This window comes from Pseudophryne corroboree, chromosome 8, assembly GCF_028390025.1.
Source record: "Pseudophryne corroboree isolate aPseCor3 chromosome 8, aPseCor3.hap2, whole genome shotgun sequence".
In the NCBI taxonomy this organism is placed as follows: domain Eukaryota; kingdom Metazoa; phylum Chordata; class Amphibia; order Anura; family Myobatrachidae; genus Pseudophryne; species Pseudophryne corroboree.
The window spans coordinates 167,476,593-167,619,194 of NC_086451.1; the positions used below are offsets into that span (position 1 = coordinate 167,476,593).

The 142,602-nt window shown below is 45.8% G+C and overlaps 31 non-coding genes and 5 pseudogenes across 31 annotated transcripts; 33 read left to right on the forward strand and 3 right to left on the reverse strand.

Annotated features, from left to right (window-relative positions):
* The first annotated feature begins 22,565 nt into the window (after positions 1 to 22,565).
* Positions 22,566 to 22,729, forward strand: LOC134950879 (U1 spliceosomal RNA). The gene has a single exon (XR_010183720.1). It is a non-coding gene; the product is annotated as a U1 spliceosomal RNA (small nuclear RNA).
* Positions 22,730 to 22,881: 152 nt separating this feature from the next.
* Positions 22,882 to 23,044, forward strand: LOC134952278 (U1 spliceosomal RNA). Its single transcript, XR_010184838.1, has one exon. It is a non-coding gene; the product is annotated as a U1 spliceosomal RNA (small nuclear RNA).
* A 670-nt stretch (positions 23,045 to 23,714) lies between these two features.
* Positions 23,715 to 23,878, forward strand: LOC134952156 (U1 spliceosomal RNA). Its single transcript, XR_010184740.1, has one exon. It is a non-coding gene; the product is annotated as a U1 spliceosomal RNA (small nuclear RNA).
* Positions 23,879 to 24,030: 152 nt separating this feature from the next.
* Positions 24,031 to 24,193, forward strand: LOC134952355 (U1 spliceosomal RNA). The gene has a single exon (XR_010184899.1). It is a non-coding gene; the product is annotated as a U1 spliceosomal RNA (small nuclear RNA).
* Positions 24,194 to 24,866: 673 nt separating this feature from the next.
* Positions 24,867 to 25,030, forward strand: LOC134951876 (U1 spliceosomal RNA). The gene has a single exon (XR_010184534.1). It is a non-coding gene; the product is annotated as a U1 spliceosomal RNA (small nuclear RNA).
* A 152-nt stretch (positions 25,031 to 25,182) lies between these two features.
* LOC134952279 (U1 spliceosomal RNA) lies at positions 25,183 to 25,345 on the forward strand. Its single transcript, XR_010184839.1, has one exon. It is a non-coding gene; the product is annotated as a U1 spliceosomal RNA (small nuclear RNA).
* A 670-nt stretch (positions 25,346 to 26,015) lies between these two features.
* On the forward strand, positions 26,016 to 26,179 carry LOC134951428 (U1 spliceosomal RNA). Its single transcript, XR_010184171.1, has one exon. It is a non-coding gene; the product is annotated as a U1 spliceosomal RNA (small nuclear RNA).
* Positions 26,180 to 26,331: 152 nt separating this feature from the next.
* On the forward strand, positions 26,332 to 26,473 carry LOC134952711 (U1 spliceosomal RNA; annotated as a pseudogene).
* A 691-nt stretch (positions 26,474 to 27,164) lies between these two features.
* Positions 27,165 to 27,328, forward strand: LOC134951016 (U1 spliceosomal RNA). Its single transcript, XR_010183832.1, has one exon. It is a non-coding gene; the product is annotated as a U1 spliceosomal RNA (small nuclear RNA).
* Positions 27,329 to 27,480: 152 nt separating this feature from the next.
* On the forward strand, positions 27,481 to 27,643 carry LOC134952529 (U1 spliceosomal RNA). The gene has a single exon (XR_010185033.1). It is a non-coding gene; the product is annotated as a U1 spliceosomal RNA (small nuclear RNA).
* A 671-nt stretch (positions 27,644 to 28,314) lies between these two features.
* LOC134951429 (U1 spliceosomal RNA) lies at positions 28,315 to 28,478 on the forward strand. Its single transcript, XR_010184172.1, has one exon. It is a non-coding gene; the product is annotated as a U1 spliceosomal RNA (small nuclear RNA).
* Positions 28,479 to 28,630: 152 nt separating this feature from the next.
* Positions 28,631 to 28,793, forward strand: LOC134952531 (U1 spliceosomal RNA). The gene has a single exon (XR_010185034.1). It is a non-coding gene; the product is annotated as a U1 spliceosomal RNA (small nuclear RNA).
* A 670-nt stretch (positions 28,794 to 29,463) lies between these two features.
* Positions 29,464 to 29,627, forward strand: LOC134951017 (U1 spliceosomal RNA). Its single transcript, XR_010183833.1, has one exon. It is a non-coding gene; the product is annotated as a U1 spliceosomal RNA (small nuclear RNA).
* A 152-nt stretch (positions 29,628 to 29,779) lies between these two features.
* On the forward strand, positions 29,780 to 29,942 carry LOC134952834 (U1 spliceosomal RNA). The gene has a single exon (XR_010185226.1). It is a non-coding gene; the product is annotated as a U1 spliceosomal RNA (small nuclear RNA).
* Positions 29,943 to 37,348: 7,406 nt separating this feature from the next.
* On the forward strand, positions 37,349 to 37,512 carry LOC134951786 (U1 spliceosomal RNA). Its single transcript, XR_010184461.1, has one exon. It is a non-coding gene; the product is annotated as a U1 spliceosomal RNA (small nuclear RNA).
* Positions 37,513 to 37,653: 141 nt separating this feature from the next.
* Positions 37,654 to 37,816, forward strand: LOC134953358 (U1 spliceosomal RNA). The gene has a single exon (XR_010185535.1). It is a non-coding gene; the product is annotated as a U1 spliceosomal RNA (small nuclear RNA).
* Positions 37,817 to 38,487: 671 nt separating this feature from the next.
* Positions 38,488 to 38,651, forward strand: LOC134951714 (U1 spliceosomal RNA). The gene has a single exon (XR_010184403.1). It is a non-coding gene; the product is annotated as a U1 spliceosomal RNA (small nuclear RNA).
* Positions 38,652 to 38,803: 152 nt separating this feature from the next.
* On the forward strand, positions 38,804 to 38,966 carry LOC134953552 (U1 spliceosomal RNA). Its single transcript, XR_010185631.1, has one exon. It is a non-coding gene; the product is annotated as a U1 spliceosomal RNA (small nuclear RNA).
* A 2,610-nt stretch (positions 38,967 to 41,576) lies between these two features.
* LOC134950329 (U1 spliceosomal RNA) lies at positions 41,577 to 41,740 on the forward strand. The gene has a single exon (XR_010183267.1). It is a non-coding gene; the product is annotated as a U1 spliceosomal RNA (small nuclear RNA).
* A 152-nt stretch (positions 41,741 to 41,892) lies between these two features.
* LOC134952882 (U1 spliceosomal RNA) lies at positions 41,893 to 42,055 on the forward strand. Its single transcript, XR_010185263.1, has one exon. It is a non-coding gene; the product is annotated as a U1 spliceosomal RNA (small nuclear RNA).
* A 29,117-nt stretch (positions 42,056 to 71,172) lies between these two features.
* LOC134950515 (U1 spliceosomal RNA) lies at positions 71,173 to 71,336 on the forward strand. The gene has a single exon (XR_010183420.1). It is a non-coding gene; the product is annotated as a U1 spliceosomal RNA (small nuclear RNA).
* Positions 71,337 to 71,488: 152 nt separating this feature from the next.
* LOC134952214 (U1 spliceosomal RNA) lies at positions 71,489 to 71,651 on the forward strand. Its single transcript, XR_010184786.1, has one exon. It is a non-coding gene; the product is annotated as a U1 spliceosomal RNA (small nuclear RNA).
* Positions 71,652 to 72,324: 673 nt separating this feature from the next.
* Positions 72,325 to 72,489, forward strand: LOC134952097 (U1 spliceosomal RNA). Its single transcript, XR_010184707.1, has one exon. It is a non-coding gene; the product is annotated as a U1 spliceosomal RNA (small nuclear RNA).
* Positions 72,490 to 72,641: 152 nt separating this feature from the next.
* Positions 72,642 to 72,804, forward strand: LOC134952280 (U1 spliceosomal RNA). Its single transcript, XR_010184840.1, has one exon. It is a non-coding gene; the product is annotated as a U1 spliceosomal RNA (small nuclear RNA).
* Positions 72,805 to 73,475: 671 nt separating this feature from the next.
* On the forward strand, positions 73,476 to 73,639 carry LOC134951526 (U1 spliceosomal RNA). Its single transcript, XR_010184250.1, has one exon. It is a non-coding gene; the product is annotated as a U1 spliceosomal RNA (small nuclear RNA).
* A 152-nt stretch (positions 73,640 to 73,791) lies between these two features.
* Positions 73,792 to 73,933, forward strand: LOC134952712 (U1 spliceosomal RNA; annotated as a pseudogene).
* A 692-nt stretch (positions 73,934 to 74,625) lies between these two features.
* On the forward strand, positions 74,626 to 74,789 carry LOC134951610 (U1 spliceosomal RNA). The gene has a single exon (XR_010184317.1). It is a non-coding gene; the product is annotated as a U1 spliceosomal RNA (small nuclear RNA).
* Positions 74,790 to 74,941: 152 nt separating this feature from the next.
* Positions 74,942 to 75,104, forward strand: LOC134952941 (U1 spliceosomal RNA). Its single transcript, XR_010185308.1, has one exon. It is a non-coding gene; the product is annotated as a U1 spliceosomal RNA (small nuclear RNA).
* Positions 75,105 to 75,775: 671 nt separating this feature from the next.
* On the forward strand, positions 75,776 to 75,930 carry LOC134953164 (U1 spliceosomal RNA; annotated as a pseudogene).
* Positions 75,931 to 76,075: 145 nt separating this feature from the next.
* On the forward strand, positions 76,076 to 76,217 carry LOC134953490 (U1 spliceosomal RNA; annotated as a pseudogene).
* Positions 76,218 to 76,912: 695 nt separating this feature from the next.
* LOC134951373 (U1 spliceosomal RNA) lies at positions 76,913 to 77,076 on the forward strand. Its single transcript, XR_010184126.1, has one exon. It is a non-coding gene; the product is annotated as a U1 spliceosomal RNA (small nuclear RNA).
* A 152-nt stretch (positions 77,077 to 77,228) lies between these two features.
* Positions 77,229 to 77,373, forward strand: LOC134952135 (U1 spliceosomal RNA; annotated as a pseudogene).
* A 688-nt stretch (positions 77,374 to 78,061) lies between these two features.
* On the forward strand, positions 78,062 to 78,225 carry LOC134950902 (U1 spliceosomal RNA). Its single transcript, XR_010183738.1, has one exon. It is a non-coding gene; the product is annotated as a U1 spliceosomal RNA (small nuclear RNA).
* Positions 78,226 to 80,257: 2,032 nt separating this feature from the next.
* Positions 80,258 to 80,420, reverse strand: LOC134952020 (U1 spliceosomal RNA). The gene has a single exon (XR_010184644.1). It is a non-coding gene; the product is annotated as a U1 spliceosomal RNA (small nuclear RNA).
* Positions 80,421 to 80,572: 152 nt separating this feature from the next.
* On the reverse strand, positions 80,573 to 80,736 carry LOC134950954 (U1 spliceosomal RNA). The gene has a single exon (XR_010183783.1). It is a non-coding gene; the product is annotated as a U1 spliceosomal RNA (small nuclear RNA).
* Positions 80,737 to 137,006: 56,270 nt separating this feature from the next.
* On the reverse strand, positions 137,007 to 137,173 carry LOC134951172 (U1 spliceosomal RNA). Its single transcript, XR_010183962.1, has one exon. It is a non-coding gene; the product is annotated as a U1 spliceosomal RNA (small nuclear RNA).
* Between the last annotated feature and the right edge of the window lie 5,429 nt (positions 137,174 to 142,602).

A 142,602-nucleotide genomic window follows, 5' to 3' on the forward strand; every position in this document is an offset into this window, starting at 1 on the left:
TCAGAGAAAGCACATGAGATATGAAGATATATCTAGTATACTTGACACTCAATGGTTTGTGGTATTGCCGGGGGGCCCTCCTTAAATGCATATACAGTCACACATGGCTTGCTTGTGCAAATGGCATATCAGCAGTCAGCACTAACTGGTGACATGCCATTTGTACAAGTAAGCCATGTGTGACTAATATATAAACACACTTTATTAAATAACACCTCAAACTACCATACCCAGGATTCAAACCTATAACCTGTTGAATTCTAATCAAACACCCTACCCATTGAGCTACTTGATCCTGCATAAAAATTGTGAACATTATATGAAGCTATTGGTACTTTGCAAAAAAAATATTATTAGCATTGCAACTCAGCAGATCAATGCAGTGTGCAGCCACACACTCCATATATCTGCTCAGCCACAATGCTGATTATTTCTTCACAAAGTACAAGGTGAGCTCCAAATAGAATTCTCTAGCTTAGATTATACCTTTCTATGCAAGGGTAAATAGCTCAATTGTTTGACTGCAATGCCACAGGAAATGGTTTGGATCCAAGACAGTGTGACTGAATAATAAAGAAACCTTAAGATGAGTTCATGAATGTTGTAAAAGTATTAGTGAGAGAAGGGGTCAGGAGCATGCTAGGCTGCAAAAAATAAGGTAGGCTGCAAGTGAAAGTAATGATCTCCTATATATTTTCCCAGATCTGTCACTCTGTGTGGCTAACTCTGGGGGAAGTCACATCAATGGGCGGAGACGGCATCTGCAGGACGATACACCAGTGCCAGCAGCAGACCGTAACAAAGTGACAGATTAGGGAGAATATATAGGAGGTAGGGAGGTGGCCATGGTACATGGCTGACCAAGGGACACTAGCTTATGTACCCCTTTACCACTGAGGCTAGCCACCAAGGATGGACCTGTCACCAGTGCACATGCAATAACCTCTTCTGCTGCCCTCTTTGCAACTCAGATTGCCCAGTGCTCCCCTTCGCTAACAGTCCACAAAGTTTCCCCATCTCACGATCTGCCTCCTCACCGCCACTTTCATCTCTACAGCACACGCGCATATCATACAAGATCCCATCATGCGTACGTAGGTCTGAAATGCCAGAGGGAGGTTGGGGGGAGATTGGCATGCGCCAGCAACACCACACAGCTCACTGTGACCACAGTGGAGAGGCGCTGCAACAGGACAATACACCAACCTCGGAGCAAGGAACTGCGTCGGTCAGGAGGAGAACTATTTCAATAGCATAAAAAGGTTAGTGCGTCCCACCCTATGGACACCAGACTCATCAAGTCACTGTTGCCAGAGTCTCATACAATGACTCTGAACCTCTAAGCACACTATTTGACTGTCCACACCCTGCTGTGCCTATTACCCATCTCCTCCACCACCCTCAACACTGACCCACACATCATTCACCCACAAAGATACAATAAAGGTAGTTTGGATAAATTAGCTAAATGAAATGGATTTAACCAATTTATCTAAATGACCATTTTTGGATGTTTTCCAGTGTTTGTGAGCAAATGGTCAATTGTCATTTGCTGCCACATATTAGCATAATTTTGTTTCAACTAGAAAAAAAAAAATTGGACAGATAATCTAAGTATGGATCCAGTTTAAAGGTCCGTATTCACGGCCCGATTTTGGGGAGATGTGTGCTGAGCGAACTGCTCAGCACACATCTCTCCCCCCGCTCAGCACAGCGTGATGTGTGCTGAGCGTACGGGGGGTGGGGGGGCGCTCATTTCACCCCCTGTGTAGGGCATTCTGTGTGTATCCAGCTTAACAGGTGTGAGCATCATACAACTACTGACTTGCGAGTAACTATACAGCAGCTCCATACCTTGTGACTTGAAGAAACACCAGTTAACCCCGGGAATGCTGCAGTCAAAGCAACAATTCCTCTTCTTACATTCCGCTGCACTTATTGTGGGGTAGCCGCAATCCCTTCTGCTGTACGGTTCCACATTACATTGTTTCTTGTCACTTCCTGTTGATGCAGTAAGGAAACATCCAGGAATTACAGCAGCTTAGTTTTTTTTTTTTTTTTTTAACTGGTGCAATTTAGCTAAAACAGCTAACAGGAAATTTCCACTTAAATGGTATTTTCTAATCTTATCTGACCATGACTAAGAATAAAGGATACACAAGATAAACTCTTATAGCTATGGACCTTATCCATGTTTAAGCTCCATCAAATCTGTAATCAATAGCACTACATGCTCCCACTCTACCACTGTACTGTATACTCTACCTGTGTTTTTAAGGTAAAAACACCATTTAACCCCAGTGACACTTGAATTAAAGCAGCAGCCTCTATAATAGCATTCTTTAGCATTAATCCCAGGAAATCTGCAATCTTCACGCTCTTTGATAGCCACGCTACATTGCTGTTTACTTGGATGGAGCAGAGAGCACAACATCAGGACATAGGAAATATTACAATGCATGATAAGAAAGGTGTGAGCTCTACAGCAAGGCCTCTAACCCTTTGCCAGTGCCAAATACATAGGGCTTAACTCAGATCTGATCACAGCAGCAAATTTATTAGCTAAAACCATGTACACTGCAGGGGGGGGGGTGTATAATATGTGCAGAGAGAGTTAGATTTTGGTGCGGTGTGTTCAAACTGAAATCTAAATTGCAGTGTAAAAACAAAACAGCCAGTATTTACCCTGCACACAAACAATATAACCCACCTAAATCTCTCTGCAAATGTTATATCTGCCCCCCCCCCATCCCTGCAGTGCACATGGTTTTGCCCACTAGCTAACAAATTTGCTGCATCTGGGAATTACAGCATCTTAATATTTCTTTTTACAGAAGGTTCAGCAAATTAAATTATTTAGTGAAATACTGTAATCATAACAGTTACAGGGATATTGTAGGTAGATTTATTGTCAGTGGATAAATGTAAAAATTAAACCCTTAGGCATAGTTCCCAAATGCTGTCATTGCAATCCAGATTTTAAGGATATCATGCTTGAGCACAGGTGACTTAATTAGAACTTCGGTCAATGTGAATTAACCATTGGACTCAACCATGGTTATCCTTAAAACCCAGGGGTCTATTTAAGATCGATCTTAATTGATGTTGGGCTTCCAGGTTGGAAAAAAAACACACATTTACTAACATTTTAAAATTTATATAAAAAATCATCTGTTCGTAAATGCAGTGCACATGGTTTTGCCCAACTGCTAACAAAAATCCTGCTGCGATCAACTCAGAATTACCCCCCATGGCCCTCATTCCGAGTTGTTCGCTCGCAAGCTGCTTTTAGCAGCATTGCACACGCTAAGCCGCCGCCTACTGGGAGTGAATCTTAGCATCTTAAAATTGCGAACGAAAGATTTGCAATATTGCGATAAGACATCTCTGTGCAGTTTCTGAGTAGCTCGAGACTTACTCTGCCAGTGCGATCAGTTCAGTGCTTGTCGTTCCTGGTTTGACGTCACAAACACACCCAGCGTTCGCCCAGACACTCCTCCGTTTCTCCAGCCATTACCGCGTTTTTCCCAGAAACGGTAGCATTTTTTCCCACACGCCCCTAAAACGGTCTGTTTCCGCCCAGAAACACCCACTTCCTGTCAATCACATTACGTTTACCAGAACGATGAAAAAACCGTGAGTAATATTCCTAACTGCATAGCAAATTTACTTGGCGCAGTCGCAGTGCGAACATTGCACATGCGCATTAAGCGGAAAATCGCTGCGATGCGAAGAAAATTACCGAGCGAACAACTCGGAATGACCACCTATGTGCACTGCAGGGAAGGCAGATTTAACATGTGCAGAGAGAGTTAGATTTGGGTGTGGTGTGTTCAATCTGCAATCTAATTTGCAGTGTAAAAATAAAGCAGTCAGTATTTACCCTGCACAGAAACAAAATAACTCACCCAAATCTAACTCTTTCTGCACATGTTATATCTGCCTCCCCTGCAGTACACATGGTTTTGCCCAACTGCAAACAAAATTCCTGCTGTGATCAACTTGGAATTACCCCCATCGAATTACCCCCATTTTCATACTGCTCGTGTATATAAGACATAGTTTGGATCGTAATACGCGTTACAACCGCAAAAACTATGAAGAGGATGGGGGCATATACGCAGGGTCCATCCTGTGCGTGTGCCTACATTTTCTCCGGGTGCCCCGGAGAAAATGCGAATGCCTCTGCCTCTCAATCAGTAGAGGGCGTACCTTCGCAGGTATATCGCGATCATGAGCCATGTCTCCCATTTTTGTCATTATAGGTGCTCTGTGAGCTGCTGGCCATGCCCCAGCCCCTCTGTCTCCCGTGAATAGACATTGAGGCTTATTCAGACCAGATCACTTCAATTTATTTTCACCCAGCGGGCAATCAGGTCTGCACTGCACATGCGTATGCGCCACAATGCGTAAGTGCGACGGTCCGGAGATCACAAGAAGATTGACAAGAAGAGGGTGTTTGTGTGGGTGGCAACTGAATGTTTCTAGGGAGTGTCCGGAAAAACACTGGAGGGACCCGGCGTTTTGTGGGAGGATTTGTGACGTCACCTCAATGGCTGAGTAAGTGCTGAGCTGTGCAGCTCTTGTGCACATGTGATCACACACCTGCACAGCAAATTTTCCCTTCCGCTGTAGGCGGCAACTACCTGATTACAGGGATGCAAAAAACACACCCTAGCGATCAGGTCTGAATTACCCACAATGTGCATATTTGCAGAGCAACAAGCTACAGGCAGCCTTCCACCCCCCCCCCCTTCCCCATGACTATGGGACACTGCGGCCCCCACAGGGGGGGGGGGGGGGGGGTGTTTGGGTTAGCTGGACATTCCCAAAAAAAGTGACTGTCCTGCAAAAATTGGTATAGTTGGGAGGTATGTTCAAATACATTTATTGTTTTGCATGCAGGGTAAATACTGGCTTCTTTGACATTTAGCCACAAATGCTGCACAGCTGAATTACAGTATTACACTGCAATTAACAGTTATGCTAGGACATTCCCCCTCCCAAATCTACCTCTCTCTGCATGTTACATCTGTCCCACAGTGGCGTGCGGTGAGGTCAGTGGCTAGTGAGGCACTACAGCCATAATTTCCGCCGAATCCTGCCGATGACCCTTAGCCAATGCCCGCTACTGCCTCTGAGCCGATACCCGCTGCCACCGCCAATGGCTTACAAACTCTCCCACAATCAACTGACCCAGCCCTCCACCACTAATTTCTATCTCAGTCCGATGCCGCCAATGCCCGCTGCCTGCCTGCTCATTGTTCTTGTTATATATTATACATTTTTAAAGAAAAAAAAATGAGTGTTTGGGACTGGGAAGGGTGAGGGAGGAGGACATGAATGCAATTTTGTTGTCCAGGGCTTCCATTAACTTAAAGGAGAAGGGTCTGAATGGGTTACAAAAAAATGTGTGAGGTCCCCCCTCCTTAGTATAACCAGCCTCGGGCTCTTTGAGCCGGTCCTGGTTATTTAAATACTGGGGGAAAAATTGGACAGGGGTTCCCCGTATTTAGACAACCAGCACCGGGCTCTTAGAACGGTCCAGGTTCCAAAAATACGTGGGACAAAAGATGTAGGGGTCCCCCATATTTTTAAAACCAGCACCGGGCTCCACTAGCCAGAGAGATAATGCCACAGCCGGGGGACACTTTTATGTAGGTCCCTGCGGCCCTGGCATTACCCCTCCAACTAGTCACCCCTGGCCGGGGTTCCCTGGAGGAGTGGGGACCCCTTAAATCAAGAGGTTCCTCCCCTCGAGGCACCCAAGGGCCAGAGGTGAAGCCCGAGGCTGTCCCCAGCACCCCTGGGTGGTGGGTGCCGGGCTGATAGCCATGTGTGTAAAAAAAGAATATTTTTTTTGTTGTTGTGGAACTACAAGGCCCAGCAAGCCTCCCCCGCTTGCTGGTACTTGGAGAACCTCAAGTACCAGCAGGCGGGGAAATAACGGGCTTGCTGGTACCTGTAGTTCTACAACAACAAAAAATACCCAAATAAAAACACAAACACACACAGCGTGACAGTAAAATTATTGAGACAGGCTGTAGCATGTGGGTGCATGTAACCCTATAAAAGTGATGGATTGGGTGACTATTACAATACCCACTGTTGCTGTCTGAAAAATTATGGATTTATAGATTGCTCTGCCGAGACATGTTTTTTTCTAAAATGCACCACAGGTATGGATGGATAATATACTTGACGACACAGAGGTAGGTAGAGCAGTGGCCTACTGTACCGTACTGCTATATATTATATTATTTATTATTATTATTATCCTTTATTTATATGGCGCCACAAGGGTTCCGCAGTGCCCAATTACAGAGTACATAAACAAATAATCAAACAGGAAAACAGCAACTTACAGTTGACGACAATATAGGACAAGTACAGGGTAAATAAACATAGCTACATCAGCAGATGACACTGGAATAAGTATCAGGTGGCAGAAGACTGCTGGATTTGGTGCAGCTGAAGATTATTAAAGTAAGAAAAGAGTAAGCACATGAGGGAAGAGGGCCCTGCTCGTGAGAGCTTACATTCTAAAAGGGAGGGGTAGACAGACAGGGGTGAGACAGATGGGGTACATAGAGAGCGTGGAACAGAGGTTTAGGATGAGATTTGGCTGGGTTTGGTGAAGAAGTGGGTCTTGAGAGCCCGTTTGAAGTTTTGTAGAGAGGTGGAGAGTCTGAGGGGGAGAGGTAGGGAATTCCAGAGAAGTGGTGCAGCACGTGAAAAATCTTGGAGGTAGTAGTGGGAGGAAGTAATCCGTAGGCAGGAGTCGGTGTGCATTAGCAGAGCGAAGAGGACGGGTGGGAGTGTAAAGCGAGATAAGATCAGAGATGTAGATGGGAGAGGAGTGGGTGAGGGCTTTGTAAGCAAGTGTGAGAAGCTTGAAATGGATTCTGAAAGGGAAGGGGAGCCAGTGAAGGACTAGTAAGAGAGGAGAGGTGGACGTAGTGCGTTTGGTGAGGAAAATGAGTCGGGAAGCAGCATTGAGGATAGATTGGAGTGGAGAGAGGTATTTGTCAGGAATGCCAGTCAGGAAGAGATTACAGCAGTCCAGTCTGGAGATGACCAGTGAGTGGATAAGAGTCTTAGTAGCATCCTGGGTCAGAAAGGGTCTGATCCTGGAAATATTTTTTAGATGAAAACGGCAGGTTTGTGAGAGGTGCTGAATGTGTGGTTTGAAGGAGAGGGAGGAGTCAAGGATTACTCCAAGACAGCGCACTTGGGGGGTAGAGGAGATAGTAGTGCCATCAATAGATAATGAGATTGTAGGAGGTGAGGTTATGCGGGAGGGAGGGAAGATGATCAGCTCGGTCTTAGACATGTTAAGTTTAAGAAAGAGCTGGGACATCCAGGAAGAGATAGCAGAGAGACAGTTGGAGATACGAGTGAGGAGAGTAGGGGAGAGGTCTGGAGAGGAAAGATAGATTTGAGTGTCATCAGCATAGAGATGATATTGGAAACCAAAAGAACTAATGAGCTTACTTAGTGAGGACGTATAGAGAGAGAAGAGAAGAGGACCAAGGACAGAACCTTGGGGTACCCCTACAGTTAGTGGAAGTGAGGGGGAGGTGGAGTCATGAGAGGAGACAGAGAATGAACGGTCAGAAAGGTAGGACGACAACCAAGAGAGGGCTGTGTTACGCAGACCAATGGAGTGAAGGATTTGCAGTAGGAGAGGATGGTCCACAGTGTCAAAAGCAGCAGAGAGATCAAGTAAAATAAGTAGAGAGTAGTGTCCCTTAGATTTAGCATCATGGAGGTCATTGCATACTTTTGTAAGGGCAGTTTCAGTGGAGTGGAGAGGACGGAAGCCAGACTGGAATGGGTCAAGCAGTGAGTGTGAGGAAAGAAAGGAAGTAAGGCGGTTGTAGACAATACGCTCAAGGAGTTTGGAGGCAAAAGGGAGGAGAGAGATGGGTCGGTAGTTGGAGAGAGTGTTTGGATCAAGGGTAGGTTTTTTAAGAATAGGAGAGATGAGAGCGTGCTTGAAGGCAGAGGGGACAGTGCCTGATGAGAGGGAGAGATTGAGAAGGTGGGAAAGATGGGAAAAAGCAGAAGAAGAGAGGTGGCAAAGGAGGCGGGAGGGGATTGGGTCAAGTGGGGAGGTGGTGAGGGGACAGGAACGAATGAGGGCCATGACTTCCTCTCCAGATGCATGAGAGAAAGATGACAGAGTTGGTGCGAGGGATGGGGAGGGTTGGTAAGGGTTGGGAGAAGGCTGGTTACTGATAGTCTGGTGTGATGTGATGTCCTGACGTATGGAGTCAATTTTGGATGTGAAGTAAGTGGCAAAGTCAAGAGCAGAGAGTGAGGAAGTGAGACGAGGTGGAGGTGGGCAGAGGAGTGAGTTGAGAGTGGCAAAGAGGCGCCGGGGGTTGGAAGACTGGGAGGAGATGAGGTTCTTGAAGTATGACTGTTTAGCAAGAGAAAGGGCAGCACTGAAGGATGAGAGCATAAGTTTGAAATGGAGGAAGTCTGCCTTAGAGCGTGATTTCCTCCAGTGTCGCTCAGCCGTACGTGAGCATTTTTGCAGATATCTGGTGCATTTGGTGTGCCAGGGTTGAGGTGTTAATTTGTGAGGGTGAATAGTGGTTGGTGGAGCAACAGAGTCAAGAGCAGAAGTAAGGGAAGCATTGTATGTGGAAGTGGCTTGTTCAGGGCATGAGAGAGAGAGAATAGGAGAGAGAAGTGAGTCAAACAGGGAGGAAAGGAATGTGGTGTCAATAGCTTCAATGTTACGCTTAGTGATGGTAGCCTTAGGAGGTAGAGATGGGGAAGTCGAGAGAGATAGGTTGAAGGAGAGCAGGTGGTGGTCAGAGAGGGGAAATGGGGAGTTGGAAAAATCAGAAATATCACAGCGGTGAGTGAAGACCAGATCCAGTGAGCTCCCATTCACATGGGAGGGTGAGGAGGTCCACTGGGAGAGACCAAGTGAAGAGGTGAGGTTAAGGAGTTTAGAGGCAGGGGATTGTGTGGGGATGTCAATAGGGATGTTGAAATCGCCTAGGATAATGGTGGGAATGTCAAAAGAGAGGAAGTGAGGAAGCCAGGAAGCAAAGTTGTCGATTAATTTGGAAGCAGTGCCAGGGGGGCGGTAAATGACAGCTACTCTAAGATGGACTGGTTGGAAGAGGCATATGGCGTGGACCTCAAATGTAGAGAATATAAGGGATGGTTCTGGTGGTATGAGTTGGTAGGAGTAACTAGAAGGTAAAAGGACCCCAACACCACCCCCATGGCGACCAACAGGTCGGGGTGTGTGTGTGAATGTAAGGCCCCCAGCAGAGAGAGCAGCAGCAGAAGTAGTGTCAGAGGGCGTAATCCAAGTTTCAGTAATGGCTAGTAGGTGTAGGGAGTTGGAAATGAAAAGGTCATGAGTGGGGACCAGTTTGTTATAAACAGATCTGGCATTCCAGAGAGCACAGGATAGGGGGTATGAGTTTGTGGGAGAGATGTGAATTAGATTTTCAGGGTTGCTGTAGCGATGAGGTGGGATTAAGTTTGAGGGCAGGGATGATGAGAGAGTAGTGATGGTACGGGTGCCTGAGCTAGGAGGGGAAACTGCAGGAGGTGGGCAGGGAGGGAGGTCAGTGTGATGTGGATGGGGGTGTGGGGAGGTGACAGGGAAGGGAGAGAGGGAGCAGGGCTGAGTTGTGGGGTAGCAGGACCATGGGGCAGAGGTGAATGAAAGTGGGGTAACAGGAAAGGTGGGGGAAGGAAACAGAGGGATGGAGGGGAGACAGAGGAGGGGAGAGAGGAGGAGGTGGAAGAGACTAGGGGGGAAGGCTAAAGATACATTATTAGGTAGACACTGAGTGATGTGGGGAGTATAAGAAAACATTGACATAGTGTTAAGTAGGTAAATAGGTTGAGGGAAAGTGGAAGTAGGAGAGGAGACTGTAAGGCAATCCGAGCAGAAGAATTGCAGAAATGCAGGTGAGAAAAGCAGTGTAGGCTCAAGGGGTGTAGATTTAGTATGAAATGAGTCAAAAGCGTAGATAAAGTGGGTGCAGAAAAGTATTTGGAGTGTAAGAAATGAAAGGATTGTGAGAGGTTTAAGAAGCAATGGTAATTATGTTAGATGTTTTAAGTGTTTGCAGGTAAAATTGCATTGGTGCAGCTGTGCTTAAAAAACAAAATTACAATAATACAGATACAGGCATATGTAGGTGAAATGGATGGTTTATGAAATGTCCAAGTAAGGTAGTTCTGTGCTATGTAATCAGATGCAACAATCAGGAGGTGAGTGATCTGAGGAGTAAGTGACTCACATTTGTTATTAGTTCTTCAGTTTTCTTTGTTTTGTTAGATTGGTGTGCTTCTGTTTTCCTTCTTTTTCACTTCGATTGAACGCTGATTGAACACTGCTGTTATGTGTCAATTTTATCACGCTTTGATAAAAATGCACGCTTAGATCAATAAATGCACAGCCAAATGGCTTTGCACAGCCTACACCATTGGACTTAAGTAGAAGACTATTACAAGTGAAACCAATAATTGAAATCTGTAACCACACCCCACCCCCTCAAATGCCAGGCAATAAATTACCTTAAAAACAACAACCAGGCATTCCACAAAGATTAAACTGGGTCTATATCATTCAAAACTTTAAAAAAGTACTTCAAAATCACATACTATGCAATAATGTTTCAATTTGCATTACCCAGCAGAATTAGCTTTGCATATATAGATATAGTGCAGCAGAATATATTGGTGGTTGTAGTCAATTGTAATTACCTGTAGGTGACAAGAAGAGAAGAAACGTCAATTCACAATCGATATCAGCTGAAGATAAATTAATGCTGATTGAACACTGCTGTTATGTGTCAATTTTATCACGCTTTGATAAAAATGCACGCTTAGATCAATAAATGCACAGCCAAACGGCTTTGCACAGCCTACACCATTGGACTTAAGTAGAAGACTATTACAAGTGAAACCAATAATTGAAATCTGTAACCACACCCCACCCCCTCAAATGCCAGGCAATAAATTACCGTAAAAACAACAACCAGGCATTCCACAAAGATTAAACTGGGTCTATATCATTCAAAACTTTAAAAAAGTACTTCAAAATCACATACTATGCAATAATGTTTAAATTTGCATAACCCAGCAGAATTAGCTTTGCATATATAGATATAGTGCAGCAGAATATATTGGTGGTTGTAGTCAATTGTAATTACCTGTAGGTGACAAGAAGAGAAGAAACGTCAATTCACAATCAATATCAGCTGAAGATAAATTAACGCTGATTGAACGCTGCTGTTATGTGTCAATTTTATCACGCTTTGATAAAAATGCACGCTTAGATCAATAAATGCACAGCCAAACGGCTTTGCACAGCCTACACCATTGGACTTAAGTAGAAGACTATTACAAGTGAAACCAATAATTGAAATCTGTAACCACACCCCACCCCCTCAAATGCCAGGCAATAAATTACCTTAAAAACAACAACCAGGCATTCCACAAAGATTAAACTGGGTCTATATCATTCAAAACTTTAAAAAAGTACTTCAAAATCACATACTATGCAATAATGTTTCAATTTGCATTACCCAGCAGAATTAGCTTTGCATATATAGATATAGTGCAGCAGAATATATTGGTGGTTGTAGTCAATTGTAATTACCTGTAGGTGACAAGAAGAGAAGAAACGTCAATTCACAATCGATATCAGCTGAAGATAAATTAATGCTGATTGAACACTGCTGTTATGTGTCAATTTTATCACGCTTTGATAAAAATGCACGCTTAGATCAATAAATGCACAGCCAAACGGCTTTGCACAGCCTACACCATTGGACTTAAGTAGAAGACTATTACAAGTGAAACCAATAATTGAAATCTGTAACCACACCCCACCCCCTCAAATGCCAGGCAATAAATTACCGTAAAAACAACAACCAGGCATTCCACAAAGATTAAACTGGGTCTATATCATTCAAAACTTTAAAAAAGTACTTCAAAATCACATACTATGCAATAATGTTTAAATTTGCATAACCCAGCAGAATTAGCTTTGCATATATAGATATAGTGCAGCAGAATATATTGGTGGTTGTAGTCAATTGTAATTACCTGTAGGTGACAAGAAGAGAAGAAACGTCAATTCACAATCAATATCAGCTGAAGATAAATTAACGCTGATTGAACGCTGCTGTTATGTGTCAATTTTATCACGCTTTGATAAAAATGCACGCTTAGATCAATAAATGCACAGCCAAACGGCTTTGCACAGCCTACACCATTGGACTTAAGTAGAAGACTATTACAAGTGAAACCAATAATTGAAATCTGTAACCACACCCCACCCCCTCAAATGCCAGGCAATAAATTACCTTAAAAACAACAACCAGGCATTCCACAAAGATTAAACTGGGTCTATATCATTCAAAACTTTAAAAAAGTACTTCAAAATCACATACTATGCAATAATGTTTCAATTTGCATTACCCAGCAGAATTAGCTTTGCATATATAGATATAGTGCAGCAGAATATATTGGTGGTTGTAGTCAATTGTAATTACTCAGCAGAATTAGCTTTGCATATATAGATATAGTGCAGCAGAATATATTGGTGGTTGTAGTCAATTGTAATTACCCAGCAGAATTAGCTTTGCAAATATAGATATAGTGCAGCAGAATATATTGGTGGTTGTAGTCAGTTGTAATTACCCAGCAGAATTAGCTTTGCATATATATAGTGCAGCAGAATATATTGGTGGTTGTAGTCAATTGTAATTACCCAGCAGCAGCTCTACTGCACTCAACATCACCAGTGCTCACAATATATATAATGCTATATACTATGCCATAGTGGTGCTTACTATATAACACCTCCTACTGCGTTCCCCCTGGCAATGAGCATGACACCCAGAGAGTGAAACCCCTGGCAATGAGCATGACACCCAGCACGTGAAACTCTTGGCATTGAGCAGTTTTTGTAAAAGTAATTAGAAGCTTTACTGTAGGGCATAGTGTATCACAGATATTGTGGTGAGTGACATAATATGTTCCAAAGGGCATTAATGTGTGGGGCTTAACATGGTGGAAATTACTGTACTTTTTTCCCTGTGGTGGCCGAGGTCTGTTGGTGCAGGGTCAAGAACTGGGGTGTAAGGTAGTCTTTGCCTGCAAGGCTACGCCCATTTTATGGAGACCATACCCATTTTTGCGAGGTCACGCCCCCCATCCCGTCCGGAGCGCTCACGCAAATATAGTTTTTTTTATATATATATATATATGGGGGAGGGGCACAATTTTTAATGCCAATGGTGGCGGGGGGCACGCATTTGAAGCCAAATTGTTTAGAAACACCCCTGCAAGAAAATATCTGCAAATCCAATGTTACCATAAGTGTGGCATATACCTGCGCTTGCTCGCGGGGTGAGAACATCTCCCTAATTGAATTCAGCGATATGAATAGAGGTTGTGCAGCAGCCACAGAAAGGGTTAAACTCTGCAACTTGTCACTAAATTACATTGTTGCAATTTTAGCTGGGAGCTGCAATAATTACTCTAATATATAACACAGCCAACACTTCTATATTCACACAATATACTGCATGGTGAATATAGAAGTGGTGCTTACTAAACAGCACCTCCTACTGCATTCCACATCACCGCTGGTCACACTCATATCAGGCCCATTATGCTGTATCCTCTCTTCTGACATTCCCACCATTATCCTAGGCGATTTCAACATCCCTATTGACATCCCCACACAATCCCCTGCCTCTAAACTCCTTAACCTCACCTCTTCACTTGGTCTCTCCCAGTGGACCTCCTCACCCTCCCATGTGAATGGGAGCTCACTGGATCTGGTCTTCACTCACCGCTGTGATATTTCTGATTTTTCCAACTCCCCATTTCCCCTCTCTGATCACCACCTGCTCTCCTTCAACCTATCTCTCTCGACTTCCCCATCTCTACCTCCTAAGGCTACCATCACTAAGCGTAACATTGAAGCTATTGACACCACATTCCTTTCCTCCCTGTTTGACTCACTTCTCTCTCCTATTCTCTCTCTCTCATGCCCTGAACAAGCCACTTCCACATACAATGCTTCCCTTACTTCTGCTCTTGACTCTGTTGCTCCACCAACCACTATTCACCCTCACAAATTAACACCTCAACCCTGGCACACCAAATGCACCAGATATCTGCAAAAATGCTCACGTACGGCTGAGCGACACTGGAGGAAATCACGCTCTAAGGCAGACTTCCTCCATTTCAAACTTATGCTCTCATCCTTCAGTGCTGCCCTTTCTCTTGCTAAACAGTCATACTTCAAGAACCTCATCTCCTCCCAGTCTTCCAACCCCCGGCGCCTCTTTGCCACTCTCAACTCACTCCTCTGCCCACCTCCACCTCGTCTCCCTTCCTCACTCTCTGCTCTTGACTTTGCCACTTACTTCACATCCAAAATTGACTCCATACGTCAGGACATCACATCACACCAGACTATCAGTAACCAGCCTTCTCCCAACCCTTACGAACCCTCCCCATCCCTCGCACCAACTCTGTCATCTTTCTCCCATGCATCTGGAGAGGAAGTCATGGCCCTCATTCGTTCCTGTCCCCTCACCACCTCCCCACTTGACCCAATCCCCTCCCGCCTCCTTTGCCACCTCTCTTCTTCTGCTTTTTCCCATCTTTCCCACCTTCTCAATCTCTCCCTCTCATCAGGCACTGTCCCCTCTGCCTTCAAGCACGCTCTCATCTCTCCTATTCTTAAAAAACCTACCCTTGATCCAAACACTCTCTCCAACTACCGACCCATCTCTCTCCTCCCTTTTGCCTCCAAACTCCTTGAGCGTATTGTCTACAACCGCCTTACTTCCTTTCTTTCCTCACACTCACTGCTTGACCCATTCCAGTCTGGCTTCCGTCCTCTCCACTCCACTGAAACTGCCCTTACAAAAGTATGCAATGACCTCCATGCTGCTAAATCTAAGGGACACTACTCTCTACTTATTCTACTTGATCTCTCTGCTGCTTTTGACACTGTGGACCATCCTCTCCTACTGCAAATCCTTCACTCCATTGGTCTGCGTAACACAGCCCTCTCTTGGTTGTCGTCCTACCTTTCTGACCGTTCATTCTCTGTCTCCTCTCATGACTCCACCTCCCCCTCACTTCCACTAACTGTAGGGGTACCCCAAGGTTCTGTCCTTGGTCCTCTTCTCTTCTCTCTCTATACGTCCTCACTAAGTAAGCTCATTAGTTCTTTTGGTTTCCAATATCATCTCTATGCTGATGACACTCAAATCTATCTTTCCTCTCCAGACCTCTCCCCTACTCTCCTCACTCGTATCTCCAACTGTCTCTCTGCTATCTCTTCCTGGATGTCCCAGCTCTTTCTTAAACTTAACATGTCTAAGACCGAGCTGATCATCTTCCCTCCCTCCCGCATAACCTCACCTCTTACAATCTCATTATCTATTGATGGCACTAATATCTCCTCTACCCCCCAAGTGCGCTGTCTTGGAGTAATCCTTGACTCCTCCCTCTCCTTCAAACCACACATTCAGCACCTCTCACAAACCTGCCGTTTGCATCTAAAAAATATTTCCAGGATCAGACCCTTTCTGACCCAGGATGCTACTAAGACTCTTATCTACTCACTGGTCATCTCCAGACTGGACTGCTGTAATCTCTTCCTGACTGGCATTCCTGACAAATACCTCTCTCCACTCCAATCTATCTTCAATGCTGCTTCCCGGCTCATTTTCCTCACCAAACGCACTACGTCCACCTCTCCTCTCTTACTAGTCCTTCACTGGCTCCCCTTCCCTTTCAGAATCCATTTCAAGCTTCTCACACTTGCTTACAAAGCCCTCACCCACTCCTCTCCCATCTACATCTCTGATCTTATCTCGCTTTACACTCCCACCCGTCCTCTTCGCTCTGCTAATGCACACCGACTCCTGCCTACGGATTACTTCCTCCCACTCCTACCTCCAAGATTTTCCACGTGCTGCACCACTTCTCTGGAATTCCCTACCTCTCCCCCGCAGACTCTCCACCTCTCTACAAAACTTCAAACGGGCTCTCAAGACCCAATTCTTCACCAAACCCAGCCAAATCTCATCCTAAACCTCTGTTCCACGCTCTCTATGTACCCCATCTGTCTCACCCCTGTCTGTCTACCCCTCCCTTTTAGAATGTAAGCTCTCACGAGCAGGGCCCTCTTCCCTCATGTGCTTACTCTTTTCTTACTTTAATAATCTTCAGCTGCACCAAATCCAGCAGTCTTCTGCCACCTTATACTTATTCCAGTGTCATCTGCTGATGTAGCTATGTTTATTTACCCTGTACTTGTCCTATATTGTCGTCAACTGTAAGTTGCTGTTTTCCTGTTTGATTATTTGTTTATGTACTCTGTAATTGGGCACTGCGGAACCCTTGTGGCGCCATATAAATAAAGGATAATAATAATAATAAATAATATAATATATAGCAGTACGGTACAGTAGGCCACTGCTCTACCTACCTCTGTGTCGTCAAGTATACTATCCATCCATACCTGTGGTGCATTTTAGAAAAAAACATGTCTCGGCAGAGCAATCTATAAATCCATAATTTTTCAGACAGCAACAGTGGGTATTGTAATAGTCACCCAATCCATCACTTTTATAGGGTTACATGCACCCACATGCTACAGCCTGTCTCAATAATTTTACTGTCACGCTGTGTGTGTTTGTGTTTTTATTTGGATTAAAAGACTGCTTTTTCAATCCAATATCTGAAAACAATCAATGTTTATCTTTGATGGCAATAGAAGTGGTATGATATTTGCTGCTTTTGAAAGGCAATATCTGATATGTCCCCTATCTGGGAACCATATATTAAATGGCTTTTCAGAAAAGGAAGATGTTAGAAGAGCTTTCAGTACTTGTTGGACCGATGCACATTTCCTATTCTAGCCTCCAAAAACAGATTCAGTTGCATTTTCCAGTGTGTTTTAAATGCGCCTTTGCAAATGTCTTACATCGACAAACTTATTTAGTACTTTTTTGCAAATAGGGTTACATTGTTGCAACATTGTGTTCCCTAATTGCTTGATTTTTTAAATGCAACAATTGATAAAGACACCTGATAACTGCTCTGTGGAGTCTTATTTTGCGTCTACTTCTTATCTACATTTAATTCCCTACCTCTAATCAAGGCATTTTTAAATGCTGGGGGCTGCCAGGACGTGAGGCCTACCTAGACTTTAGATCTGAATTTGAATGTACTTGTGAACTAACTTAATTTCCTACTTCTAAATTCATTCCTAAATTCACTACTTACATGAATCCTGTAGTTGGGCATTTTGGGACTTCGATTGTGGGCATTGTTTTGTGTCCAGACCAGCAGCAGGTGGTGTGCATTTGCTGGAAAGGCATCGAAGACCTCCGATATGCTGCATCTCCTGATGTGTGTCTACCTCAAGTGTCTGTCAGCAAATGCCTGCTAGACACCCCATTCCAAGCTGATTGTGACATCACGGTACATGCATCATAGAACAGGCATGCTAGAACATGGGTCTTCAACCTGCGACCCTCCAGCTGCTGTGGAACTACACATCCCAGCATGCCCTGCCTCAGTTTTAGCATACCTTAATAGCAAAACTGTGGCAGGGCATGCTGGGATGTGTAGTTTCACAGCAGCTGGAGGGCTACAGGATGAAGACCCATGTGCTAGAGCCAAGCCGCAGGTACATTGAATGCTAGCAAGCTGAATGTTTAAATCCTTTTTGTTCCGCAGCATTCCAATGCGGAAGATTCCATGGAACCAGAGATCCTTCCATTGAGAAGGACATGCTGCCTGGATGACTACACTGTGCAAATTAAATCACGGAGCCAGTTGGTTTGTGGGTGGCTCTGGTGACTGGGTGGTTGGGTGGGTGGTGTGTCGGAGGTGGAGCACATGCAAATGATTGTGTATCATCCAGCTAGTGAGAGAGAAAACTCATGCAGGAGTGTGCCTGCCTGTCAGTGGGTTATGCACCTTGCCAGACGTCAAATCTACATAGAGCAGCTGGAGGGGACAAGAGCAGGTTTGCAAAATATAGATAGAAGAGCATATATGCTGGCACATTCTCCATGATTGTGTCAGCTTATGTTTTGGTGCACTGCACTTTCCTCCAATAAGTTTTAGCCATTTTTTTTAAGCTCAAGTGTAGTTGCTTCTCGGCCTTTTGGCTGTGATCTTGTATCGTGGTTGAAGGGTCTGCTGGAGGGAGGGATTGTTTTCTTCATTGGCGAAAGACCAAAGATATTCCAGGATGGAAGGCTTGGGAACACTATCCGTTTTTCAGTTGTGGAAGAGCACAGAGGTCGGATTGGACTACATTCTATAGTAAAGGATACCTTTCTATTTATTGCCCCTCCCCTTATATGTGTCTGTGTTAAAATAAAGCTTCGGTCTTGTGATTCCCTCACCCTCTTACACTCCACACACATAGCCTTATTAACTGTTGTATTATTGTATAGTTTAAATGTATAGTGCAGTTCATGATTTATAGTGTAGGCTGGCCTGTGCTGTAGTTCTTGAACTGTACTATACCGACAGCATTTGTATTGTGTTTTGGCTGTGCTGCAACACAGTACTTATGTGTGTAATGTTTATGTATGTTTTTTTGCTTCTTTATGTCAATAAAGACTGCTTTTTCAATCCAATATCTGAAAACAATCAATGTTTATCTTTGATGGCAATAGAAGTGGTATGATATTTGCTGCTTTTGAAAGGCAATATCTGATATGTCCCCTATCTGGGAACCATATATTAAATGGCTTTTCAGAAAAGGATGATGGTAGAAGAGCTTTCAGTACTTGTTGGACCGATGCACATTTCCTATTCTAGCCTCCAAAAACAGATTCAGTTGCATTTTCCAGTGTGTTTTAAATGCGCCTTTGCAAATGTCTTACATCGACAAACTTATTTAGTACTATTTTGCAAATAGGGTTACATTGTTGCAACATTGTGTTCCCTAATTGCTTGATTTTTTAAATGCAACAATTGATAAAGACACCTGATAACTGCTCTGTGGAGTCTTATTTTGCGTCTACTTCTTATCTACATTTAATTCCCTACCTCTAATCAAGGCATTTTTAAATGCTGGGGGCTGCCAGGACGTGAGGCCTACCTAGACTTTAGATCTGAATTTGAATGTACTTGTGAACTAACTTAATTTCCTACTTCTAAATTCATTCCTAAATTCACTACTTACATGAATCCTGTAGTTGGGCATTTTGGGACTTGGATTGTGGGCATTGTTTTGTGTCCAGACCAGCAGCAGGTGGTGTGCATTTGCTGGAAAGGCATCGAAGACCTCCGATATGCTGCATCTCCTGATGTGTGTCTACCTCAAGTGGCTGTCAGCAAATGCCTGCTAGATACCCCATTCCAAGCTGATTGTGACATCACGGAACATGCATCATAGAACAGGCATGCTAGAACATGGGTCTTCAACCTGCGACCCTCCAGCTGCTGTGGAACTACACATCCCAGCATGCCCTGCCTCAGTTTTAGCATACCTTAATAGCAAAACTGTAGCAGGGCATGCTGGGATGTGTAGTTTCACAGCAGCTGGAGGGCCACAGGATGAAGACCCATGTGCTAGAGCCAAGCCGCAGGTACATTGAATGCTAGCAAGATGAATGTTTAAATCCTTTTTGTTCCACAGCATTCCAATGCGGAAGATTCCATGGAACCAGAGATCCTTCCATTGAGAAGGACATGCTGCCTGGATGACTGCACTGTGCAAATTAAATCACGGAGCCAGTTGGCTTGTGGGTGGCTCTGGTGACTGGGTGGTTGGGTGGGCGGTGTGTCGGAGGTGGAGCACATGCAAATGAATGTGTATCATCCAGCTAGTGAGAGTGAAAACTCATGCAGGAGTGTGCCTGCTTGTCAGTGGGTTATGCACCTTGCCAGACGTCAAATCTACATGGAGCAGCTGGAGGGGACAAGAGCAGGTTTGCAAAATATAGATAGAAGAGCATATATGCTGGCGCATTCTCCATGATTGTGTCAGCTTATGTTTTGGTGCACTGCACTTTCCTCCACTAAGTTTTAGCTATTTTGGTTAAACGCAAGTGTAGTTGCTTCTCGCCCTTTTGGCTGTGATCTTGTATCGTGGTTGAAGAGTCTGCTGGAGGGATTGTTTTCTTCATTGGCGAGAGACTGAAGATATTCCAGGATGGAAGGCTTGGAAACACTATCCGTTTTTAAGTTGTGGAAGAGTTGAAAGACCGGATTGAATTACATTCTATAGTAAAGGATATCTTTGTATTTATTAATCCTCCCTTTATATGTGTCTGTCTTTCAATAAAGCTTCGGGCTTGTGATTCCCTCACCCTCTTACACTCCACACCCATAGCCTTATTAACTGTTGTATTATTGTATTGTTTAAATGTATAGTGCAGTTCATGATTTATAGTGTAGGCTGGCCTGTGCTGTAGTTCTTGAACTGTACTATACCGACAGCATTTGTATTGTGTTTTATCTGTGCTGCAACACAGTACTTATGTGTGTAATGTTTATGTATGTTTTTTTGCTTCTTTATGTCAATAAAGACTGCTTTTTCAATCCAATATCTGAAAACAATCAATGTTTATCTTTGATGGCAATAGAAGTGGTATGATATTTGCTGCTTTTGAAAGGCAATATCTAATATGTCCCCTATCTGGAAACCATATATTAAATGGCTTTTCAGAAAAGGGAGATGGTAGAAGAGCTTTCAGTACTTGTAGGACCGATGCACATTTCCTATTCTAGCCTCCAAAAACAGATTCAGTTGCATTTTCCAGCGTGTTTTGGATGCGCCTTTGCAAATGTCTTACATCGACAAACTTATTTAGTACTATTTTGCAAATAGGGTTACATTGTTGCAACATTGTGTTCCCTAATTGCTTGATTTTTTAAATGCAACAATTGATAAAGACACCTGATAACTGCTCTGTGGAGTCTTATTTTGTGTCTACTTTTTATCTACATTTAATTCTCTACCTCTAATCAAGGCATTTTTAAGTGCTGGGGGCTGCCAGGACGTGAGGCCTACCTAGACTTTAGATCTGAATTTGAATGTACACTTGTGAACTAACTTAATTTCCTACTTCTAAATTCATTCCTAAATTCACTACTTACATGAATCCTGTAGTTGGGCATTTTGGGACTTCGATTGTGGGCATTGTTTTGTGTCCAGACCAGCAGCAGGTGGTGTGCATTTGCTGGAAAGGCATCGAAGACCTCCGATATGCTGCATCTCCCTCAAGTGGCTGTCGGCAAATGCCTGCTAGACACCCCATTTCAAGCTGATTGTGACATCACGGTACATGCATCATAGAACAGGCATGCTAGAACATGGGTCTTCAACCTGCGACCCTCCAGCTGCTGTGGAACTACACATCCCAGCATGCCCTGCCTCAGTTTTAACATACCTTAATAGCAAAACTGTGGCAGGGCATGCTGGGATGTGTAGTTTCACAGCAGCTGGAGGGCCACAGGATGAAGACCCATGTGCTAAAGCCAAGCCGCAGGTACATTGAATGCTAGCAAGCTGAATATTTAAATCCTTTTTATTCCGCAGCATTCCAATGTGGAAGATTCCATGGAACCAGAGATCCTTCCATTGAGAAGGACATGCTGCCTGGATGACTACACTGTGCAAATTAAATCACGGAGCCAGTTGGCTTGTGGGTGGCTCTGGTCACTGGGTGGTTGGGTGGGTGGTGTGTCGGAGGTGGAGCACATGCAAATGATTGTGTATCATCCAGCTAGTGAGAGAGAAAACTCATGCAGGAGTGTGCCTGCTTGTCAGTGGGTTATGCACCTTGCCAGACGTCAAATCTACATGGAGCAGCTGGAGAGGACAAGAGCAGGTTTGCAAAATATAGACAGAAGAGCTCTCCAGCCTAGTTTGCTGTCTGTTTCCACTTCTCTTTTCTTGAGCCGCTCCCTTCTATGCCCTAGCGCACTATCCTGACTTCTCCCATCTGCTTACTTTGTGCCTTCCAACGCACAATGCGAACTACAGGTAGTGCTGCAGGGCCCACACCCTTTTACTTGCCATACAGAGCAGCTCTGGAGCTGTTACAGTGCCCAGCTTCTGCAAGAAATCAGCTTGAATGCTTCAGGGGCTGGGGCATAGCCAACATGAGCCCCACACCGAAGGAGGGTGGAGGTGTTTAATGCGAACTAGGGGTCATCCAAGCACCGCAAAAGGCCGCCATGCCCTGCACGCCCCTTTTCTCTTTTCATATGCAGACGAGGGTTGAAGCCAACTTTGACCCACTGCTTGGATGACATCACCATATGCAAATCCATCTGCTGCAGGCCTTCCCCCAGGAATGCTTGCACTAGTTGTTGCATTTGGTTTGTTGTTTGGGGGTGCTTCAGTATTAGGCAGCCTTCTGCCCTCCCATGTTCATCTGAAAATATGTGTTCTCCCTGCAGTTGTTGTCCCCAGATGAGAGTTCCCTTGTGCTGCCTCAGTTGAATCTTCTTTACTTGACAGAGATGTGCCTGAGCAGCGGCCCTCCCCAGCCCTATCCTAAATCATACTTATTTTGCATAGGAGATACCATGGTCATGAAGATTGTTCTCCCAGGGTGAGGTTCATTCATTGCATTCTGGGTATGCTGACCCCTGTGATTTCCCCAAATGTGGGAAACTTGACTGCATTATTTGTGGTAGTGGGGGACTGTGTCTGTGCTTTCCTCTGGTCAGCTCTGGTAAAAGTCAGATTTCTTTGTCTCAGATCTTCCTCTAGCCTTGTTCTTCTTTCGAGAGTTCCCTTGTGCTGACTCAGTTGGATCTCCTTCACTTGACAGAGAAGTGCCCGAGCAGCGACCCTACCCAGCTCTAGCCCAACTCCTACTTACCTGCCAGGTGAGATACTATGATCATGAAGGTGCTTCTCCCAGGGCAAGGCTCACCCATTGCACTCTGGGTGTGCTGCTCTTGCGATTTCCCCAAATGTGGGAAACTTGACTGCATAATTTGTGTTTCCCCTGGTCGGCTCTCGTATAATTCAGATCTCTTTGTCTCAGGTCTCTCTCCAGCCTAGTTTGCTGTCTGTTTCCACTTCTCTTTTCTTGAGCCGCTCCCTTCTATGCCCTTGCGCACTATTATGACCTCTCCTGTCTGCTTACTTTGTGCCTTCCAACGTCAATGCAAACTACAGGTAGTGCTGCAGGGCCCACACCCTTTTACATGCTTTACAGAGCAGCTCTGGAGCTGTTACAGTGCCCAGCTGCTGCAAGAAATCAGCTTGAATGCTTCAGGGGCTGGGGCATAGCCAACATGAGCCCCACACCGAAGGAGGGTGGAGGTGTTTAATGTGAATTAGGGGTCATCCAAGCGCCGCAAAAGGCCGCCATGCCCTGCACATCCCTTTTTTCTTTTCATATGCAGACGAGGGTTGAAGCCAACTTTGACCCACTGCTTGGATGACATCACCATATGCAAATCCATCTGCTGCAGGCCTTCCCCCAGGAATGCTTGCACTAGTTGTTGCATTTGGTTTGTTGTTTGGGGGTGCTTCAGTATTAGGCAGCCTTCTGCCCTCCCATGTTCATCTGAAAATATGTGTTCTCCCTGCAGTTGTTGTCCCCAGATGAGAGTTCCCTTGTGCTGCCTCAGTTGAATCTCCTTTACTTGACAGAGATGTGCCTGAGCAGCGGCCCTCCCCAGCCCTATCCCAAATCATACTTATTTTCCATAGGAGATATCATGGTAATGAAGACTGTTATCCCAGGGTGAGGTTCATTCATTGCATTCTGGGTATGCTGACCCCTGTGATTTCCCCAAATGTGGGAAACTCGACTTCATTATTTGTGGTAGTGGGGGACTGTGTTTGTGCTTTCCTCTGGTCAGCTCTGGTAAAAGTCAGATTTATTTGTCTGAGATCTTCCTCTAGCCTTGTTCTTCTTTCGAGAGTTCCCTTGTGCTGACTCAGTTGGATCTCCTTCACTTGACAGAGAAGTGCCCGAGCAGCGACCCTACCCAGCTCTAGCCCAACTCCTACTTACCTGCCAGGTGAGATACTATGATCATGAAGGTGCTTCTCCCAGGGCAAGGCTCACCCATTGCACTCTGGGTGTGCTGCTCTTGCGATTTCCCCAAATGTGGGAAACTTGACTGCATAATTTGTGTTTCCACTGGTCGGCTTTCATATAATTCAGATCTCTTTGTCTCAGGTCTTTCTCCAGCCTAGTTTGCAGTCTGTTTCCACTTCTTTTTTTTAAGCCCCTCCCTTCTATACCCTTGTGCACTATCCTGACTTCTCCTCCTGTCTGCTTACTTTGTGCCTTCCAATGCACAATGCAAACTACAGGTAGTGCTGCAGGGCCCACAAACTTTTACTTGCATTACAGAGCAGCTCTGGAGCTGTTACAGTGCCAAGTTGCTGCAAGAAATCAGCTTGAATGCTTCAGGGGCTGGGGCATTGCCAACATGAGCCCCACACCGAAGGAGGGTGGGGGTGTTTAATGCGAACTAAGGGTCATCCAAGCGCCGCAAAAGGCCGCCATTCCCTGCATACCCCTTTTCTCTTTTCATATGCAGATGAGGGTTCCAGCCAACTTTGGCCCACTGCTTGGATGACATCACTGTATGCAAATCCGTCTTCTGCAGACCTTCCCCCAGGAATGCTTGTACTAGTTGTTGCATTTGGTTTGTTGTTTGGGGGTGCTTCAGTATTAGGCAGCCTTCTGCCCTCCCATGTTCATCTGAAAATATGTGTTCTCCCTGCAGTTGTTGTCCCCAGATGAGAGTTCCCTTGTGCTGCCTCAGTTGAATCTCCTTTACTTGACAGAGATGTGCCTGAGCAGCGGCCCTCCCCAGCCCTATCCCAAATCATACTTATTTTGCATAGGAGATATCATGGTAATGAAGACTGTTATCCCAGGGTGAGGTTCATTCATTGCATTCTGGGTATGCTGACCCCTGTGATTTCCCCAAATGTGGGAAACTCGACTTCATTATTTGTGGTAGTGGGGGACTGTGTTTGTGCTTTCCTCTGGTCAGCTCTGGTAAAAGTCAGATTTATTTGTCTCAGATCTTCCTCTAGCCTTGTTCTTCTTTCGAGAGTTCCCTTGTGCTGACTCAGTTGGATCTCCTTCACTTGACAGAGAAGTGCCCGAGCAGCGACCCTACCCAGCTCTAGCCCAACTCCTACTTACCTGCCAGGTGAGATACTATGATCATGAAGGTGCTTCTCCCAGGGCAAGGCTCACCCATTGCACTCTGGGTGTGCTGCTCTTGCGATTTCCCCAAATGTGGGAAACTTGACTGCATAATTTGTGTTTCCCCTGGTCGGCTCTCGTATAATTCAGATCTCTTTGTCTCAGGTCTCTCTCCAGCCTAGTTTGCTGTCTGTTTCCACTTCTCTTTTCTTGAGCCGCTCCCTTCTATGCCCTTGCGCACTATTATGACCTCTCCTGTCTGCTTACTTTGTGCCTTCCAACGTCAATGCAAACTACAGGTAGTGCTGCAGGGCCCACACCCTTTTACATGCTTTACAGAGCAGCTCTGGAGCTGTTACAGTGCCCAGCTGCTGCAAGAAATCAGCTTGAATGCTTCAGGGGCTGGGGCATAGCCAACATGAGCCCCACACCGAAGGAGGGTGGAGGTGTTTAATGTGAATTAGGGGTCATCCAAGCGCCGCAAAAGGCCGCCATGCCCTGCACATCCCTTTTTTCTTTTCATATGCAGACGAGGGTTGAAGCCAACTTTGACCCACTGCTTGGATGACATCACCATATGCAAATCCATCTGCTGCAGGCCTTCCCCCAGGAATGCTTGCACTAGTTGTTGCATTTGGTTTGTTGTTTGGGGGTGCTTCAGTATTAGGCAGCCTTCTGCCCTCCCATGTTCATCTGAAAATATGTGTTCTCCCTGCAGTTGTTGTCCCCAGATGAGAGTTCCCTTGTGCTGCCTCAGTTGAATCTCCTTTACTTGACAGAGATGTGCCTGAGCAGCGGCCCTCCCCAGCTCTATCCCAAATCATACTTATTTTGCATAGGAGATACCATGGTCATGAAGATTGTTCTCCCAGGTTGAGGTTCATTCATTGCATTCTGGGTATGCTGACCCCTGTGATTTCCCCAAATGTGGGAAACTTGGCTGCATTATTTGTGGTAGTGGGGGACTGTGTTTGTGCTTTCCTCTGGTCAGCTCTGGTAAAAGTCAGATTTCTTTGTCTCAGATCTTCCTCTAGCCTTGTTCTTCTTTCGAGAGTTCCCTTGTGCTGCCTCAGTTGGATCTCCTTCACTTGACAGGGGGGTGCCCGAGCTGCGACCCTCCCCAGCTCTAGCCCAACTCCTACTTACCTGCCAGGTGAGATACTATGATCATGTAGGTGCTTCTCCCAGGGCAAGGCTCACCCATTGCACTCTGGGTGTGCTGCCCCTGTGATTTCCCCAAATGTGGGAAACTTGACTGCATAATTTGTGTTTCCCCTGGTCGGCTCTCATATAATTCAGATCTCTTTGTCTCAGGTCTCTCTCCAGCCTAGTTTGCTGTCTGTTTCCACTTCTCTTTTCTTGAGCCGCTCCCTTCTATGCCCTTGCGCACTATTCTGACCTCTCCTGTCTGCTTACTTTGTGCCTTCCAACGCACAATGCAAACTACAGGTAGTGCTGCAGGGCCCACACCCTTTTACATGCTTTACAGAGCAGCTCTGGAGCTGTTACAGTGCCCAGCTGCTGCAAGAAATCAGCTTGAATGCTTCAGGGGCTGGGGCATAGCCAACATGAGCCCCACACCGAAGGAGGGTGGAGATGTTTAATGCGAATTAGGGGTCATCCAAGCGCCGCAAAAGGCCGCCATTCCCTGCACATCCCTTTTTTCTTTTCATATGCAGACGAGGGTTGAAGCCAACTTTGACCCACTGCTTGGATGACATCACCATATGCAAATCCATCTGCTGCAGGCCTTCCCCAGGAATGCTTGCACTAGTTGTTGCATTTGGTTTGTTGTTTGGGGGTGCTTCAGTATTAGGCAGCCTTCTGCCCTCCCATGTTCATCTGAAAATATGTGTTCTCCCTGCAGTTGTTGTCCCAAGATGAGAGTTCCCTTGTGCTGCCTCAGTTGAATCGCCTTTACTTGACAGAGATGTGCCTGAGCAGCGGCCCTCCCCAGCCCTATCCCAAATCATACTTATTTTGCATAGGAGATACCATGGTCATGAAGATTGTTCTCCCAGGGTGAGGTTCATTCATTGCATTCTGGGTATGCTGACCCCTGTGATTTCCCCAACTGTTGGAAACTCGACTGCATTATTTGTGGTAGTGGGGGACTGTGTTTGTGCTTTCCTCTGGTCAGCTCTGGTAAAAGTCAGATTTCTTTGTCTCAGATCTTCCTCTAGCCTTGTTCTTCTTTCGAGAGTTCCCTTGTGCTGCCTCAGTTGGATCTCCTTCACTTGACAGGGGGGTGCCCGAGCTGCGACCCTCCCCAGCTCTAGCCCAACTCCTACTTACCTGCCAGGTGAGATACTATGATCATGTAGGTGCTTCTCCCAGGGCAAGGCTCACCCATTGCACTCTGGGTGTGCTGCCCCTGTGATTTCCCCAAATGTGGGAAACTTGACTGCATAATTTGTGTTTCCCCTGGTCGGCTCTCGTATAATTCAGATCTCTTTGTCTCAGGTCTCTCTCCAGCCTAGTTTGCTGTCTGTTTCCACTTCTCTTTTCTTGAGCCGCTCCCTTCTATGCCCTTGCGCACTATTCTGACCTCTCCTGTCTGCTTACTTTGTGCCTTCCAACGCACAATGCAAACTACAGGTAGTGCTGCAGGGCCCACACCCTTTTACATGCTTTACAGAGCAGCTCTGGAGCTGTTACAGTGCCCAGCTGCTGCAAGAAATCAGCTTGAATGCTTCAGGGGCTGGGGCATAGCCAACATGAGCCCCACACCGAAGGAGGGTGGAGATGTTTAATGCGAATTAGGGGTCATCCAAGCGCCGCAAAAGGCCGCCATTCCCTGCACATCCCTTTTTTCTTTTCATATGCAGACGAGGGTTGAAGCCAACTTTGACCCACTGCTTGGATGACATCACCATATGCAAATCCATCTGCTGCAGGCCTTCCCCCAGGAATGCTTGCACTAGTTGTTGCATTTGGTTTGTTGTTTGGGGGTGCTTCAGTATTAGGCAGCCTTCTGCCCTCCCATGTTCATCTGAAAATATGTGTTCTCCCTGCAGTTGTTGTCCCCAGATGAGAGTTCCCTTGTGCTGCCTCAGTTGAATCTCCTTTACTTGACAGAGATGTGCCTGAGCAGCGGCCCTCCCCAGCTCTATCCCAAATCATACTTATTTTGCATAGGAGATACCATGGTCATGAAGATTGTTCTCCCAGGTTGAGGTTCATTCATTGCATTCTGGGTATGCTGACCCCTGTGATTTCCCCAAATGTGGGAAACTTGGCTGCATTATTTGTGGTAGTGGGGGACTGTGTTTGTGCTTTCCTCTGGTCAGCTCTGGTAAAAGTCAGATTTCTTTGTCTCAGATCTTCCTCTAGCCTTGTTCTTCTTTCGAGAGTTCCCTTGTGCTGCCTCAGTTGGATCTCCTTCACTTGACAGGGGGGTGCCCGAGCTGCGACCCTCCCCAGCTCTAGCCCAACTCCTACTTACCTGCCAGGTGAGATACTATGATCATGTAGGTGCTTCTCCCAGGGCAAGGCTCACCCATTGCACTCTGGGTGTGCTGCCCCTGTGATTTCCCCAAATGTGGGAAACTTGACTGCATAATTTGTGTTTCCCCTGGTCGGCTCTCGTATAATTCAGATCTCTTTGTCTCAGGTCTCTCTCCAGCCTAGTTTGCTGTCTGTTTCCACTTCTCTTTTCTTGAGCCGCTCCCTTCTATGCCCTTGCGCACTATTCTGACCTCTCCTGTCTGCTTACTTTGTGCCTTCCAACGCACAATGCAAACTACAGGTAGTGCTGCAGGGCCCACACCCTTTTACATGCTTTACAGAGCAGCTCTGGAGCTGTTACAGTGCCCAGCTGCTGCAAGAAATCAGCTTGAATGCTTCAGGGGCTGGGGCATAGCCAACATGAGCCCCACACCGAAGGAGGGTGGAGATGTTTAATGCGAATTAGGGGTCATCCAAGCGCCGCAAAAGGCCGCCATTCCCTGCACATCCCTTTTTTCTTTTCATATGCAGACGAGGGTTGAAGCCAACTTTGACCCACTGCTTGGATGACATCACCATATGCAAATCCATCTGCTGCAGGCCTTCCCCAGGAATGCTTGCACTAGTTGTTGCATTTGGTTTGTTGTTTGGGGGTGCTTCAGTATTAGGCAGCCTTCTGCCCTCCCATGTTCATCTGAAAATATGTGTTCTCCCTGCAGTTGTTGTCCCAAGATGAGAGTTCCCTTGTGCTGCCTCAGTTGAATCGCCTTTACTTGACAGAGATGTGCCTGAGCAGCGGCCCTCCCCAGCCCTATCCCAAATCATACTTATTTTGCATAGGAGATACCATGGTCATGAAGATTGTTCTCCCAGGGTGAGGTTCATTCATTGCATTCTGGGTATGCTGACCCCTGTGATTTCCCCAACTGTTGGAAACTCGACTGCATTATTTGTGGTAGTGGGGGACTGTGTTTGTGCTTTCCTCTGGTCAGCTCTGGTAAAAGTCAGATTTCTTTGTCTCAGATCTTCCTCTAGCCTTGTTCTTCTTTCGAGAGTTCCCTTGTGCTGCCTCAGTTGGATCTCCTTCACTTGACAGGGGGGTGCCCGAGCAGCGACCCTCCCCAGCTCTAGCCCAACTCCTACTTACCTGCCAGGTGAGATACTATGATCATGTAGGTGCTTCTCCCAGGGCAAGGCTCACCCATCGCACTCTGGGTGTGCTGCCCCTGTGATTTCCCCAAATGTGGGAAACTTGACTGCATAATTTGTGTTTCCCCTGGTCGGCTCTCGTATAATTCAGATGTCTTTGTCTCAGGTCTCTCTCCAGCCTAGTTTGCTGTCTGTTTCCACTTTTCTTTTCTTGAGCCGCTCCCTTCTATGCCCTTGCGCACTATCCTGACTTCTCCCGTCTGCTTACTTTGTGCCTTCCAACGCTAGAGATGAGCGCCGGAAATTTTTCGGGTTTTGTGTTTTGGGTTCGGTTCCGCGGCCGTGTTTTGGGTTCGACCGCGTTTTGGCAAAACCTCACCGAATTTTTTTTGTCGGATTCGGGTGTGTTTTGGATTCGGGTGTTTTTTTCAAAAAACCCTAAAAAACAGCTTAAATCATAGAATGTGGGGGTCATTTTGATCCCAAAGTATTATTAACCTCAAAAACCATAATTTACACTCATTTTCAGTCTATTCTGAATACCTCACACCTCACAATATTATTTTTAGTCCTAAAATTTGCACCGAGGTCGCTGTGTGAGTAAGATAAGCGACCCTAGTGGCCGACACAAACACCGGGCCCATCTAGGAGTGGCACTGCAGTGTCACGCAGGATGTCCCTTCCAAAAAACCCTCCCCAAACAGCACATGACGCAAAGAAAAAAAGAGGCGCAATGAGGTAGCTGACTGTGTGAGTAAGATAAGCGACCCTAGTGGCCGACACAAACACCGGGCCCATCTAGGAGTGGCACTGCAGTGTCACGCAGGATGGCCCTTCCAAAAAACCCTCCCCAAACAGCACATGACGCAAAGAAAAAAAGAGGCGCAATGAGGTAGCTGACTGTGTGAGTAAGATAAGCGACCCTAGTGGCCGACACAAACACCGGGCCCATCTAGGAGTGGCACTGCAGTGTCACGCAGGATGGCCCTTCCAAAAAACCCTCCCCAAACAGCACATGACGCAAAGAAAAAAAGAGGCGCAATGAGGTAGCTGACTGTGTGAGTAAGATAAGCGACCCTAGTGGCCGACACAAACACCGGGCCCATCTAGGAGTGGCACTGCAGTGTCACGCAGGATGGCCCTTCCAAAAAACCCTCCCCAAACAGCACATGACGCAAAGAAAAATAAAAGAAAAAAGAGGTGCAAGATGGAATTGTCCTTGGGCCCTCCCACCCACCCACCCTTATGTTGTATAAACAGGACATGCACACTTTAACCAACCCATCATTTCAGTGACAGGGTCTGCCACACGACTGTGACTGATATGACGGGTTGGTTTGGACCCCCCCCAAAAAAGAAGCAATTAATCTCTCCTTGCACAAACTGGCTCTACAGAGGCAAGATGTCCACCTCATCATCATCCTCCGATATATCACCGTGTACATCCCCCTCCTCACAGATTATCAATTCGTCCCCACTGGAATCCACCATCTCAGCTCCCTGTGTACTTTGTGGAGGCAATTGCTGCTGGTCAGTGTCTCCACGGAGGAATTGATTATAATTCATTTTAATGAACATCATCTTCTCCACATTTTCTGGATGTAACCTCGTACGCCGATTGCTGACAAGGTGAGCGGCGGCACTAAACACTCTTTCGGAGTACACACTTGTGGGAGGGCAACTTAGGTAGAATAAAGCCAGTTTGTGCAAGGGCCTCCAAATTGCCTCTTTTTCCTGCCAGTATAAGTACGGACTGTGTGACGTGCCTACTTGGATGCGGTCACTCATATAATCCTCCACCATTCTTTCAATGTTGAGAGAATCATATGCAGTGACAGTAGACGACATGTCCGTAATCATTGTCAGGTCCTTCAGTCCGGACCAGATGTCAGCATCAGCAGTCGCTCCAGACTGCCCTGCATCACCGCCAGCGGGTGGGCTCGGAATTCTGAGCCTTTTCCTCGCACCCCCAGTTGCGGGAGAATGTGAAGGAGGAGATGTTGACAGGTCGCGTTCCGCTTGACTTGACAATTTTCTCACCAGCAGGTCTTTCAACCCCAGCAGACTTGTGTCTGCCGGAAAGAGAGATCCAAGGTAGGCTTTAAATCTAGGATCGAGCACGGTGGCCAAAATATAGTGCTCTGATTTCAACAGATTGACCACCCGTGAATCCTTGTTAAGCGAATTAAGGGCTCCATCCACAAGTCCCACATGCCTAGCGGAATCGCTCCGTGTTAGCTCCTCCTTCAATGTCTCCAGATTCTTCTGCAAAAGCCTGATGAGGGGAATGACCTGACTCAGGCTGGGAGTGTCTGAACTGACTTCACGTGTGGCAAGTTCAAAGGGCATCAGAACCTTGCACAACGTTGAAATCATTCTCCACTGCACTTGAGACAGGTGCATTCCACCTCCTATATCGTGCTCAATTGTATAGGCTTGAATGGCCTTTTGCTGCTCCTCCAACCTCTGAAGCATATAGAGGGTTGAATTCCACCTCGTTACCACTTCTTGCTTCAGATGATGGCAGGGCAGGTTCAGTAGTTTTTGGTGGTGCTCCAGTCTTCTGTACGTGGTGCCTGTACGCCGAAAGTGTCCCGCAATTCTTCTGGCCACCGACAGCATCTCTTGCACGCCCCTGTCGTTTTTTAAAAAATTCTGCACCACCAAATTCAAGGTATGTGCAAAACATGGGACGTGCTGGAATTTGCCCATATTTAATGCACACACAATATTGCTGGCGTTGTCGGATGCCACAAATCCACAGGAGAGTCCAATTGGGGTAAGCCATTCCGCGATGATCTTCCTCAGTTGCCGTAAGAGGTTTTCAGCTGTGTGCGTATTCTGGAAAGCGGTGATACAAAGCGTAGCCTGCCTAGGAAAGAGTTGGCGTTTGCGAGATGCTGCTACTGGTGCCGCCGCTGCTGTTCTTGCGGCGGGAGTCCATACATCTACCCAGTGGGCTGTCACAGTCATATAGTCCTGACCCTGCCCTGCTCCACTTGTCCACATGTCCGTGGTTAAGTGGACATTGGGTACAACTGCATTTTTTAGGACACTGGTGAGTCTTTTTCTGACGTCCGTGTACATTCTCGGTATCGCCTGCCTAGAGAAGTGGAACCTAGATGGTATTTGGTAACGGGGGCACACTGCCTCAATAAATTGTCTAGTTCCCTGTGAACTAACGGCGGATACCGGATGCACGTCTAACACCAACATAGTTGTCAAGGCCTCAGTTATCCGCTTTGCAGCAGGATGACTGCTGTGATATTTCATCTTCCTCGCAAAGGACTGTTGAACAGTCAATTGCTTACTGGAAGTAGTACAAGTGGGCTTACGACTTCCCCTCTGGGATGACCATCGACTCCCAGCAGCAACAACAGCAGCGCCAGCAGCAGTAGGCGTTACATGCAAGGATGCATCGGAGGAATCCCAGGCAGGAGAGGACTCGTCAGAATTGCCAGTGACATGGCCTGCAGGACTATTGGCATTCCTGGGGAAGGAGGAAATTGACACTGAGGGAGTTGGTGGGGTGGTTTGCGTGAGCTTGGTTACAAGAGGAAGGGATTTACTGGTCAGTGGACTGCTTCCGCTGTCGCCCCAAAGTTTTTGAACTTGTCACTGACTTATTATGAATGCGCTGCAGGTGACGTATAAGGGAGGATGTTCCGAGGTGGTTAACGTCCTTACCCCTACTTATTACAGCTTGACAAAGGCAACACACGGCTTGACACCTGTTGTCCGCATTTCTGTTGAAATACTTCCACACCGAAGAGCTGATTTTTTTGGTATTTTCACCAGGCATGTCAGTGGCCATATTCCTCCCACGGACAACAGGTGTCTCCCCTGGTGCCTGACTTAAACAAACCACCTCACCATCAGAATCCTCCTGGTCAATTTCCTCCCCAGCGCCAGCAACACCCATATCCTCCTCATCCTGGTGTACTTCAACACTGACATCTTCAATCTGACTATCAGGAACTGGACTGCGGGTGCTCCTTCCAGCACTTGCAGGGGGCGTGCAAATGGTGGAAGGCGCATGCTCTTCACGTCCAGTGTTGGGAAGGTCAGGCATCGCAACCGACACAATTGGACTCTCCTTGTGGATTTGGGATTTCGAAGAACGCACAGTTCTTTGCGGTGCTTTTGCCAGCTTGAGTCTTTTCAGTTTTCTAGCGAGAGGCTGAGTGCTTCCATCCTCATGTGAAGCTGAACCACTAGCCATGAACATAGGCCAGGGCCTCAGCCGTTCCTTGCCACTCCGTGTGGTAAATGGCATATTGGCAAGTTTACGCTTCTCCTCCGACAATTTTATTTTAGGTTTTGGAGTCCTTTTTTTACTGATATTTGGTGTTTTGGATTTGACATGCTCTGTACTATGACATTGGGCATCGGCCTTGGCAGACGACGTTGCTGGCATTTCATCGTCTCGGCCATGACTAGTGGCAGCAGCTTCAGCACGAGGTGGAAGTGGATCTTGATCTTTCCCTAATTTTGGAACCTCAACATTTTTGTTCTCCATATTTTAATAGGCACAACTAAAAGGCACCTCAGGTAAACAATGGAGATGGATGGATACTAGTATACAATTATGGATGGACTGCCGAGTGCCGACACAGAGGTAGCTACAGCCGTGGACTACCGTACTGTGTCTGCTGCTAATATAGACTGGTTGATAATGAGATGTAGTATGTATAAAGAAGAAAGAAAAAAAAAACCACGGGTAGGTGGTATACAATTATGGACGGACTGCCGAGTGCCGACACAGAGGTAGCTACAGCCGTGGACTACCGTACTGTACTGTGTCTGCTGCTAATATAGACTGGATGATAATGAGATGTAGTATGTATAAAGAAGAAAGAAAAAAAAACCACGGGTAGGTGGTATACAATTATGGACGGACTGCCGAGTGCCGACACAGAGGTAGCTACAGCCGTGGACTACCGTACTGTACTGTGTCTGCTGCTAATATAGACTGGATGATAATGAGATGTAGTATGTATAAAGAAGAAAGAAAAAAAAAACCACGGGTAGGTGGTATACAATTATGGACGGACTGCCGAGTGCCGACACAGAGGTAGCTACAGCCGTGGACTACCGTACTGTACTGTGTCTGCTGCTAATATAGACTGGATGATAATGAGATGTAGTATGTATAAAGAAGAAAGAAAAAAAAAACACGGGTAGGTGGTATACAATTATGGACGGACTGCCGAGTGCCGACACAGAGGTAGCTACAGCCGTGGACTACCGTACTGTACTGTGTCTGCTGCTAATATAGACTGGATGATAATGAGATGTAGTATGTATAAAGAAGAAAGAAAAAAAAACCACGGGTAGGTGGTATACAATTATGGATGGACTGCCGAGTGCCGACACAGAGGTAGCTACAGCCGTGGACTACCGTACTGTGTCTGCTGCTAATATAGACTGGTTGATAATGAGATGTAGTATGTATAAAGAAGAAAGAAAAAAAAAACCACGGGTAGGTGGTATACAATTATGGACGGACTGCCGAGTGCCGACACAGAGGTAGCTACAGCCGTGGACTACCGTACTGTACTGTGTCTGCTGCTAATATAGACTGGATGATAATGAGATGTAGTATGTATAAAGAAGAAAGAAAAAAAAACCACGGGTAGGTGGTATACAATTATGGATGGACTGCCGAGTGCCGACACAGAGGTAGCTACAGCCGTGGAATACCGTACTGTGTCTGCTGCTAATATAGACTGGTTGATAATGAGATGTAGTATGTATAAAGAAGAAAGAAAAAAAAAACCACGGGTAGGTGGTATACAATTATGGACGGACTGCCGAGTGCCGACACAGAGGTAGCTACAGCCGTGGACTACCGTACTGTACTGTGTCTGCTGCTAATATAGACTGGATGATAATGAGATGTAGTATGTATAAAGAAGAAAGAAAAAAAAAACCACGGGTAGGTGGTATACAATTATGGATGGACTGCCGAGTGCCGACACAGAGGTAGCTACAGCCGTGAACTACCGTACTGTGTCTGCTGCGACTGGATGATAAATAATGATATAAAAAATATATATATATCACTACTGCAGCCGGACAGGTATATATTATATAATGACGGACCTGCTGGACACTGTCTGTCAGCAGAATGAGTTTTTTATTTTATAGAATAAAAAAACACCACACAAGTCACACGACGTGTGTTTAACTTTTACAGGCAGACATTCACAATACAATATAGTATACTATATACTGGTGGTCAGGTCACTGGTCAGTCACACTGGCAGTGGCACTCCTGCAGAAAAAAAGTGTGCACTGTTTAATTTTAATATGTACTCCTGGCTCCTGCTATAACCTAACTGCTCCCCAGTCTCCCCCACAATTAAGCTGTGTGAGCACAGTCAGATATTATACATAGATGATGCAGCAGCACACTGGGCTGAGCACAGATATGGTATGTGACTGAGTCACTGTGTATCGTTTTTTCAGGCAGAGAACGGATTATATTAAATAATATAAAACTGCACTGGTGGTCACTGGTCAGTCACTAGTATAACTAACTAATACTATCAGCAAAATTCTGCACTCTCTGTCTGAGTACTCCTCCTAAGCTCCAGTAAATGAAGTGTCACTGTCTCACTCTGTCACTAGTATAACTAACTAATACTATCAGCAAAATTCTGCACTCTCTGTCTGAGTACTCCTCCTAAGCTCCAGTAAATGAAGTGTCACTGTCTCACTCTCACTCTCCTATCTATTTCTTCTCTAAACGGAGAGGACGCCAGCCACGTCCTCTCACTATCAATCTCAATGCACGTGTAAAATGGCGGCGACGCGCGGCTCCTTATATAGAATCCGAGTCTCGCGATAGAATCCGAGCCTCGCGAGAATCCGACAGCGTCATGATGACGTTCGGGCGCGCTCGGGTTAACCGAGCAAGGCGGGAAGATCCGAGTCGCTCGGATCCGTGTAAAAAAAGCTGAAGTTAGGGCGGGTTCGGATTCCGAGGAACCGAACCCGCTCATCTCTATCCAACGCACAATGCGAACTACAGGTAGTGCTGCAGGGCCCACACCCTTTTACTTGCCTTACAGAGCAGCTCTGGAGCTGTTACAGTGCCCAGCTGCTGCAAGAAATCAGCTTGAATGCTTCAGGGGCTGGGGCATAGCAAACATGAGCCCCACACCGAAGGAGGGTGGAGGTGTTTAATGCGAACTAGGGGTCATCCAAGCGCCGCAAAAGGCCGCCATGCCCTGCACGCCCCTCTTCTCTATTCATATGCAGATGAGTGTTGAAGCCAACTTTGACCCACTGCTTGGATGACATCACCATATGCAAATCCATCTGCTGCAGGCCTTCCCCCAGGAATGCTTGCACTAGTTGTTGCATTTGGTTTGTTGTTTGGGGGTGCTTCAGTATTAGGCAGCCTTCTGCCCTCCCATGTTCATCTGAAAATATGTGTTCTCCCTGCAGTTGTTGTCCCCAGATGAGAGTTCCCTTGTGCTGCCTCAGTTGAATCTCCTTTACTTGACAGAGATGTGCCTGAGCAGCGGCCCTCCCCAGCTCTATCCCAAATCATACTTATTTTGCATAGGAGATACCATGGTCATGAAGATTGTTTTCCCAGGGTGAGGTTCATTCATTGCATTCTGGGTATGCTGACCCCTGTGATTTCCCCAAATGTGGGAAACTGGACTGCATTATTTGTGGTAGTGAGAGACTGTGTTTGTGCTTTCCTCTGGTCAGCTCTGGTAAAAGTCAGATTTCTTTGTCTCAGATCTTCCTCTAGCCTTGTTCTTCTTTCGAGAGTTCCCTTGTGCTGCCTCAGTTGGATCTCCTTCACTTAACAGGGGGGTGCCCGAGCAGCGACCCTCCCCAGCTCCTACTTACCTGCCAGGTGAGATACTATGATCATGAAGGTGCTTCTCCCAGGGCAAGGCTCACCCATTGCACTCTGGGTGTGCTACTCCTGCGGTTTCCCCAAATGTTGGACACTTGACTGCATTATTTGTGTTTCACCTGGTCGGCTCTCGTATAATTCAGATCTCTTTGTCTCAGGTCTCTCTCCAGCCTAATTTGCAGTCTGTTTCCACTTCTCTGTTCTTGAGTTGCTCCCTTCTATGCCCTTGCGCACTATCCTGACTTCTCCCGTCTGCTTACTTTGTGCCTTCCAACGCACAATGCAAACTACAGGTAGTGCTGCAGGGCCCACACCCTTTTACTTGCCTTACAGAGCAGCTCTGGAGCTGTTACAGTGCCCAGCTGCTGCAAGAAATCAGCTTGAATGCTTCAGGGGCTGGGGCATAGCCATCATGAGCCCCACACCGAAGTAGGGTGGAGGTGTTTAATGCGAACTAGGGGTCATCCAAGCACCGCAAAAGGCCGCCATGCCCTGCATGCCAATTTTATCTTTTCATATGCAGACGAGGGTTGAAGCCAACTTTGACCCACTGCTTGGATGACATCACCATATGCAAATCCATCTGCTGCAGGCCTTCCCCCAGGAATGCTTGCACTAGTTGTTGCATTTGGTTTGTTGTTTGGGGGTGCTTCAGTATTAGGCAGCCTTCTGCCCTCCCATGTTCATCTGAAAATATGTGTACCTCCTGCAGTTGTTGTCCCCAGATGAGAGTTCCCTTGTGCTGCCTCAGTTGAATCTCCTTTACTTGACAGAGATGTGCCTGAGCAGCGGCCCTCTCCAGCCCTATCCCAAATCATACTTATTTTGTATAGGAGATACCATGGTCATGAAGATTGTTCTCCCAGGGTGAGGTTCATTCATTGCATTCTGGGTATGCTGACCCCTGTTATTTCCCCAAATGTGGTAAACTTGACAGCATTATTTGTGGTAGTGGGGGACTGTGTTTGTGCTTTCCTCTGGTCAGCTCTGGTAAAAGTCAGATTTCTTTGTCTCAGATCTTCCTCTAGCCTTGTTCTTCTTTCGAGAGTTCCCTTGTGCTGCCTCAGTTGGATCTCCTTCACTTGACAGGGGGGTGCCCGAGCAGCGACCCTCCCCAGCTCTAGCCCAACTCCTACTTACCTGCCATTTGAGATACTATGATCATGAAGGTGCTTCTCCCAGGGCAAGGCTCACCAATTGCACTCTGGGTGTGCTGCTCCTGCGATATCCCCAAATGTGGGAAACTTGACTGCATAATTTGTGTTTCCCCTGGTCGGCTCTCGTATAATTCAGATCTCTTTGTCTCATGTCTCTCTCCAGCCTAGTTTGCTGTCTGTTTACACTTCTCTTTTCTTGAGCCACTACCTTCTATGCCCTTGCGCACTATCTTGACTTCTCCCGTCTGCTTACTTTGTGCCTTCCAACGCACAATGCGAACTACAGGTAGTGCTGCAGGGCCCACACCCTTTTAGTTGCCTTACAGAGCAGCTCTGGAGCTATTACAGTGCCCAGCTGCTGCAAGTAATCAGCTTGAATGCTTCAGGGGCTGGGGCATAGCCAACATGAGCCCCACACCGAAGTAGGGTGGAGGTGTTTAATGCGAACTAGGGGTCATCCAAGCGCCGCAAAAGGCCGCCATGCCCTGCACGCCCCTTTTCTCTCTTCATATGCAGACGAGGGTTGAAGCCAACTTTGACCCACTGCTTGGATGACATCACCATATGCAAATCCATCTGCTGCAGGCCTTCCCCCAGGAATGCTTGTACTAGTTGTTGCATTTGGTTTGTTGTTTGGGGGTGCTTCAGTATTAGGCAGCCTTCTGCCCTCCCATGTTCATCTGAAAATATGTGTTCTCCCTGCAGTTGTTGTCCCCAGATGAGAGTTCCCTTGTGCTGCCTCAGTTGAATCTCCTTTACTTGACAAGGGAGGCATTTTGGATTTTTTCTTTGGGTACCCTTACACCTGATGGTCTGAATGAGAGCATCGAACTGAACAACATTGGCAGTCTCTGAAGATTTTATCTATTGATTTACCTAATATATTATTTATTGAATATCCATTTATTGTATGTTTAATAAATAAACAAAATTATTAGAAGTAGCTATTTTGGAAACAGCTTTCCTCTTAGGATGAAACTGTATAATCCTGTTGTGTGTGTTCCTTTAAAGTTCTTTAGTAAAATCCACTAGTAATGATGAACATCAGATTTCTTCCTCCATCCTCTTTTTACACTTTCTCTTGGTTCTATATATATATATATTTTTTCTATTTTTTTTCCCTCCTTCTCCCAAAAGGCCCCCCTCCCCCCCCCCCCCTCCCTGTTTTAAATTTTAAAATCTTTAAATATTTAAATCTTCGAATCCTTAAATTGTCTGTTTAATATTTATTTTTTCTTCATTTCTTTTTGTTGTTTAAACAGCAATGTAATTATTCCAGGGGTTAAAATAATGAAATATAGAAATAATATTAACAAAAATTAAAGGTAAAAATGAATTGATAGAATGATCCCATTAAAAGTAAATAAATAATATGGATGTTAAGCTGAGCGGGTTGGATTCGAACATGGGACTAGCTGCATAGAGTGCATTTGATGTTTCCCCTGCGCCATAAGAACTGCTTTAGTAGTGGCATGGATTTATGTTACCCTAAAAGGTTTTATATAAGTAAATGGGGATCCTTAGTGCTGAGTCTCTGAATTATGTATATGTGATTATAGATATGAGGTATTGATTGAAAGATTACAGGTTAATCTGTATATAGATTATATATTTTCTGTTATTTTTTAAACCACCTTGTTGCTTATTTTATTATTATTTTTAATCACCATGTTGCTTATTTTTATATTATGAAATGCCTTTATATGTGCAATTGCAATTAGAAAGTTGTTCCATATGTGGGTCATTACATGTATGCATCCAATTAGTACATGTATGTATCCAATCAACTAATTAGTAATGCTATTGGTCCGGTGTATTTTAAAAAGAGCCTGCTAGGCTGCTGATGTATCCTCTGACGAAACCGCTCTTGGATAACAGCGGAGAAAGTGATTACCGGACACTCTGATTGCTGAGATATAAGCCCGTTCATGAACGAGCTACATCACGGCGGACGTCTGATGTAAAGACAGCGGTGAAGGGGAAAAAGCAATTTGAGACCGAGCAAAAGGAGGTCTCTACCCCACGGCAGGGAGAAATATCCCGACCGCGAGTGCCAATAAGATCCAGCCACGGTTAACGGGGGTCGTAGCATACCGCTGTGTTTCACCAACCATCACAGCGCTCTCCCCCTGTTTTCTTTCATTACTCACGTGAGTTACATATGAACTTTAACTGCAGTAAATAAGAGGCGTTGGTTACAACTGTTGCTGTTCATCCACAAGAAGGAATTTAATGTATCAATTACAATTGGAAAGTAACGATTAAATTACAACAGCTGTATCCAGGAGGATTTTTTGGACACTTTAATAAACATTCCGTTGTCATCAAGGGCAATATGAAATAGATCCTGATTACATTTAGATATGGATAGTGGTGCCTATATATGTTGACTCCATTGTATTTTATTGAATGTGGGTTTCTTCTGTCTATATATATTTTTTTTTTAAAAAGAGCTTGTATATTTTATTTTTTGCGCTCCCTTGATAACAAGTGTGATTATCTTTAAAATTTGGTTTATTATTGGTAGAACAGTACTACCTATGGGAGCAGCATTTTATAATATATGGTGAAAATTAATAGATGTATAAAGATTAAATAAGCAACAAATTGGTGAAATAGATACGTTTTGATAGGAGCGCTGGGTTCTATATATATATATTGACATTTGGTTATATATATGTATAGACTTTATAAATTCTTGACAGAGATGTGCCTGAGCAGCGGCCCTCCCCAGCCCTATCCCAAATCATACTTATTTTGCATAGGAGATACCATGGTCATGAAGATTGTTCTCCCAGGGTGAGGTTCATTCATTGCATTCTGGGTATGCTGACCCCTGTGATTTCCCCAAATGTGGGAAACTCGACTGCATTATTTGTGGTAGTGGGGGACTGTGTTTGTGCTTTCCTCTGGTCAGCTCTGGTAAAAGTCAGATTTATTTGTCTCAGATCTTCCTCTAGCCTTGTTCTTCTTTCGAGAGTTTCCATGTGCTGCCTCAGTTGGATCTCCTTCACTTGACAGGGGGGTGCCCGAGCAGCGACCCTCCCCAGCTCTAGCCCAACTCCTACTTACCTGCCAGGTGAGATACTATGATCATGAAGGTGCTTCTCCCAGGGCAAGGCTCACCCATTGCACTCTGGGTGTGCTGCTCCTGCGGTTTCCCCAAATGTTGGACACTTGACTGCATAATTTGTGTTTCCCCTGGTCGGCTCTCGTATAATTCAGATCTCTTTGTCTCAGGTCTCTCTCCAGCCTAGTTTGCTGTCTGTTTCCACTTCTCTTTTCTTGAGTTGCTCCCTTCTATGCCCTTGCGCACTATCCTGACTTCTCCCGTCTGCTTACTTTGTGCCTTCCAACGCACAATGCAAACTACAGGTAGTGCTGCAGGGCCCACACCCTTTTACTTGCCTTACAAAGCAGCTCTGGAGCTGTTACAGTGCCCAGCTGCTGCAAGAAATCAGCTTGAATGCTTCAGGGGCTGGGGCATAGCCCCACACCGAAGGAGGGTGGAGGTGTTTAATGCGAACTAGGGGTCATCCAAGCGCCGCAAAAGGCCGCCATGCCCTGCACGCCCCTTTTCTCTTTTCATATGCAGACGAGGGTTGAAGCCAACTTTGACCCACTGCTTGGATGACATCACCATATGCAAATCCATCTGCTGCAGGCCTTCCCCCAGGAATGCTTGCACTAGTTGTTGCATTTGGTTTGTTGTTTGGGGGTGCTTCAGTATTAGGCAGCCTTCTGCCCTCCCATGTTCATCTGAAAATATGTGTTCTCCCTGCAGTTGTTGTCCCCAGATGAGAGTTCCCTTGTGCTGCCTCAGTTGAATCTCCTTTACTTGACAGAGATGTGCCTGAGCAGCGGCCCTCCCCAGCTCTATCCCAAGTCATACTTATTTTGCATAGGAGATACCATGCATCTATACATACATGCGCTAACACTTGGGCATACACTGATGTACCCACACCTAATATCCATACATACACGCCCTGACACCTGGACATACACCAACATTCCCACACCTGCATCTATACATACACATGCTGACACCTGGACATACACCAACATACAAGCACCTGCATCTATATATACACGCGCTGACAAATGGACATACACCGACGTACCCACACTTGCATCTATACATACATGCACTGACATCTGGACATACAAGCACCTGCATCTATATATACACGCGCTGACACCTGAACCTACACTGACGTTCCCACACCTGCATCTATACATACACATTCTGACACCTGGACATACACAGACGTACCCACACCTGCATCTATACATACACGCGTTGACACCTGGACGTACACTGACGTACACACACCTACATCTATATATGCATGGATGCAAATGTGGGTACGTCTGTATACGTCCAGTTGTTAGCATGTGTATGTATAGATGTTAGGTGTGGGTACATCAGTGTATGTCCAGGTGTCAGCACATGTATGTATAGATTCACATGTGGGTACGTTGGTGTACGTTTAGGGGTCAGCGTGTTTATGTATAGATGTTGGTGTGTGTATGTCAGTGTACGTACAGATATAGGTGTGTGTATGTATGTATGTATGTATATGTATAGAGGAAGGTGTGATACATACATATAACACATACATGATAGATACATACATATATCACACACACGATAGATAGATAGATAGAACACATACATACAAGATAGATACATACATACATACATACATGATAGATACATATATACACACACATACGATAGATAGATATATATATATATATATATATATATCTATCTATCACAAACATATATGATTCATACATATATCACACACACATACATGATACATACATGAGAAAGACCTGGGATGGTGATGAGGCCCGGGCCCCCTGCTGATGTTGCGTTGAGGAAGGCAGTGTTCCAGGGCGGATGCCAGTCGGGGAGAGCGCCGCGCAGCCCGGGAAAAATACTGCTGAGGAGCTACATCTGGAAGAGCCCCAGGGAGGGAGAGTGTCACATGCCCCATCCTGCACGGCACACTCTGCAGGCCTGCACATGGGAAGGGAGGTCTCTGGCCACACATACTCACCCTGCTGCTGAAGCCCCGCTGCTGTCCCCATCAGCGCTCTCCAGCGGGGAGCGGGGCCAGGATGAACCTCAACCTGTGAGAACTATCTTCATGATCAAGAGATCTCATATGCAAGATAAGTATGTGTTGGGAAAGGGCTGGGGAGGGCGGCTGCTCGGGCACACCCTCGTCAAGTTAAGGAGATTTAACTGAGGAAGCACAAGGGAACTCTCGTCTGGGGACAACAACTGCAGGGAGACCACATCTTTTCAGATGAACATGGGAGGGCGGAAGGCTGCCTAATACTGAAGCACCCTCAGACATTAAACCATATGCAACAACTATTGCAAGCATTCCTGGGGGAAGGTCTGCAGCAGACGGATTTGCATTCGGTGATGTCATCCAAGCAGTGGGCCAAAGTTGGCTGGAACCCTCATCTGTATATGAAAAGAGAAAAGGGGCATGCGGGGCATGGCGGTCTTTTGCGGCGCTTGGATAACCCCAAGTTTGCATTAAACACCCCCACCCTCCTTCGGTGTGGGGCTCATGTTGGCCATGCCCAAGCCCCTGAAGCATTCAAGCTGATTTCTTGCAGCAGCTGGGCTCTACAAGACAAGTAAAAGGGTGTGGGCCCTGCAGCACCACCGGTAGTTTGCATACACACATATATAGGACAGCATCTCTTATATGCCCCAGGGTCAATAAAATAGTATCCTTGTCTAGGCTATCCATCCCCTCAGATAAGGCATTTGTCCATGCCGCTACAGCACTACACACCCAGGTCGACGCAATTGCCGGTCTGAGTAAGGTACCTGAATGTGTATAAATGGACTTCAGGGTAATCTCCTGTTTGCGGTCAGCACACTCTTTGAGGGTAGCCGTATCCTGGGACGGGAGGGCTACCTTCTTGGATAAGCGTGTTAATGCTTTGTCCACCCTAGGGGAGGATTCCCATCGTAACCTATCCGTTGATGGGAAAGGATACGCCATAAGAATCCTTTTGGAAATCTGCAGTCTTTTATCTGGAGATTTCCAAGCTTTTTCACATAACTCGTTCAGCTCGTGTGAGGGGGGAAAGGTTACCTCAGGCTTCTTTCCCTTGTACATATGTACCCTCTTGTCAGCGACAGGGGGTTACTCTGTGATGTGCAAAACATTTTTTATTACCATAATCATAAATCGAATGGATTTTGCCAATTTTGGCTGTAACTTTGCATCATCGTAATCGACACTGGAGTCAGAATCCGTGTCGGTATCTGTGTCAACAAACTGGGATAGTGGGCGCTTATGAGACTCTGACAGTCCCTGCAACATAGGATCAGGCATGGGTTGAGACCCTGACTGTCCCAAAGCTTCTGCCTTGTCTAATCTTTTGTGCAATGAGTTTACACTAGCATTTAAAACATTCCACATATCCATCCAATCAGCTGTCGGCGGAGACACCATATTCATTTGCTCCCGCTCCTCTCTAATATAGCCTTCTTCCTCAGACATGTCGACACACGTGTACCGACACACCACACACACAGGGAATGCTTTTTCTGAAGACAGTTTCCCCACAAGGCCCTTTGGAGAGACAGAGAGGGAGTATGCCAGCACACACCCCAGCGCTATATAACCCAGGAATAAAACAGTAACTTAATGTTTGCCCAGTAGTGCTGCTGTATGTAATTTGCGAATTATGTGCCCCCCCCCCTCTTTTCAACCCTCTTGTCTAACGTGGTATAAGCAGGGTAGAGTCCGGGGAGCTTCCTCTCAGCGGTGCTGTGGAGAAAAAATGGCGCTGGTGAGTGCTGAGGGAGAAGCCCCGCCCCCTCGGAGGCGGGCTTCTGTCCCGCTTAAACTGTAAAATTGGTGGGGGCTCATACATATATACAGTGCCCAGCTGTATATATGTTATATTTTTGCGAAAGAGGTTTATATTGCTGCCCAGGGCGCCCCCCCTGCGCCCTGCACCCTTACAGTGACCGGAGTATGTGAGGTGTATGGGAGCAAAGGCACACAGCTGCAGTGCTGTGCGTTACCTCAGTGAAGATCATGAAGTCTTCTGCCGCCTCTGAAGTCTTCTTTTCTTCTCATACTCACCCGGCTTCTATCTTCCGGCTCTGCGAGGGGGACGGAGGCGCGGCTCTGGGACGGACGGCGAGGGTGAGATCCTGCGTACCAATCCCTCTGGAGCTAATGGTGTCCAGTAGCCTAAGAAGCAGGACCTTGCAACTCAGAGAGTAGGGCTGCTTCTCTCCCCTCAGTCCCTCGATGAGGGAGTCTGTTGCCAGCAGTGCTCCCTGAAAATTAAAAACCTAACAAAATACTTTCTGTCAGAAAGCTCAGGAGAGCTCCTGAAAAGCACCCAGTCTCCACTGGGCACAGTATCAAACTGAGGTCTGGAGGAGGGGCATAGAGGGAGGAGCCAGTGCACACCCAGAACTAAAGTCTTTCTTAAAGTGCCCATGTCTACTGTGGAGCCAGTCTATCCCCATGGTCCTTACGGAGTCCCCAGCATCCTCTAGGACTTTAGAGAAAATATGATTTTAATACCTACAGGTAAATCCTTTTCTCTTATTCCGTAGAGGATGCTGGGCACCCGTCCCAGTGCGTACTGTGTCTGCAGTTATTAAATGGCCCTTAACTCCAGAACATTTATGTGGAGACAACTTTCCTGACTTGACCATCTTCCTTGGATGTTTTCCCCCTGTGTGACTGCTCCCCAGCCTCGGAGGGTTGCATCCGTGGTCCCTAGGATCCCGTCCTGGATCCCAAACCATCGCCCCTCTAGGTGGTGAGAACTGTGCAGCCACCAATGGAGTGAGATTCTGGTCTTGGAAGACAGGATTATCCTCCGGTGCATGTGTAGGTGGGATCCGGACCACTTGTCCAACAGGTCCCACTGGAACACTCTGGCATGGAGCCTGCCAAACTGAATGGCCTCGTAGGCCGCAACCATCTTCCCCAGCAACCGAATGCATTGATGGATTAACACTCTTGCTGGTTTCAGAATTTGTTTGACCAGACTCTGGATCTCCAGAGCCATTCCACTAGAAGAAAACCTCTTCTGTGTCCAGTATCACTCCCAAAAACAACAACCGCGTCATTAGGACCAACTGCGATTTTGGCAAGTTTAGGAGCCAACCATGTTGTTAAAGAACTGTCAGGGAGAGTAGATGTTTTGCACCAACTGGTACCTGGATCTCGCCTTTATCAGGAGATCATCCAAGTACGGGATAATTGTGACTCCTTGCTTGCGAAGGAGAACCATCATTTCCGCCATCACCCTGGTGAAAATCCTCGGAGCCGTGGACAGACCAAACGGCAACGTCTGAAATTGGTAATGACAATCCTGAATTGCAAACCTCAGGTAGCTTGATGCAGTGGCTAAATGGGAACATGTAAGTAGGCATCCTTTATGTCTACCAAAACCAGGAAATCTCCTTTATCCCCCGGACTGCAGATCACTACCCTGAGAGATTCCATCTTGAAATTGAATTTCTTTAGGTAGAAATTAAGGGATTTCAGATTTAAGATTGGTCTGACTGAGCCGTCCGGCTTCGGGACCACTAAGAGGCTTGAATAAAAACCTTCTCCCTGCTGACTAAGGCTGATTTGAACAATCAGTGAGGGGGAACTTCTTGAAACCCCAGTTTGTACCCTTGGGACACTATTTGTAAAACCCACGAGTCCAGGTCCGAATGAATCCAGAACTGACTGAAGAGTTTTAGACGTGCCCCCCAGTGGCAGAACTAGCGAGCAGTGGGCCCATGTGCGACAAAATGGCTTGGGCCCCCCCCCCATCCCTTCCCATCCAAGTCCACCCCCTCACCCCTGGAGAGGATCTGGTGAGGGGGGCCTGCTCAGGGAAGTGGATACCTAGCAACAGTGCCGTAACTAGACATTTTAGCAGTGTGTGCAAGAAACGGCATTGGAGCCCCACCCCTGCATGCAAAAATGGTACCAGAAGAGTCCTTTGTAAATTCCATGGACCGCTAGAGGATTTTAAAAGATGTAAATGTCCCAAAGTTTGTGGGTACCTCATGCAATGCGGTGTTTGGATGGTGCCTCTCTGGAGTTCCTCTGGGTAGCTGGAAATTGTTGTGGGCTGGTTCAGATCCGGTTGAAGATAGTCGTGCTCAAAGCATGCAGTATCCAGATAACCTGACGCGTTTCGCTGCATATGCCTTGCAGATTTTTCAAAGGAATTTACAAAGGACTCTTCTGGTACCATTTGAATGGGACTTATATAGTGGCAAATTACTGGTTATAAACCGTCTTTGGGCAATATTTGGAACAGATCCTCCAGAGTCTTATGATACATGTCCGGAATAACACCTGGGTAAAATTTACAACTCCATAGCATGCATATGGTATAATGTAATTGCACATAATATCACAGTTTTTTAAGTAAATATATGTTTTTAATAAATTGTTATTAATTGAGTACATTTAGTGGATATTGCTCATTTCCTCTCAAGCGCAGCCTTCCTTTCTAGAGACCCTTTTACACCTTACGGCGGACAGATTCCTCTTTTTACACATTACAGCAGACAGCGTCCTCTTTTTACACATTACAGCAGACAGCGTCCCCTTTTTACACATTACGGCAGACAGCATCCCCCTTTTTTACACAACGGCAGACAGCGTGCCCTTGTTACACATAGCGGCAGACAGCGTACATTTTTTTCACATAACGGCAGACAGCCTGCCCTTGTTAAACATAGCGGCAGACAGCGTACACTTTTTACACATAACGGCAGACAGCCTGCCCTTGTTAAACATAGCGGCAGACAGCGTACACTTTTTTCACATAACAGCAGTCAGCCTGCCCTTGTTACACATAATGGCAGACATCGTACACTTTTTACACATTACAGCAGACAGCTTGCCCTTGTTACACATTACAGCAGACAGCTTGCCCTTGTTACACATTATGGCAGACAGCGTGCCCTTGTTACACATTACGGCAGACAGCATCCCCCTTGTTACACATTACGGCAGGCAGATTCCCCCTTGTTACACATTGCGGCAAGCAGATTCCCCCTTTTTACACATTGCGGCAAGCAGCTTCCCCCTTTTTACACATTGCGGCAGGCAGATTCCCCCTTTTTACACATTGCGGCAGGCAGTCCCCCTTTTTACACATAGCTGCAGGCAGATTCCCCCTTTTTACACATAGCGGCAGGCAGATTCCCCCTTTTTACACATTGCGGCAGGCAGTCCCCCTTTTTACACATAGCTGCAGGCAGATTCCCCCTTTTAACACATAGCTGCAGGCAGATTCCCCCCTTTTACACATAGCTGCAGGCAGATTCCCCCTTTTTACACATAGCGGCAGGCAGATTCCCCCTTTATACACATAGCGGCAGGCAGATTCCCCCTTTTTACACATAGCGGCCGGCAGATTCCCCCTTTTTACACATAGCGGCAGGCAGTCCCAACAAAGAAAGAAAGAGACGAAAGAAAGAAAGAAAGAAAGAAAGAAAGAAAGAAAGAAAGAAAGAAAGAAAGAAAGAAAGAAAGAAGAATTATACTTACCCTCTCCGCTGGCTCAGGCTCCTCGTGCAGCTTGACGATTCCCGGGCAGTAGAGAAGGAGGAGGAGGGAGGTGGAGGAGGGAGCCGCAGCAGCGCTGTGTTATTGGTGGAGGCGCTGCTGCTGCTGCCCCTCTGCTTCACTATAGGCTGTTCTCGGAAGACAGCCTATAGTGAAGCAGAGGGGCAGCAGCAGCAGCGCCTCCACCAGTAACAAAGCGCTGCTGCGGCTCCTTCCTTCACCTCCCTCCTCCTCCTCCTCCCCCCCGTGCCGCTGCTCCTCTCATCTCCAAGCGACCCTCCTCCCTCTTCGTGTGTTACAGAGGCGGCAGCCTGTCTGGTGCTGCGGCTGCTGACCGTAGTGCCCTGGCCTGATCTGTTCGTTACGACGGGCGGCGGGAGTCTCAGGACGCAGACCCGACGGGAGCGCTGGTGTGCGGCTGCGGCATGATACAATGAGTCATTGTGACTCATTGTAATGCCGGCGGCTGTGGGCCCTTGAGTGCGGCGGGGCCCCAGTGCAATGCACTGCCTGCCCTGCCAGTAGTTCCACCCCTGGTGCCCCCCACTGGTGTGGGCTCCTGCAAGAGAGCCCCAGCGTCATGCAGTGGATTTGGCAGAAGCAGAGGACTCTGCTCCTGCGATCTTGAAGAGGCTTCTTGGAGTCAGCATTAGCATTCCCTTGATGAATCCACAATGCCCTCCTATCCGAGACTGCCATGAAATTGGCCCGTGAGCACTTGTGCCCGGTGTAGGATTTTTAAATATGTGTAGTTTACTGTATGCAAGGGTTTAAAACCTTTTAGGAACTGAGATCTAAGGTGTATTACATGTAGTTTAAAAAAAACAAAAAAGGTTTATTTTATGGCAGTAGTTTCCAAACTGGGGTTCTTGCACTGGTAGCAAAGTTTGGTGGTCCAGGACCAATTAAAATTATTTATACTTTATTAAATTGGCAAAACCATTCCCTCACAACATAACTGAACCTGAGGATGACATGCTATAAACACAATTTACTTAATTTTATATTTTTTTCTGAATTTCTCAATAAAAAAAACTTTGGCCTAGGGGTGCCGTGAAACAAATTTTGATACTATTTATTTATATAGTGCTCTTTCTCCAACAGGACTCAAGGCGCTTGAGATATGGCTTCTGGAACTGAACACAGGATTCTAAATGTGGCTGTACCAAGGACCTATACAGTGGCATTACAGGTTGAGTATCCCTTATCCAAAATGCTTGGGACCAGAGGAATTTTGGATATCGGATTTTTCTGTATTTTGGAATAATTGCATACCATAACGAGATATTATGGTGATGGGACCTAAATCTAAGCACAGAATGCATTTATGTTTCATATATACCATATACACACAGCCTGAAGGTCATTTTTGCCAATATTTTTTATATCTTTGTGCATTAAACAAAGTGTGTGTACATTCACAGAATTCATTTATGTGTCATATACACCTTATACACACAGTCTGAAGTTCATTTAATACAATATTTTTAATAACTTTGAGTATTAAACAAAGTTTGTGTACACTGAGCCATCAAAAAACAAAGGTTTCACTATCTCAGTCTCACTCAAAAAAGTCCGTATTTCGGAATATTCCGTATTTCGGAATATTTGGATATGGGATACTCAACCTGTATTACTTTTTTCTGCTACTGGTTCTTTACCTATGCAAACAAGCATCTGACTTGCCTTTCCTATTGCTTTGTTACATTGCTCACCTGAAATAGTAATACTTAGATAGCTTTCCTCTTGCCATTATAATGCCCTTAATATTATAGTTAGCCTTTGTATTTTTGAGACGTGTATGATTTTGCATTTTTTGGCATTAAATGTTGCCATGTTCTTGACCATTCCTCTAGTCCAGGGGCGGAACTGCCAGAGACAACGGAGTCAGTTGCCGCCGGGCTCCAGCCCTAAAGGGGCTTCCTCCATTGCCCTCCGGCTGTTACGTGCCCTTCCTACTAAATAGACAAAGGCGCTACCAGCAGGGTCTCGCAGTTTGTACATTCCATGCCGTAACACCCTTCTTTCCACCTTTTTCAAGACCCAGCCCAGCAGCCTCGCCGCTGCCACCACCGCTAGCTGCAGCACTGCAAGCGGTGGGGTGCCCCTGCTTCTTCTCACACCACAGATAGCTGGGCAGCACTGCAACTGCCTGCCTGATTGCTCCGCCCCCTTCTGGCTCCCAAGCACCTCTGCTGCCCAGTGATCCAGGAGCCTGCTGCTAGGAAGAAGTGGCCGAGCTTCAGCAAGCGAGTCTGGACACTGGCGGAGGAAGCCATGATAACCAGATAATGGGGAGTGGAGAGCCAGTTCCAAGGTAATACTTTATACAGCTGGTTGAGATCCTGGTCGGTGGATATGGATTCCAAGAAAACCCTGGAGGTGCTTCCTTTCAAGGGAGACACTCTCTTTGGAGAAGACCTCAATAAGATTGTAGCTGATCTGTCTACTGCTAAAACAGCTTGCCTACCTAGTATGACTCCTACCACGCAGAAGGCTAAAAGTACTTTCCCTTGGCCCTTTCATCCTCAAGGTAAAGCGTACCCAAGGTCAGGAGTAGTATAGTGAACCACTTTCCGTCAAACTCATTTTTGACAGGTGGGAACGCCTCTAATTATGCAAACCACACCCAGATCCTCCCCTAACCCCGCCCAGATACACCCTTAACCACGCCCCTAACCACGCCTCCTGATACGCCCACTTTTCATTCCCTTCTGCTGGTATTTTATATGAAATAAGCCTACAAAATCAGTTATAAGCGCTTTTTATACATTGTGTATTATCACTGATGATGCAACGATGTATATTATTTCAAAATGATTTATAAAATAAGTATTAACTCTTAATATTAATAATATTATATGAAGAAATCATTGTGTGTTTAAAGTATTTTTTTCTTCATACATTCACTGTGGTTCTGGGATCCTCTTACACGCTGAAAGTCCGGAGGGGGGATGATGAGTGGCCTGTTGTTTAAGATAAATGCTAATAATGAGGGCTACCAGCACCCAACATGACTTGTGTAATTAGATAAGAAATTGCTAACTTTAAAAAAAAAAAAATTGCATATTACAAATACTCAGCAAAACACAGTACACATTTTTTTTTTGATCAGAGTGCTGATGCTAATAATAAAAATACAATGTTTTACATGTCTATTTATAATATGCTGGTGCTTCATCTTTTTGACTTCGCCCTTGATATTTTAGGAACAATAGTATATATTGTATATGAATCAATGTTTTGGCTCATAGGACCGTTATCATGAGGTATACTGCAAATATGGCTTGTTTATAATCATTCTGATGTATAAGTGTATACTATTCCCAATTGATTTATCACTGATGATGGAGCGTTGTATATTATTACCAATTGATTTATAAAATAAACGTGCTGATTCGATCATGATATAATTTTGCATTTTAAAATGATTTTTAAAATGAGTCATTGCTGGAGGACGTATTTTTTTTTCTTCATACAGTCACTGATCTAAATATCTCACAGAAAATGGGGTGTATGATCTAACCATCATTTCAAAAATATATATACTTTATTCATGCTGGACATGCTCAGACATGTATATACATGTATTATTTTAAAAAAATATTTGCGTTATTTTTGCAAACATATGTAGAAACAGCATATTTGTGCTTAAGTCGTAGAATTTTTTTTTAAATATGTGCATTTTTGTTACATCAATAAGGTAAGTTTATTAAATGTTAATTATATATTAAAGAAGCCTTGTTATCCATCACAAGAAGCAAATCAAAAGAAAATTCACTGATTCCGTAATTTTAACCAATTTAAATAAAGGTTGTATTTTATTTTAACTCAGTGTTTAAAATACCTTTTTTTCCCACCAAGTAATTGCTGGTGGGTTGCTCTAATGAAAGACCCTTACAAGACATGTACTGTGCCAGATAAGACTTTACTTACAATTCTGTTACAGGACATCTCTATTCTACAAAGTGATAACAACTGTTTAATATCACATTCATATCTTTCCTTGAAATGTAAGTGTACATTGTACTTATTGTATCCTCTTTTCATTTTCTGAACATGCTCTGCAAAATGATCTTTCACAGATTGCTGCAAGTACTGTTCACTAATTGTATACTGCAACTCTAGTAGTAGTATGACATCTTGTTCACTGGTGGTTAATACAGTATGTGCATTTTCGTAATAAAAAAAGTATATTTGCATTTTTGTTACATCAACAATACAAGTTTATTAAAGGTTTATGATATATTAAAGAAGCCTCCTTGTTATTCATCACAAGAAGCAAATCAAATAAATTATTTACACATATATTATATTACATTTTTCTTATGCCAGCACTGCTATTATATATTTGGTGCCACAGTAACTAAACAGGAAGGGAGAACAGTGTTATTGTGAGGCTGGACATGACAGGACAGGAAGCAGGCAGTGGTGATACAGTATGAAGTAGAGATGGTTCAATCTGCTGAAAAGCTCTTTGAGGTATGAATTTCAGAAGGCTGTGTATTTGGAATGGATGCATGTTTTTATGTAAAATGTGTGGTGTTATTGAGTGTAGATTGTGTTAGAAAGTGTTCAGTGAATGTACATGAACATTAATGTATCCACAGCAAGAAATCCACAGTTTCTAACATGTTGCTGCTTTGATGTAGCATATGGATAATCATTGATATATTTTTGTTACAGTACATATGATATAAAAAAATACTAAAAAAAATTCTAAAGTAAAAAATTAGGCTCCATTCAGAAATAGTAAAATGTAAAAATAAACAGTATGTAGGTTTGGTGCTTCCATTTTTGTAGATGTTGAATTGCCAGAAATAGGTGAACTTTTCTCAGTTGTCTGTTCATTGTAACATGTTTAACTTTTTTGAGTGGAGTCTATTTTATAAATATAGTACAATATTCTTGTATTAGAAAATAGCAGAACAGTGAACAAGGAGCAGCTAAGTTGTAAAAACAAAAGATTTCACTTTTGCATCTTTAAATGCTGCAAAAACAATTAGTATAATTCCACTTAATTCAGGAACAAATCATATTTTGCAGTTCTCTTTAAGGATACGTAAAAAAGACCAAAGCACATGCAACAGGACAACACCGTGTGACCAAGTATACGGAAACCTACTCACATGTATTAAATCCATTTAAAACATAATATAATAAGCCACCATACAGCAAGTTACCCCCCTTTTTGTGTAAGATTTCTACTTGATGTAAAGATGGCAATGAGCACTTCAAACCTACAATGCCCCAATCAAATTAGGTGCAGCTGGAAAATCCTACAGTCAGCAAAAATGACAAATACTTCTGATCCAAGGGAGCTGGTGCCGGTAGTAAACGTGATGTGTAAACAACTCTGCTAATTATCTAAAATATATGTGGAGTTTTCAGAAAACCAGAAGTAACATGGCCGCCAAACCAGTACTGCAAGTATTCCAGTAAGCGTTCCAAGTGCTCCAAACAGAAAGTAATGTGCCCATTCTTACACTGTATTCTAAAGACTTAAACAGGAAGTATATGCGTCCATTCATGCGGTCCACACCATCACTAGTGCAGGAGTTGCAGAGCACACGATATGATAATCATTAGGTATCTTCATTTTAAAGCTTTGAGTTCCATTGGCATCATAAGTTTTTCAAAGGATATTTGTTGCATTCAAAAAAAGATTTAAAAATATACAGTACATTAAAATAAACATAATACATAAATAGGTTTTTTTTCTCCAAGTCATAGGGCGATCACAAAAGTCTCTTACACGACATGTGTTGTTTTAGATAAGAGCTTAGATACAACACCACACCTTTGTGCAAAATTAACCCTTAGATGGTGCAACTTAGAGGAAGATTGATAAAGTCTCCATTTACATTATCCCAATATGGTATATTACTACTCTATACCAATATTCTTTACAAGCCAGCATACAACTAATATGGAATGGATCATGTTGTGCAGTAACTTAGAGGAAGAATTATGTATTTTATACCCAGAGAGGCACTGGTTACAGATACTCAATGCAGAGGAATGGCACATTAGGTGTAAAATGTCATATTTGTTTCTACACAGGGCAGTGGTATCTACAGCTCCCACACACCGCTGTGATTTAGTCTTCTGGGATATTACATGTTGATAGACCCATTTGAATTTGCTACCAGTATTAGCATTGGAAGACCTGAAAAAATACCAATTGTCACAGTAACAGGCTTATCTATAAATCTGGCATTGGAAAGGTATAGCGGATGAAATGTAGTTCAAAGGGGTTGTATTCTAATTCTACCTTTTCAGATTTTATACAGCATTAGTGGTTTATCTGAATGGGCATAACAATTTTTCTCCTTGTTATACAAGGCCTTGGGACTGTATAAGAGTTAAAATGACTCCAAGAAAAAATGGATTGATACTGCGTCCCACTGAGTGCCATCAGAAACAGCATTGCTGTAACAATTCCTGTCATTTGTAATAGTGGTTAAATAGACTTTAATCTGTGCTACCCATGGATATTTACATATGTATACATATGTATGGTTAATATTATTTATAGCACATTAATTGCCAGTTATTGATTTATAATTATTTGTATCTCTACATCTACTGTAATTTATATATGATAAATCCATGTTATCCATCTGGAAATAGTAAACTTTTCTTACAGTTGTTATCAAAGGATATATAATGTAAACTTCCTATCAAATTTTCCCTTAATATTTGCTTTTAGTAATAATACTGGACTTTGCTGTGGCAGTTTGCTAATATATCACCCCTAGACTATGAAAGCGGTGTTGAAACATTTATAAAATTAGATTACTTACATTTAAGAAGAAATAATTTGTGAATTAATCCTCTCAATCATGGACATATTGTGTTTAATTTTTGCATAATGTTATTTTACAGATTTTTCCAGTGAAACTTAATGTTAGTATTGTAAACGTGTGCTGTCCAATAGGCACACAGACATTTGCCCTCAAGGTTTACAGTCCCTGAGGCCCTCCACAGAGGGTTGTATGACTTTTTTTCATTATGCTGTGTGTATTTAGTACTTATTTTGTGCTTGTATAAATGAAATCCACATATGGAAATCCCTAAAACCTGGACTGTAGGGTGCCTTGAGGCCCGCGTTTGGGTACCACTTTACTAGTGAGTACAATTCAGACAAAACCAACTACAGAGGAGCAATGAAATTGTGCATGCAATCATCGTTTCCAGGGATCTGCCAGTTTTTAATACAGAGTCACATGTGACAGTCATGCTCATTCTAATGGAAGCTGGAATCCAAGGGCGTAGCTACCATAGGTGCAGGCAGTGCAGCTGCTATGGGGACCAGAGCTGAGAGGGGCTCAACTTCCCTGTCACAGTTACATGTGTTATAACCATTTTTCGCCATTGGATGATACATAGGGGCTTTACAAACTTTTGCCTTGGGGCCTACAATATATCTAGTTATGCCCCAGTACCTGCTCATCATAATGTTGCTTAAAATAAACTGGAGGGCATTAGAATGTTACATAACATGAACCAGGGAACTGCAATGTGGCACAATATGAAGTGAAGGCACTATAATGTAGCATAATAGGTAGTATGTGCACTGTAATGTGGCATAATATGAACTGGGGACTCTATATGTCATAATGTGAATTGGGGATACTGTGTTATATAATATGAATTGGCAGCCCTACAAAGTGACATAATATGAACCACCAGAGCACTACTAATCATAAAATAAACTATTACACTTCCATAGGGAATACATTAACTAAGGCACTACTATGGATTAGATAATCAACTACTGTAGGGCACTATAATGGGGCATAAAATGAACAACTTCTGTGGTGAGGTGTCTCTCTAAAACCATTGGGACAGTGGCCTCTTCAAAATGTTGTTATGGGGCCCACAAAGTTCACACAGAAACTCCTATCAGACATTTATACTATTACCTGTGAATCACATGGCTTCCAGCAGGGGCGTAGCCAGAACTTTGTGGGCCCCATAACAACATTTTGAAGAGGCCACTGTCCCAATGGTTTTAGAGAGACACCTCACCACAGAAGTTGTTCATTTTATGCCCCATTATAGTGCCCTACAGTAGTTGATTATCTAATCCATAGTAGTGCCTTAGTTAATGTATTCCCTATGGAAGTGTAATAGTTTATTTTATGATTAGTAGTGCTCTGGTGGTTCATATTATGTCACTTTGTAGGGCTGCCAATTCATATTATATAACACAGTATCCCCAATTCACATTATGACATATAGAGTCCCCAGTTCATATTATGCCACATTACAGTGCACATACTACCTATTATGCTACATTATAGTGCCTTCACTTCATATTGTGCCACATTGCAGTTCCCTGGTTCATGTTATGTAACATTCCAATGCCCTCCAGTTTATTTTAAGCAACATTATGATGAGCAGGTACTGGGGCATAACTAGATATATTGTAGGCCCCAAGGCAAAAGTTTGTAAAGCCCCTATGTATCATCCAATGGCGAAAAATGGTTATAACACATGTAACTGTGACAGGGAAGTTGAGCCCCTCTCAGCTCTGGTCCCCATAGCAGCTGCACTGCCTGCACCTATGGTAGCTACGCCCTTGGATTCCAGCTTCCATTAGAATGAGCATGACTGTCACATGTGACTCTGTATTAAAAACTGGCAGATCCCTGGAAATGATGATTGCATGCACAATTTCATTGCTCCTCTGTAGTTGGTTTTGTCTGAATTGTACTCACTAGTAAAGTGGTACCCAAACGCGGGCCTCAAGGCACCCTACAGTCCAGGTTTTAGGGATTTCCATATGTGGATTTCATTTATACAAGCACAAAATAAGTACTAAATACACACAGCATAATGAAAAAAAGTCATACAACCCTCTGTGGAGGGCCTCAGGGACTGTAAACCTTGAGGGCAAATGTCTGTGTGCCTATTGGACAGCACACGTTTACAATACTAACATTAAGTTTCACTGGAAAAATCTGTAAAATAACATTATGCAAAAATTAAACACAATATGTCCATGATTGAGAGGATTAATTCACAAATTATTTCTTCTTAAATGTAAGTAATCTAATTTTATAAATGTTTCAACACCGCTTTCATAGTCTAGGGGTGATATATTAGCAAACTGCCACAGCAAAGTCCAGTATTATTACTAAAAGCAAATATTAAGGGAAATTTTGATAGGAAGTTTACATTATATATCCTTTGATAACAACTGTAAGAAAAGTTTACTATTTCCAGATGGATAACATGGATTTATCATATAAAATTACAGTAGATGTAGAGATACAAATAATTATAAATCAATAACTGGCAATTAATGTGCTATAAATAATATTAACCATACATATGTATACATATGTAAATATCCATGGGTAACACAGATTAAAGTCTATTTAACCACTATTACAAATGACAGGAATTGTTACAGCAATGCTGTTTCTGATGGCACTCAGTGGGACGCAGTATCAATCCATTTTTTCTTGGAGTCATTTTAACTCTTATACAGTCCCAAGGCCTTGTATAACAAGGAGAAAAATTGTTATGCCCATTCAGATAAACCACTAATGCTGTATAAAATCTGAAAAGGTAGAATTAGAATACAACCCCTTTGAACTACATTTCATCCGCTATACCTTTCCAATGCCAGATTTATAGATAAGCCTGTTACTGTGACAATTGGTATTTTTTCAGGTCTTCCAATGCTAATACTGGTAGCAAATTCAAATGGGTCTATCAACATGTAATATCCCGGAAGACTAAATCACAGCGGTGTGTGGGAGCTGTAGATACCACTGCCCTGTGTAGAAACAAATATGACATTTTACACCTAATGTGCCATTCCTCTGCATTGAGTATCTGTAACCAGTGCCTCTCTGGGTATAAAATACATAATTCTTCCTCTAAGTTACTGCACAACATGATCCATTCCATATTAGTTGTATGCTGGCTTGTAAAGAATATTGGTATAGAGTAGTAATATACCATATTGGGATAATGTAAATGGAGACTTTATCAATCTTCCTCTAAGTTGCACCATCTAAGGGTTAATTTTGCACAAAGGTGTGGTGTTGTATCTAAGCTCTTATCTAAAACAACACATGTCGTGTAAGAGACTTTTGTGATCGCCCTATGACTTGGAGAAAAAAAACCTATTTATGTATTATGTTTATTTTAATGTACTGTATATTTTTAAATCTTTTTTTGAATGCAACAAATATCCTTTGAAAAACTTATGATGCCAATGGAACTCAAAGCTTTAAAATGAAGATACCTAATGATTATCATATCGTGTGCTCTGCAACTCCTGCACTAGTGATGGTGTGGACCGCATGAATGGACGCATATACTTCCTGTTTAAGTCTTTAGAATACAGTGTAAGAATGGGCACATTACTTTCTGTTTGGAGCACTTGGAACGCTTACTGGAATACTTGCAGTACTGGTTTGGCGGCCATGTTACTTCTGGTTTTCTGAAAACTCCACATATATTTTAGATAATTAGCAGAGTTGTTTACACATCACGTTTACTACCGGCACCAGCTCCCTTGGATCAGAAGTATTTGTCATTTTTGCTGACTGTAGGATTTTCCAGCTGCACCTAATTTGATTGGGGCATTGTAGGTTTGAAGTGCTCATTGCCATCTTTACATCAAGTAGAAATCTTACACAAAAAGGGGGGTAACTTGCTGTATGGTGGCTTATTATATTATGTTTTAAATGGATTTAATACATGTGAGTAGGTTTCCGTATACTTGGTCACACGGTGTTGTCCTGTTGCATGTGCTTTGGTCTTTTTTACGTATCCTTAAAGAGAACTGCAAAATATGATTTGTTCCTGAATTAAGTGGAATTATACGAATTGTTTTTGCAGCATTTAAAGATGCAAAAGTGAAATCTTTTGTTTTTACAACTTAGCTGCTCCTTGTTCACTGTTCTGCTATTTTCTAATACAAGAATATTGTACTATATTTATAAAATAGACTCCACTCAAAAAAGTTAAACATGTTACAATGAACAGACAACTGAGAAAAGTTCACCTATTTCTGGCAATTCAACATCTACAAAAATGGAAGCACCAAACCTACATACTGTTTATTTTTACATTTTACTATTTCTGAATGGAGCCTAATTTTTTACTTTAGAATTTTTTTTAGTATTTTTTTATATCATATGTACTGTAACAAAAATATATCAATGATTATCCATATGCTACATCAAAGCAGCAACATGTTAGAAACTGTGGATTTCTTGCTGTGGATACATTAATGTTCATGTACATTCACTGAACACTTTCTAACACAATCTACACTCAATAACACCACACATTTTACATAAAAACATGCATCCATTCCAAATACACAGCCTTCTGAAATTCATACCTCAAAGAGCTTTTCAGCAGATTGAACCATCTCTACTTCATACTGTATCACCACTGCCTGCTTCCTGTCCTGTCATGTCCAGCCTCACAATAACACTGTTCTCCCTTCCTGTTTAGTTACTGTGGCACCAAATATATAATAGCAGTGCTGGCATAAGAAAAATGTAATATAATATATGTGTAAATAATTTATTTGATTTGCTTCTTGTGATGAATAACAAGGAGGCTTCTTTAATATATCATAAACCTTTAATAAACTTGTATTGTTGATGTAACAAAAATGCAAATATACTTTTTTTATTACGAAAATGCACATACTGTATTAACCACCAGTGAACAAGATGTCATACTACTACTAGAGTTGCAGTATACAATTAGTGAACAGTACTTGCAGCAATCTGTGAAAGATCATTTTGCAGAGCATGTTCAGAAAATGAAAAGAGGATACAATAAGTACAATGTACACTTACATTTCAAGGAAAGATATGAATGTGATATTAAACAGTTGTTATCACTTTGTAGAATAGAGATGTCCTGTAACAGAATTGTAAGTAAAGTCTTATCTGGCACAGTACATGTCTTGTAAGGGTCTTTCATTAGAGCAACCCACCAGCAATTACTTGGTGGGAAAAAAAGGTATTTTAAACACTGAGTTAAAATAAAATACAACCTTTATTTAAATTGGTTAAAATTACGGAATCAGTGAATTTTCTTTTGATTTGCTTCTTGTGATGGATAACAAGGCTTCTTTAATATATAATTAATATTTAATAAACTTACCTTATTGATGTAACAAAAATGCACATATTTAAAAAAAAATTCTACGACTTAAGCACAAATATGCTGTTTCTACATATGTTTGCAAAAATAACGCAAATATTTTTTTAAAATAATACATGTATATACATGTCTGAGCATGTCCAGCATGAATAAAGTATATATTTTTTGAAATGATGGTTAGATCATACACCCCATTTTCTGTGAGATATTTAGATCAGTGACTGTATGAAGAAAAAAAAATACGTCCTCCAGCAATGACTCATTTTAAAAATCATTTTAAAATGCAAAATTATATCATGATCGAATCAGCACGTTTATTTTATAAATCAATTGGTAATAATATACAACGCTCCATCATCAGTGATAAATCAATTGGGAATAGTATACACTTATACATCAGAATGATTATAAACAAGCCATATTTGCAGTATACCTCATGATAACGGTCCTATGAGCCAAAACATTGATTCATATACAATATATACTATTGTTCCTAAAATATCAAGGGCGAAGTCAAAAAGATGAAGCACCAGCATATTATAAATAGACATGTAAAACATTGTATTTTTATTATTAGCATCAGCACTCTGATCAAAAAAAAAATGTGTACTGTGTTTTGCTGAGTATTTGTAATATGCATTTTTTTTTTTTTAAAGTTAGCAATTTCTTATCTAATTACACAAGTCATGTTGGGTGCTGGTAGCCCTCATTATTAGCATTTATCTTAAACAACAGGCCACTCATCATCCCCCCTCCGGACTTTCAGCGTGTAAGAGGATCCCAGAACCACAGTGAATGTATGAAGAAAAAAATACTTTAAACACACAATGATTTCTTCATATAATATTATTAATATTAAGAGTTAATACTTATTTTATAAATCATTTTGAAATAATATACATCGTTGCATCATCAGTGATAATACACAATGTATAAAAAGCGCTTATAACTGATTTTGTAGGCTTATTTCATATAAAATACCAGCAGAAGGGAATGAAAAGTGGGCGTATCAGGAGGCGTGGTTAGGGGCGTGGTTAAGGGTGTATCTGGGCGGGGTTAGGGGAGGATCTGGGTGTGGTTTGCATAATTAGAGGCGTTCCCACCTGTCAAAAATGAGTTTGACGGAAAGTGGTTCACTATACTACTGTCAGGCATACCCAAAGCAAGCTCATGCTTCCAGACCTGCCAAGCCCAGACTGAAGCAAGCCTGGGCTGCCCATCAGCCTGCTTCCAAAACGGACAAGCCTGCCGCATGACGGTGCAGGCCTCCCTCTGGGGGATCCCAGGGTGGGGGGCCCGACTTCTAGGTTTGGCATAATTCTAAGCTAGAGAATTCTGTTTGGAGCTCACCTTGTACTTTGTGAAGAAATAATCAGCATTGTGGCTGAGCAGATACATGTAGTGTGTGGCTGCAAACTGCATGGATCTGCTGCGTTGTAATGCTGATACTTTTTTTTTCAAAGTACCAATAGCTTCATATAATGTTCACAATTTTTATGCAGGATCAAATAGCTCAATAGGTAGGGTGTTTGATTAGAATTCAACAGGTTATAGGTTTGAATCCTGGGTATGGTAGTTTGAGATGTGTTATTTAATAAAGTATGTTGTTCTAACTGCCGGCATCCTATCACCTGGGATATCATACTAAATAAATGGAGTTGATCAATTTTTTTTTATTTTTTTTTTAAACTAGGGACAATTTCCAGATACTTTTCTTTATAACTGAGATTGCCCACTGGAACTTCACATCAGTTGACAACTATGCATGAGTGGGCAGTGCTTGCTCTGGATCTGCCCACCCATTTATGTGCCGTCATAAAAGAAAGCACAACTGACAGTTATCCTGGGCGTACACTACACAATTATCTGTCAGGCTATCTATCCAGTCTGGATGGATGGAATGAAAATCTGGTAATGTATAGGAGCAAATGTCAATTAACCATTTGCTCCCAAACACTAGAAAAGTGGTCAAAAATGGTCATTACACAAATTGGTTAAACCCAAAATTTAACCAATTTGTTTAGGGGACCATTTTTGTCCATTTTCTAGTGTTTGAGAGTAAATCGTTTATGGTCATTTGCTCACATAGATAACCGGATTTCTATTCCAACCAGCCAGTGTTGGAGATATGGTCAGCCAGAATGCATAATGCATACCAGAGCCATAACTAGACTTTTTGGTGCCCTGTGACAGATAATTATATGCCCCCCTCTCCCCTCCCCATTTTTGCAATATGGACAAAAGGCGCATGCCTTGTGGGGAAGGGGCATAACAAGATTGGTCTCAGAGAAAGCACATGAGATATGAAGATATATCTAGTATACTTGACACTCAATGGTTTGTGGTATTGCCGGGGTGCCCTCCTTAAATGCATATACAGTCACACATGGCGTGTTTGTGCAAATGGCATATCAGCAGTCAGCACTAACTGGTGACATGCCATTTGTACAAGTAAACCATGTGTGACTAATATATAAACATACTTTATTAAATAACACCTCAAACTATCATACCCAGGATTCAAACCTATAACCTGTTGAATTCTAATCAAATACCCTACCCATTGAGCTACTTGATCCTGCATCTATTCTAACCTTCAAAAACAGATTCAGTTGCATTTTCCAGCGTGTTTTGTTTGCGCCTTTGCAAATGTCTTACATCGACAAACTTATTTAGTACTATTTTGCAAATAGGGTTACATTGTCGCAACATTGTGTTCCCTAATTGCTTGATTTTTTTAAATGCAACAATTGATAAAGACACCTGATAATTGCTCTGTGGAGTCTTATTTTGTGTCTACTTCTTATCTACATTTAATTCCCTACCTCTAATCAAGGCATTTTTAAATGCTGGGGGCTGCCAGGACGTGAGGCCTACCTAGACTTTAGATCTGAATTTGAATGTACTTGTGAACTAACTTAATTTCCTACTTCTAAATTCATTCCTAAATTCACTACTTATATTAATCCTGTAGTTGGGCATTTTGAGCCTTCAATTGTGGGCATTGTTTTGTGTCCAGACCAGCAGCTGGTGGTGTGCATTTTGCTGGAAAGGCATCGAAGACCTCCGATATGCTGCATCTCCTGATGTGTGTCTCCCTCAAGTGGCTGTCAGCAAATGCATGCTAGACACCCCATTCCAAGCTGATTGTGACATCACGGAACATGCATCATAGAACAGGCATGCTAGAATATGGGTCTTCAACCTGCGACCCTCCAGCTGCTGTGGAACTACATATACCAGCATGCCCTGCCTCAGTTTTAGCATACCTTAATAGCAAAACTGTGGCAGGGCATGCTGGGATGTGTAGTTTCACAGCAGCTGGAGGGCCACAGGATGAAGACCCATGTGCTAGAGCCAAGCCGCAGGTACATTGAATGCTAGCAAGCTGAATGTTTAAATCATTTTTGTTCCGCAGCATTCCAATGCGGAAGATTCCATGGAACCAGAGATTATTCCATTGAGAAGGACATGCTGCCTGGATGACTGCACTGTGCAAATTAAATCACGGAGCCAGTTGGCTTGTGGGTGGCTCTGGTGACTGGGTGGTTGGGTGGGCGGTGTGTCGGAGGTGGAGCACATGTGTCACGATCCAGGTAATTCCTTATCAGTATTTACCTTCCAAATGTCTCCTGAGACTGTCCCAGTGTTCCAAGCCTGGATTCCATCTGCACTGTCTGTGTGCAGCACGCTGCATCTCATTGTTTCTAATCTCTTTACTGTGATTCTGGCAGCATCAGGGTTAAGTTTCACATGCAAGTTACAAACAGTCTTTCCCTCCAAGTTCAAACATGGGCGCAGCCATGTTTGTTTTCATCACATGTTACTTTTCAGCCTATCAGCTGTACTCTGCTCTCGGCCTGATTACCCAGCAGCTGCACTCTGGACTCTGCTTAATCAGCCAGCCAATCCCTGTTTCCCAGCTGGTATAAATATCTTGTTCCTGGGCTGGAAAGATTTGTCAGTGCTTCAATTGTCTTCAGTGATTCCAGTGTGCAGTCCTTCCATGGACTTTCTCTGCTGTACAGCCTGACTCTGCAGTGTCTACATTGCTCCCTGTGACTGGCAGTTACCTGAGACCGGCTTCCAGCTTCTAGCTTCCAGCGGTGCTCTGCCCTGCCAGCAACCATCGGTGTTCCGCCATCGATCCCCAGTAACCATCGGTGTTCCGCCATCGATACCCAGTCACCATCGGTGTTCCGCCATCTATCCCAAGTCACCATCAGTGTTCCGCCATCGATCCCCAGTAGCCATCGGTGTTCCGCCATCGATCCCCAGTCACCATCGGTGTCCCGCCATCGATCCCCAGTCTCCATCGGTGCTCCGCCATCGATCCCAAGTCTCCATCGGTGCTCCGCCATCGATCCCAAGTCTCCATCGGTGCTCCGCCATCGATCCCAAGTCTCCATCGGTGCTCCGCCATCGATCCCAAGTCTCCATCGGTGCTCCGCCATCGATCCCAAGTCTCCATCGGTGCTCCGCCATCGATCCCAAGTCTCCATCGGTGCTCCGCCATCGATCCCAAGTCTCCATCGGTGCTCCGCCATCGATCCCAAGTATTTCTCTGAACTGTGATTCCTGTTACCTGTACCAAGTCATCCGTATTCCTCTGAACTGTGTTTAATAAACCTTTGAACTTTCCTTCATTGTCTTGGTCACGCCTTCGGGCATTTGTTCTAAAGGTTCCCTGCTTGTCTAAGAACCCTGTACTGCCTCCCAGGTACACATATACCTCAGCCCCTACAACTGAGGCTTCCCCCTGGTCAGCACCAGCCCTCAGTTTGTGACAGTAAGCACTGACCCAATGGATCCGGCCGGAGACCAGGTCCAAGCGACCAGGCCGATGCAAGAACTTGCAGCCTGCCTTGAACGTCAGGAGACTGCACAGGGCCATGTGATCCGCTGTCTCCAGGACCTCTCCTCTCGGCTGGATGGAATACAAGTAACCCTCCGTGCTTCAGGGGCGTCTGTGTCTACAGCCCAAGAAGGGGCGTCTGTGTCTACAACCCCAGGAGGGGTATCCAATGTTCAAGCTCTAGTAGGGGCATATGAGTCTTCTCAAAAAGGAGTTTATGATCTGTCAACCCCAGGAGGGGTGCTGGAGAAAACAACCCTGAGAGAGGTGTCTGATTCGTCAACCCCAGGAGGGGTCACCAAAGTTTCAGCCCCAAGGGAAGTATCCAGAGCCAAGTTCCCAGATGGAAATTTTTGTGCTACAGATGCAGTTATGAACTCCAGTTTGCCGTCTTCAGAGAGCACCACCCTGTTGGCATCCAGCATGGACCATGTCCAGGATGGTCTTACTGAACACTCTGATACAACTCATTCCGGTTCTAACCGGATTCTGACTCCTTCAGTTCCAGCCGATTCCGATATCTGTGGACCCAATCCGGTTCCATCCGTAGGTCCAAAGACTCCTTCAGTTCCAGCTGATTCAACGGTCTCCAAACTCAATCCTGTCCTATCCGTCGGCCCAAAGTCTCCGCCGGTCTCAGCTGGTTCAAGTTTGTCTGGACTCAATCTGGTCTCGTCCATAGGTCCAGTACAGTCTCATCTGGTTCCAGCCAGTTCAAGTTCATCAGGATTCAATCTAGATCCTTCCGTTTGTTCAGGTAAAGAATTTATAAGAAGTGTCCTGGGGCCACTCCTAAAGGAGGGGGTGCTGTCACGATCCAGGTAATTCCTTATCAGTATTTACCTTCCAAATGTCTCCTGAGACTGTCCCAGTGTTCCAAGCCTGGATTCCATCTGCACTGTCTGTGTGCAGCACGCTGCATCTCATTGTTTCTAATCTCTTTACTGTGATTCTGGCAGCATCAGGGTTAAGTTTCACATGCAAGTTACAAACAGTCTTTCCCTCCAAGTTCAAACATGGGCGCAGCCATGTTTGTTTTCATCACATGTTACTTTTCAGCCTATCAGCTGTACTCTGCTCTCGGCCTGATTACCCAGCAGCTGCACTCTGGACTCTGCTTAATCAGCCAGCCAATCCCTGTTTCCCAGCTGGTATAAATATCTTGTTCCTGGGCTGGAAAGATTTGTCAGTGCTTCAATTGTCTTCAGTGATTCCAGTGTGCAGTCCTTCCATGGACTTTCTCTGCTGTACAGCCTGACTCTGCAGTGTCTACATTGCTCCCTGTGACTGGCAGTTACCTGAGACCGGCTTCCAGCTTCTAGCTTCCAGCGGTGCTCTGCCCTGCCAGCAACCATCGGTGTTCCGCCATCGATCCCCAGTAACCATCGGTGTTCCGCCATCGATACCCAGTCACCATCGGTGTTCCGCCATCGATCCCAAGTCACCATCGGTGTTCCGCCATCGATCCCCAGTAGCCATCGGTGTTCCGCCATCGATCCCCAGTCACCATCGGTGTCCCGCCATCGATCCCCAGTCTCCATCGGTGCTCCGCCATCGATCACAAGTCTCCATCGGTGCTCCGCCATCGATCCCAAGTCTCCATCGGTGCTCCGCCATCGATCCCAAGTCTCCATCGGTGCTCCGCCATCGATCCCAAGTCTCCATCGGTGCTCCGCCATCGATCCCAAGTCTCCATCGGTGCTCCGCCATCGATCCCAAGTCTCCATCGGTGCTCCGCCATCGATCCCAAGTCTCCATCGGTGCTCCGCCATCGATCCCAAGTATTTCTCTGAACTGTGATTCCTGTTACCTGTACCAAGTCATCCGTATTCCTCTGAACTGTGTTTAATAAACCTTTGAACTTTCCTTCGTTGTCTTGGTCACGCCTTCGGGCATTTGTTCTAAAGGTTCCCTGCTTGTCTAAGAACCCTGTACTGCCTCCCAGGTACACATATACCTCAGCCCCTACAACTGAGGCTTCCCCCTGGTCAGCACCAGCCCTCAGTTTGTGACAACATGCAAATGAATGTGTATCATCCAGCTAGTGAGAGTGAAAACTCATGCAGGAGTGTGCCTGCTTGTCAGTGGGTTATGCACCTTGCCAGGCGTCAAATCTACATGGAGCAGCTGGAGGGGACAAGAGCAGGTTTGCAAAATATAGATAGAAGAGCATATATGCTGGCGCATTCTCCATGATTGTGTCAGCTTATGTTTTGGTGCACTGCACTTTCCTTCACTAAGTTTTAGCCATTTTGGTTAAACGCAAGTGTAGTTGCTTCTCGCCCTTTTGGCTGTGATCTTGTATCGTGGTTGAAGAGTCTGCTGGAGGGATTGTTTTCTTCATTGGCGAGAGACTGAAGATATTCCAGGATGGAAGGCTTGGGAACACTATCCGTTTTTCAGTTGTGGAAGAGTTGAAAGACCGGATTGGACTACATTCTATAGTAAAGGATATCTTTGTATTTATTAATCCTCCCTTTATATGTGTCTGTCTTTCAATAAAGCTTCGGGCTTGTGATTCCTTCACCCTCTTACACTCCACACCCATAGCCTTATTAACTGTTGTATTATTGTATTGTTTAAATGTATAGTGCAGTTCATGATTTATAGTTTAGGCTGGCCTGTGCTGTAGTTCTTGAACTGTACTATACCGACAGCATTTGTATTGTGTTTTGGCTGTGCTGCAACACGGTACTTATGTGTGTAATGTTTATGTATGTTTTTTTGCTTCTTTATGTCAATAAAGACTGCTTTTTCAATCCAATATCTGAAAACAATCAATGTTTATCTTTGATGGCAATAGAAGTGGTATGATATTTGCTGCTTTTGAAAGGCAATATCTGATATGTCCCCTATCTGGGAACCATATATTAAATGGCTTTTCAGAAAAGGGAGATGGGAGAAGAGCTTTCAGTACTTGTAGGACCAATGCTCATTTCCTATTCTAGCCTCCAAAAACAGATTCAGTTGCATTTTCCATCGTGTTTTGGATGCGCCTTTGCAAATGTCTTACATCGACAAACTTATTTAGTACTATTTTGCAAATAGGGTTACATTGTTGCAACATTGTGTTCCCTAATTGCTTGATTTTTTAAATGCAACAATTGATAAAGACACCTGATAACTGCTCTGTGGAGTCTTATTTTGTGTCTACTTTTTATCTACATTTAATTCTCTACCTCTAATCAAGGCATTTTTAAGTGCTGGGGGCTGCCAGGACGTGAGGCCTACCTAGACTTTAGATCTGAATTTGAATGTACTTGTGAACTAACTTAATTTCCTACTTCTAAATTCATTCCTAAATTCACTACTTACATGAATCCTGTAGTTGGGCATTTTGGGACTTCGATTGTGGGCATTGTTTTGTGTCCAGACCAGCAGCAGGTGGTGTGCATTTGCTGGAAAGGCATCGAAGACCTCCGATATGCTGCATCTCCTGATGTGTGTCTCCCTCAAGTGGCTGTCAGCAAATGCCTGCTAGACACCCCATTCCAAGCTGATTGTGACATCACGGTACATGCATCATAGAACAGGCATGCTAGAACATGGGTCTTCAACCTGCGACCCTCCAGCTGCTGTGGAACTACACATCCCAGCATGCCCTGCCTCAGTTTTAGCATACCTTAATAGCAAAACTGTGGCAGGGCATGCTGGGATGTGTAGTTTCACAGCAGCTGGAGGGCCACAGGATGAAGACCCATGTGCTAAAGCCAAGCCGCAGGTACATTGAATGCTAGCAAGCTGAATATTTAAATCCTTTTTATTCCGCAGCATTCCAATGTGGAAGATTCCATGGAACCAGAGATCCTTCCATTGAGAAGGACATGCTGCCTGGATGACTACACTGTGCAAATTAAATCACGGAGCCAGTTGGCTTGTGGGTGGCTCTGGTCACTGGGTGGTTGGGTGGGTGGTGTGTCAGAGGTGGAGCACATGCAAATGATTGTGTATCATCCAGCTAGTGAGAGAGAAAACTCATGCAGGAGTGTGCCTGCTTGTCAGTGGGTTATGCACCTTTCCAGACGTCAAATCTACATGGAGCAGCTGGAGAGGACAAGAGCAGGTTTGCAAAATATAGACAGAAGAGCTCTCCAGCCTAGTTTGCTGTCTGTTTCCACTTCTCTTTTCTTGAGCCGCTCCCTTCTATGCCCTTGCGCACTATCCTGACTTCTCCCATCTGCTTACTTTGTGCCTTCCAACGCACAATGCAAACTACAGGTAGTGCTGCAGGGCCCACACCCTTTTACTTGCCATACAGAGCAGCTCTGGAGCTGTTACAGTGCCCAGCTTCTGCAAGAAATCAGCTTGAATGCTTCAGGGGCTGGGGCATAGCCAACATGAGCCCCACACCGAAGGAGGGTGGAGGTGTTTAATGCGAACTAGGGGTCATCCAAGCGCCGCAAAAGGCCGCCATGCCCTGCACGCCCCTTTTCTCTTTTCATATGCAGACGAGGGTTGAAGCCAACTTTGACCCACTGCTTGGATGACATCACCATATGCAAATCCATCTGCTGCAGGCCTTCCCCCGGGAATGCTTGCACTAGTTGTTGCATTTGGTTTGTTGTTTGGGGGTGCTTCAGTATTAGGCAGCCTTCTGCCCTCCCATGTTCATCTGAAAATATGTGTTCTCCCTGCAGTTGTTGTCCCCAGATGAGAGTTCCCTTGTGCTGCCTCAGTTGAATCTTCTTAACTTGACAGAGATGTGCCTGAGCAGCGGCCCTCCCCAGCCCTATCCCAAATCATACTTATTTTGCATAGGAGATACCATGGTCATGAAGATTGTTCTCCCAGGGTGAGGTTCATTCATTGCATTCTGGGTATGCTGACCCCTGTGATTTCCCCAAATGTGGGAAACTTGACTGCATTATTTGTGGTAGTGGGGGACTGTGTTTGTGCTTTCCTCTGGTCAGCTCTGGTAAAAGTCAGATTTCTTTGTCTCAGATCTTCCTCTAGCCTTGTTCTTCTTTCGAGAGTTCCCTTGTGCTGCCTCAGTTGGATCTCCTTCACTTGACAGGGGGGTGCCCAAGCAGCGACCCTCCCCAGCTCTAGCCCAACTCCTACTTACCTGCCAGGTGAGATACTATGATCATGAAGGTGCTTCTCCCAGGGCAAGGCTCACCCATTGCACTCTGGGTGTGCTGCCCCTGTGATTTCCCCAAATGTGGGAAACTTGACTGCATAATTTGTGTTTCCACTGGTCGGCTTTCATATAATTCAGATCTCTTTGTCTCAGGTCTCTCTCCAGCCTAGTTTGCAGTCTGTTTCCACTTCTTTTTTTTTGAGCCCCTCCCTTCTATACCCTTGTGCACTATCCTGATTTCTCCTCCTGTCTGCTTACTTTGTGCCTTCCAATGCACAATGCAAACTACAGGTAGTGCTGCAGGGCCCACAAACTTTTACTTGCATTACAGAGCAGCTCTGGAGCTGTTACAGTGCCAAGCTGCTGCAAGAAATCAGCTTGAATGCTTCAGGGGCTGGGGCATTGCCAACATGAGCCCCACACCGAAGGAGGGTGGGGTGTTTAATGCGAACTAAGGGTCATCCAAGCGCCGCAAAAGGCCGCCATTCCCTGCATACCCCTTTTCTCTTTTCATATGCAGATGAGGGTTCCAGCCAACTTTGGCCCACTGCTTGGATGACATCACTGTATGCAAATCCGTCTTCTGCAGACCTTCCCCCAGGAATGCTTGTACTAGTTGTTGCATTTGGTTTGTTGTTTGGGGGTGCTTCAGTATTAGGCAGCCTTCTGCCCTCCCATGTTCATCTGAAAATATGTGTTCTCCCTGCAGTTGTTGTCCCCAGATGAGAGTTCCCTTGTGCTGCCTCAGTTGAATCTCCTTTACTTGACAGAGATGTGCCTGAGCAGCGGCCCTCCCCAGCCCTATCCCAAATCATACTTATTTTGCATAGGAGATATCATGGTAATGAAGACTGTTATCCCAGGGTGAGGTTCATTCATTGCATTCTGGGTATGCTGACCCCCTGTGATTTCCCCAAATGTGGGAAACTCGACTTCATTATTTGTGGTAGTGGGGGACTGTGTTTGTGCTTTCCTCTGGTCAGCTCTGGTAAAAGTCTGATTTATTTGTCTCAGATCTTCCTCTTGCCTTGTTCTTCTTTCGAGAGTTCCCTTGTGCTGACTCAGTTGGATCTCCTTCACTTGACAGGGAAGTGCCCGAGCAGCGACCCTACCCAGCTCTAGCCCAACTCCTACTTACCTGCCAGGTGAGATACTATGATCATGAAGGTGCTTCTCCCAGGGCAAGGCTCACCCATTGCACTCTGGGTGTGCTGCTCTTGCGATTTCCCCAAATGTGGGAAACTTGACTGCATAATTTGTGTTTCCCCTGGTCGGCTCTCGTATAATTCAGATCTCTTTGTCTCAGGTCTCTATCCAGCCTAGTTTGCTGTCTGTTTCCACTTCTCTTTTCTTGAGCCGCTCCCTTCTATGCCCTTGCGCACTATCCTGACTTCTCCCGTCTGCTTACTTTGTGCCTTCCAACGCACAATGCAAACTACAGGTAGTGCTGCAGGGCCCACGCCCTTTTGCATGCTTTACAGAGCAGCTCTGGAGCTGTTACAGTGCCCAGCTGCTGCAAGAAATCAGCTTGAATGCTTCAGGGGCTGGGGCATAGCCAACATGGGCCCCACACCGAAGGAGGGTGGAGGTGTTTAATGTGAACTAGGGGTCATCCAAGCGCCGCAAAAGGCCGCCATGCCCTGCACATCCCTTTTTTCTTTTCATATGCAGACGAGGGTTGAAGCCAACTTTGACCCACTGCTTGGATGACATCACCATATGCAAATCCATCTGCTGCAGGCCTTCCCCCAGGAATGCTTGCACTAGTTGTTGCATTTGGTTTGTTGTTTGGGGGTGCTTCAGTATTAGGCAGCCTTCTGCCCTCCCATGTTCATCTGAAAATATGTGTTCTCCCTGCAGTTGTTGTCCCCAGATGAGAGTTCCCTTGTGCTGCCTCAGTTGAATCTCCTTTACTTGACAGAGATGTGCCTGAGCAGCGGCCCTCCCCAGCTCTATCCCAAATCATACTTATTTTGCATAGGAGATACCATGGTCATGAAGATTGTTCTCCCAGGTTGAGGATCATTCATTGCATTCTGGGTATGCTGACCCCTGTGATTTCCCCAAATGTGGGAAACTTGACTGCATTATTTGTGGTAGTGGGGGACTGTGTTTGTGCTTTCCTCTGGTCAGCTCTGGTAAAAGTCAGATTTCTTTGTCTCAGATCTTCCTCTAGCCTTGTTCTTCTTTCGAGAGTTCCCTTGTGCTGCCTCAGTTGGATCTCCTTCACTTGACAGGGGGGTGCCCGAGCTGCGACCCTCCCCAGCTCTAGCCCAACTCCTACTTACCTGCCAGGTGAGATACTATGATCATGTAGGTGCTTCTCCCAGGGCAAGGCTCACCCATTGCACTCTGGGTGTGCTGCCCCTGTGATTTCCCCAAATGTGGGAAACTTGACTGCATAATTTGTGTTTCCCCTGGTCGGCTCTCATATAATTCAGATCTCTTTGTCTCAGGTCTCTCTCCAGCCTAGTTTGCTGTCTGTTTCCACTTCTCTTTTCTTGAGCCGCTCCCTTCTATGCCCTTGCGCACTATTCTGACCTCTCCTGTCTGCTTACTTTGTGCCTTCCAACGCACAATGCAAACTACAGGTAGTGCTGCAGGGCCCACACCCTTTTACATGCTTTACAGAGCAGCTCTGGAGCTGTTACAGTGCCCAGCTGCTGCAAGAAATCAGCTTGAATGCTTCAGGGGCTGGGGCATAGCCAACATGAGCCCCACACCGAAGGAGGGTGGAGATGTTTAATGCGAATTAGGGGTCATCCAAGCGCCGCAAAAGGCCGCCATGCCCTGCACGCCCCTCTTCTCTATTCATATGCAGATGAGTGTTGAAGCCAACTTTGACCCACTGCTTGGATGACATCACCATATGCAAATCCATCTGCTGCAGGCCTTCCCCCAGGAATGCTTGCACTAGTTGTTGCATTTGGTTTGTTGTTTGGGGGTGCTTCAGTATTAGGCAGCCTTCTGCCCTCCCATGTTCATCTGAAAATATGTGTTCTCCCTGCAGTTGTTGTCCCCAGATGAGAGTTCCCTTGTGCTGCCTCAGTTGAATCTCCTTTACTTGACAGAGATGTGCCTGAGCAGCGGCCCTCCCCAGCTCTATCCCAAATCATACTTATTTTGCATAGGAGATACCATGGTCATGAAGATTGTTCTCCCAGGGTGAGGTTCATTCATTGCATTCTGGGTATGCTGACCCTTGTGATTTCCCCAAATGTGGGAAACTGGACTGCATTATTTGTGGTAGTGAGGGACTGTGTTTGTGCTTTCCTCTGGTCAGCTCTGGTAAAAGTCAGATTTCTTTGTCTCAGATCTTCCTCTAGCCTTGTTCTTCTTTCGAGAGTTCCCTTGTGCTGCCTCAGTTGGATCTCCTTCACTTGACAGGGGGGTGCCCGAGCAGCGATCCTCCCCAGCTCTAGCCCAGCTCCTACTTACCTGCCAGGTGAGATACTATGATCATGAAGGTGCTTCTCCCAGGGCAAGGCTCACCCATTGCACTCTGGGTGTGCTGCTCCTGCGGTTTCCCCAAATGTTGGACACTTGACTGCATAATTTGTGTTTCACCTGGTCGGCTCTCGTATAATTCAGATCTCTTTGTCTCAGGTCTCTCTCCAGCCTAATTTGCAGTCTGTTTCCACTTCTCTTTTCTTGAGTTGCTCCCTTCTATGCCCTTGCGCACTATCCTGACTTCTCCCGTCTGCTTACTTTGTGCCTTCCAACGCACAATGCAAACTACAGGTAGTGCTGCAGGGCCCACACCCTTTTACTTGCCTTACAGAGCAGCTCTGGAGCTGTTACAGTGCCCAGCTGCTGCAAGAAATCAGCTTGAATGCTTCAGGGGCTGGGGCATAGCCATCATGAGCCTCACACCGAAGGAGGGTGGAGGTGTTTAATGCGAACTAGGGGTCATCCAAGCACCGCAAAAGGCCGCCATGCCCTGCATGCCAATTTTATCTTTTCATATGCAGACGAGGGTTGAAGCCAACTTTGACCCACTGCTTGGATGACATCACCATATGCAAATCCATCTGCTGCAGGCCTTCCCCCAGGAATGCTTGCACTAGTTGTTGCATTTGGTTTGTTGTTTGGGGGTGCTTCAGTATTAAGCAGCCTTCTGCCCTCCCATGTTCATCTGAAAATATGTGTTCTCCCTGCAGTTGTTGTCCCCAGATGAGAGTTCCCTTGTGCTGCCTCAGTTGAATCTCCTTTACTTGACAGAGATGTGCCTGAGCAGCGGCCCTCCCCAGCCCTATCCCAAATCATACTTATTGTGCATAGGCGATACCATGGTCATGAAGATTGTTCTCTCAGGGTGAGGTTCATTCATTGCATTCTGGGTATGCTGACCCCTGTGATTTCCCTAAATGTGGGAAACTCGACTGCATTATTTGTGGTAGTGCTTTCCTCTGGTCAGCTCTGGTAAAAGTCAGATTTCTTTGTCTCAGATTTTCCTCTAGCCTTGTTCTTCTTTCGAGAGTTCCCTTGTGCTGCCTCAGTTGGATCTCCTTCACTTGACAGGGGGGTGCCCGAGCAGCGACCCTCCCCAGCTCTAGCCCAACTCCTACTTACCTGCCAGGTGAGATACTATGATCATGAAGTTGCTTCTCCCTGGGCAAGGATCACCCATTGCACTCTGGGTGTGCTGCCCCTGTGATTTCTCCAAATGTGGGAAACTTGACTGCGTAATTTGTGTTTCCCCTGGTCGGCTCTCATATAATTCAGATCTCTTTGTCTCAGGTCTCTCTCCAGCCTAGTTTACTGTCTGTTTCCACTTCTTTTTTCTTGAGCCCCTCCCTTCTATACCCTTGTGCACTATTCTGACTTCTCCTCCCGTCTGCTTACTTTGTGCCTTACAATGCACAATGCAAACTACAGGTAGTGCTGCAGGGCCTACACCCTTTTACTTGCCTTACAGAGCAGCTCTGGAGCTGTTACAGTGCCCAGCTGCTGCAAGAAATCAGCTTGAATGCTTCAGGGGCTGGGGCATGGCCAACATGAGCCCCACACAGAAGGAGGGTGGGGGTATTTAATGCGAACTAGGGGTCATCCAAGCGCCGCAAAAGGCCGCCATGCCCTGCATACCCCTTTTCTCTTTTCATATGCAGATGAGGGTTCCAGCCAACTTTGGCCCACTGCTTGGATGACATCACCGTATGCAAATCCGTCTTCTGCAGACCTTCCCCCAGGAATGCTTGTACTAGTTGTTGCATTTGGTTTGTTGTTTGGGGGTGCTTCAGTATTAGGCAGCCTTCTGCCCTCCCATGTTCATCTGAAAATATGTGTTCTCCCTGCAGTTGTTGTCCCCAGATGAGAGTTCCCTTGTGCTGCCTCAGTTGAATCTCCTTTACTTGACAGAGATGTGCCTGAGCAGCGGCCCTCCCCAGCCCTATCCCAAATCATACTTATTTTGCATAGGAGATACCATGGTCATGAAGATTGTTCTCCCAGGGTGAGGTTCATTCATTGCATTCTGGGTATGCTGACCCCTGTGATTTCCCCAAATGTGGGAAACTTGACTGCATTATTTGTGGTAGTGAGTGACTGTGTTTGTGCTTTCCTCTGGTCAGCTCTGGTAAAAGTCAGATTTCTTTGTCTCAGATCTTCCTCTAGCCTTGTTCTTCTTTCGAGAGTTTCCTTGTGCTGCCTCAGTTGGATCTCCTTCACTTGAGAAGGGGGTGCCCGAGCAGCGACCCTCCCCAGCTCTAGCCCAACTCCTACTTACCTGCCAGGTGAGATACTATGATCATGAAGGTGCTTCTCCCAGGGCAAGGCTCACCCATTGCACTCTGGGTGTGCTGCTCCTGCGATTTCCCCAAATGTGGGAAACTTGACTGCATAATTTGTGTTCCCCTGGTCGGCTCTCTTATAATTCAGGTCTCTTTGTCTCAGGTCTCTCTCCAGCCTAGTTTGCTGTCTGTTTCCACTTCTCTTTTCTTGAGCCCCTCCCTTCTATGCCCTTGCGCACTATCCTGACTTCTCCCGTCTGCTTACTTTTTGCCTTCCAACGCACAATGCGAACTACAGGTAGTGCTGCAGGTCCCACACCCTTTTATTTGCCTTACAGAGCAGCTCTGGAGCTGTTACAGTGCCCAGCTGCTGCAAGAAATCAGCTTGAATGCTTCAGGGGCTGGGGCATAGCCAACATGAGCCCCACACCGAAGGAGGGTGGAGGTGTTTAATGCGAGCTAGGGGTCATCCAAGCGCCGCAAAAGGCTGCCATGCCCTGCACGCCCCTTTTCTCTTTTCATATGCAGACGAGGGTTGAAGCCAACTTTGACCCACTGCTTGGATGACATCACCATATGCAAATCCATCTGCTGCAGGCCTTCCCCCAGGAATGCTTGCACTAGTTGTTGCATTTTGTTTGTTGTTTGGGGGTGCTTCAGTATTAGGTAGCCTTCTGCCCTCCCATGTTCATCTGAAAATATGTGTTCTCCCTGCAGTTGTTGTCCCCAGATGAGAGTTCCCTTGTGCTGCCTCAGTTGAATCTCCTTTACTTGACAGAGATGTGCCTGAGCAGCGGCCCTCCCCAGCCCTATCCCAAATCATACTTATTTTGCATAGGAGATACCATGGTCATGAAGATTGTTCTCCCAGGGTGAGGTTCATTCATTGCATTCTGGGTATGCTGACCCCTGTGATTTCCACAAATGTGGGAAACTCGACTGCATTATTTGTGGTAGTGGGGGGCTGTGTTTGTGCTTTCCTCTGGACAGCTCTGGTAAAAGTCAGATTTCTTTGTCTCAGATTTTCCTCTAGCCTTGTTCTTCTTTCGAGAGTTCCCTTGTGCTGCCTCAGTTGGATCTCCTTCACTTGACAGGGGGCTGCCCGAGCAGCGACCCTCCTCAGCTCTAGCACATGTAAGTTTGTTTTTATTTTACTACATTGTGGTTTGTGGCTCTATACCATGTAATGCATGTCTTTTAACAGTAGTCAAGTCTTCCAATGTGCTTGTTAGTGAAACCCAATACATAGCTTTATTTTATTTTGTTTCTTCAAATATTGAATGCATATGTCTTATAACTTTTTTTTTTCAATATATAAACATTTTTATTATAAGATTTTCAATGACACAAGTACATCCAAGTTGCAGATTATGGGTTGTGAAGGACAAATCAACCATATAAACAATTTAAGCAATTTAAATTGCATGCAGGTAGTAGAATATCAAACTCCTTGGATGAGAGTTGGTCGTAATAAACTAGGATAGAAAAGAATAAAGTAGAAAATAAGATTTTAAACCTACCGGTAAATCTTTTTCTCGTAGTCCGTAGAGGGTGTTGGGGACTCCGAAAGGACCATGGGGATAGACGGGCTCCGCAGGAGACATGGGCACTTTAAGAAAGACTTTAGTTCTGGGTGTGCACTGGCTCCTCCCTCTATGCGCCAGAGGAGACTGACAGTATGAGGAAAGGATTTTGTTAATCCAGGGCAAGATTCATACCAGCCACACCAATCACACCGTATAACTTGTGATAAACTACCCAGTTATGAGTATGAAAAAACAACATACTGTAGCATCAGTGCAGGACCGATGCAACTATAACATAACCCTTATTGAAGCAATAACTATATACAAGTATTGCAGAAGTAGTCCGCACTTGGGACGGGCGCCCAGCATCCTCTACGGACTACGAGAAAAAGATTTACCGGTAGGTTTAAAATCTTATTTTCTCTAACGTCCTAGAGGATGCTGGGGACTCCGTAAGGACCATGGGGATTATACCAAAGCTCCAAAACGGGCGGGAGAGTGCGGATGACTCTGCAGCACCGATTGAGCAAACATGAGTTCCTCCTCAGCCAGGGTATCAAACTTATAGTATTTTGAAAAGGTGTTTGAACCTGACCAAGTAGCAGCTCGACACAGCTGTAGTGCCGAGACCCCTCGGGCAGCCGCCCAAGAAGAGCCCACTTTCCTCGTGGAATGGGCCTAGACCGATTTCGGTAACTGCAATCCAGCCATAGAATGCGCTTGCTGAATCGTGTTACAAATCCAGCGAGCAATAGCCTGCTTTGAAGCAGGGGCACCAATCTTGTTGGTTGCATACAGGACAAACAGCGCTTCAGTTTTCCTGACTCTAGCCGTCCTGGCCACGTAAATTTTCAAAGCCCTGACCACATCAAGTAACTCGGAATCCTCCAAGTCACGCGTAGCCAAAGGCACCACAATAGGTTGGTTCATATGAAAAGATGAGACCACTTTTGGTAGGAATTGAGGATGGGTCCGCAATTCCGCTCTATCCACATGGAACACCAAATATGGGCTTTTATGTGACAAAGCCGCTAATTCCGACACTCGCCTAGCCGAAGCCAAGGCTAATAACATGACCACCTTCCACGTGAGATATGTTAACTCCACCGTTTTAAATAGCGAGCAATCAACTCAGAATGACCCCCATAGTGTATTGCAAAAAAATATCTGTAAATCCAATGGTACCGTAAGTGCGGTATATACTCGCACTTCTTTGCGGGGCGAGAACATCTCCCCTAAGTGAAGTCAGCCCTATGAATAGAGTTTGTGTGATCCCTGTGCAGCAGTCACAGAAAGCGTTCATCTCTGCAGTTTGTCACTCAAATTACATTGTTGCATTTTTTCTAGAAGTGGATCTGAGAGCTGTTACCCGCAGACCAGCTACAATAATTATCCTGGGATAGTGCGCAAGGGCATAGAAGGGAGCGGCTCAAGAAAAGAGAAGTGGAAACAGACAGCAAACTAGGCTGGAGAGAGACCTGAGACAAAGAGATCTGAATTATACGAGAGCCGACCAGGGGAAACACAAATTATGCAGTCAAGTTTCCCACATTTGGGGAAATCGCAGGAGCAGCACACCCAGAGTGCAATGGGTGAGCCTTGCCCTGGGAGAAGCACCTTCATGATCATAGTATCTCACCTGGCAGGTAAGTAGGAGATGGGCTAGAGCTGGGGAGGGTCGTTGCTCGGGCACCCCCCTGTCAAGTGAAGGAGATCCAACTGAGGCAGCACAAGGAAACTCTCGAAAGAAGAACAAGGCTAGAGGAAGATCTGAGACAAAGAAATCTGACTTTTACCAGAGCTGACCAGAGGAAAGCACAAACACAGTCCCCCACTACCACAAATAATGCTGTCAAGTTTCCCACATTTGGGGAAATCACAGGGGTCAGCATACCCAGAATGCAATGAATGAACCTCACCCTGGGAGAACAATCTTCATGACCATGGTATCTCCTATGCAAAATAAGTATGATTTGGGATAGGGCTGGGGAGGGCCGCTGCTCAGGCACATCTCTGTCAAGTAAAGGAGATTCAACTGAGGCAGCACAAGGGAACTCTCATCTGGGGACAACAACTGCAGGGAGAACACATATTTTCAGATGAACATGGGAGGGCAGAAGGCTACCTAATACTGAAGCACCCCCAAACAACAAACAAAATGCAACAACTAGTGCAAGCATTCCTGGGGGAAGGCCTGCAGCAGATGGATTTGCTTATGGTGATGTCATCCAAGCAGTGGGTCAAAGTTGGCTTCAACCCTCGTCTGCATATGAAAAGAGAAAAGGGGCGTGCAGGGCATGGCGGCCTTTTGCGGCGCTTGGATGACCCCTAGTTCGCATTAAACACCTCCACCCTACTTCGGTGTGGGGCTCATGTTGGCTATGCCCCAGCCCCTGAAGCATTCAAGCTGATTACTTGCAGCAGCTGGGCACTGTAATAGCTCCAGAGCTGCTCTGTAAGGCAACTAAAAGGGTGTGGGCCCTGCAGCACTACCTGTAGTTCGCATTGTGCGTTGGAAGGCACAAAGTAAGCAGACAGGAGAAGTCAGAATAGTGGAGATAAGAAGTAGACGCAAAATAAGACTCCACAGAGCAGTTATCAGGTGTCTTTATCAATTGTTGCATTTAAAAAATCAAGCAATTAGGGAACACAATGTTGCAACAATGTAACCCTATTTGCAAAATAGTACTAAATAAGTTTGTCGATGTAAGACATTTGCAAAGGCGCATCCAAAACACGCTGGAAAATGCAACTGAATCTGTTTTTGGAGGCTAGAATAGGAAATGAGCATCGGTCCTACAAGTACTGAAAGCTCTTCTCCCATCTCCCTTTTCTGAAAAGCCATTTAATATATGGTTCCCAGATAGGGGACATATCAGATATTGCCTTTCAAAAGCAGCAAATATCATACCACTTCTATTGCCATCAAAGATAAACATTGATTGTTTTCAGATATTGGATTGAAAAAGCAGTCTTTATTGACATAAAGAAGCAAAAAAACATACATAAACATTACACACATAAGTACCGTTTTGCAGCACAGCCAAAACACAATACAAATGCTGTCGGTATAGTACAGTTCAAGAACTACAGCACAGGCCAGCCTACACTATAAATCATGAACTGCACTATACATTTAAACAATACAATAATACAACAGTTAATAAGGCTATGTGTGTGGAGTGTAAGAGGGTGAGGGAATCACAAGCCCGAAGCTTTATTGAAAGACAGACACATATAAAGGGAGGATTAATAAATACAAAGATATCCTTTACTATAGAATGTAGTCCAATCCGGTCTTTCAACTCTTCCACAACTGAAAAACGGATAGTGTTCCCAAGCCTTCCATCCTGGAATATCTTCAGTCTCTCGCCAATGAAGAAAACAATCCCTCCAGCAGACTCTTCAACCACGATACAAGATCACAGCCAAAAGGGCGAGAAGCAACTACACTTGCATTTAACCAAAATGGCTAAAACTTAGTGAAGGAAAGTGCAGTGCACCAAAACATAAGCTGACACAATCATGGAGAATGCGCCAGCATATATGCTCTTCTATCTATATTTTGCAAACCTGCTCTTGTCCCCTCCAGCTGCTCCATGTAGATTTGACGCCTGGCAAGGTGCATAACCCACTGACAAGCAGGCACACTCCTGCATGAGTTTTCACTCTCACTAGCTGGATGATACACATTCATTTGCATGTGCTCCACCTCCGACACACCGCCCACCCAACCACCCAGTCACCAGAGCCACCCACAAGCCAACTGGCTCCGTGATTTAATTTGCACAGTGCAGTCATCCAGGCAGCATGTCCTTCTCAATGGAATAATCTCTGGTTCCATGGAATCTTCCGCATTGGAATGCTGCGGAACAAAAATGATTTAAACATTCAGCTTGCTAGCATTCAATGTACCTGCGGCTTGGCTCTAGCACATGGGTCTTCATCCTGTGGCCCTCCAGCTGCTGTGAAACTACACATCCCAGCATGCCCTGCCACAGTTTTGCTATTAAGGTATGCTAAAACTGAGGCAGGGCATGCTGGTATATGTAGTTCCACAGCAGCTGGAGGGTCGCAGGTTGAAGACCCATATTCTAGCATGCCTGTTCTATGATGCATGTTCCGTGATGTCACAATCAGCTTGGCATGGGGTGTCTAGCATGCATTTGCTGACAGCCACTTGAGGGAGACACACATCAGGAGATGCAGCATATCGGAGGTCTTCGATGCCTTTCCAGCAAATGCACACCACCAGCTGCTGGTTTGGACACAAAACAATGCCCACAATTGAAGGCTCAAAATGCCCAACTACAGGATTAATGTAAGTAGTGAATTTAGGAATGAATTTAGAAGTAGGAAATTAAGTTAGTTCACAAGTACATTCAAATTCAGATCTAAAGTCTAGGTAGGCCTCACGTCCTGGCAGCCCCCAGCATTTAAAAATGCCTTGATTAGAGGTAGGGAATTAAATGTAGATAAGAAGTAGACACAAAATAAGACTCCACAGAGCAATTATCAGGTGTCTTTATCAATTGTTGCATTTAAAAAAATCAAGCAATTTGGGAACACAATGTTGCGACAATGTAACCCTATTTGCAAAATAGTACTAAATAAGTTTGTCGATGTAAGACATTTGCAAAGGCGCAAACAAAACACGCTGGAAAATGCAACTGAATCTGTTTTTGGAGGTTAGAATAGATGCAGGATCAAGTAGCTCAATGGGTAGGGTATTTGATTAGAATTCAACAGGTTATAGGTTTGAATCCTGGGTATGATAGTTTGAGGTGTTATTTAATAAAGTATGTTTATATACTAGTCACACATGGCTTACTTGTACAAATGGCATGTCACCAGTTAGTGCTGACTGCTGATATGCCATTTGCACAAACACGCCATGTGTGACTGTATATGCATTTAAGGAGGGCACCCCGGCAATACCACAAACCATTGAGTGTCAAGTATACTAGATATATCTTCATATCTCATGTGCTTTCTCTGAGACCAATCTTGTTATGCCCCTTCCCCACAAGGCATGCGCCTTTTGTCCATATTGCAAAAATGGGGAGGGGGGGGGGGCATATAATTATCTGTCACAGGGCACCAAAAAGTCTAGTTATGGCTCTGGTATGCATTATGTAATCTGGCAGACCATATCTCCAACACTGGCTGGTTGGAATAAAAATCCGGTTATCTATGTGAGCAAATGACTATCAACGATTTACTCTCAAACACTAGAAAATGGACAAAAATGGTCCCCTAAACAAATTGGTTAAATTTTGGGTTTAACCAATTTGTGTAATGACCATTTTTGACCACTTTTCTAGTGTTTGGGAGCAAATGGTTAATTGACATTTGCTCCTATACATTACCAGATTTTCATTCCATCCATCCAGACTGGATAGATAGCCTGACAGATAATTGTGTAGTGTACGCCCAGGATAACTGTCAGTTGTGCTTTCTTTTATGACGGCACATAAATGGGTGGGCAGATCCAGAGCAAGCACTGCCCACTCATGCATAGTTGTCAACTGATGTGAAGTTCCAGGGGGCAATCTCAGTTATAAAGAAAAGTATCTGGAAATTGTCCCTAGTTTAAAAAAAAAATTTAAAAAAAAATCAAATCCATTTATTTAGTATGATATCCCAGGTGATAGGATGCCGGCAGTCAGAACAACATACTTTATTAAATAACACATCTCAAACTACCATACCCAGGATTCAAACCTATAACCTGTTGAATTCTAATCAAACACCCTACCTATTGAGCTATTTGATCCTGCATAAAAATTGTGAACATTATATGAAGCTATTGGTACTTTGAAAAAAAAAGTATCAGCATTACAACGCAGCAGATCCATGCAGTTTGCAGCCACACACTACATGTATCTGCTCAGCCACAATGCTGATTATTTCTTCACAAAGTACAAGGTGAGCTCCAAACAGAATTCTCTAGCTTAGAATTATGCCAAACCTAGAAGTCGGGCCCCCCACCCTGGGATCCCCCAGAGGGAGGCCTGCACCGTCATGCGGCAGGCTTGTCCATTTTGGAAGCAGGCTGATGGGCAGCCCAGGCTTGCTTCAGTCTGGGCTTGGCAGGTCTGGAAGCATGAGCTTGCTTTGGGTATGCCTGACCTTGGGTACGCTTTACCTTGAGGATGAAAGGGCCAAGGGAAAGTACTTTTAGCCTTCTGCGTGGTAGGAGTCATACTAGGTAGGCAAGCTGTTTTAGCAGTAGCCAGATCAGCTACAATCTTATTGAGGTCTTCTCCAAAGAGAGTGTCTCCCTTGAAAGGAAGCACCTCCAGGGTTTTCTTGGAATCCATATCCACCGACCAGGATCTCAACCAGCTGTATAAAGTATTACCTTGGAACTGGCTCTCCACTCCCCATTATCTGGTTATCATGGCTTCCTCCGCCAGTGTCCAGACTCGCTTGCTGAAGCTCGGCCACTTCTTCCTAGCAGCAGGCTCCTGGATCACTGGGCAGCAGAGGTGCTTGGGAGCCGGAAGGGGGCGGAGCAATCAGGCAGGCAGTTGCAGTGCTGCCCAGCTATCTGTGGTGTGAGAAGAAGCAGGGGCACCCCACCGCTGGCAGTGCTGCAGCTAGCGGTGGTGGCAGCGGCGAGGCTGCTGGGCTGGGTCTTTAAAAAGGTGGAAAGAAGGGTGTTACGGCATGGAATGTACAAACTGCGAGACCCTGCTGGTAGCGCCTTTGTCTATTTAGTAGGAAGGGCACGTAACAGCCGGAGGGCAATGGAGGAAGCCCCTTTAGGGCTGGAGCCCGGCGGCAACTGACTCCGTTGTCTCTGGCAGTTCCGCCTCTGGACTAGAGGAATGGTCAAGAACATGGCAACATTTAATGCCAAAAAATGCAAAATCATACACGTCTCAAAAATACAAAGGCTAACTATAATATTAAGGGCATTATAATGGCAAGAGGAAAGCTATCTAAGTATTACTATTTCAGGTGAGCAATGTAACAAAGCAATAGGAAAGGCAAGTCAGATGCTTGTTTGCATAGGTAAAGAACCAGTAGCAGAAAAAAGTAATACAGGTTGAGTATCCCATATCCAAATATTCCGAAATACGGAATATTCCGAAATACGGACTTTTTTGAGTGAGACTGAGATAGTGAAACCTTTGTTTTTTGATAGCTCAGTGTACACAAACTTTGTTTAATACTCAAAGTTATTAAAAATATTGTATTAAATGAACTTCAGACTGTGTGTATAAGGTGTATATGACACATAAATGAATTCTGTGAATGTACACACACTTTGTTTAATGCACAAAGTTATAAAAAATATTGGCTAAAATGACCTTCAGGCTGTGTGTATATGGTATATATGAAACATAAATGCATTCTGTGCTTAGATTTAGGTCCCATCACCATAATATCTCGTTATGGTATGCAATTATTCCAAAATACAGAAAAATCCGATATCCAAAATTCCTCTGGTCCCAAGCATTTTGGATAAGGGATACTCAACCTGTAATGCCACTGTATAGGTCCTTGGTACAGCCACATTTAGAATCCTGTGTTCAGTTCCAGAAGCCATATCTCAAGCGCCTTGAGTCCTGTTGGAGAAAGAGCACTATATAAATAAATAGTATCAAAATTTGTTTCACGGCACCCCTAGGCCAAAGTTTTTTTTATTGAGAAATTCAGAAAAAAATATAAAATTAAGTAAATTGTGTTTATAGCATGTCATCCTCAGGTTCAGTTATGTTGTGAGGGAATGGTTTTGCCAATTTAATAAAGTATAAATAATTTTAATTGGTCCTGGACCACCAAACTATGCTACCAGTGCAAGAACCCCAGTTTGGAAACTACTGCCATAAAATAAACCTTTTTTGTTTTTTTTAAACTACATGTAATACACCTTAGATATCAGTTCCTAAAAGGTTTTAAACCCTTGCATACAGTAAACTACACATATTTAAAAATCCTACACCGGGCACAAGTGCTCACGGGCCAATTTCATGGCAGTCTCGGATAGGAGGGCATTGTGGATTCACCAAGGGAATGCTGATGCTGACTCCAAGAAGCCTCTTCAAGATCGCAGGAGCAGAGTCCTCTGCTTCTGCCAAATCCACTGCATGACGCTGGGGCTCTCTTGCAGGAGCCCACACCAGTGGGGGGCACCAGGGGCGGAACTACTGGCAGGGCAGGCAGTGCATTGCACTGGGGCCCCGCCGCACTCAAGGGCCCACAGCCGCCGGCATTACAATGAGTCACAATGACTCATTGTATCATGCCGCAGCCGCACACCAGCGCTCCCGTCGGGTCTGCGTCCTGCGACTCCCGCCGCCCGCCCGTCGTAACGAACAGATCAGGCCAGGGCACTACGGGCAGCAGCCGCAGCACCAGACACGCTGCCACCTCTGTAACACACGAAGAGGGAGGAGGGTCGCTTGGAGATGAGAGGAGCAGCGGCACGGGGGGGAGGAGGAGGAGGAGGGAGGTGAAGGAAGGAGCCGCAGCAGCGCTTTGTTACTGGTGGAGGCGCTGCTGCTGCTGCCCCTCTGCTTCACTATAGGCTGTCTTCCGAGAACAGCCTATAGTGAAGCAGAGGGGCAGCAGCAGCAGCAGCGCCTCCACCAATAACACAGCGCTGCTGCGGCTCCCTCCTCCACCTCCCTCCTCCTCCTTCTCTACTGCCCGGGAATCGTCAAGCTGCACGAGGAGCCTGAGCCAGCGGAGAGGGTAAGTATAATTCTTCTTTCTTTCTTTCTTTCTTTCTTTCTTTCTTTCTTTCTTTCTTTCTTTCTTTCTTTCTTTCTTTCTTTCTTTCTTTCTTTCTTTCTTTCTTTCTTTCTTTCTTTCTTTCTTTCTTTCTTCTCTTTCTTTCTTGGGACTGCCTGCCGCTATGTGTAAAAAGGGGGAATCTGCCTGCCGCTATGTGTAAAAAGGGGGAATCTGCCTGCCGCTATGTGTAAAAAGGGGGAATCTGCCTGCCGCTATGTGTAAAAAGGGGGAATCTGCCTGCAGCTATGTGTAAAAGGGGGGAATCTGCCTGCAGCTATGTGTTAAAAGGGGGAATCTGCCTGCAGCTATGTGTAAAAAGGGGGACTGCCTGCCGCAATGTGTAAAAAGGGGGAATCTGCCTGCCGCTATGTGTAAAAAGGGGGAATCTGCCTGCAGCTATGTGTAAAAAGGGGGACTGCCTGCCGCAATGTGTAAAAAGGGGGAATCTGCCTGCCGCAATGTGTAAAAAGGGGGAAGCTGCTTGCCGCAATGTGTAAAAAGGGGGAATCTGCTTGCCGCAATGTGTAACAAGGGGGAATCTGCCTGCCGTAATGTGTAACAAGGGGGATGCTGTCTGCCGTAATGTGTAACAAGGGCACGCTGTCTGCCATAATGTGTAACAAGGGCAAGCTGTCTGCTGTAATGTGTAACAAGGGCAAGCTGTCTGCTGTAATGTGTAAAAAGTGTACGATGTCTGCCATTATGTGTAACAAGGGCAGGCTGACTGCTGTTATGTGAAAAAAGTGTACGCTGTCTGCCGCTATGTTTAACAAGGGCAGGCTGTCTGCCGTTATGTGTAAAAAGTGTACGCTGTCTGCCGCTATGTTTAACAAGGGCAGGCTGTCTGCCGTTATGTGAAAAAAATGTACGCTGTCTGCCGCTATGTGTAACAAGGGCACACTGTCTGCCGTTGTGTAAAAAAGGGGGATGCTGTCTGCCGTAATGTGTAAAAAGGGGACGCTGTCTGCTGTAATGTGTAAAAAGAGGACGCTGTCTGCTGTAATGTGTAAAAAGAGGAATCTGTCCGCCGTAAGGTGTAAAAGGGTCTCTACCTGGTGTAGTGGTGCTACTGTGCGGCGTAATTTGAATAATGGAGACTACTGTGCACCGTTTTATGAATTGGTATTATTTTGTGGCCACACCCCTTAACCACGAAGCCACGCCACTATGTTTTTTTGCGCGCGCCTACGGCGCGCACTGCCCCTGTTTTGCATGCAGGGGTGGGGCTCCAATGCCGTTTCTTGCACACACTGCTAAAATGTCTAGTTACGGCACTGTTGCTAGGTATCCACTTCCCTGAGCAGGCCCCCCTCACCAGATCCTCTCCAGGGGTGAGGGGGTGGACTTGGATGGGATGGGATGGGGGGGGGGCCCAAGCCATTTTGTCGCACATGGGCCCACTGCTCGCTAGTTCAGCCACTGGGGGGCACGTCTAAAACTCTTCAGTCAGTTCTGGATTCATTCGGACCTGGACTCGTGGGTTTTACAAATAGTGTCCCAAGGGTACAAACTGGGGTTTCAAGAAGTTCCCCCTCACCGATTGTTCAAATCAGCCTTAGTCAGCAGGGAGAAGGTTTTTATTCAAGCCTCTTCGTGGTCCCGAAGCCGGACGGCTCAGTCAGACCAATCTTAAATCTGAAATCCCTTAATTTCTACCTAAAGAAATTCAATTTCAAGATGGAATCTCTCAGGGTAGTGATCTCCAGTCCGGGGGATAAAGGAGATTTCATGGTTTTGGTAGACATAAAGGATGCCTACTTACATGTTCCCATTTAGCCACTGCATCAAGCTACCTGAGGTTTGCAATTCAGGATTGTCATTACCAATTTCAGACGTTGCCGTTTGGTCTGTCCACGGCTCCGAGGATTTTCACCAGGGTGATGGCGGAAATGATGGTTCTCCTTCGCAAGCAAGGAGTCACAATTATCCCGTACTTGGATGATCTCCTGATAAAGGCGAGATCCCGGTACCAGTTGGTGCAAAACATCTACTCTCCCTGACAGTTCTTTAACAACATGGTTGGCTCCAAAACTTGCCAAAATCGCAGTTGGTCCTAATGACGCGGTTGTTGTTTTTGGGAGTGATACTGGACACAGAAGAGGTTTTCTTCTAGTGGAATGGCTCTGGAGATCCAGAGTCTGGTCAAACAAATTCTGAAACCAGCAAGAGTGTTAATCCATCAATGCATTCGGTTGCTGGGGAAGATGGTTGCGGCCTACGAGGCCATTCAGTTTGGCAGGCTCCATGCCAGAGTGTTCCAGTGGGACCTGTTGGACAAGTGGTCCGGATCCCACCTACACATGCACCGGAGGATAATCATGTCTTCCAAGACCAGAATCTCACTCCATTGGTGGCTGCACAGTTCTCACCACCTAGAGGGGCGATGGTTTGGGATCCAGGACGGGATCCTAGGGACCACGGATGCAACCCTCCGAGGCTGGGGAGCAGTCACACAGGGGGAAAACATCCAAGGAAGATGGTCAAGTCAGGAAAGTTGTCTCCACATAAATGTTCTGGAGTTAAGGGCCATTTAATAACTGCAGACACAGTACGCACTGGGACGGGTGCCCAGCATCCTCTACGGAATAAGAGAAAAGGATTTACCAGTAGGTATTAAAATCCTATTTTCTCTAACATCCTAGAGGATGCTGGGGACTCCGTAAGGACCATGGGGATAGACGGGCTCCGCAGGAGACATGGGCACTTTAAGAAAGACTTTAGTTCTGGGTGTGCACTGGCTCCTCCCTCTATGCCCCTCCTCCAGACCTCAGTTTGATACTGTGCCCAGTGGAGACTGGGTGCTTTTCAGGAGCTCTCCTGAGCTTTCTGACAGAAAGTATTTTGTTAGGTTTTTAATTTTCAGGGAGCACTGCTGGCAACAGACTCCCTCATCGAGGGACTGAGGGGAGAGAAGCAGCCCTACTCTCTGAGTTGCAAGGTCCTGCTTCTTAGGCTACTGGACACCATTAGCTCCAGAGGGATTGGTACGCAGGATCTCACCCTCGCCGTCCGTCCCAGAGCCGCGCCGCCGTCCCCCTCGCAGAGCCGGAAGATAATAGCCGGGTGAGTATGAGAAGAAAAGAAGACTTCAGAGGCGGCAGAAGACTTCATGATCTTCACTGAGGTAACGCACAGCACTGCAGCTGTGTGCCTTTGCTCCCATACACCTCACATACTCCGGTCACTGTAAGGGTGCAGGGCGCAGGGGGGGCGCCCTGGGCAGCAATATAAACCTCTTTCGCAAAAATATAACATATATACAGCTGGGCACTGTATATATGTATGAGCCCCCACCAATTTTACAGTTTAAGCGGGACAGAAGCCCGCCTCCGAGGGGGCGGGGCTTCTCCCTCAGCACTCACCAGCGCCATTTTTTCTCCACAGCACCGCTGAGAGGAAGCTCCCCGGACTCTACCCTGCTTATACCACGTTAGACAAGAGGGTTGAAAAGAGGGGGGGGGGCACATAATTCGCAAATTACATACAGCAGCACTACTGGGCAAACATTAAGTTACTGTTTTATTCCTGGGTTATATAGCGCTGGGGTGTGTGCTGGCATACTCCCTCTCTGTCTCTCCAAAGAGCCTTGTGGGGAAACTGTCTTCAGAAAAAGCATTCCCTGTGTGTGTGGTGTGTCGGTACACGTGTGTCGACATGTCTGAGGAAGAAGGCTATATTAGAGAGGAGCGGGAGCAAATGAATGTGGTTTCTCTGCCGACAGCTGATTGGATGGATATGTGGAATGTTTTAAATGCTAGTGTAAACTCATTGCACAAAAGATTAGACAAGGCAGAAGCTTTGGGACAGTCAGGGTCTCAACCCATGCCTGATCCTATGTTGCAGGGACTGTCAGGGTCTCATAAGCGCCCACTATCCCAGTTTGTTGACACAGATACCGACACGGATTCTGACTCCAGTGTCGATTACGATGATGCAAAGTTACAGCCAAAATTGGCAAAATCCATTCGATTTATGATTATGGCAATAAAAGATGTTTTGCACATCACAGAGTAACCCCCTGTCGCTGACAAGAGGGTACATATGTACAAGGGAAAGAAGCCTGAGGTAACCTTTCCCCCCTCACACGAGCTGAACGAGTTATGTAAAAAAGCTTGGAAATCTCCAGATAAAAGACTGCAGATTTCCAAAAGGAATCTTATGGCGTATCCTTTCCCATCAACGGATAGGTTACGATGGGAATCCTCCCCTAGGGTGGACAAAGCATTAACACGCTTATCCAAGAAGGTAGCCCTCCCGTCCCAGGATACGGCTACCCTCAAAGAGTGTGCTGACCGCAAACAGGAGATTACCCTGAAGTCCATTTATACACATTCAGGTACCTTACTCAGACCGGCAATTGCGTCGACCTGGGTGTGTAGTGCTGTTGCGGCATGGACAAATGCCTTATCTGAGGGGATGGATAGCCTAGACAAGGATACTATTTTATTGACCCTGGGGCATATAAGAGATGCTGTCCTATATATGTGTGTATGCAAACTACCGGTGGTGCTGCAGGGCCCACACCCCTTTACTTGTCTTGTAGAGCAGCTCTGAAGCTGTTACAGTGCCCAGCTGCTGCAAGAAATCAGCTTGAATGCTTCAGGGGCTTGGGCATGGCCAACATGAGCCCCACACCGAAGGAGGGTGGGGGTGTTTAATGCAAACTTGGGGTTATCCAAGCGCCACAAAAGACCGCCATGCCCCGCATGCCCCTTTTCTCTTTTCATATACAGATGAGGGTTCCAGCCAACTTTGGCCCACTGCTTGGATGACATCACCGAATGCAAATCCGTCTGCTGCAGACCTTCCCCCAGGAATGCTTGCAATAGTTGTTGCATATGGTTTAATGTCTGAGGGTGCTTCAGTATTCGGCAGCCTTCCGCCCTCCCATGTTCATCTGAAAAGATGTGGTCTCCCTGCAGTTGTTGTCCCCAGACGAGAGTTCCCTTGTGCTTCCTCAGTTAAATCTCCTTAACTTGACGAGGGTGTGCCCGAGCAGCCGCCCTCCCCAGCCCTTTCCCAACACATACTTATCTTGCATATGAGATCTCTTGATCATGAAGATAGTTCTCACAGGTTGAGGTTCATCCTGGCCCCGCTCCCCGCTGGAGAGCGCTGATGAGGACAGCAGCGGGGCTTCAGCAGCAGGGTGAGTATGTGTGGCCAGAGACCTCCCTTCCCATGTGCAGGCCTGCAGAGTGTGCCGCGAAGTATGGGGCATGTGACACTCTCCCTCCCTGGGGCTCTTCCAGATGTAGCTCCTCAGCAGTATTTTTCCCGGGCTGCGCGGCGCTCTCCCCGACTGGCATCCGCCCTGGAACACTGCCTTCCTCAACGCAACATCAGCAGGGGGCCCGGGCCTCATCACCATCCCAGGTCTTTCTCATGTATGTATCATGTATGTGTGTGTGATATATGTATGAATCATATATGTTTGTGATATCTATCTATCTATCTATCTATCTATCTATCTATCTATCTATCTATCTATCTATCTATCGTATGTGTGTGTGTATATATGTATCTATCATGTATGTATGTATGTATGTATGTATGTATCTATCTTGTATGTATGTGTTCTATCTATCTATCTATCTATCTATCTATCGTGTGTGTGATATATGTATGTATCTATCATGTATGTGTTATATGTATGTATCACACCTTCCTCTATACATATACATACATACATACATACATACATACATACATACACACACCTATATCTGTACGTACACTGACATACACACACCAACATCTATACATAAACACGCTGACCCCTAAACGTACACCAACGTACCCACATGTGAATCTATACATACATGTGCTGACACCTGGACATACACTGATGTACCCACACCTAACATCTATACATACACATGCTAACAACTGGACGTATACAGACGTACCCACATTTGCATCCATGCATATATAGATGTAGGTGTGTGTACGTCAGTGTACGTCCAGGTGTCAACGCGTGTATGTATAGATGCAGGTGTGGGTAGGTCTGTGTATGTCCAGGTGTCAGAATGTGTATGTATAGATGCAGGTGTGGGAACGTCAGTGTAGGTTCAGGTGTCAGCGCGTGTATGTATAGATGCAGGTGCTTGTATGTCCAGATGTCAGTGCATGTATGTATAGATGCAAGTGTGGGTACGTCGGTGTATGTCCATTTGTCAGCGCGTGTATATATAGATGCAGGTGCTTGTATGTTGGTGTATGTCCAGGTGTCAGCATGTGTATGTATAGATGCAGGTGTGGGAATGTTGGTGTATGTCCAGGTGTCAGGGCGTGTATGTATGGATATTAGGTGTGGGTACATCAGTGTATGTCCAGGTGTTAGCGCATGTATGTATAGATGCAGGATAATAATCGCACAGCGTGCCCCCCGCCAACCACAAACCTCCCCCACCCCCCTGTATGACATAAACACCGCTAATTCCACTTACACACAATAATTTCAGTTTGCGACCAGGAGCCGGCAATGTATGTGCACCCAAATGAAGCCACTGTACATGCCCTGCAGGCTGTTATGTACTGCACAGGTGCAACAAATTTAAATGCCCTATCTTTAAAATGGGGCATATTTTACTAAATTAAAAAAACCTGTAACTTTCTGTAAAACCTTAACCCCAAAAGGCACTACACTAACATCGGGGTGTAGAGTTGGATGTTGATCCAAGGCACCAACAGGCTAAAGCTTTGACTGTTCCCAGGATGCCTTGCACCGCCTCCTCTATAACCCTGCCCAGTGGCGTAACTAGACCTTTGTGGGCCCCATAGCAAAAATCTGAATGGGCCCACCAGCACTCAACAAGAATGAGTGGCGTTTGGGGTCAGAAAAGTAGAGGGGAAGGGGTCTGACAGAGTAGGGGGCAGGACATGAATGAATAGAAACTGAGGTCTCCATTATATAAAGAAATACAGTATGTGTGTCTGTGTGTATATCACACACACACATATAAGGGAAATTCAAATGCCCTCAATTATTGCGCCCATTACACTCTGGTTTAGGTGCACAAAGCACCTAAACCTGAATAAAGTAATGGGCGCGATCGTGAAAAGACACCGTTTGGTTGCCCAAATGGGTCTCTTTGCACACATTTCAGCTTGTTTCCCCTGGGGGTAGCGAGCTGAAATAAACATGTCGCACCCGTTGGCAGCAACATTAGAATAGCTGCTGACGGGCACGATTGAGGGAGGAAAGGGACATTTGAATCCAGCCCATAGATGCAATGTGAATATGTAATTTGTACCTTCCTATCTTAAAATGTATATAGTAGTGTATACACTAGAGGTCTTTCCGAACCCCCTAATCCTAACATTGTAATTTGCTTTAGGGCGCACCTCCAATTAGTCTAGTGTTTCGTATTTTCACATTAAATACTTTCTTGCATTGGTTGGTTAAAGATTAGATCGTATATTTTTCTAGATATAGCTGTGCATAGTCTACAAGGCTACATGCTTCTCCCCTAACTAGAGATGTGCAGCGGGCATTTTTCGTGTTTCATGTTTTGGTTTTGGTTTCGGATCCGCAGTTGTGTTTTAGATACGGACGCGTTTTGGCAAAACCACCCTTTCGGGTTTTGGATTCGGGTGATTTTTTTTTAAAACCTCAAACAGCTAAAATCATAGAATTTGGGGGTAATTTTGATCCTATAGTATTAAGCTCAATAACCATAATTTCTACTCCTTTCCAGTCTATTCTGAACACCTCACACCTCCCAATATTATTTTTAGTCCTAAAATTTGCACCAAGGTCCCTGGATGACTAAGCTAAGCGACCCAAGTGGGCAGCACAAACACCTGGCCCATCTAGGAGTGGCACTGCAGTGTCAGACAGGATGGCACTTAAAAAAATAGCCCCAAACAGCACATGATGCAAAGATAAATAAAAAAAGAGGCGCAAGATGAAATTGTAGTGTGTCTCTCCTGCTCAGTGTCAGTTCTCAGTAGTATCCTCATCAGTGCTCAGTATCACTGCTCATTGTCTTGTGCTGCATTGTGGTGCTCAGTATACTAGAGTACATTACTAATAGTCCAGTGCTGCATCTTGCTGCTCAGTGTCAGTTCTAGTATCCTCATCAGTGCTCAGTATCACTGCTCATTGTTTTGTGCTGCATTGTGGTGCTCAGTATACTACAGAACATTACTAATAGTCCAGTGCTGCATCTGGCTGCTCAGTGTCAGTTCTAGTAATCTCATCAGTGCTCCGTATCACTGCTCATTGTCTTGTGGTGCTCAGTATACTACAGTACATTACTAATACTCCAGTGTCTTGTGCCGCATATGGCTGCTGTAGTGTGCTGTGGTAGTGTCCTGTCACTGTGCATATGTCATCATTCCAGTCACAGTGACATACCCTCCAACTGTACCTTTTTAATAGGTACAGTACCTTTTTTTCATGGTCTGTACCTATTTTTGGCTCTCCAAACTTCCATTGAAAGTATAGGAAAAGGGGCGTGGCCACGCCCCCTTTACCCGTGACCACGCCCCTTTTTCTAATTTGTACCGATTTTTGTGTGTAAAATGTTGGAGGGTATGCAGTGATATCTGGTATCTATCTAGTGGTATCTAATTCCAGACATTACCACCGTCTAATTCCAGATATATTACTGGCATATAATTCCACACATTAAAAAATGGAGAACAAAAAGGTGGAGGGTAAAATAGGGAAAGATCAAGATCCACTTCCACCTAGTGCTGAAGCTGCTGCCACTAGTCAAGGCAGAGACAATTCAATGCCATCAACATTATGTAATGATTATACGATACATTATATATCATATCATTGTATGGTTGTAAAATACAACTTAAAAACTTTAATGAATAAATACATAAAGTAGCTTTTATGTAACCTTTTTAAACCTATTAGCATAGACCGAATCTCATCGTGTGTATAGGCCTTTAGTTCAACAACAGCATGGGACCAGTTAGTGTGTTTTGACCACTGCACAGCACCTGGTGTTATATAGTAAGCACCACTATGGCATAGTATACAGCATTATGGGCCTGATATGAGTGTGACCAGCGGTGATGTGGAATGCAGTAGGAGGTGCTGTTTAGTAAGCACCACTTCTATATTCACCATGCAGTATATTGTGTGAATATAGAAGTGTTGGCTGTGTTATGTATTAGAGTAATTATTGCAGCTCCCAGCTAAAATTGCAACAATGTAATTTAGTGACAAGCTGCAGAGATTAACCCTTTCTGTGGCTGCTGCACATCCTCTATTCATATCGCTGAATTCAATTAGGGAGATGTTCTCACCCCGCGAGCAAGCGCAGGTATATGCCACACTTATGGTAACATTGGATTTGCAGATATTTTCTTGCAGGGGTGTTTCTAAACAATTTGGCTTCAAATGCGTGCCCCCCGCCACCATTGGCATTAAAAATTGTGCCCCTCCCCCATATATATATATATAAAAAAAACTATATTTGCGTGAGCGCTCCGGACGGGATGGGGGGGCGTGACCTCTCAAAAATGGGTATGGTCTCCATAAAATGGGCGTAGCCTTGCAGGCAAAGACTACCTTACACCCCAGTTCTTGACCCTGCACCAACAGACCTCGGCCACCACAGGGAAAAAAGTACAGTAATTTCCACCATGTTAAGCCCCACACATTAATGCCCTTTGGAACATATTATGTCACTCACCACAATATCTGTGATACACTATGCCCTACAGTAAAGCTTCTAATTACTTTTACAAAAACTGCTCAATGCCAAGAGTTTCACGTGCTGGGTGTCATGCTCATTGCCAGGGGGAACGCAGTAGGAGGTGTAATATAGTAAGCACCACTATGGCATAGTATATAGCATTATATATATTGTGAGCACTGGTGATGTTGAGTGCAGTAGAGCTGCTGCTGGGTAATTACAATTGACTACAACCACCAATATATTCTGCTGCACTATATATATGCAAAGCTAATTCTGCTGGGTAATTACAACTGACTACAACCACCAATATATTCTGCTGCACTATATCTATATTTGCAAAGCTAATTCTGCTGAGTAATTACAATTGACTACAACCACCAATATATTCTGCTGCACTATATCTATATATGCAAAGCTAATTCTGCTGGGTAATGCAAATTGAAACATTATTGCATAGTATGTGATTTTGAAGTACTTTTTTAAAGTTTTGAATGATATAGACCCAGTTTAATCTTTGTGGAATGCCTGGTTGTTGTTTTTAAGGTAATTTATTGCCTGGCATTTGAGGGGGTGGGGTGTGGTTACAGATTTCAATTATTGGTTTCACTTGTAATAGTCTTCTACTTAAGTCCAATGGTGTAGGCCAGGCCTGGCCAACCTGTGGCTCTCCAGATGTAGTGAAACTACACATCCCAGCATGCCCTGCCACAGTTTTAGCATTCCCTAATAGCAAAACTGTGGCAAGGCATAATGGGACTTGTAGTTTTACAACAGCTGGAGAGCCACAGGTTGGCCAGGCCTGGTGTAGGCTGTGCAAAGCCGTTTGGCTGTGCATTTATTGATCTAAGCGTGCATTTTTATCAAAGCGTGATAAAATTGACACATAACAGCAGCGTTCAATCAGCGTTAATTTATCTTCAGCTGATATTGATTGTGAATTGACGTTTCTTCTCTTCTTGTCACCTACAGGTAATTACAATTGACTACAACCACCAATATATTCTGCTGCACTATATCTATATATGCAAAGCTAATTCTGCTGGGTTATGCAAATTTAAACATTATTGCATAGTATGTGATTTTGAAGTACTTTTTTAAAGTTTTGAATGATATAGACCCAGTTTAATCTTTGTGGAATGCCTGGTTGTTGTTTTTACGGTAATTTATTGCCTGGCATTTGAGGGGGTGGGGTGTGGTTACAGATTTCAATTATTGGTTTCACTTGTAATAGTCTTCTACTTAAGTCCAATGGTGTAGGCTGTGCAAAGCCGTTTGGCTGTGCATTTATTGATCTAAGCGTGCATTTTTATCAAAGCGTGATAAAATTGACACATAACAGCAGTGTTCAATCAGCATTAATTTATCTTCAGCTGATATCGATTGTGAATTGACGTTTCTTCTCTTCTTGTCACCTACAGGTAATTACAATTGACTACAACCACCAATATATTCTGCTGCACTATATCTATATATGCAAAGCTAATTCTGCTGGGTAATGCAAATTGAAACATTATTGCATAGTATGTGATTTTGAAGTACTTTTTTAAAGTTTTGAATGATATAGACTCAGTTTAATCTTTGTGGAATGCCTGGTTGTTGTTTTTAAGGTAATTTATTGCCTGGCATTTGAGGGGGTGGGGTGTGGTTACAGATTTCAATTATTGGTTTCACTTGTAATAGTCTTCTACTTAAGTCCAATGGTGTAGGCTGTGCAAAGCCATTTGGCTGTGCATTTATTGATCTAAGCGTGCATTTTTATCAAAGCGTGATAAAATTGACACATAACAGCAGTGTTCAATCAGCGTTCAATCGAAGTGAAAAAGAAGGAAAACAGAAACACACCAATCTAACAAAACAAAGAAAACTGAAGAACTAATAACAAATGTGAGTCACTTACTCCTCAGATCACTCACCTCCTGATTGTTGCATCTGATTACATAGCACAGAACTACCTTACTTGGACATTTCATAAACCATCCATTTCACCTACAAATGCCTGTATCTGTATTATTGTAATTTTGTTTTTTAAGCACAGCTGCACCAATGCAATTTTACCTGCAAACACTTAAAACATCTAACATAATTACCATTGCTTCTTAAACCTCTCACAATCCTTTCATTTCTTACACTCCAAATACTTTTCTGCACCCACTTTATCTACGCTTTTGACTCATTTCATACTAAATCTACACCCCTTGAGCCTACACTGCTTTTCTCACCTGCATTTCTGCAATTCTTCTGCTCGGATTGCCTTACAGTCTCCTCTCCTACTTCCACTTTCCCTCAACCTTGATAAAGCTAAATATTTATCTTATTTAAAACCCTTTAAGAGGCCTAAGAACACTGTACGCTATTGACGTATGGAGTACCGTAAGGGTACGCACGTTGCGTAGCAATCGCTTAGCCGAGGTCGAGACGCTCAAGCGTCACGTTCGCTCACGGCCAAGAGATCACAGGCAGGCACGCTATTGGCTGCTGACTAACGTAATGGTTCGCTATAGCGTAGCGGACGCTCAGGACCACGAGGAGATCACCAGCGGCGCAGACGCTCACAATGTTAAACCTTTATCTCTAAACCATAAACAATGTAATATGCAGTAAAACCTTAGTGTAGAGATAGGGTGTAGATGCAACACAGTGTAACCTTATTAACTTAAAAGCTGTTTGAGCGTCACCGACGCTCTGTGAATACTTAACACTATAATAAATACACAACTACCGGGCTTAGGGTCTAACGCCTTATATGAATGTTTATACTTGCAAAAAGAATAATACAGTACAAGTCATACACTACAATATAACACAGACTAACTAACCAGGTAACTACACAGGAAATACAATACAATACTATTACGTTTAAGAGAATACGAGAGAAAGAGGAGAAGAGAGAGAGAGAGAGATATGGCTCACAATAACAAGAAAGACAATATGATTGCGGAGAAAACTTACGCACAAAGGGGAACGATCGCATGCGCCTCTGGACATCCAGCTCCCGATTATCAGCAATGAGAACCGTTGAAGAGTGAGCTGGATGTGATCGGCTTGTCTATTTATGCCCCACACACAATACAATTCAATGGTCCCTACAATCTCATTGTTCATTGGACACAGGAATTCCTCTTCGCATTATAACAAAAGGTCATAGGTTGATTCATACAGGTGGGCTGTGACGATTTCCAACTGCTCAGGTGGGTGGGAAACTAGGTTTCCCGCCGCATGGATAAGTAAGTGCAAATAATAGTAAATGGACATAAACTTCTTATGTCCATAACTATTCGCACGAGCGATTAATCTGTTTCAAACCAACACCGGAATATTGCTAATTAAATACTCTTCCGATGGATACTAAACACCACTGTATTACTCCTGTCTGACCCTTCGTATCAAACAAAGAGGGATTTCTCTGTCCATGAACATGCTACATTAACCAAACTTTCAGAATCTATCAAAGGGACCATAATCTACAAAATACATGATATAGTTAAAATATGTTATGAACGAGTCGCCCGCTAGACGCATACAATCTCTACCGTAAATGCGCACACCGTGCGCCTGCGGGTGCCCGCAACAGCGAGTATGTGCACGCACGGGAGAGCGCACGCATGCGCAGCAGGGACACATATGAGGTGCAAATATGGCAGTGTGCATCGTGATATTTTTCTGACTTTGACAACCTATTTACCTACTTAACACTATGTCAAGGTTTTCTTATACTCCCCACATCACTCAGTGTCTACCTAATAATGTATCTTTAGCCTTTCCCCCTAGTCTCCTCCACCTCCTCCTCTCTCCCCTCCTCTGTCTCCCCTCCATCCCTCTGTTTCCTTCCCCCACCTTTCCTGTTACCCCACTTTCATTCACCTCTGCCCCATGGTCCTGCTACCCCACAACTCAGCCCTGCTCCCTCTCTCCCTTCCCTGTCACCTCCCCACACCCCCATCCACATCACACTGACCTCCCTCCCTGCCCACCTCCTGCAGTTTCCCCTCCTAGCTCAGGCACCCGTACCATCACTACTCTCTCATCATCCCTGCCCTCAAAGTTAATCCCACCTCATCGCTACAGCAACCCTGAAAATCTAATTCACATCTCTCCCACAAACTCATACCCCCTATCCTGTGCCCTCTGGAATGCCAGATCTGTTTATAACAAACTGGTCCCCACTCATGACCTTTTCATTTCCAACTCCCTACACCTACTAGCCATTACTGAAACTTGGATTACGCCCTCTGACACTACTTCTGCTGCTGCTCTCTCTGCTGGAGGCCTTACATTCACACACACACCCCGACCTGGGGGTCGCCATGGGGGTGGTGTTGGGGTCCTTTTACCTTCTAGTTACTCCTACCAACTCATACCACCAGAACCATCCCTTATATTCTCTACATTTGAGGTCCACGCCATATGCCTCTTCCAACCAGTCCATCTTAGAGTAGCTGTCATTTACCGCCCCCCTGGCACTGCTTCCAAATTCATCGACAACTTTGCTTCCTTGCTTCCTCACTTCCTCTCTTCTGACATTCCCACCATTATCCTTGGCGATTTCAACATCCCTATTGACATCCCCACACAATCCCCTGCCTCTAAACTCCTTAACCTCACCTCTTCACTTGGTCTCTCCCAGTGGACCTCCTCACCCTCCCATGTGAATGGGAGCTCACTGGATCTGGTCTTCACTCACCGCTGTGATATTTCTGATTTTTCCAACTCCCCATTTCCCCTCTCTGACCACCACCTGCTCTCCTTCAACCTATCTCTCTCGACTTCCCCATCTCAACCTCCTAAGGCTACCATCACTAAGCGTAACATTGAAGCTATTGACACCACATTCCTTTCCTCCCTGTTTGACTCACTTCTCTCTCCTATTCTCTCTCTCTCATGCCCTGAACAAGCCACTTCCACATACAATGCTTCCCTTACTTCTGCTCTTGACTCTGTTGCTCCACCAACCACTGTTCACCCTCGCAAATTAACACCTCAACCCTGGCACACCAAATGCACCAGATATCTGCAAAAATGCTCACGTACTGCTGAGCGACACTGGAGGAAATCATGCTCTAAGGCAGACTTCCTCCATTTCAAACTTATGCTCTCATCCTTCAGTGCTGCCCTTTCTCTTGCTAAACAGTCATACTTCAAGAACCTCATCTCCTCCCAGTCTTCCAACCCCCGGCGCCTCTTTGCCACTCTCAACTCACTCCTCTGCCCACCTCCACCTCGTCTCCCTTCCTCACTCTCTGCTCTTGACTTTGCCACTTACTTCACATCCAAAATTGACTCCATACGTCAGGACATCACATCACACCAGACTATCAGTAACCAGCCTTCTCCCATCCCTTACCAACCCTCCCCATCCCTCGCACCAACTCTGTCATCTTTCTCCCATGCATCTGGAGAGGAAGTCATGGCCCTCATTCGTTCCTGTCCCCTCACCACCTCCCCACTTGACCCTATCCCCTCCCGCCTCCTCTGCCACATCTCTTCTTCTGCTTGTTCCCATCTTTCCCACCTTCTCAATCTCTCCCTCTCATCAGGCACTGTCCCCTCTGCCTTCAAGCACGCTCTCATCTCTCCTATTCTTAAAAAAACCTACCCTTGATCCAAACACTCTCTCCAACTACCGACCCATCTCTCTTCTCCCTTTTGCCTCCAAACTCCTTGAGCGTATTGTCTACAACCGCCTTACTTCCTTTCTTTCCTCACACTCACTGCTTGACCCATTCCAGTCTGGCTTCCGTCCTCTCCACTCCACTGAAACTGCCCTTACAAAAGTATGCAATGACCTCCATGCTGCTAAATCTAAGGGACACTACTCTCTACTTATTCTACTTGATCTCTCTGCTGCTTTTGACACTGTGGACCATCCTCTCCTACTGCAAATCCTTCACTCCATTGGTCTGCGTAACACTGCCCTCTCTTGGTTGTCGTCCTACCTTTCTGACCGTTCATTCTCTGTCTCCTCTCATGACTCCACCTCCCCCTCACTTCCACTAACTGTAGGGGTACCCCAAGGTTCTGTCCTTGGTCCTCTTCTCTCTCTATACGTCCTCACTAGGTAAGCTCATTAGTTCTTTTGGTTTCCAATATCATCTCTATGCTGATGACACTCAAATCTATCTTTCCTCTGCAGACCTCTCCCCTACTCTCCTCACTCGTATCTCCAACTGTCTCTCTGCTATCTCTTCCTGGATGTCCCAGCGCTTTCTTAAACTTAACATGTCTAAGACCGAGCTGATCATCTTCCCTCCCTCCCGCATAACCTCACCTCCTACAATCTCATTATCTATTGATGGCACTACTATCTCCTCTACCCCCCAAGTGCGCTGTCTTGGAGTAATCCTTGACTCCTCCCTCTCCTTCAAACCACACATTCAGCACCTCTCACAAACCTGCCGTTTTCATCTAAAAAATATTTCCAGGATCAGACCCTTTCTGACCCAGGATGCTACTAAGACTCTTATCCACTCACTGGTCATCTCAAGACTGGACTACTGTAATCTCCTCCTGACTGGCATTCCTGACAAATACCTCTCTCCACTCCAATCTATCCTCAATGCTGCTGCCCGGCTCATTTTCCTCACCAAATGCACTACGTCCACCTCTCCTCTCTTACTAGTCCTTCACTGGCTCCCCTTCCCTTTCAGAATCCATTTCAAGCTTCTCACACTTGCTTACAAAACCCTCACCCACTCCTCTCCCATCTACATCTCTGATCTTATCTCGCTTTACACTCCCACCCGTCCTCTTCGCTCTGCTAATGCACGCCGACTCTCCTGCCTACGGATTACTTCCTCCCACTCCTACCTCCAAGATTTTTCACGTGCTGCACCACTTCTCTGGAATTCCCTACCTCTCCCCCTCAGACTCTCCACCTCTCTACAAAACTTCAAATGGGCTCTCAAGACCCACTTCTTCACCAAACCCAGCCAAATCTCATCCTAAACCTCTGTTCCACGCTCTCTATGTACCCCATCTGTCTCACCCCTGTCTGTCTACCCCTCCCCTTTAGAATGTAAGCTCTCATGAGCAGGGCCCTCTTCCCTCATGTGCTTACTCTTTTCTTACTTTAATAATCTTCAGCTGCACCAAATCCAGCAGTCTTCTGCCACCTGATACTTATTCCAGTGTCATCTGCTGATGTAGCTATGTTTATTTACCCTGTACTTGTCCTATATTGTCATCAACTGTAAGTTGCTGTTTTCCTGTTTGATTATTTGTTTATGTACTCTGTAATTTGGTGCTGCGGAACCCTTGTGGCGCCATATAAATAAAGGATAATAATAATAAATAATATAATATATAGCAGTACGGTACAGTAGGCCACTGCTCTACCTACCTCTGTGTCGTCAAGTATACTATCCATCCATACCTGTGGTGCATTTTAGAAAAAAAACATATCTCGGCAGAGCAATCTATATATCCATCATTTTTCAGACAGCAACAGTGGGTATTGTAATAGTCACCCAATCCATCACTTTTATAGGGTTACATGCATCCACATGCTACAGCCTGTCTCAATAATTTTACTGTCACGGTGTGTGTGTTTGTGTTTTTATTTGGGTATTTTTTGTTGTTGTAGAACTACAGGTACCAGCGAGCCGGTTATTTCCCCGCCTGCTGGTACTTGAGGTTCTCCAAGTACCAGCAAGTGGGGGAGGCTTGCTGGGCCTTGTAGTTCCACAACAAAAAAACAATATTCTTTTTTTACACATATGGCTATCAGCCCGGCACCCACCACCCAGGGGTGCTGGGGACAGCCTCGGGCTTCACCCCTGGCCCTTGGGTGCCTCGAGGGGAGGAACCTCTTGATTTAAGGGATCCCCACTCCTCCAGGGAACCCCGGCCAGGGGTGACTAGTTGGAGGGGTAATGCCAGGGCCGCAGGGACCTACATAAAAGTGTCCCCTGGCTGTGGCATTATCTCTCTGGCTAGTGGAGCCCGGTGCTGGTTTTAAAAATATGGGGGACCCCTACATATTTTGTCCCACGTATTTTTGGAACCAGGACCCGTCTAAGAGCCCGGTGCTGGTTGTCTAAATACGGGGAACCTCTGTCCAATTTTTCCCCCAGTATTTAAATAACCAGGACCGGCTCAAAGAGGCTGGTTATACTAAGGAGGGGGGACCTCACACATTTTTTTTAACCCATTCAGACCCTTCTCCTTTAAGTTAATGGAAGCCCTGGACAACAAAATTGCATTCATGTCCTCCTCCCTCACCCTTCCCAGTCCCAAACACTCATTTTTTTTCTTAAAAAATTTATAATATATCACAAGAACAATGAGCAGGCAGGCAGCGGGCATTGGCGGCATCGGACTGAGATATAAATTAGTGGTGGAGGGCTGGGTCAGTTGCTTGTGGGAGAGTTTGTAAGCCATTGGCGGTGGCAGTGGGTATCGGCTCAGAGGCAGTAGCGGGCATTGGCTAAGGGTCATCGGCAGGATTCGGCGGACATTATGGCTGTAGTGCCTCACTAGCCACTGACCTCACCGCACGCCACTGTGGGACAGATGTAACATGCAGAGAGAGGTAGATTTTGGGAGAAGGAATGTCCTAGCATAACTGTTAATTGCAGTGTAATACTGTAATTCAACTGTGCAGCATTTGTGGCTAAATGTCAAAGAAGCCAGTATTTACCCTGCATGCAAAACAATAAATGTATTTGAACATACCTCCCAACTATACCAATTTTTGCAGGACAGTCACTTTTTTTGGGAATGTCCAGCTAACCCAAATAACCCCCCCCCCCCAGTGTCCCATAGTCATGGGGAAGGGGGGGGGGTGGAAGGCTCCCTGTAGCTTGTTGCTCTGCAAATATGCACATTGTGGGTAATTCAGACCTGATCGCTAGGGTGTGTTTTTTGCATCCCTGTGATCAGGTGGTTGCCGCCTACAGCGGAAGGGAAAATTTGCTGTGCAGGTGTGTGATCACATGTGCACAAGAGCTGCACAGCTCAGCACTTACTCAGCCATTGAGGTGACGTCACAAATCCTCCCACAAAACGCCGGGTCCCTCCAGTGTTTTTCCGGACACTCCCTAGAAACATTCAGTTGCCACCCACACAAACACCCTCTTCTTGTCAATCTTCTTGTGCACCTACGCATTGTGGCGCATACGCATGTGCAGTGCAGACCTGATTGCCCGCTGGGTGAAAATAAATTGAAGCGATCTGGTCTGAATAAGCCCCAATGTCTATTCACGGGAGACAGAGGGGCTGGGGCATGGTCAGCAGCTCACAGAGCACCTATAATGACAAAAATGGGAGACATGGCTCATGATCGCGATATACCTGCGAAGGTACGCCCTCTATTGATTGACAGGCAGAGGCATTCGCATTTTCTGCGGGGCACCCGGAGAAAATGTAGGCACATGCCCCCATCCTCTTCATAGTTTTTGAGGTTGGAACGAGCAGTGTGAAAACATCAATCGATGGGGGTAATTCCAAGTTGATCGCAGCAGGAATTTTGTTAGCAGTTGGGCAAAACCATGTGCACTGCATTTACGAACAGATGATTTTTTATATAAATTTTAAAATGTTAGTAAATGTGTGTTTTTTTCAACCTGGAAGCCCAACATCGATTAAGATCGATCTTAAATAGACCCCTGGGTTTTAAGGATAACCATGGTTGAGTCCAATAATTAATTCACATTGACCGAAGTTCTAATTAAGTAGTGATGTGCACCGGAAATTTTTCGGGTTTTGGTTTTGGGTTCGGTTCCGCTGCCGTGTTTTGGGTTCGGACGCGTTTTGGCAAAACCTCACCGAAATTTTTTTGTCGGATGCGGGTGTGTTTTGGATTCGGGTGTTTTTTTCAAAAAACCCTAAAAAACAGCTTAAATCATAGAATTTGGGGGTCATTTTGATCCCATAGTATTATTAACCTCAATAACCATAATTTCCACTCATTTTCAGTCTTTTTTGAACACCTCACACCTCACAATATTATTTTAATTGGTATTTGGTACCGGGGACACAGTACCTCAATCAAGTCTATAGTTGGCTCTGAAATCAGCATTAAACTGGATCCACACTTAGATTATCTGTCCAATTTTTTTTTCTAGTTGAAACAAAATTATGCTAATATGTGGCAGCAAATGACAATTGACCATTTGCTCCCAAACACTGGAAAACATCCAAAAATGGTCATTTAGATAAATTGGTTAAATCCATTTCATTTAGCTAATTTATCCAAACTACCTTTATTGTATCTTTGTGGGTGAATGATGTGTGGGTCAGTGTTGAGGGTGGTGGAGGAGATGGGTAATAGGCACAGCAGGGTGTGGACAGTCAAATAGTGTGCTTAGAGGTGCAGATAAATAGGGATATCTAATAATTCACCCACTATTCTATAGAATTATTAGATATCCCTATTTATCTGCATTACTCACCTAACACTCAGCATTTATCTACATGCTGATGCTATTCATAGCACTTAGCTTGCAAGTATTTTACCCATAAGGAGACACATTAGATGTTCCCTCTCTTTTCATTAAAGACGTCCCCAGCAACCATACTGTACTATACTACAACAGGAATAATTACTGTGGGGGATTATACCATTTGATCTGGAATAAAGGGAAAATATTGTGGAAAGAGTGCTGTAAGTGTATGATATGTAGAACTATTGCCAGGTTCTGACATTTGTCAAGTGAATTACTAATATACATTCAACTAATATTACATAGTGTCCAGTAATTCAGTATCAGACTAATTGATATAGTCAATTTGGATCAATAATAAAGACACAACACAGGTAGCGAACCTTGATATTAATAAATGTATTTCCATTTATTATATATGGTAATTACATTATACAAACTTATTGTACTTTATTTCGTGTTTAGACAATTTTAACGAATTTATTAAAAGTTAATTTTTAAATCATCATTTGTGCGCCAGCAAAAGAGACATTCTTTTCTCTTCTCCTTTCCTGCATAACATTACTTGTCTCTGGTAGCACCCCCGAACGTCCTACAATTAATATTTAATATAACTGATGGACATTTATTGGGGCCTCTTCATACAAATATTTAGAATTTAATAGCTGGTGCAGAACACATCCCCTTCCCCCCATTCCCTGTATATCTGGATTCACCAAGGAAATGCTGATACTGACTCCAAGAAGAAAGGGAGTCTCTTCCCTATGAAGGTGAAGCCTTGTTTGGCGACGGCCTAGTCAATTTGATCTCGGCAGCTCCCGCAGGTAAGTCAACCTTCTTGCACTATGTTCCCTCTCAACGGATAAAGACGCATCATTATCTGATGCAGTCATTTCGGCCCAATAGATATGCAAGAAGTTAAGATTCCCCTTTCTTTGCAGGTAGAGGAAGGAGAAGAGGGAAGAGGTCTGTAGCCTCTTCAAGATTGCAGGAGCAGAGATTGTCCTCTGCTTCTGCCAAATCCACTGCATGACGCTAGGGCTTTCTTGCAGGAGCCCGCACCAGTGGGGGCACGTCTAAAACTCTTCAGTCAGTTCTGGATTCATTCGGACCTGGACTCGTGGGTTTTATAAATAGTGTCCCAAGGGTACAAACTGGGGTTTCAAGACGTTCCCCCTCACCGATTGTTCAAATCAGCCTTAGTCAGCAGGGAGAAGGTTTTTATTCAAGCCGCTTCGTGGTCCCGAAGCCGGACGGCTCAGTCAGACCAATCTGAAATCTGAAATCCCTCAATTTCTACCTAAAGAAATTCAATTTCAAGATGGAATCTCTCACGGTAGTGATCTCCAGTCCGGAGGAAGGAGATTTCATGGTTTTGGTAAACTTAAAGGATGCCTACTTACATGTTCCCATTTAGCCACTGCATCAAGCTACCTGAGGTTTGCAATTCAGGATTGTCATTACTAATTTCAGACGTTGCCATTTGGTCTGTCCACGGCTCCGAGGATTTTCACCAGGGTGATGGCGGAAATGATGGTTCTCCTTCGCAAGCAAGGAGTCACAATTATCCCGTACTTGGATGTTCTCCTGATAAAGGCGAGATCCAGGGACCAGTTGGTGCAAAACATTGCACTCTCCCTGACAGTTCTTCAACAACATGGTTGGCTCCTAAACTTGCCAAAATCGCAGTTGGTCCCAATGACGCGGTTGTTGTTTTTGGGAGTGATACTGGACACAGAAGAGGTTTTCCTCCAGTGGAAAGGCTATGGAGATCCAGAGTCTGGTCAAACAAATTCTGAAACCAGCAAGAGTGTTAATCCATCAATGCATTCGGTTGCTGGGGAAAATGGTTTTGGCCTACGAGGCCATTCAGTTTGGCAGGTTCCATGCCAGAGTGTTCCAGTGGGACCTGTTGGACAAGTGGTCCGGATCCCACTTACACATGCACCAGAGGATAATCCTGTCTTCCAAGACCAGAATCTCACTCCATTGGTGGCTGCACAGTTCTCACCTCCTAGAGGGGCGATGGTTCGGGATCCAGGACTGGATCCTAGGGACCACGGATGCAACCCTTTCGAGGTGGGGAGCAGTCACACAGGGGGAAAACGTCCAAGGAAGATGGTCAAGTCAGGAAAGTTGTCTCCACATAAATGTTCTGGAGTTAAGGGCCATTTAATAACAGCAGACACAGTACACACTGGGACGGGTGCCCAGCATCCTCTACGGACTAAGAGAAAAGGATTTACCGGTAGGTATTAAAATTCTAGTTTCTCTAATGTCCTAGAGTATGCTGGGGACTCTGTAAGGACTATGGGGATAGACGGGCTCCGCAGGAGACATGGGCACTTTAAGAAAGACTTTAGTTCTGGGTGTGCACTGGCTCCTCCCTCTATGCCCCTCCTCCATACCTCAGTTTGATACTGTGCCCAGTTGAGACTGGGTGCTTTTCAGGAGCTCTCCTGAGCTTTCTGACAGAAAGTATTTTGTTAGGTTTTTAATTTTCAGGGAGCACTGCTGGCAACAGACTCCCTGCATCGAGGGACTGAGGGGAGAGAAGCAGCCCTACTCTCTGAGTTGCAAGGTCCTGCTTCTTAGGCTACTGGACACCATTAGCTCCAGAGGGATTGGTACGCAGGATCTCACCCTCGCCGTCCGTCCCAGAGCCGCGCCGCCGTCCCCCTTGCAGATTCAGAAGATAGAAGCAGGGTGAGTATGAGAAGAAAAGAAGACTTCAGAGGCGGCAGAAGAGTTCATAATCTTCACTGAGGTAACGCACAGCACTGCAGCTGTGCACCATTGCTCCCATACACCTCACATACTCCGGTCACTGTAAGGGTGCAGGGCGCAGGGGGGGCGCCCTGGGCAGCAATATAAACCTCTTTTTGCCAAAAATATAACATATATACAGCTGGGCACTGTATATGTATGAGCCCCTGCCAATTTTACAGTTTAAGCGGGACAGAAGCCCGCTGCCGAGGGGGCGGGGCTTCTCCCTCAGCACTCACCAGCGCCATTTTTTCTCCACAGCACCGCTGAGAGGAAGCTGCCCGGACTCTCCCCTCCTTATACCATGGTAGACAAGAGGGTTGAAAAGAGAGGGGGGGCACATAATTCGGCGCAAATGACATACAGCAGCGCTACTGGACAAACATTAAGTTACTGTGTTATTCCTGGGTTATATAGCGCTGGGGTGTGTGCTGGCATACTCTCTCTCTCTGTCTCTCCAATGGGCCTTGTGGGGAAACTGTCTTCAGAAAAAGCATTCCCTGTGTGTGTGTGGTGTGTCGGTACACGTGTGTCGACATGTCTGAGGAAGAAGGCTATATTAGAGAGGAGCGGGAGCAAATTAATGTGGTGTCTCCGCCGACACCTGATTGGCTGGATATGTGGAATGTTTTAAATGCTAGTGTAAACTCATTGCACAAAAGATTAGACAAGGCTGAAGCTTTGGGACAGTCAGGGTCTCAACCCATCCCTGATCCTATGTCGCAGGGACTGTCAGGGTCTCATAAGTGCCCACTATCCCAGATTGTTGACACAGATACCGACACGGATTCTGACTCCAGTGTCGATTACGTTGATGCAAAGTTACAGCCAAAATTGGCAAAATCCATTCGATATAGGATTATGGCAATAAAAGATGTTTTGCACATCACAGAGGAACCCCCTGTCCCTGACAAGAGGGTACATATGTACAAGGGAAAGAAGCCTGAGGTAACCTTTCCCCCCTCACACGAGCTGAACGAGTTATGTGAAAAAGCTTGGGAATCTCCAGATAAAAGACTGCAGATTTCCAAAAGGATTCTTATGGCGTATCCTTTCCCATCAACGGATAGGTTACGATGGGAATCCTCCCCTAGGATGGACAAAGCATTAACACGCACAGCTACAGCTGGAAAATCAAATTTTTTACCTTATGTTCCCTCACAGCATAAGAAAGCTCTGCATTATCAAATGCAGTCCTTTCGGTCACAAAGAAACAAGAAAGTGCGAGGTGCGTCCTTTCTTGCCAGAGGTAGGGGCAGAGGAAAAAAGATGCACAACACAGCTAGCTCCCAGGAACAGAAGTCCTCCCCGGCCTCTACAAAATCTACTGCATGACGCTGGGGCTCCACTGGCGGAGTCCGGCCCATGTGATGTCATGCAGCCGCTCTGACCACGCCTCCTGTTTCTCCGTTGCCGACCCAATATTGAAAACCCTGCCCCCGCACCGCTCCATCTCCGACTTGGAAATGGAGTGTTGTTGACCCCCCTCCCCCCCCCCCCTGCACCGATTGACAGGCAGAGGCGATCGCATTATCTGCAGGCGGATGCGTATGCTCTTAGCAATTTTTGCAGTTGGATTGCTTATTGCGATTGCAATCCAACCTGAATCAGGCCCTATTACCTATCACAATGCACTGCGGGTAGTACAAAATGGGGTTAATATAGGAGAAAAACCCCCAGAGCTGTGCTCCTTAACTGTCCCTGGTGGCTAGTGGAGCAGCTGCCCAGTAATCAGTGTCCACGCCAGTGCGCACACGGCCCGCCCCCTACAGCCACGCTGGATCACGGTATAAAGTGGGCACAGAAGCCCCTTACCACCCTTTCATCAGCGGCCTCGTGATCCCGGAGGGCGGTGTGTGTGTGACTGACCTTAGGAAGAAACCGGAGCCTCCGCTGCAGTGACCCAGCAACCGGGGCACTGGAGTATACTGTGCCGCTGGGAGTGATGGAGCTGCAGTAAATATGTCTATTAGACCTAGCCTGCTGCAGCCCTTGTAGATTCTTATTAAAAAAGTTCTTCTTTTCTTGTCAAAATTAATAGCTAAGAATAGGCTGCCTGAGGCAGCCCCCTGTTAAGTGGCCTGCTACTGAAGGCACCAACTACAAACTGAGCTCCCTGTTCATGGAAGCGAGGTTATAGAGGAGGGGGCGCTGAGTATCTTGTGAACAGTCAAAAGCTTTGAGCTTGTTGGTGCCTCAGATCAAGATCCTATTTTACACCCCAATATGAATCCTTGTGGAGTCCAGTGTACCCCACAGAAGAAAAAAATGTGTCACAACCATTGGCAGCAACATAAGAATAGCTGCTGATGGGCACAATTGAGAAAGGAAGGGGGGAAAACATTTGAATCCAGCACATATATGTAATTCGAATATGTAATTTGTACCTTCCTACTTTAAAATGTAATGGATGAACCTCACCCTGTGAGAACTATCTTCATGATCAAGAGATCTCATATGCAAGATAAGTATGTGTTGGGATAGGGCTGTGGAGGGCGGCTGCTCGGGCACACCCCCGTCAAGTTAAGGAGATTCAACTGAGGAAGCACAAGGGAACTCTCATCTGGGGACAACAACTGCAGGGAGAACACATTTTCAGATGAATGTGGGAGGGCAGAAGGCTGCCTAATACTGAAGCACCCCCAAACAACAAACCAAATGCAACAACTAGTGCAAGCATTCCTGGGGGAAGGCCTGCAGCAGATGGATCCAATAACAGCTCCAGAGTTGCTCTACAAGACAAGTAAAAGGGTGTGAGCCCTGCAGCACCACCTGTACTTTGCATACACACATATAGGACAGCATCTCTTATATGCCCCAGGGTCAATAAAATAGTATCCTTATCTAGGGTATCCATCCCCTCAGATAAGGTATCCGTCCATGCTGCTACAGCACTACACACCCAGGCCGACGCAATTGCCGGTCTGAGTAAGGTACCCGAATGTGTATAAATGGACTTCAGGGTTATCTCCTGTTTGCGGTCAGCAGACTCTTTGAGGGTAGCCGTATCCTGGGACGGGAGGGCTACCTTCTTGGATAAGCGTGTTAATGCTTTGTCCACCCTAGGGGAGGATTCCCATCTTAACCTATCCATTGATGGGAAAGGATACGCCATAAGAATCCTTTTGGAAATCTGCAGTCTTTTATCTTGAGATTCCCAGGCTTTTTCACATAACTCGTTCAGCTCGTGTGAGGGGGGAAAGGTTACCTCAGGCTTCTTTCCCTTGTACTTATGTACCCTCTTGTCAGGGACAGGGGGTTCCTCTGTGATGTGCAAAACATCTTTTATTGCCATAATCCTATATCGAATGGATTTTGCCAATTTTGGCTGTAACTTTGCATCATCGTAATCGACACTGGAGTCAGAATCCGTGTCAGTATCTGTGTCAACAATCTGGGATAGTGGGCGCTTATGAGACCCTGACAGTCCCTGCGACATAGGATCAGGCATGGGTTGAGACCCTGACTGTCCCAAAGCTTCAGCCTTGTCTAATCTTTTGTGCACTGAGTTTACACTAGCATTTAAAACATTCCACATATCCATCCAATCAGCTGTCGCAGAGACACCACATTAATTTGCTCCCGCTCCTCTCTAATATAGCCTTCTTCCTCAGACATGTCGTCACACGTGTACCGACACACCACACACACAGGGAATGCTTTTTCTGAAAACAGTTTCCCCACAAGGCCCTTTGGAGAGACAGAGAGAGAGAGTATGCCAGCACACCCCCCAGCGCTATATAACCCAGGAATAACACAGTAACTTAATGTTTGCCCAGTAGTGCTGCTGTATGTAATTTGCGCCGAATTATGTGCCCCCCCCCCCTCTTTTCAACCCTCTTGTCTACCGTGGTTTCAGCAGGCGAGAGTCTGGGGAGCTGCCTCAGCGGTGCTGTGGAGAAAAAATGGCGCTGGTGAGTGCTGAGGGAGAAGCCCCGCCCCCTCGGCGGCGGGCTTCTGTCCCGCTTAAACTGTAAAATTGGCGGGGGCTCATACATATATACAGTGCTCAGCTGTATATATGTTATATTTTTGGCAAAAAGAGGTTTATATTGCTGCCCAGGGCGCCCTGCACCCTTACAGTGACCAGAGTATGTGAGGTGTATGGGAGCAATGGCGCACAGCTGCAGTGCTGTGCATTACTTCAGTGAAGATCATGAAGTCTTCTGCCACCGCTGAAGTCTCTTTTCTTCTCATACTCACCCGGCTTCTATCTTCCGGCTCTGCGAGGGGGACGGCGGCGCGGCTCTGGGACGGACGGCGAGGGTGAGATCCTGCGTACCAATCCCGCTGGAGCTAATGGTGTCCAGTAGCCTAAGAAGCAGGACCTTGCAACTCAGAGAGTAGGGCTGCTTCTCTCCCCTCAGTCCCTCGATGCAGGGAGTCTGTTGCCAGCAGTGCTCCCTGAAAATTAAAAACCTAACAAAATACTTTCTGTCAGAAAGCTCAGGAGAGCTCCTGAAAAGCACACAGTTTCCACTGGGCACAGTATCAAACTGAGGTATGGAGGAGGGGCATAGAGGGAGGAGCCACTGCACACCCAGAACTAAAGTCTTTCTTAAAGTGCCCATGTCTCCTGCGGAGCCCGTCTATCCCCATGGTCCTTACAGAGTCCCCAGCATCCTCTAGGACGTTAGAGAAAATAGGATTTTAATACCTACCGGTAAATCCTTTTCTCTTAGTCCGTAGAGGATGCAGGGCACCCGTCCCAGTGCGTACTGTGTCTGCAGTTATTAAATGGCCCTTAACTCCAGAACATTTATGTGGAGACAACTTTCCCGACTTGACCATCTTCCTTGGATGTTTTCCCCCTGTGTGACTGCTCCCCAGCCTCGGAGGGTTGCATCCGTGGTCCCTAGGATCCAGTCCTGGATCCCGAACCATCGCCCCTCTAGGAGGTGAGAACTGTGCAGCCGCCAATGGAGTGATATTCTGGTCTTGGAAGATAGGATTATCCTCTGGTGCATGTGTAGGTGGGATCCGGACCACTTGTCCAACAGGTCCCACTGGAACACTCTAGCATGGAACCTGCCAAACTGAATGGCCTCGTAGGCCGCAACCATCTTCCCCAGCAACCGAATGCATTGATGGATTAACACTCTTGCTGGTTTCAGAATTTGTTTGACCAGACTCTGGATCTCCATAGCCTTTCCACTGGAAGAAAACCTCTTCTGTGTCCAGTATCACTCCCAAAAACAACAACCGCGTCATTGGGACCAACTGCGATTTTGGCAAGTTTAGGAGCCAACCATGTTGTTGAAGAACTGTCAGGGAGAGTGCAATGTTTTGCAACAACTGGTCCCTGGATCTCGCCTTTATCAAGAGATCATCCAAGTACGGGATAATTGTGACTCCTTGCTTGCGAAGGAGAACCATCATTTCCGCCATCACCCTGGTGAAAATCCTCGGAGCCGTGGACAGACCAAACGGCAACGTCTGAAATTGGTAATGACAATACTGAATTGCAAACCTCAGGTAGCTTGATGCAGTGGCTAAACGGAACATGTAAGTAGGCATCCTTATGTCTACCAAAACCATGAAATCTCCTTCCTCCGGACTGGAGATCCCTACCCTGAGAGATTCCATCTTGAAATTGAATTTCTTTAGGTAGAAATTGAGGGATTTCAGATTTCAGATTGGTCTGACTGAGCCTTCCGGCTTCGGGACCACGAAGAGGCTTGAATAAAAGCCTTCTCCCTGCTGACTAAGGCCGATTTGAACAATCGGTGAGGGGGAACGTCTTGAAACCCCAGTTTGTACCCTTGGGACACTATTTGTAAAACCCACGAGTCCAGGTCCAAATTAATCCAGAACTGACTGAAGTGTTTTAGACGTGCCCCCACTGGTGTGGGCTCCTGCAAGAGAGCCCCAGCGTCATGCAGTGGATTTGGCAGAAGCAGAGGACGATCTCTGCTCCTGCGATCTTGAAGAGGCTACAGACCTCTTCCCTCTTCTCCTTCCTCTACCTGCAAAGAAAGGGGAATCTTAACTTCTTGCATATCTATTGGGCCAAAATGACTGCGTTAGATAATGATGCGTCTTCATCCGTTGAGAGGGAACATAGGGCAAGAAGGTTGACTTACCTGCGGGAGCTGCCGAGATCAAATTAACTAGGCCGTCGCCAAACAAGGCTTCACCTTCATAGGGAAGAGACTCCCTTTCTTCTTGGAGTCAGCATCAGCATTCCCTTGGTGAATCCACAATGCCCTCCTATCCGAGACTGCCATGAAATTGGCCCGTGAACTCAAGAGTCCTATATCCCTTGCAGTCGTAAGTATGCTGCAGTGTCCTTGATATGATCCAACGTAAGGAGCATCCCATGTCTCCAGGATATCTATATCGGATGACAAGGTATTCGACCAATTCTTGAATACTACTACTCACCCATGCGCATGTAATGGCAGGTCTAAGTAATGTACCCGTGGTTACATAACTAGAAATAATGTAGCTTCCTGCATACGATCCGCTGGATTTGTGACAGGGCCCCATGCAGAACAGGGGGTGATTCCCACTTTATTCTGTCCGCGGCAGGAAATGAATAAACAACCGGAAACCTTTTGGGGATTTGAAACCATCTTGTCGAGCTGGCCCAGACTTTCTCAAACAGAGATGGAGGAACGTTACATCAGCTTTCATTATATATCTATATATATACATACATATAGACCCCTTTGTCAGGAACAGCAGGGTCCTCAGTGATGTTAATATGTCCTTAATATCCACAATCATGTACTGAATGCTCCTTGCCAATATTGGATCTAATCAGGAAATATTATGGTCGACATAGGAATCAGTATCCGAGTCAGTATCAGTGTGTAGTAACTGGGCAAAATAACATTTTTGCGGGGCCTGAGGGAAAAGAAGCATAGCCATGAACATCACATCTTTTCTCTACGTCTGTGTCTGGGACACAGATTTATCCAACCTCACTCTGATATTACTGAAACTTTCACCCAGTCAGTTATTGGTGGTGCCAACAGGGCCACCATCATATGTCTGCATTCCTAATATAGTTTCCTCTTGGGAAAAACATTCAGCCACCGACATGTTGACACACATGTACCAAGTACCAACAGACACATCGGCTTATGGGGGATAGACCTACAGTAAATCTGTCAGAGGGACAGATGGGATTTTTCAGCTCACAACCCAGCGTCAAAAGTACACAGTCTGGGAAATAATAAACTCTATAGTGATAGACTTGTAACGCTCTATAGATGTGCTGGTGAGGTGAGGAAGAAGCCCCGCCGCTGTAATGGCACGCTTCTGTCCCGCTCAGAAACAAATAATTAATTACGCTGGTGGGGTAAGGACAGTGCCCAGGCACTAATGTCCACTTTTGCCAGCCTTTTGTGAGGAATTTATGCTGCCCAGGGTGCCCCCCCCCCCCAACGCCCTGCACCCTGCAGTGCCTGTGTTTGTGTGGGAGCATGGCGCACAGCATTCCGCTCGCTGCGTGGTACCTCAGAATGCCATCTGTTCTTCTGCTACTCGCCTGTCTTCTGACTTCTGGCTCTGTAAGGGGGTGATGGCAGGCTACGGGAGTGGGCATCTAGGCGTACCCAGCGATCAGCACCCTCAGGAGCTAATGGTGTCCTGTCAGCCAGAAGTAGAGCCATTGAACTCACTAGAAGTTGGTCATACTTCTCTCCCCTAAGTCCCACGAAGCAGGGAGACTGTTGCCAGCAGCCTCCCTGAAAATAAGAAAAACTAACATAAGTCTTTTCAGAGAAACTCAGTAGAGCTCCCCTGTAGTGCATCCAGTCTCACTGGGCACAATTCTAAAACTGGAGTCTGGAGGAGGGGCATAGAGGGAGGAGACAGTTCACACCCTTTGAAAGTCTTAAAGTGCCCATGTCTCCTGCGGATCCCGTCTATACCCCATGGTTCTTAATGTGATCCCAGCATCCTCTAGGACGTATGAGAAAACAAATAACACACACACGAGGAGAGAACAAAGGAAGGGGGGGGGGGGGGGGGGGTAAGGTAAGGTAGTAAAGGCATATTGGATAAACTTCAACCTTATACATATTCATTAATGTACCAGTAGTTAGAAGTAGAAGAGCTCTAACAGAAACCACAAAGCTTATCTAAAGCCACACCACACTGGATATGCCCAATCTCATTTGATCTTTGAAGCAAAGCAGTATTGGACTTTGTTACTACCAAGCAGTCTCCCATCCATGTATTATCAGATTCTTTAGGTGTTTTTAAACTACCAACACCCTTTTCTTGGTACATTTAATTTTTACATGTATTCTTTTATGTACCAGAAGTTAGAAGTAGAAAAGCTCTAACAGAAACCACCAGCTCATCTACAGCCACAGCACACTGGATTTGCCCAATCTCTCCTGATCATGGAAGCTGAGCAGTGTTGGTCCTGGTTTTAGTACTTGGATGGGAGACCACCAGGAAATACCAGGAGCTGTGTGTATTTTTACAATACCAACACCGTTCTCTTGATGCATTCCATTTTGAAACATTGGGGCAGAGCTATTAAGCCTGGTGAACTGATAAAGTGCAAGGTGATAAAGTACCAGCCAGTCAGCTCCTAACTGTCATTTTTCAAACCCAGCCTGTGACATGGCAATTAGGAGCTGATTGGCTGGTACTTTATCACCATGCAAATTATCATTCCACCAGGTTTAATAAATCGGCCGCTTATTCATTTATGTACTAGTAGTTAGAAGTAGAAGAACTCTAACAGAAACCACTAAGCTCATCTACAGCCACACCACACTGTATATGCCCAATATCACCTGATCTTAGGCCTGGTTTGTTCTTGGATGTGAGACCACCTGGGAATACCAGGTGCTGTAGGTAGTTTTATACTACCAACACCGTTCTCTTGATGCATTCTATTTTGAAACTTATTCATTGATGTAGAAGTTAGAAACAGCAAAAATCATCTACAGCCGCATCACACTGGATATGTCCAATCTCATCTGATGTTGGAAGCTAAGCAGTGTTGTGCCTGGTTAGTTTTTGGATTTCAGGTCCTGCCTTCTGGTTTGGCCACGGCACCTCGGAAATTCACCAAGGTCATGGCCGTGATGACGACCCTTCACCATCGGTGGACCAGGGAGGAATCTCTCCTCCCGATAAACATTCTGGAATTGCGGGCAGTGTTCAATTCATTGATACTGGCCCTGCCTCTAGTACAGAACAGGCCTGTTCAAGTACAATCGGACAACGCCACCACGGTAGTATACACAAATCATCAAGTCGGCACTCGAAACTGCATGGCAAAGCTGGAAGTATAAAAAAATCCTCAGTTGGGTAGAACGTCATCTGCCAGCAATATCGGCAGTGTTCATTCCCGGAGTCCTCAACTGGGAAGCGGATTTCCTCAGTCGTCAGGACGTTCACGCTGGAGAGTGGAGAGGCTGCAGCAGAAATATCTGCACTGGTGTCAGTAGGTGACTGAGGCAGGGATGACTGGGAGATAGTGGGTGACTGAAGCATGTATGAGTGGGATATAGTGGGTGACTGAAGCCGGGGTGACTGGGAGATAGTGGGTGACTGATGCAGGGGTGACAGTGATAGTGGGTGACTTAGGCAGGGGTGACAGGGAGTGTCACGATCCGGGTATCTGGACGCCATTTCTTATCCATCAGATGCCTCCTAAGGCTGGCTCAGCGCTCCAGGACCGGATCCCATCTGTTATCCTGATGTGTACATTCCTGTATCCTCTCCTGTCACTCTGGGACGCTGTCACAGTAAACGCCATATTACACCTGGCATGGCGTCTCCCGCGGCCTCCGCCGCCGTCCCTGAACTTCTGCATGCAGAGTGTCTGAGTGGCGATTACGTCAGCCGCGGCCTCCGCTGTGTCCGCGTGGTTGGATGTGCATCTGTCAGCCTGGCGCCTCCTGTCTCCGGTGGCCGGCGCCGCCATTACTGTTTTCATTACCACATGGATTACAAACCAAACTTCCCTCCAAGTGTCTGCATGGGCGCAGCCATCTTGGATTCTGTCAGCTGATCATTTCCACCAATCTGTTCTCAGTATTGATAATCTGCATAATTGCCTAGCCAATCCCTTCCTTGCTGCAGGTATAAATACACTGTGCCTGAGCAAGGAAGGCGTCAGTGCTTTGGTTGTCAAACCTAGTTCCTGTTTGTCTCTCTCCTGTGATTGTCTTCCAGGTTCCAGCTCCTGTCTCAAGACTTCCACCATAGAGACCCGCACCAGCATTCCACCTGCGGTGTAGCCTGACTCTCCAATCCATTGTGGATTCATCTGTTTCCAGCTACAACATTACCTGCTTCCAGCTCAGCTTCCAGCAGAGTACAGCTTCCCTTAAAGGGCCGGTGTCCTTTCTACACTTTACCACTCTCCACCGGTATTATTATTTCTCCGCTCTCAAGTTCTACATTTCAGTTCATATTTCATCGCTCCCAAGTTCATTTATTATTTAACTGGTTCCAGCCAGTATCCACTCCGTGCTAACAACAGTCTGGTTCCAGCCAGTATCCACAGCAGCTGTTTTACCTTCAGCAACCCAGCTTTTCCTGGAACACCAGCTGGCACAATCCTGGGTTATCTCCATTGCTACAGTCGGGCCTGGTAAGGACTTTCCATCTAGAAGATCATAAGAACTATCTCACACTACCAGTGCCCTGTGGCTCCTGCCATCCTGTAGTACCCAGGAACTGTATTTATTCTTTGCTGACTTTTACGTTTTCTTTTACTGCTGCTGTGTTGCGGAGTTGTCATAATAAACATCATTGACTTTTATCCAAGTTGTCGTGGTCACGCCTTCGGGCAGTTATTATTCATGTTACTTACATGTCCAGGGGTCTGATACAACCTCCCAGGTTCCGGTACATCTCAGCCCCTACAACTGAGGCTGCCTCCCGTCAGCTCAGGCCCTCAGTTGTGACAGTAAGCACTGACCTAATGAATCCAGCCGGAGACCAGGATCAAGTGGCCAGGCCGATGCAAGAACTGGCAGCCCGACTAGAACATCAGGAGGCTGCACAGGGCTACATCATCCGCTGTCTCCAGGATCTCTCTACTCGGCTGGATGGGATTCAGACAACTCTCCGTGGATCAGGCGCGTCTGGTGCGTCAACCACAGTGACTCCAGCTATAACCCCACCCACCTTACCCATTTCTGCTCCACGTCTTCATCTTCCAACGCCAGCAAAATTTGACGGATCTCCAAGATTCTGCAGGGGATTTCTCAACCAGTGTGAGATTCAGTTTGAGCTACAACCTGGCAATTTTCCCAGTGACCGTACAAAAATTGCCTACATTATTTCTCTTCTCAGTGGCTCAGCCCTTGATTGGGCATCACCGTTATGGGAGAGGTCCGACACCCTGCTATCTTCCTACACTGCCTTCGTGTCAACATTCAGGCGCATCTTCGACGAGCCAGGCCGGGTAACCTCAGCTTCATCCGAGATTCTCCGTTTACGCCAGGGGTCACGTACTGTAGGACAATATCTGATACAGTTCCAGATCCTGGCATCCGAACTGGCATGGAACGACGAGGCCCTGTATGCTGCATTCTGGCATGGCTTATCTGAGCGTATTAAAGATGAGTTAGCTACCAGAGACTTACCTTCTAAGTTAGATGAGCTAATCTCACTCTGCACGAAAGTTGATTTACGTTTCAGAGAGAGAGCAACTGAGCGTGGAAGATCATCTGCTCCAAAATCTTCTGCTCCTCCTCCTCGTCAACTGTCACCATCTAAAGATGAGCCCATGCAACTTGGCCGTTCCCGTTTAACTCCTGCTGAGCACCGAAGACGTCTCTCCGAGTTTCTCTGTCTCTATTATGCAGTTCCATCTCACACCATTAATGCCTGTCCCAAACGTCCGGGAAACTCCAAATCCTAGCTCGCCAAGGAGAGGGCCGGCTAGGAGTAATGATCTCCTCTCCATCTCCTCAAGATTGTAATCTCCCAGTCTCGCTTCAAGTTGCTCAACGTTATCGGAACGTCATTGCCCTCCTTGATTCCGGAGCAGCTGGGAACTTTATTACCGAAGCCTATGTTAAACGGTGGTCCCTACCCACCGAGAGACTTCCTTCTTCCATTTCTTTAACTGCCGTGGATGGCAGCAAAATTTTTGATGCAGTTATTTCTTTAAGGACTCTACCAGTTCGTCTGAGAGTGGGAGTTCTTCATTCCGAACTTATTTCTTTTCTAGTGATTCCAAGAGCCACACATCCTGTGGTCCTGGGCCTTCCATGGCTCCGTCTTCACAATCCTACAATTGATTGGACGACTACGCAAATCCTGGCATGGGGTTCCTCCTGTGCTGAGACATGTTTGTTTAAAGTATTGCCTGTCTGTTCTTCCTCCCCCAGGTCGTCTGATGTTCCACCTCCTCCATATCAAGATTTCACGGATGTGTTCAGTAAAGCTTCTGCTGATATCCTTCCTCCTCATAGAGAATGGGACTGTCCGATTGATCTCGTTCCAGGGAAGGTTCCACCTCGAGGCCGAACTTATCCGTTGTCTCTGCCTGAGACGCATTCTATGGAGGAATATATTAAAGAGAACCTAGCAAAGGGGTTCATTCGACCTTCTTCTTCTCCAGCCGGCGCAGGCTTCTTTTTTGTAAAAAAGAAAGATGGTGGTCTGCGGCCGTGCATCGACTACAGAGGTTTGAACGACATTACCATCAAGAACCGTTATCCTTTACCCCTGATTACTGAGCTCTTTGACAGAGTTAGCGGAGCTACCATCTTTACAAAGCTGGACTTGCGAGGTGCATACAATCTCATCCGGATCCGTGAGGGTGACGAGTGGAAGACCGCCTTTAACACCCGTGACGGACATTATGAGTACCTCGTCATGCCCTTCGGATTGAGCAATGCTCCAGCTGTCTTCCAGCATTTTGTCAATGAGATCTTCAGAGACATTCTATACCGTCATGTCGTGGTCTATCTAGACGATATCCTCATTTTTGCCAACGATTTAGAGGAACATCGTTTTTGGGTTAAAGAGGTTCTGTCCCGTCTCCGTGTCAATCATCTCTATTGCAAATTAGAAAAATGCGTCTTTGAAGTCAAGTCCATTCCGTTTCTAGGGTACATTGTGTCCGGTTCCGGACTAGAGATGGATCCTGAGAAACTACAAGCAATCCAAAATTGCCCGGTACCCTTAACCCTCAAAGGGGTCCAGAGGTTCTTAGGGTTCGCCAACTATTACCGAAAGTTTATACGAGACTTTTCCACCATTGTGGCGCCTATTACTGCTTTCACTAAGAAGGGTGCTAACCCGTCCAAGTGGTCTGAAGAAGCCATGCAAGCATTTCATCTTTTAAAACAAAGGTTCATCTCTGCGCCTGTTCTGAAACAGCCTGACATCGACTCTCCTTTCATCTTAGAGGTGGATGCCTCCTCCGTTGGAGTAGGAGCGGTGTTATCTCAGAGGGCTAAAGATGGCCATTTACACCCTTGCAGTTTCTTCTCCCGGAAGTTCTCCCCAGCTGAGCGCAACTATGCCATTGGCGACCAGGAGTTGCTAGCCATCAAGCTCGCTCTAGAAGAGTGGAGGTATCTGTTGGAGGGAGCTTCTCATTCAATCACCATACTTACAGACCACAAGAACCTTTTATACCTGAAGGGCGCACAATGTCTCAACCCTCGTCAGGCCAGATGGGCACTTTTCTTTTCCAGGTTCGACTTTAAACTCCAGTTCTGTCCGGGCTCTCAGAATCGCAAGGCCGATGCCCTTTCCCGCTCATGGGAGCAAGAAAATGAGTCAGAGTCTTCAGACAAGCATCCTATTATAAATCCGTTGGCATTCTCCACGGTAGGGATGGACTCTACGCCCCCATCAGGGAAAAGTTTTGTGAAGCCGATGCTAAGGAAGAAGCTCATGCATTGGGCCCATGCTTCCCGTTTTGCCGGACATACAGGTATCCAAAAAACCCTGGAGTTTATCTCTAGGTCCTATTGGTGGCCAACTCTGAAAAAGGACGTCTTGGAGTTTATTGCATCTTGCCCAAAGTGTGCCCAACATAAAGTATCCCGCCAGTCGCCTGCGGGGCAACTGGTTCCACTATCCGTTCCCCGTCGACCATGGACCCACTTGTCGATGGATTTCATTACAGACTTACCCATGTGCAACAAGTTCAATACCATCTGGGTGGTAGTTGACCGGTTCACCAAGATGGCACACTTCATTCCTCTCACCGGTCTTCCGTCAGCTTCCAAGTTGGCTCAAGTATTCATACAAGAGATCTTCCGACTCCACGGTCTTCCTGAAGAAATTATCTCAGATCGAGGAGTTCAATTCACAGCCAAATTCTGGCGAAGTTTATGTCAAGTCCTCCAAGTCAAGCTAAAGTTTTCCACGGCTTACCATCCTCAGACCAATGGTCAAACCGAGAGGGTGAATCAGGACTTGGAGGCCTTCCTCCGCATCTATGTGTCCTCCTCTCAAGATGACTGGGTTCAATTACTTCCCTTGGCCGAGTTCTGTCATAACAACCAGTATCATTCTTCATCTGCTTCAACACCATTCTTCACTAACTTTGGATTCCACCCTAAAGTCCCTGAGTTCCAACCGCTTCCAGCAACTTCTGTTCCCGCAGTGGATATCACCTTGCATCAGTTTGCCAATATCTGGAAGAGCGTACGATCAGCTCTGCTCAAGGCATCGTTCAGGTACAAGAAGTTTGCGGATAAGAAGCGTCGAGCAGTTCCTGCTCTCAAGGTGGGTGATCGGGTATGGTTATCCACGAAGAATTTGAGGTTAAGAGTTCCCAGTATGAAGTTTGCACCTCGCTATATCGGTCCTTTCAAGATTGAACAAGTCATCAATCCTGTTGCTTACACACTCCAGTTGCCTCCCTTCTTAAAAATACCCAGGACATTCCATGTTTCCCTGTTGAAACCGCTGATCTTGAATCGGTTTCATTCCTCACTTCCTCCAACTCCGAAAGTCCAAACTCAACGAGGCGTTGAGTATGAAGTGGCCAAGATCCTGGACTCACGTCACCGTTACGGTCAACTACAATATCTTATTGACTGGAAGGGTTATGGTCCTGAGGAACGTTCATGGACCAATGTTTCTGATGTCCATGCTCCTGCCTTGGTCCGGAGATTCCATTCCAAGTTTCCTCAAAAGCCAAAGAAGTGTCCTGGGGCCACTCCTAAAGGGGGGGGTGCTGTCACGATCCGGGTATCTGGACGCCATTTCTTATCCATCAGATGCCTCCTAAGGCTGGCTCAGCGCTCCAGGACCGGATCCCATCTGTTATCCTGATGTGTACATTCCTGTATCCTCTCCTGTCACTCTGGGACGCTGTCACAGTAAACGCCATATTACACCTGGCATGGCGTCTCCTGCGGCCTCCGCCGCCGTCCCTGAACTTCTGCATGCAGAGTGTCTGAGTGGCGATTACGTCAGCCGCGGCCTCCGCTGTGTCCGCGTGGTTGGATGTGCATCTGTCAGCCTGGCGCCTCCTGTCTCCGGTGGCCGGCGCCGCCATTACTGTTTTCATTACCACATGGATTACAAACCAAACTTCCCTCCAAGTGTCTGCATGGGCGCAGCCATCTTGGATTCTGTCAGCTGATCATTTCCACCAATCTGTTCTCAGTATTGATAATCTGCATAATTGCCTAGCCAATCCCTTCCTTGCTGCAGGTATAAATACACTGTGCCTGAGCAAGGAAGGCGTCAGTGCTTTGGTTGTCAAACCTAGTTCCTGTTTGTCTCTCTCCTGTGATTGTCTTCCAGGTTCCAGCTCCTGTCTCAAGACTTCCACCATAGAGACCCGCACCAGCATTCCACCTGCGGTGTAGCCTGACTCTCCAATCCATTGTGGATTCATCTGTTTCCAGCTACAACATTACCTGCTTCCAGCTCAGCTTCCAGCAGAGTACAGCTTCCCTTAAAGGGCCGGTGTCCTTTCTACACTTTACCACTCTCCACCGGTATTATTATTTCTCCGCTCTCAAGTTCTACATTTCAGTTCATATTTCATCGCTCCCAAGTTCATTTATTATTTAACTGGTTCCAGCCAGTATCCACTCCGTGCTAACAACAGTCTGGTTCCAGCCAGTATCCACAGCAGCTGTTTTACCTTCAGCAACCCAGCTTTTCCTGGAACACCAGCTGGCACAATCCTGGGTTATCTCCATTGCTACAGTCGGGCCTGGTAAGGACTTTCCATCTAGAAGATCATAAGAACTATCTCACACTACCAGTGCCCTGTGGCTCCTGCCATCCTGTAGTACCCAGGAACTGTATTTATTCTTTGCTGACTTTTACGTTTTCTTTTACTGCTGCTGTGTTGCGGAGTTGTCATAATAAACATCATTGACTTTTATCCAAGTTGTCGTGGTCACGCCTTCGGGCAGTTATTATTCATGTTACTTACATGTCCAGGGATCTGATACAACCTCCCAGGTTCCGGTACATCTCAGCCCCTACAACTGAGGCTGCCTCCCGTCAGCTCAGGCCCTCAGTTGTGACAGGGAGATAGTTGGTTACTGAGGGAGGGGTGATAGGAAGGGGTTGGGTAAGTATGGGAAGAAAGTGGGTGACAGGGATAATAAATGAATAAGGCAGGGATGATAGGGAGATAGTGGATGACTGTGGCAGGGGTGACAGGGACAGTAAGAGACTGAGGCAGGGGTCGCAGGTATAGTGGTTGACTGAGGCAGCGGTGACTGGGAGATAGTGGGTAACTGAGGCAGGGGTGACAGGGAAAGTGTGCGACTCAGGCAGGGGTGATAGGGAGATAGTGGGCAGCATATCTCTGCCTCACTGCAGCAGCACATTCCTGCTTCACTGACAGCAGCACATCCCTGCAACGTTGACAGCAACACATCCCTGCAACATTGACGGCAGCACATCCCTGCCTCATTGACGGCAGCACATCCCTGCCTCACTTATAGCAGCACATCCCTGCCTCGCTGACAGCAGCACATCACTGCCTCGCTGACAGCAGCACATCACTGCTTCACTGACAGCAGCACATCACTGCTTCACTGACAGCAGAACATCCCTGCCTCACTGGCAGCAGCACATCCCTGCTTTACTGACAGCTGTATATAGGGCCTAATTAAGACCTGATCCCTGCTGTGCATATTCACACAACAGGAGATCAGGTCTGAAGTGCGTGTGTGCTGGTGCCACAGTGCACCGGCACATGCCAGAGATGCGATCAGCATCTCTGCCCAGTGAGCGCCTCTGCCTGATTGACAGGTAGAGGCGGTCACTGGGCAGGAGGAGTCGGGCCAGCGGCGTTGTGCCGCCATTTTGGGGGCACAGTCAGGACAACGCAGACATGACCGGACCGTATGGGGGCGGGGCCGTGACGGCTGTGTGACCCGGACAGCAACAGGCCTTATTTACTAAAATCTCAGATAAATTTTATGGCATTTATGTGCAGTCTAGTTTGCACAGTTGATAGAGTGTTGATCTTGCACTATCAATGTAAGCCTCACATAGGTTTGATACACATGTAAGTTTGTTTTTATTTTACTACATTGTGGTTTGTGGCTCTATACCATGTAATGCATGTCTTTTAACAGTAGTCAAGTCTTCCAATTTGCTTGTTAGTGAAACCCAATACATAGCTTTATTTTATTTTGTTTCTTCAAATATTACATAGTAACATAGTAACATAGTATCTGAGGTTGAAAAAAGACAATTGTCCATCGAGTTCAACCTATTTGTGGTGTCCTATGCATGATGATTTTACTAAAATGTCTGACTGATGCTGCTGTCAGCCATTGCATTTTATCCCTATTTATAGTAATTATAATGCATGACTATGCACCATACCCCTGGATATCCTTATCCAATAGGAATTTATCTAACCCATTCTTAAAGGTGTTGACAGATTCCGCCATTACAACTCCCTCGGGCAGGGAATTCCAAACACGTATTGTCCTTACCGTGAAAAAGCCTTTACGCTGTATTGTGCGGAATCTCCTTTCCTCTAACCTGAGCGAGTGTCCACGAGTCCTCTGTGTTGATCTAACCAGAAACAGGTCCCACGCAAGCTCTGTGTATTGTCCCCTTATATATTTGTAGATGTTGATCATATCCCCTCTTAGTCTCCGCTTTTCCAATGTAAACATGCCTAGTCTTTCAAGCCTTTCCTTGTATGCCATCATCTCCATGCCCTTAATTAGTTTGGTCGCCCTCCTCTGTACCTTTTCAAGCTCCAGGATATCCTTTTTGTAGTACGGTGCCCATAACTGTACACAGTATTCAAGGTGTGGCCTCACTAGTGATTTATATAACGGGAGTATAATACTCTCGTCCCTAGCATCAATACCCCGTTTTATGCATGCTAATATCTTATTAGCCTTCTTTGCTGCAGTCCTACTTTGGGTACTACTGCTTAGCTTGCTATCTATGAGGACACCTAAGTCCTTTTCCAGTACAGAATCCCCTAATTTTACCCCATTTAGTAGGTAGGCATATGTCTTATAACTTTTTTTTTCAATATATAAACATTTTTATTATAAGATTTTCAATGACACAAGTACATCCAAGTTGCAGATTATGGATTGTGAAGGACAAATCAACCATATAAACAATTTAAGCAATTTAAATTGCATGCAGGTAGTAGAATATCAAACTCCTTGGATGAAAGTTGGTCGTAATAAACTAGGATAGAAAAGAATAAAGTAGAAAATAAGATTTTAAACCTACCGGTAAATCTTTTTCTCGTAGTCCGTAGAGGATGCTGGGGACTCCGTAAGGACCATGGGGATAGACGGGCTCCGCAGGAGACATGGGCACTTTAAGAAAGACTTTAGTTCTGGGTGTGCACTGGCTCCTCCCTCTATGCCCCTCTATGCCACAGTTAGAGAAACTGTGCCCAGAGGAGACTGACAGTATGAGGAAAGGATTTTGTTAATCCAGGGCAAGATTCATACCAGCCACACCAATCACACCGTATAACTTGTGATAAACTACCCAGTTATGAGTACGAAAAAACAACATACTGTAGCATCAGTGCAGGATTGATGCAACTCTAACATAACCCTTATTGAAGCAATAACTATATACAAGTATTGTAGAAGTAGTCCGCACTTGGGACGGTCACCCAGCATCCTCTACGGACTACGAGAAAAAGATTTACCGGTAGGTTTAAAATCTTATTTTCTCTAACATCCTAGAGGATGCTGGGGACTCCGTAAGGACCATGGGGATTATACCAAAGCTCCAAAACGGGCGGGAGAGTGCGGATGACTCTGCAGCACCGATTGAGCAAACATGAGTTCCTCCTCAGCCAGGGTATCAAACTTATAGTATTTTGAAAAGGTGTTTGAACCTGACCAAGTAGCAGCTCGACACAGCTGTAGTGCCGAGACCCCTCGGGCAGCCGCCCAAGAAGAGCCCACTTTCCTCGTGGAATGGGCCTAGACCGATTTCGGTAACTGCAATCCAGCCATAGAATGCGCTTGCTGAATCGTGTTACAAATCCAGCGAGCAATAGCCTGCTTTGAAGCAGGGGCACCAATCTTGTTGGTTGCATACAGGACAAACAGCGCTTCAGTTTTCCTGACTCTAGCCGTCCTGGCCACGTAAATTTTCAAAGCCCTGACCACATCAAGTAACTCGGAATCCTCCAAGTCACGCGTAGCCAAAGGCACCACAATAGGTTGGTTCATGTGAAAAGATGAGACCACTTTTGGTAGGAATTGAGGACGGGTCCGCAATTCCGCTCTATCCACATGGTACACCAAATATGGGCTTTTATGTGACAAAGCCGCTAATTCCGACACTCGCCTAGCCGAAGCCAAGGCTAATAACATGACCACCTTCCATGTGAGATATTTTAACTCCACCGTTTTAAGTGGTTCAAACCAGTGTGATTTTAGAAAACTTAACACCACGTTAAGGTCCCAAGGTGCCACCGGAGGCACAAAAGGAGGCTGAATATGCAGCACTCCTTTTACAAAAGTCTGAACTTCTGGAAGAGAAACCAATTCTTTTTGAAAGAAAATGGATAAGGCCGAAATCTGGACCTTAATAGAGCCTAATTTTAGGCCCAAATTCACTCCAGTTTGTAGGAAGTGAAGGAAACGGCCCAGATGGAATTCTTCCGTAGGAGCATTCCTGGCCTCACACCAAGAAACATAATTTCACCATATACGGTGTAATGTTTTGACGTTACATCCTTCCTAGCCTTTATCAGCGTAGGGATGACCTCAACCGGAATGCCTTTCACTGCTAGGATCCGGCATTCAACCGCCATGCCGTCAAACGCAGCCGCGGTAAGTCTTGGAACAGACAGGGCCCCTGATGCAACAGGTCCTGTCTTAGAGGAAGAGGCCACGGATCTTCTGTGAGCATTTCCTGCAGATCCGGATACCAGGTCCTCCGTGGCCAATCTGGAACAATGAGGATTGTTCTCACTCCTCTTTGTCTTATTATCCTTAACACCTTGGGTATGAGAGGAAGAGGAGGAAATACATAGACCGGCCGGAACACCCACGGTGTCACTAGGGTGTCTACAGCTACTGCCTGAGGGTCTCTTGACCTTGCGCAATACCTCTGTAGCTTTTTGTTGAGCCGGGACGCCATCATGTCTATCTGTGGCAGTTCCCACCGACTTGTAATCTGTGCAAAGACTTCCTGATGAAGTCCCCACTCTCCCGGATGTAGGTCGTGTCTGCTGAGGAAGTCTGCTTCCCAGTTGTCCACTCCCAGAATGAACACTGCTGACAGTGCGCTTGCGTGATTCTCCACCCAGCGAAGAATTCTGGTGGCTTGTGCCATCGCCACTCTGCTCCTTGTGCCGCCTTGGCGGTTTACATGAGCCACTGTGGTGACGTTGTCTGACTGGATCAGAACCGGTTGGTCGCGAAGTAAGGTCTCCGCTTGACGTAGGGCATTGTATATGGCCCCTAGTTTCAGGATGTTGATGTGAAGACAAGTCTCTTGACTTGACCAAAGACCTTGGATATTTCTTCCCTGTGTGACTGCTCCCCAACCTCGGAGGCTTGCCTCTGTGGTCACCAGGATCCAGTCCTGAATGCCGAATCTGCGTCACTCGAGAAGGTGAGCACTCTGCAGCCACCACAGGAGTGATACCCTGACCCTGGGGGACAGGGTGATCAACCAATGCATCTGCAAATGTGACCCAGACCACTTGTCCAGTAGGTCCCATTGGAAAGTCCTCGCATGGAACCTGCCGAATGGAATGGCCTCGTATGATGCCACCATCTTTCCCAGGACTCGAGTGCAGTGATGCACTGACACAAGTTTTGGTTTCAATAGGTTCCTGACAAGAGTCATGAGTTCCTGGGCCTTTCCTATCGGGAGATAAACTCTCTTCTGGTCTGTGTCCAGAATCATGCCCAAGAAAGACAGACGAGTCGTAGAAACCAACTGCGACTTTGGGATATTGAAAATCCAGCCGTGTTGCTGTAACACTTTCAGTGAAAGTGATACGCTGTTCAGCAACTGCTCTCTTGATCTCGCTTTTATGAGATCGCTCAAGTACGGGATAATTGTGACACCTTGCTTACGCAGGAGAACCATCATTTCCGCCATTACCTTGGTGAAAATTCTCTGGGCCGTGGAGAGACCAAACAGCAACGTCTGAAATTGGCAATGACAATCCTGTACCGCAAATCTGAGGTACGCCTGATGAGATGGATAAATGGGGACATGAAGGTATGCATCCTGTACACAAATGCGGACAACAGGTGTCAAGCCGTGTGTTGCCTTTGTCAAGCTGTAATAAGTAGGGGTAAGGACGTTAACCACCTCAGAACATCCTCCCTTATACGTCACCTGCAGCGCATTAATCATAAGTCAGTGACAAGTTCAAAAACTTTGGATGACAGCGGAAGCAGTCCACTGACCACTAAATCCCTTCCTCTTGTAACCAAGCTCCTGCAAACCACACCACCAACTCCCTCAGTGTCAATTTCCTCCTTAGACAGGAAAGCCAATAGTCCTGCAGGCCATGTCACTGGCAAGTCTGACGAGTCCTCTCCTGCCTGGGATTCCTCCGATGCATCCTTGAGTGTAACGCCTACTGCTGCTGGCGCTGCTGTTGTTGCTGCTGGGAGTCGATCGTCATCCCAGAGGGGAAGTCGGAAGACCACTTGTACTACTTCCAGTAGGCAATTGACTGTCCAACAGTCCTTTGCGAGGAAGATGAAATATCACAGCAGTCATCCTGCTGCAAAGCGGATAACTCAGGTCTTGTCAGCCTGGGTGGTGAGAAACGTGGTTCCGGTATCCATCGTTAATTCAGAGGCAACTAGAGACTTGATTGAGGTACTGTGTCCCCGGTACCAAATGCCATCTAGGTTCCATTTCTCTAGGCAGGCGATACCGAAAATGTACACAGACCTCAGAAAAAGAGTCACCAGTGTCCTAAAAAATGCAGTTGTACCCAAGGTCCACTAGTCCACATGTCCGTGGTTAAGTGGAGCAGGGCAGACTCAGGACTATATGACTGTGACAGCCCACTGGGTAGATGTATTGCCTCCCGCAGCAAGAACAGCAGCGGCGGCACCAGTAGCAGCATCTCGCAAATGCCAACTCGTTCCTAGGCAGACTACGCTTTGTATCACCGCTTTCCATAAGAGGCACACAGCTGACAACCTCTTACGGAAACTGAGGAACATCATCGCAGAATGGCTTACCCCAATTGGACTCTCCTGGGGATTTGTGACATCGGACAATGCCACCAATATTGTGCGTGCATTACATCTGGGCAAATTCCAGCACGTCCCATGTTTTGCACATACATTGAATTTGGTGGTGCAGAATTATTTAAAAAAACGACAGGGGCGTGCAAGAGATGCTGTCGGTGGCCCGAAGAATTGCGGGCCACTTTCTGCATTCAGCCACCGCGTGCCGAAGACTGGAGCACCACCAAACATTCCTGCACCTGCCCTGCCATCCTCTGAAGCAAGAGGTGGTAACGAGGTGGAATTCAACCCTCTATATGCTTCAGAGGATGGAGGAGCAGCAAAAGGCCATTCAAGCCTATACATCTACCCACGATATAGACAAAGGAGGGGGAATGCACCTGACTCAAGCGCAGTGGAGAATGATTTCAACGTTGTGTAAGGTTCTGCAACCCTTTGAACTTGCCACACGTGAAGTCAGTTCAGACACTGCCAGGCTTTTGCAGAAGAAGCTGGAGACATTGAAGGAGGAGCTAAAACAGAGCGATTCCGCTAGGCATGTGGGACTTGTGGATGGAGCCCTTAATTCGCTTAACCAGGATTCAATCTGTTGAAATCAGAGCAATACATTTCGGCCACCGTGCTCGATCCTAGATTTAAAACCTACATTGTATCTCTCTTTCCGGCAGACACAAGTCTGCAGAGGTTCAAAGACCTGCTGGTGAGAAAATTGTCAAGTCAAGCGGAACGTGACCCGTCAACAGCTCCTCCTTCACATTCTCCCGCAACTGGGGGTGCAAGGAAAAGGCTAAGAATTCCGAGCCCACCCGCTGGCGGTGATGCAGGGCAGTTTGGAGTGAGTGCTGACATCTGGTCCGGACTGAAGGACCTGGCAACGATTACTGACATGTCGTCTACTGTCACTACATATGATTCTGTCACCTTTGAAAGAATGGTGGAGGATTATATGAGTGACCGCATCCAGGTAGGCACGTCAGACAGTCCGTATGTATACTGGCAGGAAAAAGAGCAATTTGGAGGCCCTTGCACAAACTGGCTTTATTCTACCTAAGTTGCCCTCCCTCCAGTGTGTACTCCAAAAGAGTGTTTAGTGCAGCCGCTCACCTTGTCAGCAATCGGCGTACGAGGTTACTTCCAGAAAATGTGGAGAAGATGATGATCATCAAAATGAATTATAATCAATTCCTCCGTGGAGACATTTACCAGCAATTGCCTCCAGAAAGTACACAGGGATCTGAGATGGTGGATTCCAGTGGGGACGAATTAATAATATGTGAGGGGGGCGATGTACACAGTGAAAGGGGTGAGGAATCGGAGGATGATGAGGTGGACATCTTGCCTCTGTAGAGCCAGTTTGTGCAAGGAGAGATTGATTGCTTCTTTTTTGGTGGGGACCCAAACCAACCAGTCATTTCAGTCAGCCGTGTGGCAGACCCTGTTGCTGAAATGATGGGTTCGTCAATGTTTTTCTTTTCAATCTAAGCCCCTGCAGTTTTCTGTAAGAATCTGCTTCGCTATGATGATCAACAAGTCACAAGGGCAAACACTCAGGGCTGGAGGTGTAGATCTTAGGACCAGCTGCTACAAGCATGGCAAAGGTGTCACTATCATTGGTGACACCCAGAGAGGCAGCGAGGGAGATTGTAATGCAGTGCGCGCAGATAAGCAGCGCAATGGTAAAAAGGAGGCATGGTCTCATAGGTAGGGGTGTGGCCTGTTTTCCTGAATCTCCATTTTGTTGCTCCGGGTATCCCGGGGGTTGAGTGCTGCACCCGGGGACTAGTGTGTGAGTGGTGCTGGCTCCTGCACAGTGACAGAAACTGGGTGTTGCACGTAATGTTACAGTGAAACACCCATATTCTGTCACTGAAGAGGAGCCGGCACTTTGGTGTCAACCACCTTGGCGGGTGACACTCGGGTGTGGGCCGCAACCCCGTTGTGATGCCACTGACCCATGGGAAGCTTTACGTGGCTTACCCATGTGTTAGTAGCCCCAAGCATCTTTTGTGTTAGTCCCTGAAGAAAAACTTCAAATATTTACAAATACATTTTGTAATCAATGGGCCTAATTCAGTAAGGATTGCAAATTCTGCTAAGTAACAGAATTTGCAATCCTTTGGTTCGCATGCTGGGGCCACCCAGCATGCCGCCTCCCTTCTTGACCACGCTGAAATTGCAGTCTCAGTGCAGTTCAGCGTGATCATAAAAAATGGGTTAGCCTCCTGTTGGTGCAGACTGTATGTGTGCGCAGGAAGCCGCCACCATTTTTGTGATCGCAGCTGCTGCATGTGATGTCATGCAGCAGCTCTGACCACGCCTCCTGTTTCTCCGTTGCCGACCCCATTTTGTAGCCCTGCCCATGCACCGCTCCATCTCCGACTTGGAAATGGATTGTTGCTGCCCCTTCCCCCCAGCACCGATTGACAGTCAGAAGCGATCGCATTATCTGCGGGGTGCCGCAGAAAATGCAGGCGCATGCGTATGCTCTTAGCAATTTTTGCAGTTGGATTGCTTATTGCGATTGCAATCCAACCTGAATCAGGCTCTATTACCTATCACAATGCACTGCGGGTAGTACAAAATGGGGTTAATATAAGAGAAAAACCCCCCAGAGCTGTGCTCCTTAACTGTCCCTGGTGGCTAGTGGAGCGGCTGCCCAGTAATCAGTGTCCACGCCAGTGCGCACATGGCCCACCCCCTACAGCCACGCTGGATCACGGTATAGTGTGGGCACAGAAGTCCCTTACCTCCCTTTCATCAGCGGCCTCGTGATCCCTGAGGGCGGTGTGTGTGTGACTGACCTTAGGAAGAAACCGGAGCCTCCGCTGCAGTGACCCAGCAACCAGGGCACGGGAGTATACTGCGCCGCTGGGAGTGATGGAGCTGCAGTAAAGATGTCTATTAGACCTAACCTGCTGCAGCCCTTGTAGATTCTTATAAAAAAAGTTCTTCTTTTCTTGTCAAAATGAATAGCTAAGAATAGGCTGCCTGAGGCAGCCCCCTGTTAAGTGGCCTGCTACTGAAGGCACCAACTACAAACTGAGCTCCCTGTTCATGGAAGCGAGGTTATAGAGCAGGGGGCGCTGAGCATCTTGGGAACAGTCAAAAGCTTTGAGCCTGTTGGTGCCTCAGATCAAGATCCTACTCTACACCCCAATGTGAATCCTTGTGGAGTCCAGTGTACCCCACAGAAGAAATGAATGTGTCACACCCATTGGCAGCAACATTAGAATAGCTGCTGATGGGCACAATTGAGAAAGGAAGGGGGGAAAACATTTGAATCCAGCACATATATGTAATTTGAATATGTAATTTGTACCTTCCTACTTTAAAATGTAATGGATGAACCTCACCCTGTGAGAACTATCTTCATGATCAAGAGATCTCATACGCAAGAAAAGCATGTGTTGGGATAGAGCTGTGGAGGGCGGCTGCTCGAGCACACCCCCGTCAAGTTAAGGAGATTCAACTGAGGAAGCACAAGGGAACTCTTGTCTGGGGACAACAACTGCAGGGAGACCACATCTTTTCAGATGAAAATGAGAGGGCGGAAGGCTGCCTAATACTGAAGCACCCTCAAACATCAAACCATATGCAACAACTAGTACAAGCATTCCTGGGGAAAGGTCTGCAGCAGACGGATTTGCATACGGTGATGTCATCCAAGCAGTGGGCCAAAGTTGGCTGGAACCCTCATCTGCATATGAAAAGAGAAAAGGGGCGCTTGGATGACCCCTAGTTCGCATTGAACACCCCCCACCCTCCTTTGGTGTGGGGCTCATGTTGGCCATGCCCCAGCCCCTGAAGCATTCAAGCTGATTTCTTGCAGCAGCTGGGCACTGTAACAGCTCCAGAGCTGCTCTGTAATGCAAATAAAAGGGTGTGGGCCCTGCAACACCACCTGTAGTTCGCATTGTGCGTTGGAAGGCACAAAGTAAGCAGACGGGAGAAGTCAGGATAGTGCGCAAGGGCATAGAAGGGAGGGGCTCAAGAAAAGAGAAGTGGAAACAGACAGCAAACTAGGCGGGAGAGAGACCTGAGACAATGAGATCTAAATTATACCAGAGCCAACCAGGGGAAAGCACAAATGCAGTCCCCCCCCCCTACCACAAATTATGCAGTCGAGATTCCCACATTTGGGGAAATCACAGAGGTCAGCATACCCAGAATGCAATGAATGAACCTCACCCTGGGAAAACAATCTTCATGACCATGGTATCACCTAAGCAAAATAAGTATGATTTGAGATAGGGCTGGGGAGGGCCGCTGCTCAGGCACACCTCCGTCAAGTAAAGGAGATTCAACTGAGGCAGCACAAGGGAACTCTCATCTGGGGACAACAACTGCAGGGAGAACACATTTTCAGACGAATGTGTGAGGGCAGAAGGCTGCCTAATACTGAAGCACCCCCCAAACAACAAACCAAATGCAACAACTAGTACAAGCATTCCTGGGGGAAGGCCTGCAGCAGATGGATTCGCATATGGTGATGTCATCCAAGCAATGGGTATAGTTGGCTGCAACCCTCGTCTGCATATGAAAAGAGAAAATGGTCACGCAGGGCATGGCGGCCTTTGTGGGGTTGCGCTTGGATGACCCCTAGATCGCTTTATACACCCCCATCAGTGTGGGGCTCATGTTGGCCATGCCCCAGCCCCTGAAGCATTCAAGCTGATTTCTTGCAGCAGCTGGACCCAGTAACAGCTCCAGAGTTGCTCTACAAGACAAGTAAAAGGGTGTGAGCCATGCAGCACCACCTGTAGTTTGCATACACACATATATAGGACAGCATCTCTTATATGCCCCAGGGGCAATAAAATAGTATCCTTATCTAGAGTATCCGTCCATGCCGCTACAGCACTACACATACACACCCAGGCCGACGCAATTGCCGGTCTGAGTAAGGTACCTGAATGTGTATAAATGGACTTCAGGGTAATCTCCTGTTTGCGGTCAGCAGACTCTTTGAGGGTAGCCGTATCCTGGGACGGGAGGGCTAACTTCTTGGATAAGCGTGTTAATGCTTTGTCCACCCAAGGGGAGGATTCCCATCGTAACCTATCCGTTGATGGGAAAGGATACGCCATAAGAATCCTTTTGGAAATCTGCAGGAGATTCCCAAGCTTTTTCACATAACTCGTTCAGCTCGTGTGAGGGGAAAAGGTTACCTCAGGCTTCTTTCCCTTGTACATATGTACCCTCTTGTCAGGGATAGGGGGCTCCTCTGTGATGTGCAAAACATCTTTTATTGCCATAATCATATATCAAATGTATTTTGCCAATTTTGGCTGTAACTTTGCATCATCGTAATCGACACTGGAGTCAGAATCCGTGTCGGTATCTGTGTCAACAATCTGGATAGTGGGCACTTATGAGACCCTGACAGTCCCTGCGACATAGGATCAGGCATGGGTTGAGACCCTGACTGTCCCAAAGCTTCAGCCTTGTCTAATCTTTTGTGCAATGTGTTTACACTAGCAATTAAAACATTCCACATATCCATCCAATCAGGTGTCGGCGGAGACACCACATTCATTTGCTCCCGCTCCTCTCTAATATAGCCTTCTTCCTCAGACATGTCGACACACGCGTACCGACACACCACACACACAGGGAATGCTTTTACTGAAGACATTTCCCCCACAAGGCCCTTTGGCAGAGCTGGCCCTAACCAATATGATGCCCTAGGCAAGATTTTGCCTGGTGCCCCCTAGCACCACCGCTGGTTCCGCCTCTGACCTTGCACCTCTTTCCCAGCACCATCAACCCTCACCCATAACAGTACTTATTTTGGTGTTTGTACCCCCTATATTTTAAACAGGAACAGTTCGCACATTTGGCGCACAGTCCAAAAAGGGGTGTGTTTTTGCTGGCAATGGGCATGTCCTCACAATAGTACCCCCAATTAAAATTCCGCCACACAGTACTGCAATTTTATTCACATTTGATCACGCAATAGTGTCCATAATTCACATTACATCCCACAGTAGTATTACTTTACCTTATAAACGTTACTTCTCACAGTAGTGCTCCTTATTCACATTACATCACACTGAATTGCTCCTTATTTACATTACACCACACCCTATTGCTCTTTATTCACATTAGACGACACAGTAAATGCCCTTTCTATACGCAACGCTACATATTAGAGCACCTTATACACATAATGCCACACATTAGTAATGCATTTATACACATAATTCCACACAGTAATGCCCCTTACACATATGAGACACATCACTAATGTCCTTATAAACATAATGCGTCTTACACATTATGACAACCTTTATTAATGCCCTTTTACACATAATGGCCCTCATTCCGAGTTGTTAGCTCGCAAGCTGCTTTTAGCAGCATTGCACACGTTAAGCCGCCGCCTACTGGGAGTGAATCTTAGCTTATCAAAATTGCGAACGAAAGATTAGCAGAATTGCGAATAGACACTTCTTAGCAGTTTCTGAGTAGCTCCAGACTTACTCGACAACTGTGATCAGTTCAGTCAGTTTCGTTCCTGGTTTGACGTCACAAACACACCCAGCGTTCGCCCAGACACTCCCCCGTTTCTTCAGACACTCCCGCGTTTTACCCAGAAACGGCAGCGTTTTTTCACACACACCCATAAAACGGCCAGTTTCCGCCCAGAAACACCCACTTCCTGTCAATCACACTACGATCAGCAGAACAAAGAAAAAACCTCGTAATGCCGTGAGTAAAATACCTAACTGTATAGCAAATTTACTTTGCGCAGTCGCAGAGCGAACATTGCGCATGCGCAATTAGCGGAAAATCGCTGCGATGCGAAGAAAATTACCGAGCGAACAACTCGGAATGACCACCCTTGCGCATGCGCAATTAGCGGAAAATCGCTGCGATGCGAAGAAAATTACCGAGCGAACAACTCGAAATGACCACCAATGTCCCTTACACATATGCCGCACATTATTAATGCCCTTATACACATAATGACACACATAGTGCCCCTTACCCATATGTTGCACATTATTAATGCATTTTTACATGACACACATAATGCTCCTTACTCATATTCCGAACACTACTGCACAATCAACCCACTCACATGCACACAGCACTCACACTGCCACTAACACTGTGACCTCTGCCTCTGCTTGGATACAGATGTGTCCTCATAAATCTTGCCTCAATGCTAACGTTGGGGCACCTTTTTTTTATTAAAATGCATCTTATTTGCATTGCTATGTTGTTAGGATGCACACGCAGCTTCTGCCGATTAAAATGATATGCAGCACGCCTATATACTGTGTGAGACTGTAGCTGTATCTGCATATGAAATGCTACACACAGAATATAGGCATGCCGCATATCATTTTAATCAGCAGAAGTTGCTGATGCCCCTAGGCATATCAAATGCCCTAGGCAATTGCCTAGTTTGCCTATGCCTATGGCCGGCTCTGCCCTTTGGAGAGACAGAGAGAGAGTATGCCAGCACATACCCCAGCGCTATATAACCCAGGAATAGCACAGTAACTTAATGTTTGCACAGTAGCGCTGCTGTAAGTAATTTGCGCCAAATTATGTGCCCCCCCCCTCTCTTTTCAACCCTCTTGTCTACCGTGGTATAAGCAGGGGAGAGTCCGGGGAGCTTCCTCTCAGCGGTGCTGTGGAGAAAAAATGGCGTTGGTGAGTGCTGAGGGAGAAGCCCCGCCCCCTCGGCGGCGGGCTTCTGTCCTGCTTAAACTGTACAATTGGCGGGGGCTCATACATATATACAGTGCCCAGCTGTATATATGTTATATTTCTGCCAAAAAGAGGTTTATATTGCAGCCCAGGGCGCCCCCCCTGCGCCCTGCACCCTTACAGTGACCGGAGTATGTGAGGTGTATGGGAGCAATGGCGCACAGCTGCAGTGCTGTGCGTTACCTCAATGAAGATCATGAAGTCCTCTGCCGCCTCTGAAGTCTTCTTTTCTTCTCATACTCACCCGGCTTCTATCTTCCGGCTCTGCGAGGGGGACGGCGGCGCGGCTCTGGGACGGACGGCGAGGGTGAGATCCTGCGTACCAATCCCTTTGGAGCTAATCCCTTTGGAGCTAATGGTGTCCAGTAGCTTAAGAAGCAGGACCTTGCAACTCGGAGAGTAGGGCTGCTTCTCTCCCCTCAGTACCTCGATGCAGGGAGTCTGTTGCCAGCAGTGCTCCCTGAAAATTAAAAACCTAACAAAATACTTTCTGTCAGAAAGCTCAGGAGAGCTCCTGAAAAGCACCCAGTCTCCACTGGGCACAGTATCAAACTGAGGTATGGAGGAGGGGCATAGAGGGAGGAGCCAGTGCACACCCAGAACTAAAGTCTTTCTTAAAGTGCCCATGTCTCCTGCGGAGCCGTCTATCCCCATGGTCCTTACGGAGTCCCCAGCATCCTCTAGGACGTTAGAGAAAATAGGATTTTAATACCTACAGGTAAATCCTTTTCTCTTATTCCGTAGAGGATGCTGGGCACCCGTCCCAGTGCGTACTGTGTCTGCAGTTATTAAATGGCCCTTAACTCCAGAACATTTATGTGGAGACAACTTTCCCGACTTGACCATCTTCCTTGGACGTTTTCCCCCTGTGTGACTGCTCCCCAGCCTCGGAGGGTTGCATCCATGGTCCCTAGGATCCAGTCCTGGATCCCGAACCTTCGCCCCTCTAGGAGGTGAGAACTGTGCAGCCACCAATGGAGTGAGATTCTGGTCTTGGAAGACAGGATTATCCTCCGGTGCGTGTGTAGGTGGGATCCGGACCACTTGTCCAACAGGTCCCACTGGAACACTCTGGCATGGAACCAGCCAAACTGAATGGGCTCGTAGGCCGCAACCATCTTACCCAGCAACCAAATGCACTGATGGATTAACACTCTTGCTGGTTTCAGAATTTGTTTGACCAGACTCTGGATCTCCAGAGCCTTTCCACTGGAAGAAAACCTCTTCTGTGTCCAGTATCACTCCCAAAAACAACAACCGCGTCATTGGGACCAACTGCGATTTTGGCAAGTTTAGGAGCCAACCATGTTGTTGAAGAACTGTCAGGGAGAGTGCAATGTTTTGCACTAACTGGTCCCTGGATTTCGCCTTTATCAAAAGATCATCCAAGTACGGGATAATTGTTACTCCTTGCTTGCGATCACCCTGGTGAAAATCCTCAGAGCCGTGGACAGACCAAACGGCAATGTCTGAAATTGGTAATGGCAATACTGAATTGCAAACCTCAGGTAGCTTGATGCAGAGGCTAAATGGGAACATGTAAGTAGGCATCCTTTATGTCTACCAAAACCATGAAATCTCCTTCCTCCGGACTGGAGATCACTGCACTGAGAGATTCCATCTTGAAATTTAATTTCCTTAGGTAGAAATTGAGGGATTTCAGATTTCAGATTGGTCTGACTGAGCTGTCCGGCTTAGGGACCACGAAGAGGCTTGAATAAAAACCTTCTCCCTGCTGACTAAAGCCGATTTGAACAATCGGTGAGGGGGAACGTCTTGAAACCCCAGTTTGTACCCTTGGGACACTATTTGTAAAACACACGAGTCCATGTCCGAATGAATCCAGAACTGACTGAAGAGTTTTAGACGTGCCCCCACTGGTGCGGGCTCCTGCAAGAGAGCCCCAGCGTCATGCGGTGGATTTGGCAGAAGCAGAGGATGATCTCTGC